The sequence below is a fragment of the Arvicanthis niloticus genome, chromosome 8 (assembly GCF_011762505.2).
Source record: "Arvicanthis niloticus isolate mArvNil1 chromosome 8, mArvNil1.pat.X, whole genome shotgun sequence".
Lineage (NCBI taxonomy): Eukaryota > Metazoa > Chordata > Mammalia > Rodentia > Muridae > Arvicanthis > Arvicanthis niloticus.
This window is the reverse complement of record NC_047665.1, coordinates 43,719,740-43,863,918: the sequence shown is the minus strand read 5'-3', so window position 1 is coordinate 43,863,918 and position 144,179 is coordinate 43,719,740. Positions and strand designations below refer to the sequence as shown.

General features: G+C 37.6%; 3 protein-coding genes across 8 annotated transcripts in view; 1 reads left to right on the top strand and 2 right to left on the bottom strand.

Moving 5' to 3' along the window:
• The window catches only part of Sugct (succinyl-CoA:glutarate-CoA transferase), a 719,395-nt gene extending 710,703 nt beyond the window's left edge, over window positions 1–8,692 (bottom strand). For 2 of the 3 annotated variants that reach the window (XM_076939338.1, XM_076939339.1), the window contains exon 1: window positions 8,311–8,692. In XM_076939338.1, coding sequence (XP_076795453.1) covers window positions 8,311–8,677 — 367 coding nt within the window. In that variant the 5' untranslated portion in view covers window positions 8,678–8,692. The remainder of the gene's footprint in view (window positions 1–8,310) is intronic. The other variant, XM_034510479.2, reaches the window with a different exon arrangement.
• A 449-nt stretch (window positions 8,693–9,141) lies between these two features.
• On the top strand, window positions 9,142–11,257 carry Mplkip (M-phase specific PLK1 interacting protein). The gene is made up of 2 exons (XM_034510477.2): window positions 9,142–9,715; window positions 10,768–11,257. Exons 1-2 carry the CDS (start codon window positions 9,380–9,382, stop codon window positions 10,966–10,968), a joined length of 537 nt encoding a protein of 178 aa, XP_034366368.1. The 5' UTR covers window positions 9,142–9,379; the 3' UTR covers window positions 10,969–11,257.
• Window positions 11,258–37,616: 26,359 nt separating this feature from the next.
• On the bottom strand, window positions 37,617–136,850 carry Cdk13 (cyclin dependent kinase 13). 4 transcript variants are annotated; one of them, XM_076939336.1, is made up of 15 exons: window positions 135,496–136,850; window positions 96,583–97,239; window positions 91,183–91,353; window positions 89,687–89,826; window positions 87,867–88,037; window positions 73,942–74,131; window positions 72,568–72,624; window positions 61,642–61,743; window positions 61,469–61,546; window positions 48,296–48,412; window positions 47,356–47,487; window positions 43,233–43,280; window positions 41,206–41,411; window positions 39,456–39,905; window positions 38,033–39,032 (listed from the first exon to the last, which is right to left on the bottom strand). In XM_076939336.1, exons 1-15 carry the CDS (start codon window positions 136,707–136,709, stop codon window positions 38,182–38,184), a joined length of 4,584 nt encoding a protein of 1,527 aa, XP_076795451.1. In that variant the 5' UTR covers window positions 136,710–136,850; the 3' UTR covers window positions 38,033–38,181. The 4 variants fall into 4 exon arrangements, with proteins under 4 accessions (XP_034365757.1, XP_034365758.1, XP_076795451.1 ...); XM_076939337.1 differs by having other exon boundaries at window positions 39,456–39,725; XM_034509866.2 differs by lacking the exon at window positions 43,233–43,280 and having other exon boundaries at window positions 37,617–39,032.
• Between the last annotated feature and the right edge of the window lie 7,329 nt (window positions 136,851–144,179).

Below are 144,179 nucleotides of genomic sequence, written 5' to 3'. Positions count from 1 at the left end.
AATGTTAATTAGTCTCTCTCTTCTGGCAGGGAGGAATGCCTAAGTGGTCTATGACCTTTCTCTTCCAAGAGGGGAGAGGTCTGGTGGAATTTTCTAAAGCTCCTGAGTTGACCTCTTTTTTGGTTGTCTCAAAACCAAAAAAGCCCAAGGACAGAACCTGACTAAATGAAACCTCAGGTTGTCCTCTGTTCCCAACACCCACTTACTTATACATGAAGAACTGCGCACGCACACACACACACATACACACACACACACACAAATACATTACAGAAATTTTTGTTTTAATATTTTTTCATGTTTTGCATATTTTTAAATCAATTTTGCTAAAAAAAAAAAACCCTTATATGTAAAAAATAAGTGATACATATAATTTATACAATTTTATACTTGGGGAATCTCATTAAAGAGGGTGAGGAAGGATTGAATGAGCTAGAGAAATCAAGGACATCACAAAAAAAAAAAAAAAAAAAAAAAAAAAAAAACCTACAGAATCAACTAACCTGGGCCCATAGGTGCCCACACAGACTGAACAACAAGAGAGCATGCATGGAATGGACCTAGGCCCTCTGCACATATGTAACAGTTGAGCAGCTCAGTGTTCATGTGGGACTTCTAAAAAGGGGCTGTATCTGACTCTGTTGCCTGCCTTTGCATCCCTTTTTCCTAACTGGGCTGCCTTGCCTAGCCACAATAGATGAAGTTGCACCTATTGTCCTTCTGTAACTTGATATGCCAAGGTTAGCTGACATTCATAGAAGGCCTCCCCTTTTCATAGGAGAAAGAACAGAAGGGAAGATGTGGGGGTAGAGGAGATGAGGAGGAGGAACTGGGAGCAGAGGAGTGGGGAAGGTAGAGCAGGATGTAATGTAAAAATAAATATTCTATGCTACAAGGAAAAAATAAAGGAAGGAAAGGAAAAAGAAAAGGAAGAAAGAAAGAAAGAAAGAAAGAAAGAAAGAAAGAAAGAAAGAAAAGAAAAGAAAAGAAAAAGAAAAGTATAGGGTAGAATAATGGGATATTCCAGTCCAACAAAATGCAAGAAGCTCCTTTAAACAGGCCCAAGTAGTATTTCTACTATCAGTTTACTAAATCAATATAGTATCACATTACTCTCTAAATTCGTATGTCTATGCCCATACATTGGTTCAGCTTTCAGAACTATGAAACTCACAACTGATCAAGTAAAGAGAGTGTCAGTGGAGAACAGTGGAGAACAGTGAGTGTCCTCAGTCACAAGTGGGGCATCTTTACTATACAAACACATGGAGACACAGAGAGAATGCATGGTGGAGAGTGCATGTACACACACACAGAGGGGGGGGAGGGGAGAGAGAGAGAGAGAGTCAGAGTCTCAGGAACCACCACAAAAGTGAGGGCATAAAAAGACTGTAAGAGTGAGAGGCCAGGAAAGGTCAGAGCAAAGCTATCTTCCAGACATAACAGCTCATGAGCTCTCAGCAGATGTGGGTGCCTGTACAAGAGTAAGCCAGACACCATTCTAGCATGGAGTGGGAAAGACCTCATGATCATGCACACTTAGCTGAGGAGTTATTGACAGTTCATGGCTTCTGGGGGAGGGATGGTCAGGTGTTATTTTAAAGGTGTGGCCCCTACTATATTGACCATGTACCAGTACCACACAATAAGTTTGAGACAGCACAATTTGTACTTACAGGGCTGTAGAAGAAGGTCAAGAGGAGGAGGAAGAAGAAGGAAGGGAAGAGGTAGAAAGGGGGAAGACAACAAGAAGGGAAGAGGAGAAGAGGAAGAGACAGAGGAGAAAGGAGACAAGGGAGAGAAAGGGGAAGGAAAAAGAAAGACCAAAAAAAGCTGGGAGGGGTTGGAGATAGATCCATCTGGAAAAAGTTAAGGAGCAGGAAAGGAAGGCAAATATGTAACAACAATTAATGAAAAAAATAAGCTATAAATTAGAAAAAAAACAAGGAGGGGGCTATATGGGAGACCTTGGAGGGAGAAGATACAAGGGGCATGATAAAAGTACATCATAATTTCAAAAATAATTTAAAATATGTTGTATGAAAATCTCAAAAGTATTATATCCAAAAGAATATTAAGTCCTCATTTCACAGAAAATTGTGCATGTGTAGCTCAGAAGAATATACAAGGGAAAGGGACTGCATTGAAGAAGTGTGTGGATGAATGTCTGTGAGACAGAGGGTTTTATTATTTGATTCAGTGGGTAACTCTAATGAGCAAGAGAGATGTGTAGAGATACTTTGTGTATTAAGGGTTATGGATCTTCCCAGAGTCTTCAAATGGTAAAGGTAAAAATTTATGTTTCACAAGGCCTTTAGAGTTTGGGGGATTGCAACAAGGAGTTTGTTTTCACGGAAAAAGACTGGTACTGAGTTAGCCTAACCATGTTCACATGGTAAATGCTTTGTAAGTTTTAAGATATTATCAAACTGTCTACCAAAAAGGTTTCGTTCATATGTGCTGGCACCAGCAGTGTACCAAAGATACCCATCAACCCTCATGATGGGTTAGCATGGTTCTAAGTTAGTCATTGCTAGAGTGGTTTCATACAAAACCAAACTCACCTTCCTCATCCCTGTAGTTGTTGCCCTTTGTCCTTTTGTTTTCTGCCTTGGGGAATGCAACGCAAAGACTACATGTAAGTACTGTGCCCTCTTGGAAGTTCTAGCTCTTAAATTATGAGAAATAAATCCCCTTTTAAATAAATCACCCACTCTATCGTTTTCTGTTATAGCCCCAGAAAACAAGCAAATACAAAAAAGAAAATGTTTTTCATCATCTACTATAATCCTGAATAACATCTTAATTTGGGGAGTTTTGTTTTTATTTGTTATAAAATTGACAGTTAAAATGCTTGCTACTGTCATTAGTTTATACATGGAATACATGGAATATTTTCATATCTTTTCTTATAAATTACTCTTGGCTGTTTTCTTGTGATTCAAAAAGCACCTTAACCTTTTTTATTGATTTGTATAAATTTGGGTAGCAAAACCTTTAGCTAGTCATGGTGATGTATGTATGCCTTTAACTCCAACACTGAGGAAGCAGAGGCAGACAGATATCTGTAAGTCTGAGACCAGACTACAAATAGAGAGTTCCAGGCCACTCAGGGCTCCAGAGTAAGATCCTGTTTCAAAATAATAATAATAATAATAATAATTTTAACCAGTCATTATTTAATAGAAGTACATAATGCAAAGGTGTAGTTTTTACAGACTCAGATTCTAACATTTTGTTTGCCCATTTAAAACTCTTCTGAAAAAAAAAAAAAAAAAAAAAAACTCTCTTCTGTTTCCCAGAAGAACTAACTGATGTTTGGTTTTCCTATTAAAAACATCCAGTAGTTGCTTCTTGGATAAAAGCTCACTACTTCTCTTGCTTATGTAATCTTTACATTTTATGCAAAAGTGTTGTATCTGCTTGTTTTTTGGAGCTATAACAGAAAACGATAGAGTGGGTGATTTATTTAAAAGGGGATTTATTTCTCATAATTTAAGAGCTAGAACTTCCAAGAGGGCACGGTGCTTACATGTAGTCTTTGCGTTGCATTCCCCAAGGCAGAAAACAAAAGGACAAAGGGCAACAACTACAGGGATGAGGAAGGTGAGTTTGGTTTTGTATGAAACCACTCTAGCAATGACTAACTTAGAACCATGCTAACCCACCATGAGGGCTGAGCTTCAAGTCCTAAACATCTTTTAAAGGCCAATACTATTATATCCGTAATTAAACTTTCACTTGTATTTTGGAGGGGACACTCAAATTATAGAATCACATGTTTATCATTTTGTACTAGAAAAACTACAAAGATACAGATTCCAATGATATTTCAATGTTATCTGCTCATTTAAATTAACCTTCTAGTGTTAGTTTTTTGAAAATATGATGCACACTTCTAATTCAGACTCCAGACCAGACTGATGTTCAGGCCGATACCTGCAGCAGCCCATCCCTCTCACATGTTGACAGGCACCCTAAGAAGGTGTCTGTGAATCTCTAGCTAATAGTCTTACATGTTCTCACCCGAGAAACTGAGTTTACAAAAGTTGGTAATGGCCATGTATATGCTCTGGTCTCTGCCTCTTGCTAGGGAGACAGAGAGCCTGGCTGCAGGCTTGCGCTGTGACGTCCCACACTTCCTCAGAGACCTGTAAGAAAAGACAGCCACTCCTGCTTCATGAGCCTGATTCTGTTACAGAGTACCCATCAGGTTTTCTGTCTCTAAACTCTCTTCAAGGTCCCCACCACACTGATATCTATCTATTCATGGTATTTATAGTCCTTTCTATTAAACTTCTTACCCTCAACAATCCATCTCAGTGTTCCTTCAAACCACACAACTAGACCTTTCAACTCTTATTTCTTCATACAGAACTATTTCTGTAAGGATTTTTATTAATTTCAATGGAGACTTCTGTTGGTGTAGGCATTTAATCTGGAAAACAGTAAATAAGTATAACATGTTTCTCTTGTGCTTAATCACATGCTTAGAAATGAAAACAGGGAACAAGAGAGATGGCTCAGTGATTAGGAGCACTGGCTGCTCTTCCACAGGATCAGGCCTCAATTCCCAGCACCCGCCTCAATTCCCAGCACCCACATGGCAGCTCACGACTGTCTGTAACTCCAGTTCCAGGGGATCTGACACTCTCACACAGACATACATACAGACAAAATACCAATCCACAGAAAATAAATAAATCTTAAAAAAGAAAAAAGGGAAAGAAATTTTAACAAAGCAATGTTTTTTTTTAAGTTCCTTTAAATCTGTCTTGCTTTGCCAGTGGAAATATTGTTAAAGTGATTTACTGTGTTCAAAGCACATTCACTCCTTCCTATTAAAGAATGAGTTAATCTCATATTCATTCACTTCTCTGTAGCCTACTGTCCTTAACATGAGACACCTGACAACAGGCAGCACTCCAAGGAAAACAATCTGAAAACCACCAGGAAATAAGAAGTTAAAGATTATGCTTTCCCAATACTTAGGGATTATACCCTAAGTATTCTCCATGTATAGAAATGATTTACTATGTTCTCTTAAACAATGTTTCTCTATAATAAGCTTTTAATCTCTATATATTCATTTATGAAAGTAAATGTAAGATTTCTATAGCAGATATCAGTTCTGATTAATAACATCAAGAAATGTACCATACTCCTGCATCTAATACCTCACAGTTAACAAGCACAATAGGGACCAATCAGTTGGTTAGACCTGTTCATTACAGGAGCTGAACTATAAGAGAAGACCCTCAAAATTATGAATCTAGAAATTTGTGCAGGATGACAGCCAGCGTCTACTGTCCTCTGATAAACAGGAGCAAACATTCTTTGGGGAGCTCCTACCCCATGGGATATAAATAGCTTTTCTAGGGGGACAGAAGCCTCGCTGAGTTTGTAGCCTTGGGAATGCATCCAAGCCTCGGTTTATATCCATTTAAAGATAAACTCATACTTCTAACTATCTAATCAATCATTATTTAACTTCCATGGCTTGTCCTTTAACCCAGTTTCCATTTAGAAAGCCTAACAACACAGAAACATTAAAATATTTACTTCTTGCAGACAGTAAAACTAAACGAAGTATCAGTGCATGAAGCACTGATTACTGCCATTTACCTAAAATGGAGATGGTCTGGGAATTCCTCAAAGGGATCCCAGAGATGCTTTGCAGGATGGCAAAGTAAGGGTACAAGGTGAGCAGAATTCTGGGCCCACAATCTCCATTTTAAACATTATTCTGCTTTTATATATTGGGCTCTCAAGTAGATTTGTGTTGCTGTTTGTTTTGAAGATATGAAAAGAAAGGAAATTGATATCCACTGTAAACACACACACCCCATACATACAAATACCCCTTAGGTAACCTAAATAATCTAATCATTACAACCTCATACAAACAAGCAAACTCTACTCACATTCATACTTGTTTCTTTATCTTGTTGCTCTTACTTGCTTTAATTTCTACAATCCAAAATACATTATCACCACAGAGTTCTCAAGGACACAGAAAAATCTGACATTGCTCATTATGTACATAATGATAACTAAAGACCACACCTCAGCATTGGCAGCATCTGTCCTGAGAGCACTGCTCTGAGAGCACTGTACATGTATAATCCTGTCTTCTAACGCTGGTTATCCCTACACTATACTGCAGTCTTTTTACAGGAACCATGTCTATTTGCTAACATAAATGGAATATTCCCTTTTCCCTCCAAGAGAAATCTATATACTCACAGCCATTATTACAGTTCTTTAATTTTTATAGCTTCAGGAAGCACAACTACATTTTTCTTTTCCTATATGCTTTACTAAAGTCACTATATAAAATTTCAATATGGGGTTCCTGGGCCCACCAGCTCATCCAGTCAGAAGGACCTTAAATTCCAGGCTAAAGTTTAGGAATACCCTAGCTATAGCTATGACTTCACCAGCTAAGAGTATATTGATAATCTGTAAATTCAAAAGGAGCTACACAGTAATTTTTTTTTTTTTTTTTTTTTTTTTTTTTTTTTTTTTTTTTTTTTGAGACAGAATCTCTATTACGTAGCTCTGGCTATCCTGGAACTCATTTTGAAGATGAGGCCAGCCTTAAACTCACAAAGATTCATTTGCCTCTACCTCCCAAATGCTAGGATTAAAAACATGTGTCACCATGCCCACCAACTTTCTAGATTTTTGTACTTTTTTATTGCATTTTTCAAATGACTATTTGTATTTCTAAGAAAAAAAATCTGTAGAATTCAGAAGTCTGAATTCTGATCTTGCTAGGTATGTCTAAAAAAAATCATTTAATTATTCTTGCCAAATTTCTCATTTGAAAGAAGAAAGTCTCTAAAGAGATTAACATAGATCTTGAGTTTCACATAATTATTAAAGATTCAGTTGGGACAATCCTTGTCCATACTTTCAAATGTGCTGGAAAGTACACTGTCTTAATCTACCTGGCAAAATTTTCCACTGCATTTCTTTTTCTCCTAGATGTTTAGTGTATGGTGTGGATAGAGTCTGGGGACTTGAGAGGCATGGAAGCTCAATAGTAAAGAGCCCACCCTGCATGCACAAGGCCCTGGATTCAATACCATTCTAGAAGCAGAATTCAAATAAAAAGATAATTAATATAGAGCAAGCTGAGGCCAGATTTTGCACTATATCCTGTCAGTTAGAAAAAAATAATAAACGTTATTTTGGTGCCTATCACCTCACTTCTCAGCTCCCTTCAAAAGGCAGATTATTGACTCACTGACATATATGTGTGTGATATATGACTTAATTATTTGTAAGTATGAATGCCCAACTGCCAGATACTAAACTAAACAAAGAGAAAACAGAAATGATGGCCAGTGAAGAACAATATAAACGTTAGATAAGCTGTAGTGTGCAGGCTCTAATTATATCACTGCATCCTGGTGGTGACGTTATCCCTCCATGATTAACTATACAATTTGTCTTCGGAAGTAAGAAATGTAGCCGAGCCTGGGTTATATATTGAGAACTTGTCTCAAAAAATAAAAAATAAAAATAAAAACCAAAATGAAGCAAAACAAAAAAGTCCAACTGAGTTATCCAAGAATAAAGCAAGAGCAGGAAAAATTAAGCAACCTGTCCCCATTCTCCCCAAAGCCCTTGTGTTTATGTCTCCATTAATAAAGAATAAAGCTGAGAAGATACTCTTTAATTATATCACTGAAGATGTCAGAGACTGAAGGCCAAAATACTCAATAAAGATTCGCTCACAAGGTAGCTCACAACCACACTTTTCTCCCGTTCCAAGAAATCTGATTCCCTTTTGATCTCCAAAGGCATTAGGCATGTCAACTGGCACATGTGCATACACACAAGCAGTAGCTCATACTCATAAAAAATCTAAAACAATACCTCCCGCCCCCACATATCCACACTACACAATGTTCTAATGTAATGAGTCCTAAAATTCCCTGAGCTGATTTCAGTATCTGAAGGAGTTAGGGAAACTCCACAAAACTCGTAATTTGAAATCTCATCTTCTACAGGAATATCCGAGACAGGTATCTTATGCAGAAGATGGCATTTTTTAATTATCCCGTTTCTTTATAATCACAAGATTTTTAAGTTCTGGGTGTATTTTCGTGGGTTTTTTTTTTCCCCCTTTAAATTTCTATTTCTACTTCCTAACTCGTCAACTTCCATTTTACAAGAACTGAAACGCAGGGCTCGAGTCCAGCATTAATTAGTACAGGCTCTCTCAAGTTACTGAGGCAGCAGTCTGCTTTCTAAAACTCAGCTTTAGGGCGGGAGGTGCGATTTTCTAAGTTACCAAACCTTGGGGGATAGAAGGCAGGGGTGGAGAAGAGAAGCGGGACAGGAACGCTGCCGTGAGCCCTGCGACTGGCGCCCCCCGAGGCGCGAGCGCTCTCCTCAGGGAGCCTGAGCGCTCAGTGTCAGTGGGTACCTGACTGCGCGCGGCCGGTCCACAGCCCCCTCCCGCTGGCCAGGCCTCGGCCAGGTCTCCGAAAAGCCACCGCCCTAGCCAGCATCCACAGCATCGCCCCTCAGCAAACTCCCTCAGAGAGCGCCCTGCAAACTCCCTCCTTGACCTTAGGCCCCTCCGCAGCCCCGCCCCTCCGCAGCCCCGCCCTCTGCAGCCCCGCCCCTCCTTGTGGACGTCCTCGCACTCATCCCATCCCATCACACCCTCTGCTTTGGCCCAGGCCTCGGCCTCAGTCTCACTCCGCTCCGCCCCTTTGAACTATTTCGTTTAACTAAGTCCCTCGCCTCACACGCTTCGGCCCCGCCCTCTTTGGCTCAGGCCCCTCCTCGGCCCCGCCCTATCCGCTCATTCCAACCCATCCGGCGCTTTGATGTAGGCTTCCGCCTCCGACTAGCCAGAGTCCAGGAGTCTGGCTCCGGAGTCGGGCTGACGCTTCACGCTTTGAGTCCCGGAAGCCTCAAAGCCGGATGACTCTATCCCTCTGATCCGTTCTCTTCGGGACCGCCCCCTTCGACACGCCCCTCTCTCGCCTCACAGCCAATAAGGCCTAATGACCGGTTTTGTCTCTTCCGCTTCCGTCTTCGTGTAGGGGGGGGTGTATCTCATCGGAGGCCTTGGTGGCGTTGCTCACGCTGGGGGTTGGGGATTAGGTTTCCCCTTTACAGTCTTTCCTCCTCTCAGACACACCCACCATTCTTCTACTTGAGTGACCTATTTACCTGCCCTCTTGCAAAAACTTGGTGAGGTCGGAACCTTTGTGCTGCCGGAACTAAAGTGTGGTAGTACGCTGGCAGCCGGAAGGCTGTATAAATAGAGGACTACCAGTTTCCTTCTGGCAGTTGATCGCTGGGGTTCCGGTGGTGTGGTCGTCGGGTGAGCTCTTCAGCTTCGTTTCCTGTTATGCATCGACCGAATTTTCGACCCCCAACTCCTCCGTATCCCAGCCCGGGGATAGGAGGTTGGGGTGGCGGAAACAACTTCCGGGGTGCCCTGGGCGGGGGGCCGCGGCCGCCCTCCCCTCGGGACGGGTACGGGAGTCCGCACCACACTCCGCCCTGCGGGCCCCGGTCTAGGCCGTACGGGAGCAGCCACTCTCCGCGGCATGGCGGCAGCTTCTCGGGGGCCCGCTTCGGGTCTCCATCCCCGGGCGGCTACCCAGGCTCCTACTCCAGGTCCCCCGCGGGGTCCCAGCATCAGTTCGGCTACTCCCCAGGGCAGCAGCAGACCTACCCCCAGGTAAAGACAATAGCTAGCGTTTGCCGAACTCTTACTGTTATGGCAGGCGTGATACTAAAATTCCCTTGACGTGGATTGTTTAATCCTCTGATACTACGTTGGCCCAATTTTGCAGTTGAGTAACCTGAGGCGTAAAGAAATTAAGACTACCATGAGTGGCGGAGCTATAGTTCTCTGTTCCACAGAAATTGTGCTTAGCCAGCGTACCACATTCATATACAGACTTTTTTAATCCTCCATTTCTTCTCCTCCCTTCCCAGAGGTTTTTGTTTTATTTCGGGTTTTTTTTTTTTTTCTGTCATTTCAGTGAATATTCCTGGATTCCTCGGGGGAGGACAGTGAATGATTCCCTACTGTTGTGTAGTATGGCTCCTCTAGACTTTAGTCTACGGCCATTTTCCTACAGCTGTCTCTCCCTTATTTTTGCATTCTTGCTTTTTTTTTTTTTTTTTTTAAATGATTATCATTGTCTTTCAAGCTATATTTATATCTACTCCAAGTTCTCTTGAAGGGAAAATAGAACATTTGGAATTGTGGAAACTTCCCCTCTTCTCAATGAGTGAATACAAGACAGGAAGTAGCTCTTGGGCTAACAACTTGGATCTAAGGCGTTTTGCAAAATTGAATATGTTCACCCAGCTGAATCCCTGATGAGTTGGAGTTAATATGAATAGAAAATTTTCAAGCCACATTAAAGTTCTAGAAATTTGAAGCCTACGAGGTTAAAAAGTTTCCAGGAGAAATTGAATACAATTAATTACTGCTTGTACTGTATTTATTTGTATTTAATAGCTGCAGGGTTATCACATTAGAACCTGAAAAGGTTTTTAAGATGATAGCAGACATTTTTAAAAGAGACATATACAGTTGGGTTTAGTAATTCTTAAAAGTACTAGGTTAAAGAAATTTGCAACTGAATATATTGGGTTTCAATTGACAATTTTAATGTGACCCCCCCCACACACACACACACTAATATTTAACTAGAGGAGAAAGTACCAATTATCTCTATTAGATGTTTTTATTTTTAACTGATGATTTTTTTCCTAAAGGGTTCTCCAAGGACATCTACACCATTTGGATCAGGGCGTGGTAGAGAAAAAAGAATGTCTAATGAGTTGGAAAGTTATTTTAAGCCTTCAATGCTTGAAGACCCTTGGGCTGGCCTAGAACCAGTATCTGTAGTGGATATAAGCCAACAGTACAGCAATACGCAAACATTCACAGGCAAAAAAGGAAGATACTTTTCTTAACATTTCTGAAACTCAACTGGAAGCCTCATGTGTCAGGAACATCTTGGACAGAACTTTTACTTGTGTAAATGAATTGAACCCAAAGATGATGACTTTGAATAATGATTAGCAGACCGTTGGTATATCTCTAACTTTATCAAGTTGTTGCTATTAGAGAAAACGGTAGGACAATTTACAGTATTTAGCTATATGGGAGTGTGTGCCACAGAACACAGTTTTCATATTTAACATTTCCAATATAACATTTGTTTTTTCAATGTTTTAAAATAAAACGTTTTTGTCTTCCTAATTGTGATTTTGTGGATATGTAGAATTGCTAAAATAATGCTTTGTAATCATTTAGAATTTGAGGGTAAATGTTTTGCAGACTTTTTAAATGAAATAGATAAGCCACTTTAGACAGTTTTCTATATATTTATTCATAGAAAATTGTTCTACATTCATTTTTTTTTGTATTTTTGTTAAAATATTGAAGTTTGGAAGTCACTTAACATGATTTATACTTTTTTAACCACAAAGGGCCAGGATAAACCATATATATGCAGTTCAGTGTTCTACCCAAATTTCTCTATATTTGGAGCATTGTAGACTTATACTTTCTCTTGAAGCCAAAGAAGGTGTTATGTTCATTTCTTGTCATTGTGATAAAATGCCAGAGGAAAGCAAAGGAGGAATTTTGGTTCATAGTTTCTAAAGTTCCCATGGAAGTTCAGCTGGATCCATTAGTTGGTCTTGAGGTGAGTCAAAATATGTCTATGGATATGGCAGAAGCTATTCCCCCTTGGCAACCAGGCTGCAGAAAGACAGGAAGGGGCCAGGGACAAGAGGAGCCTTTCCAGAGCACCTTTGCCTCTCCTACCACCCAGTAATAGCAGCATGTGAACCATCGAGGTATTAATCCACTTAGGAGGTAATACCCTGATGATCTAATCACTTCCCAGTAATCAGACAAGCCTTCCACTCATGACCCATTTGGGGAGATACTTCATATCCATACCACAACAAATAACTAATAGTAATCTCAAATCACTTCCATGACAAAGACAACAAATGTATTTGATTCCATCAATCTCAAAGAAGACAAATGAGGAAGCCAGTTTACTGTGACCTAGACAGTAAGGCCTAATTATCTTGACTCATGGGCACATTTCTAATCTGAGAAAGGGTTCTATGAACTTTAGCTTACTTTTACTGGCTGGAGTAGACAGAAAGGAATGCTGTGTATATATACCTGTATTAATAGAAAACTTGGAGGAATATTCCTCAGTTATTTAAAATAAGTCTTAAACAGTGCAGTCTGTTGAAAAAATTGTCAACATGCTCCAAAAGAAAAGTGAAATGGCCATTCCACCTAGGTGAGCCATACCTATTAGTTATTGGGATGGGGACCCACTGGAAGGATTTTATGCAAATAAAACCTCTATTGGAGCCAGAGCTTTGAAATTTTTCTACTAGTTATTGGCTAGGTACCTCAGTTTTATTATGTAAAATGAGGAAATTCATAGTACTTGTCTTAATTTAACCCTATATCCTGAGTTTTTAGAACAGTGCCTATAAAATAATAGGCACTAAGTAAATGTTTAATAAAGACATGAATTCTGGTTGTAACTGCAATTGCTCTGCCTCGTCCCATGCGTATAGGGGTTAGTAGAGAGATGTTATGTGGCTATTTGAAAGAAAAATCCGTACTCAACATCTTGGGTGTTTTTTTTTTTTTTTTAAATATATTTGATGCTTGTTGAACTTCATAAATAAAATATAACACTTGAAAACAATTACTAAACAGTCTCTTAGAAAATATGTTATTGGCAAAAATGAAAAATTAGAACCAGACACGATTTTACATGGTTGTAATCCCAGCTACTCCAGAAGCTGAGCTGACTTGATTGTAAAGTTGAAGCCAGCCTGGGCAATTTAGCAAGATTGTGCAAAAATGAAGTTAGGGAAGGTTTTATGTGTTGCATTTGTACCATGTTTGGGAGACATTTCAAACCCAACTTCGAGTTTCATTTTTAATCTGTTAACAACATCTACCTTCAGGGTTCTATCTAACCTCTGAATTTTTAAGAAGAAAACTGTGTCTTCAGCAAAAGTGCATACACTATTAGTCATATATTCATAATTAGGTTTTTGATGGGGTTTTGCTTAGTTTTTTCCATTGAGGTAGAGTCTGGCTATGTAATTCTGGTTTACATGTGTGGGGGAAAAAAAGGCTTGGGGATCCCGCTGTTCCTCCTGCCATGTTGTGGGTAGTCGGCTGGGAACGCTCTGGGTTTCTCCAGCTGGAAGTTGGGCCCGGCTGTTCATTAACTAAAAGTCTCTCCCTGGCTCCTCACGGTTCCTCATAGCGGCGCAACCCCAACACACGAGGAAGCCCTTGGGTTTCCAAAACTGGTTTATTCACATGGCGAATTGTGGACGGATCTGGATGCATACCCCTCAAACCCAGGATCGACCTGAGTTAAAAGGGGAGGGGAGACGGGGGGAGGGGCTGGGGAGGAATGTTTAATCGGCTCCACCTCTGGCCTTCAGGTATGTAAATCTCTCTAGGGCCTGTTCACACCCTCCACCTGTGTACATGACTGAAGGGTGGAGGTGAAATGGAGATTAGACCTTGTGTTAGGCCCAACATCCCACCCTTTTTTCTTTCATAAAAGGAGGGGCAACTCTGTGTTAATGAGAGATGTGGACCACGTGGAAGTGGGCCTAGGAACAGGGCTAAACATCCTATCGTCCCTAAAAAGGGTCTCCGGGGTTTAAAGCCCGTTCAACCAGGCTATGTCCAAACCATCTCTTCACGGCCCAACATCTCACTGTTTTTTTGTGAAAATTTTGGATGAGGTGGTCAAAATAAAACACTATGTAGGCCAGAGGGTGTAGTATAACCAAGTCAAGGGTAATGGGAATTGAGGGTAGGGTTTGGAAGGCAGGGAATCATTGAAACAATTAAATACAGATTGTACAGTTTGAGGGTAATGACATCTGATTAATCTAAATAGACATTATGTTTTCCTCACTAACATGTAACTTTAGCTATGTGACTTTAGCAAAAGAGTTCATTTGTAGCTGGAAGGTCTGGATCTGTCTTCTGTAGTGAGCATCTCTGGGTTCTGGCGTGCATCTCTGGAGCCTGGTGTGGGTCTCTGGATCTCAGCATGTTCTGGGTTCTTCAGTCAGATGAGATGACTGGAAGAAGGCAGCTTAGCAGGTTCCAGGAGGTGGCGCTGTCTCTGGATCTCAGCGTGTCTCTGGAGTCTGTAGTCAGATGAGGTGGCTGGGAGAAAGCAGCTTGGCATCTCAGGCAGGTTCCAGAGGATGGCTGGACTCTGTTGGATCTGTGGGTATACCTGTAGGATAATCACAGGAGGGAAGCAGCATCTCCGGCAGGGAGATGTCTGTAGGCTGGACATGGGGCATTAAATTGCTTGAGAACAAGCACCTTATGGCCTGTCGTTAAGATCCTGGAAAAGCAAAGGTGTTTGAGGAAATTTAGTCTTAGAAGGTATCTTGGATAGCTGAGGGAGAAAAACGATGTTAATTTTGTATCTGGGATTGGCAGCAACACTTTGCCTGTAAAAGAAATTAGTTGTTAATTAAGACTCAAGATATGGTGATCAGCACGTTGACTTAACTGTGGAAGGAAATTAGATGGCTTTTAAACCTTGAAGAAATTATAAAGGTTGAAAAATAATGTTGGACATCTATCACAAGTATTAGAGAGAAAAGGCAGCATTAAAATAGAAAAAATAACAAAATTTTGGTTGAAAAAACACAAGCATTGTTGTTCTAGGTGTTCCTGTTAGGAAGAAAAGGAAACGTTTAAAATTTTTGTTGAAAAACAGGAACGTTTGTTGCAGGTCCTCCTGTTGGGGAGGAGCAGGAACGTTTGTTGCAGGTCCTCCTGTTGGGGAGGAGCAGTAATGGCGGGTTTAGAAGCAGTGGGGAGGGGCCTTGTTCTGCGATGTGGCGGCCGGGTGCTCTGGCAGAGAGGACCCGTATTCCACCTTTCTTTTTATTAAAAATTTTAATTGTAGAGAAGGATCAAAAGGCTAACTTGAAGTTTATAGGGAGAGATACCTAGGCTTGATAGGAGAGCTAAGAGTCAGAGAGTGAAAGGCTATATGAATCTCTCACCTAAGGAAGGAGTCTTAGGAGGGTCACAGCAGGCACTGTGACTTGAAAGACAGCTGTTGTCTGTGAAGGAGCCCTCTCTGTGGAGTTGGGGGATGGGCAAAGTGGAGGCTAGGGGGTCTGCCATCTTGCCCTTGAGCTGGAAAGCACCTGGAGAGGGAGAGACAGAGAGAAAGAGGAGGAGTTAAAGTAGAGAAGTTGACCAGGAACACATGGAGAAAGAGTGGGGCCTAGTCTTTTGAACTAGGCAGTAGCTAAAAATTAGAAGAAGCTAACAAGGAACACGTGGAGAAAGAGGGGGGAGACAGAAAGAAGCCTGCCTAGTTTTGTGAACTAGGCTGGGAATTATTCACTGTCCTGGAGTTTTGGGGAGAGGTTTTCTGTGGGCAATAACTGGGGAGAACACTCTTGGAGCTGGCTCTACCACCTGTAGGGAACGATATGGGCTCATACGTGGGTGAGCGGGTCCCCTGCGGAACCTCAGGCGGTAGGTTGGATTTTGATGGACCAGGAGTTGTGTTCCCTTGGGGACTCCATCTTTCATCTGTCTAATCTCACCAGCATTATGGGGAGGTCTAAGGCGCACAGCATAGCGGCTCCCTTCTACTGGAACTCCATCTGGGCCAGTCACATTTGTTGCTTTAGGACCCCCTTTTCCTGTAACCACATCAAACTCTACAATTTCTCCCTCCCCCACACTGCGCAGATATTTGCGTGGATTATTCTTCTTGATGGCAGTCTGGTGTACAAACACATCTTCTTTGGTGTCATTTCGGTTTATAAATCCATATCCATTTCTGACGTTGAACCATTTGACAGTGCCAAGGACTTTGGTGGCGAGAACTTTCTTCTCCGAGTCCTCGCTGCCCACGGGAGCTGAAGAGGCCGGGGCGGGTCCGGGGGCTGTGTCTCTGCCGGGGCTCCCCGCGAGGGGCGCGGCTGGCGCCGGGGCCTGGGGCGTGCCGCTGGCCGCAGGGCTCTTAGGCGGGGGGTCAGCGGCCTGCAGGAGCGTGGTGTCGCAGGTGGTGGCCTCAGCCGCCTCGCTCATGTCGCCTCTCTGCTCTCTCTGGGCACCGGTTAGCGCGGTGGCGGTCGCGGAGGGGCCAGCTCGCAGCGGGCGGCTCGGGGGCGGGGGACGCGCGAGCTCGAGGTCTCGCTGGGTCTCCCAGCCCCGAAGATGGCAGGTTGTAGGGCATTCATCTTTCCAATGTCTTGTCTCCCCACATTTGAAGCAGATTCCTTCTGTTTTTACTGTTGCCACAAATGTCTGAGCTATGGATGTGACCTGGTGTGATGCAGTTCCTATTTCTCTGGTTGCCACAATCCACCTATCATGATGTTCTTCCCGGAGACCCTGGCAGGCTAGTCTAGACTCAGAAGTCATGCCTTCCCAAACAATGGTTTTAAGAAGAAGGTCCCTAGCTGTGGGGTTGGAGATTTTCTTTCTAAGCTCATTTTAGTTCTGAAGATAAAATCAGATAGAGGTTCTCCAGGCTTCTGATGAAGGGAGAGCAGGGAGTGGGCAGGGTCTTGTGACCCTGAAGGTGGGGTAAGCCTATTCCAGGCTTGAATGGCACAGAGGCGGACCTGGTCATAGTAGCCTGTTGGCTGACTTGCCTGTTGTGCCCCAGTAGAGAAATCTTCCTGGCCAAAGAGTTCTTTAAAACCCCATGGAGTGTCATCTTCCCTTCCCTGGTTTTGCCTGACTTGCTGAAGACACTCATCACGATAATACGCCTCCCATTCTAGAAACATTGGATCAGGAAGGGCAGAACGGCAAATATCTCTCCAATCTTGGGGGGTGTTTAAGTTGGCAATATGGCTCTGTAGGAGGGATTTTGTCCACGGTGTATGAATGTCATCTTCCTTCACTGCCTGCCTGAGTTCTTTTAGGTCGGAGGCTTGGATAGGGTGCCATTTAAGTGGTTTAGTTCGAGTGGGGTGGATATTAACTGGGAATGTTTGAGCAGTTTGGGTTTTATCTATGGATTTTGAAGGACTGCTACTTTTTCGGCTAAGAGGAGGGGGAGGGGACTTATCTCTCTTTGGTTGGGAGGTAAGAGGGAAGGCAGGGGAAAGCTCCTTTGGTATTTTAATGAAGCCTTGCCTTTGGATGGGGGAGTGAGGGACAGGAGGAGCACATGGTTTCATTTCCTCCAAGGCATAAGGGGGAAGGGGTGGGTATATGGATTTTATTTCTCTTATTAGTTGGGTAAGGGCCTCAAGGTCTGAAACCAGGTGACTTTTGGGACCTTGGTTTTTGGGTTCATTTAACTGAGGGGCCCCAGTAGCTGTGTTGTTCTCAGTCTGTCCTATTTTTGATGGTCTTATACATTGCCGAATTGCAGCTAAGATCGGCAAAAACTCACAAGGGGGTTTTTTATCTCTGTTTTTGATAAGGGAAGCTACTTTGCTCCAAGAGTCTGGACTGTAAATATTATCCTCTGCCATGCATGGTGCTATCTGAAGGACTTCCTCCCAAAACAAGGAGGCTTGCTTTTTGCCTATTCTTATCCCATGGGTCTTTAGTAAAGAATATATTTGCCTGGCTTGGGGTGAACATTTATGTGAGGTGGAGTTTCCCATGATAGAAAAGAGGAGAAACGCCTTGTCCAATGGGAACGTTTCCTTGGCCTATTGGCTTTGGGGGATTCCACAATGGTCCAAGAGCGCCAAGCCTTCCCGCAGATTTAAGAACTGGCAGCCGCCCTTATGGCTCTGGGTTTCTCCAGCTGGAAGTTGGGCCCGGCTGTTCATTAACTAAAAGTCTCTCCCTGGCTCCTCATGGTTCCTCATAGCGGGCGCAACCCCAACACACGAGGAAGCCCTTGGGTTTCCAAAACTGGTTTATTCACATGGCGAATTGTGGACGGATCTGGATGCATACCCCTCAAACCCAGGATCGACCTGAGTTAAAAGGGGAGGGGAGAAGTGGGGAGGGGCTGGGGAGGAATGTTTAATCGGCTCCACCTCTGGCCTTCAGGTATGTAAATCTCTCTAGGGCCTGTTCACGCCCTCCACCTGTGTACATGACTGAAGGGTGGAGGTGAAATGGAGATTAGACCTTGTGTTAGGCCCAACATACATGAAACTCACTTTATAGATCAGGCCAGCTTTTGCCTCTAGAGTGCTGGGATTAGAGGAGTGTGCCACCACACCTGTCTATTCTCAAGCTGAGCTTAATGGTATACATCTTTGTATACCATTTTAACCCTAACCCTTCAGGTGTCAGGTGGATCTCTAAATTTGAGGTCAGCCTGCTCTACATAGTGAAGTTCAGGACAGCAAGAGCTACATAGTCAGACCCTGTCTTGGAAAAACAACAAAGAAAAGCTGAATAACTTTAAAGAAATGTATAGACCTTTACATCTCAGAAATGAGTTTTAAACAAGAATATAGTCTATATTAGCATTGTCTCCTAATGAGATTATTAATTCTTTTGAGGTAATTAATGTTCCAAGGGATAGGTAGACATGATAGTTTACAAAAAGCCAAATTCAGATCCTTAATTTCCAAAACTCTGCAGAATTAAATTAACTTAAGATACCTGTGATCAAGGGATCACAGAAATTTTCTTTTTAAATCTTTATCACATTTTACAAAAGAAAGAAATAGCAAGATTTGTTTTCCATAAATAAATCTATTTCAATTCCCTTATATTCTTGCAGAATTTTGCCAGTTTCCTATGAAGAGAGAGTATCTTTTTGAACTTTATCAAATATTTCTTACTGTCTTGGTTAAAGGAGTATGGCGGAATTTAATTTTTACTAGGAGTAAAATAAGGTGTTCATTCAAACTGTTACATTGCATATGGAAATGTTCAGAATTCAGATTTTTGTCAAGCAAAGGAGATAGCAGTGTTGGTTTAATGGCTTTTGTCTCTTTTTGTCTCTTATTTTAAACACTAGTTTTCAGATGAATCACATGAAGTTATTAACAGCCAGTCACCTTACTGTGCTCTTAGAGAACACAGAAGTTACTCTTCCTGACCAGCTGCATTTCTGTATTGTTAGCCATCATTACCCCATTTGACTCCTAGTCATCCTTCCCAGCTCTGATGACCCTTTTAAAATTACACATCTAAATGAGAACACAGTATTGTATGCTTTCCTTATTTCACTACATAATGCCATTCAAAAGGCTGGATGTGGTGGCACCTGCCTGTAATCCCAGCACCTGGAAGGCAGAGACAGTTGAATCTCAAAGTTTGAGGCCAGCTGGGTCTACATAGTTCTAGGACAGCTAGAGCTACATAAGACTCTGTCTCAAAAAAAAAAAAAAAAAAGCTATCCAGGCTCATCCATTTTGCCAAAAAAATGACATAATTTCGTGGGGTTTTGTGACTGAATAAATACCTTGTTAGTATGTATATGTCAACTTTCTTTAGCCATTCTCCATTTGGTGGAGACCTAGACCAGTCTGATATTTTTACTATTCCTAGCAAGTTGCTTTGTATGGATAAATGGATTCTAACTTAAAACCAAGGATACTTATTTAATCCGGGGTGCATACATGTGCCGTGGTACAATGTACAGGTCAGAGGACAACTTGGGGGACTAGATTCTCTCCTATGTGAGTTCAAATTCAGATCATCTGGCTTGGAGGCAGCCTTCTTCACCTCCTCACCTTACTGGCCCCATTGAATCTGAAGTTTCATTGTGAAATCAAAAGACTTAGAATAGCCAGTTCAGCAGAACATGAGCCTATAAAAGAGACTAATGGAATATGAGGAGCTGAATAGATGTCTCATCACTTAAGAGCACTGACTGCTCTCACAGATGGGCTTCATTTCCAGCATGTATATAGCAACCCACAACCATCTGTAACTGTAGAGCAGTGAGTGGCTCTCAACCTTCCTGATGCTGCAACCCTTTAATACAGTTCCTCATGTTGTGGTGAACATCTCCTACCATAAAATTATATCACTGCTACTTTATAACTGTAAGTTTGCTACTGTTATGAATTGTAATGTAAACATCTGATATGCAGGATGTCCGATATGTAGCCCCTGTGAAAGAGTTGATCCAAAGTGGTTGCAACCCACATGTAGAAAAACACTGCTTTAGCAGATCGTATACTCATGCAGGCATATACACATGAAATTCAACTAGAGATCTTAAGCATTCTGCCCCAAGTTCTGTTTATTCGCCCAGCTTCTGGTAACAACAGATTCTTAAATTTGGCCAGAGAAGTTTCTTATTGCAGAGTAGAGGTTAATGTAGAGATTCATTAGCTGTTGAAATGCTGAGAAAAAGGGACTGTGACTACTTATCAGCTATAGATGGAACGTGCATTAACCAAGCCCCTGAGTCTCGGTAACACTGAGGAAGATAGGGTAGAAAGAATGTAAAATCAGAAGAAAGGAAGACCTCTGGACATGGCATAGCTGTTCCATGCATGAACTCATCACGGTGTGGGTACCAGTGCAAGATCAAGAATTTAAAGTTCTAGCATTGGAGCTGGTGAGAAGGCCCGCTGGTAGCACTGGCTGCTCTTCCATGCCATCACTGGGATTCTTTTCCCAGCAGCCATGATGTGATTTATATATAACCAGATTTTTCCAATTCCATGGGACCTGAAGCCCTCTGCTGGCCTCCACCAGCACTGCATGCACGTTACATATATGCAGGCAAAACACCCATGCACTTAAAATCCCAGCTGGGGGAGAAGGAAGGCTCTGGGTGCTTCACACTTAGATGAAGGGCTAATGACAGTTGAAGACTGCCAAGGGAGTGAAAATGTGAGGGAGTGAAATTATAGATAATGGAGGATACATGTTAATTTTTATAAACATGTATCCAAACCCATAGAAGTACAAAACATTGAAAAGTCACTTCTTTGAATGGCAGGGTTTAGTACGTTCCCCAAACCTCAGTGGAAGACTTCATACAAATATGCATAATTGGATTTAGTTAATAAAAAGAAAAACAAGTTTTAAAGACATGAAAAGATAAGAGATAGAGGAAGTTGATGGAGCTAGTAGGGGATGGGTAAAACCAAGATTCTATATACCATGTATAAGATTGTCAAAAATAAGTTTTTCTCTCTTCAGTCTACCTGTTACTGTTAGCAAGAAAGAAGAAGAGGAGGAAAGAAAATTTGGTTGACATTTGGATTAGTGTTGACTTTAAAACACCAAAAGCCTGATTGGTAAAGAATTGGAAGTTGGACCTCACAGAAATAATCCACTCCAGCTGGGCGCTGGTGGCACATGCCTTTAATCCCAGCACTCACAAGGCAGAAACAGGTGGATTTCTATGAGTTCAAGGCCAACCTGGTCTACAGAGTGAGTTCCAGGATAGTTAGAGCTACATAACAAAGAAACCCTGTCTCAAGAAAACAAAACAAAAAAAGGATTCTGCTAAATGAAAGATGCTTAAGAAAATTAAGACAGTTGGGGATGGTAACTCATGCCTCTAAAGGCAGAGGCAGGAGGATGATCTTTGTGAGTCTGAGGCCAATCTGCTCTACATATCAAGTTCCAGTCAGGGCTACATAAGCAGTCTCAATCAAACAGAATTAGAGGTCAAGCCATGGACTAGGAGAAAACACTTTAAAAACAACACTATAACATTATATACCTGTTACAATGTCAAAAAGAAAACATGACATGCTGGCCATTGTGTAGTGCTAGCTGAAGCCAGAAGACAGCATTGGGTCCCCTGTAATTAGAGTTGGGGACCCACTGTGTTGCTGTCAGTTGTCCCCTGGAAGAGCAGCTACTGTTTATAACTGCTGAGCCATCTCTCCAGCTACAAGTTTGCTGGTTTTGATTATAGAAATTGTGTTTCTAATAAACAGTTCAGAAATAAGGGTCAGCAAGATGGCTCAGTGGATGGCCAAATAAGTGGGAAATATAAAAAATGTGATTGTGTCAATAGCTGCTGTAACCCCAGTCTAATTCAGATTAAATCATTCTAAAGATTGTATATGGATAGTTTTGCACTGTAGAGATTTGTGTGCTGTTCAGAATTAGTTCAGGTTATAACATTCAGAAAAAATCCAACTTAGTTTTATTTAAACATCAAATCTCCACTGGAAGTCCAGGGCCTGGCTAAGTGCAGGAGCCCATGAAATTTCTATCAGTGCTTCATTTCTCTTATGGTGGTTGTATGCTCTTCTGCTTTGATCTTGTTTTCCAATAGACTCTTCCCTCCTGAAGACAAGACTGCTAAAACTTCCCTTAGCAACCTAGTGAAAAGGAGAGATTCATGTTCCTTAGTTTTGCAAGGGTCTTAGATTTGCATCTTTCTGGCTCTGTGTCACAAGTGTTTAATCTGTAACTAACAAAATACGATATTACTCAGTGTGTCAAACCTAGGTTTGACCAGGGTCCTATAGACTCCATAGTGGCAGAAGTACAGGGGCACTATTCTGCACCACAGAGATGTTTTAGTGAACCATGTTTCCCAGTAGAAAGCCAAGGAAAGATAGTGCTACAGATGAAAAGCTGTTTCATAGGCATCTTTTTATACATACCCTCTACTTTGTAACATTCGCAGAGGAGTTGCAAAGATAGTACAGAGGTACTTGTCAAGAGCAAGGGTAAAACACATTAAACTATTGTATTAGTTTTTTTCCCAATAGTTCACTTGGTAAATATGTTTATGCACAAGCCTGACAAACTGAGTTTGATCGCAGAACCATCAAAGGTAAAGAAAGAACCAGTTGTATGAATTGTCTACAAGCTCTCCTGACCTTGACATTCGTGTTGTGGCCCTAGTTCTCTTGTCTCACTTTCACCTCTGCTTCTCTCCACCTTCCTGTCTCATACTTAAATAAAAATGAGGTTGATAATCTTTCTGTCCTATGATCCTATCTAAAATTGCACTTGCCATCGAGCCCCCACAAGCCTTAAGAATACATAGTGAGGTACCTTAGAGAGACAAATTTTAACTGGAGTCCAAACGCCTCTGTGTTGTGGTAAATCTTTTGCCCATAGGGAGTCCATAGAATAAAGACACAAGTCAATAAATATCAAATGAATGCTGCATGCCTAGATTGGGCAGATTTACCATTAAACTACACTATTTCCCCAGCTATGAGAGCTCTTAACAACTTGCGGTTTCCTAGGTCAAGGCCTTCTTCGTCTTCTCTCCATCCACCAACTGCCCTCTGCTTCGACCAACTGCAACTCCGCTGCTTCTCTCTCCTCTCGCTCCCTGGTCTTCCTCTTTTCCTGCCTCTGGCTCCTCCCACTCCTCTTCTACTGCCCAATCACTGGCTGTAGCCTTTATTTAACAAATTTGATTGGACAGAAGGTTTACAAGATTCCTCCTTTGCAACCCCTCCCAGGAGTGGAGTTACCATGACAACAAGAGGCTAGGGCTATCCACCACACCTCTGTATGATTTGTTTTTTCAGGTCTAAATATACAGCCCTCCATGAACCACTATTATTAATATATATCTATCTAGTTCCACCAACATTACTATATAGTGATAGAAAAGAATCACTAAATTTGAAAGGAAAAAAAACCACCCATTAGGATAGTAAGATTAGATTAGTACTCACTGATTCAACTGCATATATGTGATTACCCAAATCAAAACGTAAATTTTCTGATCAGCTAGTCTGGTTGTATTTGAGAGAACTCCTTTGTCTATGTGTTGGTCATATAACTAGATCTGAGGTGGGCTATATGACATTTTTTTATTAACTACTAGTATTTTTTCTCGGTGAATGTGTCCTGGGCAACCTACATCTCGATCTTATAAAGTATATTGGGTTTCTTTGATTAATTTTGTGCAATTTTATTCTGGTTTTATGGTAATTAAATATCTAGGAACTCATTTCCCATCTTGTACTTCTCTTTTAACATCTGTATATACAGGTTGGTGTTTGCTCATTAAATAGAGAAGCAGGTGTGCCAGGTTCAGTTCTTGAAAATGGGCACAATATAAAAAGATGCTCACCCTTGTAGAACTTTCAGTGCTACAGGAGAGAGACATGAGCTAGAGGGAGGGTTTTTGACAAGCTGTGATTTTTTTCTAAGAATCTAAATACTTCAGATAGTTTGTATGCAGATGACTGTCTAAAATATAAAGTCTAAATGTACTTTTAACAATATAGACCAATATTCCCAATAGTCCCCTCAGAAGAAACCAAACTTGCTGACCTAGTCTTGGACCTTGGACTTCCAGCCACCAGAACTAAGAAAATAATCTGCTGTTAGGCCAAATTGCAGTTTTTCTACCTAGCAACCCTAGCAACAAATACAGAAAATGTGCATGTTTTAGAATTTGTGAACTACTGTACACAGTCATTGGCAACTTTAAGATACAGGAGGTTAGTGTTTGTGAGGAGAAATTAGTTGGCATCCTTCAGGAATTGGAGGCATTAATCATGAAAAGGCAGTAGAGTCTATTTCCAGAATCTTCAGGGTGAACCCTGAGCTCCAGAAACTCCAGCAGTCTAAGCTACCTCTGTTCCCAGTATGTCAAACAAAAGGATATGTGATGGTAAGGAGTAGATTTATTAATTGGCAACATTGGAAGGAAGATGAAACAAAGGGGTCCCATGATTCCCTGGTCTGTCTTTTGGATACTGACATGAGCTTTTGGGTTAAACATAGGAATAGCTGGACAGAGAGCAAGAAATATATAATTATAGCAGTCCTGGTTTAGGTGTGGTCTCCTTAATCACTCTCAGCTCCAGTCTGTAGTAGTGGGAAAAGACGTCTTTATTGCTTGAAGGGACAAGATTGTTCTCTGGACATTGTTACTTTTGCTCCAGAGTATAGAATCACTCTCACAGGAAAATTTTCTCATCTGTGGAGGGAGATCCTCGGTTCTCCTGCTAGTACTGTGTAGACCCAAGAGAGGAGTCAGTGCTTTTCAGTATAGAGCACACAAAACTCCGCATCCAGTGTTTATTTCAAGAATATTAAAGGGAATGGTGCTGCAAACCTAGGAGGCAATTTTTCAGACTCAAAGTAAGACACTGAAGTTGAGTGTTGATGTAAGGCCTGGAATGATGGGCATAAAAGTCTCCTAATGTATGTGTATCAATGCCTAACGATATATATCAGAAGATATACACTTAGGCAACATCGGTGTAAAGCCAAGTAAAAGTAAAGATAAGATTTGAAAGACTTACTTGGGGGTTAGACAGGGCCTGCAGCATGACTTCCAGCTTAGTGTTTTTAATGGGATTCCTGAGTGGGCAAATGATATCAGATTCTTGGGCCTTCTCTTAGCCTCTTTCTGTTGGTCTGTCTTGTCCAACTGTGATATGATAGTTGTTAGGTCTTATATTTTATATTGTTATATTTTATTATCTCTTAGAAAGCTGTTCTTTTTTTTTTAATGACATAAGAGAAGTAGATGTGGATGGGAGTGGGGAGGAACTGGGAAAAGTAGAGCAAGGGGAAATTTTAATCAGGTTCTATCATGGGAGAAAAGAATCTATTTTCAATAAAATAAAAAAAACAATACAAATGACAAATATAATGTCATTTATATGTATGCATGTTTAGCCTGCATGTGTCTGTATATCACATTTGTGCCTGCTACTCTTGGAGTCCAGAATTCATCAGATCCCCTGGAACCAGAGTTATAGATGGTTCTGAGCCACTATGTGGGTGAGGATTAAACCTGACTTCTCTAAGAGCCCCATGGATGCTAGGAGTCAGACTCAACTCCTCTGGAAGACAGCCAGTGCTCTTAACTGCTGAACCGGCTCCTGTCTCTCTAGACTCCCCTCTCCTATTAAAATTTTGAAAGACTACATAAAAGGTGACTGAATGAGAAAACAATAGGAGAAAATTAAGGGGAGCCTCTGAGTGGGTTGGGGAGGGTAAAAAGAATGGCAGTCAGGAAGTGACTGCAGCAGGGAGTGAGTTAATATAGTTTGATGAGTCAAAGAAGAATGGTCTGAAAGTGAAAGAATTCAGAACACATACTTAAGACTAAACCTTGTGTTTACAGACTTGAAAACTGCCCTCAATTGAGAAGGCTAAAAGTAGTTGGTATCCTCAGGGAAGATTTGGCCAAAGTAGAAGTTCAAGGGAATACTTCAAGAAAAGATAGCTGATTTCTCAAACCCAAACAGCACTTGACTACATTAAGATAAAAAATAATTTTCTTAGATTTTATAGAAAAAAAAAATTTAGCTTCTAGTATCAACATGGAGTCTGGGTTTTTTGTTGTTGTTGTTGTTTTTTGTTTTGTTTTGTTTTGTTTTTTGTAAGCAATCATTAGGAAAAAAATAGGGCCTTTAAATGTGAAATTCTGGGACTGGAGATAGCTCAGCAGTTATGAGAACTGGTTGACTTCCAGAGGAGTCAAATTGGACTGCCAGCATCCATGTGGCAGCTAACACCATCTCTTAAGTTCAGTCCCAGGAGATCCAGTACCCTCTTCTGCACTAATTGAGCACCATTCACACACATCCGTGCACATGCATGCAGACAAAACACTCATATACATTTTTAAAATCTTTTAAAAATACTTTAAAACTGTGAAATTCTGATGCACTATAATTACATATCATGCATGTGTGTTGCTTGGCTTTCTGTGGCCACGTTCACTGGAAGGCTCATTTACTCAGAAGTTCTCATCAGCTGTCTTCTGTGTAGCCTGTTAAATGGACATGGGTATCGGGATCTGCTGCTTCTCCATTTGTACTTTGTTCCAGTTTAATTGTTGCAGTAAACTGTACCGAGGAGCACCCCTCGGATGGATGTTTAGTTTAGTTTTTGCAGTAAACTGTACCGAGGAGCACCCCTTAGATGGATGTCTAGGCTTGCTGCCTCCTCAGGTGAGGAGCGTGGTTTTAGCCTGCCCACTTTTTTGATTGCAGCTGTTTATAATGTACCATATTTTTTAATCCCCCTTTTCTTTTAGCTTTAATAATTATTACAGGTAACCTTTCAATACTCCTTTAGTTCAGGTTATGGAAATAACATTCTTGCTTTCACCAATTGTTTTGGTGATTTGTAAATAACTCCTTTCTGGATAATTCTTGCCCTAGAGGGCTTTGTTCTGATAGAATTGCTACAATGCTGGGACAGAGCATTACAAGAACTGAACCATAATTGGTACAAAGCAGTAGGCCTGATGGGCCATATCTGAAACTTGATGTCTAGCAATAGAAGAGATACTTCTCTTACATAATTTTTAGCTAAATTTTCTGGTGTTTGCAAACCCAAACATGCTGACCTGATACAGAACTTGGCTGAGATAGCAAACTCATATATGGAGTTTACAGAATGAATATGCAGAGTTGGATGTAATTTCCACTATCCTAAGCATGAGTGATCCTTGTGTTTGGCCACATTGCTACATTAAGCTTCTAGCCCTGTTCCTATAGAAAGTCAATATTAAAGGAAGTGAAGGAAAAAAGTCCAAATGCCGGACTATATGGCTATTTCTTGAAATTCACAAGAAAATTGTGTCCATTTGAAGGTGGCTTGACTAGAAGCAGAAGTCTTTTCTGGCCTTCACCTACACACTCCAGGTCAAAAATTTCCTTTTTTTAAAAGCTAGATTATTTAGCTGGGGAAAACAGCATCACTCAGTTGGTAAAATACTTGACTAGAATGGGGGGAGGGGGTAACCCTTGGTCTGAATCCACTCCCTGTACTTAAGAAGTGGAGGCACGAGAATAAAAAGTTTAAGATTGTCCTCAGCTATATCATGAATTCAAGGGCTGCCTGGGCTACAATAAGAATGTCTTAAAAAAAAAAAATGAAGATAAAATAAGACCACCTGAATTATCCTCAAAGTGGGAGACATAGGTGATACAACTGGGGTAAAGTTAATATCAGGCTGCTCTTAAAATTAAAGGATTGTGAATAATTTGTTCTTACCCAAGGTTTCCCATTGCCTTAAAGCCAGATCTTGCTAAAGAAAGATAAGAGTAATAGGTTACAAAAATGGAATAGGAAGAACCGTTTTGTGCTATCATTCTGTTCACACGCACCACACAGAAGGCGCACTGGCATTCAGAGTCTGTCCTTCAGTCAAGCTCACTTGGAGTTTTTGTTTTGTATTTTTTTTTAAAGCTTTGGATTCTATGGTCTTTATTTTCAGTGCACATGTGAGACACTGGCTTACAAAGTTTTGCAAATCCCATGCCAGACTTTTGTGTCGGGTTTACAGGAATACAAAAGAAGGTGGGACATGTTTCTTCTTTCTTTAATCTCTAAGAATATAAAACTATTAGCATTTATAAATAGCATTCTCAGCCTGCATTGCAAAGATTTGTTTCATATTCTGAAAGTTTTTAACCTGTGAATGAACATACACACACACACACACACACATATGTTCATTCACAACTTATGATTGGTGCTTTTCAAGGAAGAAAAAATGCAAACAGCCTGAGAAAACCACTGTAGCAAAAAAAAAAAAGATTCTAAAACTGGAGGATTTATACCGTTTCTTCTCAGCAAATATAGAACTAGATAACTAGCTCTTCCAGTGGAAAGCAAGGGGGAAAATTATGGAAAATTAAAGGTAAAACTAGTGTTGAAATGACAGAAAATACACGGGCTACATTCACATAGTTTTCTCTATTAATGTCTTTCAGAATAAAATAGAACTTGGAAAACACTTCAAAATTTTATACTCTTAAATAAAGCCCCAATAGTGCCCCAGTAATGAATATTGAGAACTACTCATCCTTTAACCTAAACATATCTCAATTAAAATAAAAAGTATCATCAAGAAAGAAACAAGATTCCTTCCCACTCTCATACACAGATCCTTTCTCAAAGGCATCAAAAATGTCGCTTTACACCAGACACTATAACTTAGTCCCCAAAATAAAGCTATTGCAGCCATTCTCCTAATGAAATTTTAAGAAATTCGGTCTCAATAAATGGACTAAGACTATATACAGATTAATAAATAGTAAAGCTAGTATTTAATCATTGCATTAGTCAGTTACTAATAACACAAATAGTTTTGAGTTTTCAAATCTCTATGCACTGTGTAAGGCCTCCCTGTCCCCAACAGATCAGTTATTCTGTATGATAGGTAAATACTCTGGCTAATTTAATGGGTGGGGTTATGATACTTTATATTCACTGTATTTCCTCACAGATGAGTATTGGATATGTTGTCATGGTTACTCCCAAATGCTAATTCCATGAGATCTAGAATTACTTGGGGGATGGGCCTCTGGGCATGGCTATGGGGCATTGTTTTGATTCATTTCATCGAGGTGGGGAAATTTGTTCTCTTCGGCAGCACAATTTCCTGTGCAGGAATCCTCAAAAGTATAAGGGGGGACAAATACATTGCTTTCTTCTTCACATGGATAAAGTATGACCAGCTCTTTTGACTTCCCTGCCATGATGGACTGCACCTTAAATTCTAAGCCCAAATGAATCTTTTCTGAAATTGCTTTTGTCACATTACTATCACAGCAACAGAAATTGTAACTAAGATACGTTTGTATTTTTCCCTTTATAAATGAATGAATGTATCAGTGTCAGGAATGGTCCAAAGGAATTGCTCAATCAAAATGCATTTTTTTTTTTTTTTTTTTTTGCTTAGTATCTTAATTTCTTTGCACTTTTGGGTAATTATTTCAGGTTTTTTCTATAGTAACAGTAAATTATGCTGAGTTTAAAACATGGTAGAGCAAACTATTTAAATTGTGTGCATGTGTGGGGGCACACACACAATACATGCATGGGGCCAAAGGACAGCATGTAGGAGTTGGCACTCTCCTTCCTGTGTGCTGCCAAGATAGATCTCAAATCAAGCTTCCTGACAAGTGTTTTACCAACCGTGGGGAAGCAAACTGCTAGTAGAGACCTCATTCATGGTTGCTGGGTCTTTTGCACGTTTCTGGTAACTAAGTTTTCTATAATGCTAATACTATAGTTCTGACTCTTGTCTTACAATCCTATCTGGCAGTAAGCACCAGTCTTTCCTCCTTCTTGCCACTTTTCTTCCTTGTGTAACAAACCTGCTACAAAATGCTGGTCATATTAATAGCAAAACCCATTCTTGATCTTAAAGCTTATTTAATATTCCACCCCAAATATAGCTGCAGAATTGTTCTGGAAATGACTAAATGAATATACGAACAGAAATATCTTTTTAAAAATTGTTTCTAAAACTCATGAATTTTACTATAAAATAAATGGGGAGCAAGTAGAATGAAAGTGAATACATTTAATTTTTCATATAGTATCATGTGTAGTCCTGGCTGTCCTGAAACTCACTCTGTAGACTCAGAGATCTGCCTGTCTCAGCCTCCCAAATGCTGAGACTAAAGGTCTGCACCATCATGTCCAGGCTCAAACAATACCTTTTTATTCATTATGTCAACTCACTCAAGACAGATATAGGTCAGAAACTTATCACAGTGGCAGAGTACTTCGTTAGCAGTTCAGTTTTTAGCACCATCAGAAATTAATTTCAAAAAGGAAAATATGGCTAGAAAAACCTGTTAAATTTTTAAAATTAGATGTCATCAGAAGGTACCAAAACATAATGTGAAAATAAAACCCTCAGAAAAATATTTAAGTAAAGGTGGTAAAGAATAAGTTCAATAGTCTGAGCACATACTGCTCTTAGGATCCAAGCTTTGTTCCCAGCATCTTTTGATTCCAGCTTGAGAGTATCTGATGCTCTCTTCTAGACACTGTGGCACTTGCATTCACATGCACATACCCAGAGACACACAGTTAAAAAATAAAATATATTTTAAAGCAATAACCATGATTGTTACACAAAAAGGTGGAGTGTCAAGGCATGATGGTACAAATCATCCCAGCACATGGGAGGCTTGACACAGGAAGATCAGTGGCGTACAAGGCCATTCCCGCGCATATAGACCTAATCTCAAAACAATTGGCAGACAGCACAAACAGAAGACCAGAAATTGGTGGATACTAAAATAGAATCTATAATTCATGTTTAAAATATAAATAGGTACCAGGAACATTTATGTGCTGAATGATTCAGTATATATGAATATATAAGGAAAATGGAAAACAAGAATACCAGAAAATGAGTGAAAATACAGTAATTTTAAACAATAAGATCAAGTCAAAGTAACCAATGATTCTTAATATTAAAATTCCCTCTTTCAAAGTTTAAAAGAATTATTACTCAATAAGGTAGTAAAATATGAAATTGAATAAACACCAAAACCAAATAGTGGAATACATTAGAAAATAAACTATAGATGAATAGTGAGAGAATGGAAGTAGAATGGAGAATTTAATGAAGAAAATAAGAACAAGGGGGAAAAAATGACAAACAAGAAGTCCCAGCTCACCTAGAGGTTAAGTGAGGGTTACTAGAGCTTAAAGTTCAACACCAGCCTGGGCAAACAAGACATAAAAGAACTCAAAAGAACAAGAAAGAATAGATCTCCTACCCCTAAAAACCCCCAGAGGATATTAATAATATGCTTAAAAACAGATATTAAGTGTATCCTCATGATGCTAACTGTTCATTCCAACATATTGCAGAATCTATAAATTTTCCGAAAAGGAAAATTTTCCAAGATTCATGTTAGAAACAGAACCCTGGCCAAATGAGGAATACATGTGGAAAGAAGAAAACTAAAAGAATTACTTTCAAGGAAACAGGATTGTCAAGTTAGAAATAAAACGGGTTTAAATTCTTTAATCAACAATTCTTGGGACATATTTTAAATAAAACAGCTTTCCAATTGTTATTCTGCTACTGAACATGCTAATCAGGGCCTGCCTGAGTACGCACAGATACAGAGTCCTAAGTACTCACTTAGTTAATAGTACACAGCAATATTCAAGTTTTAAATGGATGGCTTAGTTAGATCCTATTAACTGATATTTATTAGGACATGGTGATGTATATTAAAGGAGAAAACCTATATAAACACTGTTAAGAAATTTAACCTGATCCTATTAAATATGCTTTATGAATAGAAAAAAAACTAACACTAAGGAGCTCATCCCTAATCTGTTTATGCATGAAGTCTAAAACTCTAAAAGTTAGACATCCATAAAATCAGAAAAGATATATCAACTCTATAAACTGTTAAAATGATAACTAGGCAATATGGCTAGATTTTTATTTTTAAATAGTAACTTTCCTATAGAGTCAAGCTTAAAATATTACAATAATGGGGCTGGAGAAATGGTCAGTGGTTATGAACAAGTACTGCTCTTGCAGAGGACCCAAATTCTATTCCCAACACTAACACCAGAAAGCTCACAACTGCCTGTATGTACCTCCAAAGCAATCCAAGAGCTGGCCTCCATGGGCACCTGCACTCATGTGCAAACACCCAAAACTTCACAATACTTACAAGTCTATTTTTTACAGCAACAAAGTACAATCTTCAAAAAAAAAAAAAATAGTATATTGAACAACAAATAAAAATTTGCAAATTACAGAGAACCTAACAATTTCACCTTACCTTCTAAATGGTAAGCTCCTCTTAACAAAGTCTGACTATATTTTCAACTAAAATGGCTAACATACCCAAATGATATGGAGAGGCAGGAACAGAAAACAGAAAAGATGAGAAATTTAAAGTTCTCTTTGTTTTTGTTTTGCTTGCACGCAGAGTTTTTATGTAGCCCAGGATGGCCTTGGGAACTCAAGTGTTGCTGGTAACACTGAACTTCTGATCCTCCCACCCTCACCTCACAAACACTTAAGGTTATAGTTGTGCAGCACCACATACATTTTATGCCAAAGATCAGGATCAAAGCTGGGGCTTTGGGCATGCACCATCAAATACACTACATCCCCAGCTAGTAAAGTTTCAAAATTCTGTTCTATGACAAATTATCCAAACAGGTTATGGATTTTGCTAAGAAGTGGAAATATAATAATAATAAAATGCAAACACAATATAGCTCCACTTTCCTAATGTGCAGGGCTCTGAATTCAATACCCAGTTTAAAAACAAAAACACAAAAACTACATGTACATAGAACAGAAAGATGGAACATCACAGAAACCTCAGAAGACATTAAAAACTAGGGGAGAACAAAGAGGTCAACAGATGCTAATGATAGAACTAGCCTTCAGAAATAGACATAAAACTGAACCCTTGCCTCACTGTACCTAACAAAGTAAATTCTAGGTATGGTTAGAAACAGAACTCGTATCTCTTGGAGTACCAAAAAGGTCTCTAAAAACAAACCACAAGGAAAAGATTATTAACTACAGAAAACATTCAAAGTTTTATATAGCAAGAAATCCCAAAGACGGGTACTTTTGAAGACGTAGGTCACCAAGGGCGACCTTCAAAACCATAGAAATAAAACTTTAGACAGGTCAGACTACCAAATAAGTAATGAAATTCACTAGTAATTAAAGAAACACAAATTTCAAAGATTTTCACCTGACAAACATAGCCCTTCTGTGCTCCACCTCCTAACGATGACTATAAAAGGGGGAAGTGTGACTTTCTAAGCTTTGTACAACAAACATCCTCCTCCTCCACCACCACCCCAAAAACAAAACAAGGCACAGTAAATCAAGAGTGGCCTTTTTTTAAAGAGTCTGCTTTGAATATACACAAAAAGAAAATACACCTTAAAACATGCCCTGGAATTCTTATGGAAGTTTATTTACTGACTATCAAATACAACCTTCCTTTTTCTCTTTTAAAAAATAACCTTTACAGCCGGGCGGTGGTAGCACATGCTTTTAATCCCAGCACTTGGGAGGCAGAGGCAGGCGGATTTCTGAGTTCGAGGCCAGCCTGGTCTACAGAGTGAGTTCCAGGACAGCCAGGACTACACAGAGAAACCCTGTCTTCAAAAACCAAAAAAAAAAAAAAAAAGCCTTTACATTAAACTGAACTTTAAACATTTTAAATTATTAAACATTTTAAAACTATAACTTTATAATTAATTCAGCAGGAGGGGATAGAGAAATGATTTACTGCATGCTCTTGTTTTAACTAGAAACATCTGGTGAGTTAAGACCCACTATGATCAAAATTTTGTTAGCTTCCATCTTCAGCTGACCATGAAATAGCTTATTATTGGCAACCTCTAGTAATTTAAGGAAAAAGCAGTGGAAAAGCCCTTTGGTAGATGGCAGGTTTATATAATGATTTCTACCATAGAAATACTGTGTTAACAGGAAATGACATTTTAATGTCTTGGGCTCAGAATTACTGTATGTGGCCTACAGAAAAAACACAGGAGCCTTTTAGTAACTGCAAATATGAAATGCATCTGCTACCACCTTCTAAAAGTTTTCTAAGTTATTTTCTGTGTTTTTCTATAGTCAAAGAAAACAGGTTTTGTTTTTGTTTGTTCAAACAGGTATCACTCTAACTCAGGCTGGCCTCCAACCTCAACAGGTAAAACAACCTATCCTCAAACTTCTTGCCTACCAAGTGTTAGGAATGCAGACATGTGCCACTGTGCCTGGCCATATAAAGTTTTTAGGGTTTTTTTTAGTGTGTTAGGGATTAAACCTGGCCATCATACATGCTTTACCTTTTCATGCACTGTACAGCTAGGTCTAGACCTTAAAAAGTTACTATTAGTCTAAATTATTATTAATTTAAATGATTAGTCTAATACTGATCACTCATAAGTTGGTACTGCCTAGGCATGGTAACAGGTCCATTATCCTAACCGATGGGAAGTAGAGGCAGGAGAATCGGGAGCTAAAAGCAAGCTTTAACTACATAGTAACTGCAAGGCCAGCCTGAGCTACATGAAGACCGAAGAAAAAGCAGTAAAATTTAAAAAGTATTTACTGCAGAATTCGATATGGTGTACAGGAACCACATTAGCAATCCAGCTATCAAAAATAAACCAGGGCAATCTCTAAGCTGAAGTACTGTGGAGGTTCATCATTCCATTTGGGGCTACTAGTAGGTCTGGTTCAGCTTTAAAATAGCAAAGCCAGCATCCCAGTTACATATTCAAACATGTATTTAAGTTCCACTTCAAACAACCACCTGGTGTGAAAAATAATCTGAGCAGGAGTGGACTCAGCATATTCACCACCACCTTACACACAAGTGTTAACTATTTCACTTGAGAAGCTTCAACCCACACCATATGCCTTTTTCTCAAATCTTGGTAATTCTTATGAACCAGCCAGATTTAAGTAGGTCTGTTTCCCTCAGGGAATTTGTGGTTTGGCTTCCTTGTGAAGCTTTATTTCTCTGTTCAAGTTTCCATTTTATAGTCACTTAAGCATAATATATTCAAACACCTAGCTTCTCTGGACATTAGCAAGAAATTCTGTCAGCCTCATCTCTATGTGGTTAAATGTCCTCAATGATGATAGTCACTGAATATGTATTTGCTAGCAAAAGTAGAAGCATATGGTGTGGGCTGAAGTTTCTCAAGTGAAATAGTTAACACTTGTGTGTAAGGTGGTGGTGAATCTGCTATGAGTCCACTCCTGCTCAGATTATTTTTCACACCAGGTGGTTGTTTGAAGTGGAACTTAAATACACGTTTGAATATGTAACTGTCTGGGATGCTGGCTTTCACACTCTACAAACCAGTTAAGTCAATTAACCCTCTAGAATATTCCTTTAAATTTCAGTTTACCAAAAGGTAACAACTGAAGATTTAAGAAATACTGAAGTTTCCATGTAGGAAAAATTCTTGAGACATAAAAACTTCACAGAAGACTGTTTTTCCATAGGTCAATCTTATGTTGATTTTCTTATCTGCAATGTGACTGGATTCAACCCCCTTAGACTTTTATTACTTTAAATCTTACCCAAAATACGATTTTAAGTAACTAGTGATTTCCCACCTCTCAGCACTGCATTAATACTTTGTTGATGTGTCTCAACATACTGTGAGACATCTTTTCATATAACACCACCCTGAGTCTGGACTGTCCTGCAATCACTGGCCTCTCAGCATTGCACTATGGTTTAATTGGCATCCCCTTTTCTTATACATAGGATATAGTTACACAGTCTTAGAAAACACACATTATTAGAAGAAATAGTTCCAATTTTCTATTTCAAAGCCGATAATTTCCCTGTCTTCCCAGCCACTCTCCCAACATGGATATATATCTGAAATGTTTAATTAGAAAAACTATCCAAACACAAGTCAATTTTATATAAAATATTTAATTTTAAAACACAGACTATGTCACATAAATAGTTTCAATTTTAGGTTAGCTGCTTATGGCGAGCAGATGTGTCAAATGTGACAAATAATTTAGATACTGTCACTTATAGGAAAAGTCTAAAGCCTTAAGACTCACCATATTAAAATTTCAGAGACTTGAATACTCTATTTTGCTAAATTTCAAACCATTTCTTCACTTCCTCTACTGTTTTATTAAGTTGTTAGTACTCAATATTCAAATAAAAGCAAAATATTTTTTTCTTCCATTAATTTTCTTTCACCAACAAAATACCATCAAAAAATAAAATGGTCAACTGAAAACTCATTTAATAGGCATAAATTGGAAAATTATCTTTAAAATATTCTGTCACCAAACAATGTTTCCTGAATGTTTATAAGTGCAGGGTCACAAATCATATAAAGGGCATGAAGTTAAACTGACTTTTCATAACAATTCTTCCCTATTTAATATTCCAATGGAAAGGGTACTAGAACAATTGAAATTGTCCGTTGGCACACTCAGTTTCCCAGAGTCTGTTATCTATCGATGATGAAGGAAATGCTGGCTATTTACCTTTGGTTCCTTTCCAGAAATACAATTTTGTTTTGTGTGTGAACGTAAACATAGTGAGACTTGACAACATCAGAGTTATTCTTTCTAGGTTGATTTTAATAGAATAAAAATGACCTAATAGCACTGCTCTAATCTGGCAGAAATTACAGTAAATTTCACAAAATTGAAAGGAAGAGGGAAGGTTTTCTCTTTCTGAGGGATTTTTTTTTTTTTTGCTTTACTAAATTAAATCTAGGACATGTTTCTACTTAAGTTGACAGTTTCTTAAAATATTTATATAACTTAAAATACGGTATTTGCCATATTATGGTGTGGACTTTAATACATTTATTATGTATCATATGTATTTATTTTGTGAATCATCATACATACTTGCATTAAAAATCCTGCCCTCCAAATAGAGACTGGGTCAGTATGACAGCCAGAAAGGAGCACTCTAAAATTCTCATTCACCTATTATTTTCAACCACTTAACTGATGAAAAAAATATTTTTAGTACTTCCCAGAAGTAACAAAAGGGACTGAGTTCTCCCTTTCTCTTCCTTACACCCCTACCAAGAGAAGGTAACAGTAAAAGTTAACACAGTCAAAAGACAGGCAGAAAAGGACAGTGTGACAGGTAGAGGGAATGGACCTAACAGAACTGACCAAGCAACTCCTAAAAGTGGAGAAGCTTCCTGCCCTTTCAGCACAGTGCAGACTCCCTTAGAAAGACAGTGGTGTGAAGGCTGACTTCATCCGCAGTCATTAAGCTTACCTGTTAAGGCACTTACTCAACCCCTCCCCACCCTACCCATATTTTTCATATAAAAACCACTATTTTATTTGAATGAATTTTGCTGTGTTGTGGTAACCTGAAAAAAACAAAACAAAAATAATGTTGACCATTTTTTATATAAAACTGTTGCATCAAGAGAAAGGTTGTGTTTTATTTTCTGAAATGAGCACAAAGTACACCTTTCACAATAACACTGAAAGCAGGTGCAAAGACTGACAGTGACCTTTGACTAAAGGTAGCTTTGTAAAAAGAAAATACCAAATAAATCAGTGCCCTTTCTGATTGTTGTAAAACTGGAGGGGTGAGGGAAGGGGTAGGTTGTTTACATAAAAGTTGGTCCAAACTTACAAAAAAAGCACAAGTGTGCATAGTTCAGAAGATTTGCAACAGGGCCATAAAAACATCATGTCCCTAATGTTAGCATCCACTTAAAACTGCAAGAATACAAAATAAAAGTGTTAACTAAAATCCGTGATGATGTACAATCAATAGAGCTAGTTTTAAGAACAGCATGAATTTAAGCAAAGATTTTTTTGTTGTTTTCTTTTTTTTCACTATTGTATGCAAGACCCTTTCCACATAAAAATAAAGCTGTTGTTGAATTAATATTATTCAAGTCTCTTGGATTGCTGCCTCAAATTGCAGCTAGAAAAGTCTTTCCAGATAAAAATGATGTGCCTGAGGAAAAACAGATACTCAGTATGGTAACCCTCTGCCTCGACCTCTGCCAGCTGATGTGCTAATGTGTCCCCTGTATCCTTGTGAATATCCAGGTCCTTGGGCAGGAGAAGTCCAGGTCTGTCCATGCATGAGGCCAGGGCCACCTGGATTTTCCTGTAAGTTACCACCATAGTTATAGTTGTGCATCTTTGCTGGCAAGGGATGAGTACTCTCTGGCCCTGTGGAAGGGTCACTGCTGTTTGTGAGGACTGTGATAGGACCATGGCTATATTCAAATCTATGGTCCTTGTCTCCACTAAACAACATGGGACCAGCATTGAGGTAAATGTCTCCATATCCAGCTACTGAACTGGGAAATGACTCGGTAAAGGCAGAAGTTTGAGGTGGACCACCAGTGTGAGATGAAGCAGTACTGTAGTTATCCAGAGACTGAATATCTGAGTTTCCAATGAAACTACGTGCTTCCAATGGTGCAGCAGCGGAACTACTTCCTAGACCATCGCTGCTAACATAAGGAGCAGCAGAGAAAGAAGATCCAAAGTTGTCCTTATAGTCTGAACTGGGCACATATGTGTCTCCTGTGGGATATTCAATACCACTTTCTCGTTTAGGATCATCCTGGGGCTGATGCTGAGCAAGCAGCTGTAAGAGGGCTGCCTTCACTCCAGCATGTGGGTCAGTTAATGAAGAACTAGTGGTAGGTACATGCTGGTTTTCTGTCCGATAATCCAGGTCCTCCTCAGTGACAGGTGGTGGTTCAGGAGGTTCAGGAGGTCGTTGATCAGGAGGCAGAATCCGAGGCCGGTCTGGTTCTGGTGTCAGCTCCAGTAGCCTCCTGTCTTGGTGTTGGATGAGGTCATCTTGCCCTAAGTAAAAGAAAACCAAGAAAGAGGCAAAAGTTACCATGGAAAATGAAATATTCAGAAGTCATACATTCTACCTTTGACAAAATACCAAAGGGCATCTCTCAAGTGCTCATGTTACCCAGTACCACTTAAAGACAAGATTACTAAAGAAATACACTATTCAACTCCACAGTCATACTTGATGCTTGAAGAGCACACACAACATTTATCCTTTTTATATTAATAGAGTTACTGTAAATGTACCTTAGAGAAAAGGTATACTACTCATAATAATATCATACATGGACAATTTTCTAAACAATCTACTCTAGGAAGTAAACAGAATAGGGAACCACCTCTCACCAGTGACCTGAGAATGTCTTTAACAAATGTCACTGAATAGTCAAAGCCATATATAGCAACAGCTCTGAGCCAATCACTCACCAGATCCAGGAGTGCTGGGTTCTGGAGGTGGCCTGAGTTGTAATGGAGCTTCATGTCCTGATCCATTTTCCCTCTCCTCTAGCATGGCATCTTTCTGTTTTGACTGTTGGGCCTTTATTAACTGCGTCAAGAGGACTGCAAATGCACTCTGCACAGCAGCCTGGGCAGCGTCAGTTTCCACTTTAGGCTGGATGGTCTGTGATGGCTGAACTCCTCCCAATGATTTTGAAGACTCCTGTTGTGGTGTTGATGGATCTGTCTGTTTTTCACCTGTTGCCAAAATTCCAGCAGGAAGGTTTATTTTATTTAGCTGCTGTTGAGTCTCAGAGTTTACCTTAATGTTCAACACTTGGACAAAATCAGCCATATTAACACTTGATTTAGATTGTAGTAGGTTTAGAAGAATTGCCAATTCACTGTGGTTTAACGGCTGTCCAGGGCCTGTTATTACTAAAGACAAAATGTATTGATTAGAACTGCCATAATTCACAGTTTTCCCAACCCCCACCACCTCTTCATTACACAGTATTGAAATTCCAATTGAGGAAGAGTTATGAAACAATGTGAAATGAGCACTTCAGTCTACTTACTGTCATGACATTCAAAATCTAACTACAACACAAATCAAGACAGACACTAAAACTACAGTCTATTTTGGCTAATTCATCTTTAGAAATATATTTTTCAAAAGAAAAAGACTACCACCAGGGCCATGCACAGATTTAACCAGGAGCTATCACTGTGTGTGAGAGAAATGAGTGATGACAACTGCTAACAGTGCCAGCACCACAGCCATTTCATAAGACTCTATCGGTTACCCTAAAAGAGTGGATAATTTGCCAAGATCCTGGACTCTGAAATTTAATTCTGAATGCAGTCTCTGAATTCTTTATTATGCTATCCCACTTGAAAAATGAAGTTAACTGTGCAAAGAACTTTTGAGAAATTAAAACTAATACTTTACACACTATGATAAAAATCTGTTTTTATTCAGCTTACTTTCGTTTAAAAACATTAAGCCATTTTGAGTTAGAAAGACTTATACAAACATGAGTATTATATATTAACTCATCACCAGTAAGACACAGCCAGTTAATTTTCTCCAATATTCAGTCTAGACCTGACAGATTCCCGGGTTCTTCAGGAAAACTCAAACTTCAATTTTTTAACAGCTGCCAACTAGCCAAGCATAGTGGCACACATCCTTAATCCCAGCCCTGGGGGCAGAGACTGGTCGGTGGTTGTGAGTTTGATGTCAATCTGCTTATAAAGAAAGAGGGTTCTAGGACTGTCAGGGCTACAAAATGAGACCCTATCTCTACATAGATAGGTAGATATGAATGCAAAAAAGAAATAACTTGGTCTAACAATTTCAATCTTAAAATACAGTCTTAGTGAGAATCACTATCATTAATGGGGATAAACTTCTTTTGCAGTTGTGGCTGTCTCTGTGTCTTCTCTGCCTTAATTACTGAACTTTATAGACTAATGTTAATGAAAGACATCCATACTCCTGACTCCTGAACTAGAGAAACAGGAAAAAGAAATCTGACCAATCACCACAAATCCATGATTTGAGACTGCTTATAATGTGAGTTGTGCTGGCACCATCAATAAAGTAATTCCCAGTTCGCTGAATAAGCCTTAACATTTATCTTTTTGCCATAATATGTTTTAACAGTAGTACAAAAACATTAGCCACAGGCCATAAAGCAGTGTGAACAAAACAAGCCAAAGAAGCATTACTGACCAGGTGCTACATTTGAGTTGCTCTGAGATTTCAACTGTGCAGGTGGCAGCACACCCTGGGGTGTGTTAGTCCTGCTGTCATCTAAGCCCAGAGACAGGTCCTTTCGGGGGGCTTTGATTGTGGAAAGATCATCAGTCATGCCCATCTGTTTCTGTCTTCTTCTCTTTTTACTCCATAATTCATGACAATCTTGCCACAAAGGAAGGCTGAAAAAAACAGATGAATGCTAAATCACAAATGCCATTAACAAGAAATACTAATGTTATAGTGTACCACGAAAGCCATTCCCTCCCACAAACCATTCTGGAAAACTTCATACAAACATTTAATAAAATTTCATCATACTTCAGGGTTTAACTTTAGTGGTGAACTAATTATTTTTCTTTTTAATTCTTTGTCCTAATTTTTTATTCATGCATTAATGTGTCTGATCAAGTACATCCCATATCTCCCCCTAAAATTCCTTTCCTAATCTCCCCTAAATCTCTATTTCCTCCCAGTATGTGTATGAGTAACAGGCTACATGCTGGAGTATGGATAAACTGTAAAGGGGCCACATCCCTGAAGAAAAAAGGTGACTCTCCCTTTCCCAGAAGCCATTAACTGCAAATATCTCCTCAGCAGGGAGTGGGCTTTCTCAAGAGACTACTCCTTCCCTCCATGCTGGGATTTTGTCTGGCTTGTTCCTAAGTGGGCCTTGTGCATACAGTCACAGCTGCTGTGCACTCATATGCACAAGTAACCTAGAAATAAACTATTTTTGTCTTCTGAATAATCAATAAATAACTTCTTCAAAGTTATGAAGAATATATATTAATAAACACTAGGTATTATCCTTGGCATAACCTTTTAAAACCAACTACAGCACACTGTACACTGAATTAGAATTTTGAAAAAGGATGCAGAAACATGCTATTTGTAGAAGCCAGACATAAATAAAAAGGAGAGTGACATAATAGGCCAGAACACAGGATTCGTACAAAACTTTTTAGTAAAATCTTTTCACTTTTTAGTCACATATTTGCTAGGAAGAAGGGTTATGATATCCCAACTGTTTTAGAAATAAACTGATTCTATAGATGAGTCTCGAGTAGATAATCCAGGCACAGAGAGGCTCATTACAGTCATCGGCAGACTTCTACCAAAATTACCTCTAATTCTATAGGAATTTTCCATCTCAATGTAATTCTATAACACTGAACACTAAAAGTAACTTTCTTAAAGACAAAAATACTTGACTTACAAATGTTTTCTTTTGATCCCAGTATAAGGCCATGTAAACTTACTATTACTTTTCTCTAGCTTAAAGGTGAGAAAATTAAGGCTTGGAAAGGTTAATAAACTTGCCCAGAATATCTAGATTCTTTTAAGTAATGCCACCTAGTGGTATATACCTGCTGTCCACCACTTGGGTATTTATCTCAAGAGGTATATAAGACTTTCTTTCCAAGAGTGTATCTGAGGTTGTGGACAGGAACTTTATTTCCACATGGACCCTTTTCAAAGACTGAACTAGAAGAATGCCCTGAATGCTCAAGTAGATAGTTCTTCCACAATTACTTTCTCATATTATAAAATAAAGGCATATGCAACAGAATGGTTGAATCTTAGCAATATAATATTAATTTAAAAATGTCATTCCACAGGATTACAAAACAGCATGACACCTTTGTATAAAATGAAAAACAACTACATTTTTTAAATGTAATTTTTTATGGATACATACAGATGGCAACAGAAAATATATACAAGAATAAGGAAACGGGAATGATGGTTACCTTGGGAAGAAAAGGGCAAGGGAACACGTGGGTAGGAAGAAGGGTTATGATATGATTAAAGTGGGTTATTCTCAAGGTTCTAGCTCTTGCTTGGTAGGCTCATGGCTGCTTATTAACATTTAAAATAACTAATTAAAGTAACTAAAATAAATAACAGAGAGCCATGCATGGACCAATGATGAGTGACACAAGGATTATGATTAAACCAAGTCTATGCACCTGAGGTCCGAAAACAAAACAAAGGCATACCTCTCAGCCATCTTACTATGGTGCATTGCCTCAGCGTGTAAAAACCTCCTGGAGTAACAAACAAAGGGATAATTTGAAATATTGATACTGGGAAGCTGTAAGGCATCAAAAACCCTCCAAAAGACTTTCCTTTCTGGGAATGTGTTTGTGTTTTATGATGTGGGCTGTAGCCTCTGTTGGGGTGCTGATTTCAAATATACTATAGTACTACTGATTAGGGTAAATAAAATCAGTACACCTCCTCCATTCTACCAGCCAAGAAATACAGTGCTCTTGTGGAAAGCAAAGAAATCCAGGTAAAGGATTTGTTTGTTCCCTCCCACAACTTAAAGAGATTCATTATAAATTACCTTAACTCATTTTCTATAAAATATAAACATAACCTTACAATGATCTAAAATGGTAGATTAGTTATGCTGATTCTCTAAACAAATCAGGCATGTTCTCCAGATAACCAAAAGTATGTGCTTCCTTGAAAGTTCAAATGCTGGCTCAGCCACTTATTTGTTATCCTGTTAGACAAGAAACTGGACCTCTGTATCTAGTTTCTTTTTCTTTAAAAATGAGATTAACAATATTACCTATTTCCAGGGGACAGAAGTAGTATGTTAATTTGTATCAGGGCATCCTTGGTCAGAGCCACTCACACAGTACATATTTGTGTCTGAGATCACTGATCTTCATTCAGTTGTCTAAAAGTGTGTTATCAAGTCATGAAATACTTATTCTAATTATAGATGGTCACATAACTGTCCAAATGTTTAATGCTTTTTATATTGCTAATAAGCTATAGGCTAGAGGCCATCTAATTCACATTTTAGTTATATAGTTTATAGAATAACACCCCTACTTAGTAGTTTCTTCTCTTATATATTAAATACAGGGCATTAAACGTTTACATAAATTTTAATCTAAATACTGGATTGATACCATTATAACCTTGGCTTGCCTTCTTTAGTGATGTACCTAAGAGCACACATTCCATAACAGTTTCACAAAACACCCGAGTGTACTGCTATCTTTTTTTTTTTTTTAACTTTTTAATAAAATAGTACAGTAAAGTGTATTCTGATAAAAATAAAGTCTAAAGGTACAGGGCCTTGTTTGACAAGAATTACAGTTTATAAGGAAAAAAACAAAACAGAAAACAAAAAATTCTACAAGTCTTTTAAGTCATAGCACAAGAAATGGTAGAGCTAGCTAAAAAAAAAATCTGATGACTAATGTCTAAAAGAGCTTTTGGGTAACATGACTTCCTTATTGTCAGGAGACTTGCAGGAGAAGACCTTTCATATGATCCCACTGTGTTTTGTCTGCAAATATGTGCTTGATATCCACAAAAGTCAGAAGGCGGCATTGAATTCCCTGGAACTGGAGTTTTAGATGGTGGTCAACCACCATTTGAGTGCTAGAAACCAAACCCAGGTCCTCTGCAACCAATGATCTTAATCACTGAGCAATGGTTCCTGCCCTGATTTTATATTTTGATTCAAAAATCAAAACAAAACTTTAGATACTTAATGGAGAAGAAGTTCAATGACAGTGATATAGCTGTGCACAACTTCTTTCAGTGAATGTTTATTTGCAAAGACAATCATGAAAATAACAAGTAAATTATAATTAATATAGAACTATGTCTCAATGTCTAGTATTTAAATAGGACTGGTTCGAAGATAGGAAAATTACTATGTGAATTATTTATAGGAAAAGATCTCAGTTCAATCACTTCTATTAGACTTCATATCCAAAAATTCACTGATGGTTTAAAACACTCAAATGTGTACTAATAATAGAGCATAATTAATATCCTATATTAATATTCATAGAAATGTTTTTAAATTAAAGTCCATTTACATACATACCATTGTTTAAGAAGTACAATATCACAATTAATGTAATATTAGTTACTTAGAATAAAATGTAAGAAATAATGGAAGTTCAAGATGAAAACAAAAAAAATTCTCAAATGTTGGACATTTTCTAAATGAATTTAAAAGCCATTCAGATCCCAATGGATACATTTATGAGATTAATTTAACTACAGTACTTAAAGATGTCAATTAAAAATTCTTTTGCAATTTGTGAACTTGGCTTTAGACGTTTATATAAAAATAAGCTTGAGACAGCTTTACAATCCTTTTATGTGGATTAAGTGATTAGAATTAGCAATTATGTCCCCAATAACAGGACAAAATCGTAAAACATTTCTCTTGATGTATTCTATCAGAAAACACATGTTACCTTGTAGGTATTTTTCTAGCACTGAAAAATATTAATGTAATCTTGATCACAAAAAAAAAATCAAATCCAGATTATGGGATGCTTTACCAAACAGCTGTCTTAGGCTCTTAGAAAATGCCTTTGTTGGGACTAGAGATATAGCTTAGTAGAAGCCCTTGCCAGGCATGTGTAAGGCCCTGGGTTTGATGTCTACCACCAAAAAGAGAAATTAGTGTCATCAAAACCTCTAAGTCTGAGGAAAGAATGAAGATAAATATGACAAATATGAGTAAACAAATATGAGTTCTGAACAAATTGTTCAATCCTGACTCCAAAAAAAGTTTGTTAAAAAAAAAAATGTTCCTGGGCTACCAGAAAGTCTTAACCATGTACTATGCACTACTAGTCTTTATGATGTTTTATGCTGTCTAACAGTATGTGTAGTAAAGTTCCAGTTTTTATAGATTCATGCAACAGCTTAATATTCAACTACTTCAGAAAAAGTTTATTAAGTAATGAAACAAATATGTCCACATACCAATAATTATTGAATTTAGGTGAAGAAAACTCTACTTTTTTTGCAGAGGTGAAAACTCAAAATTAAAAGTTAATAACAGTAAAACAAAACAAAAACTCTGATAGAATACTGAAATCAAGCCACTTGGAGTCTACTGATATATCTAAATAAGCAAAAGAACAATAGATATTAAACGTTTAGCTCAACAGTATCTAGATGAGGTGGTGCCCACCTGTAATCACAGCACTCAAAGAGGCATATAGACAGGAGGATCTTGAGTTCAAGGCCAGCCCGTACTATACAACCAAAACTGAGTCCAAAAAAAAAAAAAAGAAAAGAAAAGAAAAAGAAAAAAAAAAAAAAAGAAAAAAATTAAAAAAAAAAAAAAAACTGAAACAGAATACCTAGTGAATGACTTCTGTATGTCAGATGATAATTATTTTTTTAACTTTCAAACTATCTCATGGGCTATTTATATAGTTCAATAAAATGTTAATGACAAACTCCATGGAAATAAACTCAACTGGAAAGTGGAAGAGCCAGAATTTGAACTCTAAAGCCCATGTTATTCATTTAAAATATGTGAATTTTATTGCAACCAAAGTATTTTATTGGAGATAGGCTTGCTTTTAATGCTGCTGATCACATTAATACATATCAAGGAAATACCTACAAAAACTTTAGCCCCTATCATGAAGAATCAAATGGACAATCTTCCCAACCAATTCAAGACCAATTATAGAAGCTATAAGAAGATTTAAGAAACTAGCTATTCTAATTCTCCAAACTGTATTTTCCCTCCATGATACAAATCATTCCCAACATGCTTCTGATACATTCTTTGAAATAATGACAAGGATTTTCTATTGTGCAAAATGTCACAGAATATTTTCAGAACTTGTTTCTTATTAAACTGACTTCAATTTGAGAACTGGCACCATCCTTTACCATATTTGTATTCTTGGGCAAGTTTTTTAACCTCTTTTGAGCCTGCTTCCTCCTCTGTTAAGCAGTGGTAATAATACCTACCGTAGAGGGTTGTACAGATTAAGCTTGGCATAGAACTCAAAACTCTGGCTATAGCAGCACCACTTGAAGCTTAGGCCTGACAGCCATATTCCACCATAACAAAATTGTTACAGAGGGGAAACATCACTACCCAACCTCAGCTAAAGAAATAAATGGTAAAGGCTGTTTTTGCTGTTCTATGGTAAATTCAACAATAAACAAGCACCTGCATGCTTGATGTGAAAATCGTAATTTTTTGATGTTTTACCTAACTATTTCAATTTCGGCATGGAATCATGGATCATGACAACTAAGTAACAAAGTTTCAAAGCTGTCCAGATTTTAGATTATGCAAATCTAAAATAGAAAGTCACTTACTCGGGTGGAGGCATTTTGGAGGGTTCCACGTCTCGTAGGAACTCACACTGAAGAGCCTGCTCAGCAGTGCAACGCTTACTGGGATCCAAGGCAAGCATGTAATCAAATAAGTCGAGTGCAGCTGCAGGGATACTAGCACCAGAGGACACAAAAGTCAAGCACAGTCTTCACATATGCTCTGTGCTTCTATAAGCACTTATTTTTACAAATTTGAAAATTAATTTTAAATTATATTTTAACTACCAATTGCTTTACTCCGATTATCTGTATCTTTAAAGACCTCATTACTTTATAAATTTATCAGTTAAGTATTAATGAAATATTGGTTAAATAATGTATGCAATATGTTGCACACATATCAATTTTTTTTTTAAAAAGTATTGTTCTTTTTATACAGTGCTGGACTATTAGCAAACAATATCCTTTATTACTCTATGAGCAAGTCATAGTTATAAATTAATATCTAACAGCCTCCTAAAATAAAATAAAAACCTAAACTCAAGTCATGTGAAAGCTGTTTCAATAAAATTTACAGTACTATTATTAAGTTTTCTTTGTGTAAACAAATAAAACCTAATGGCTCAGTCACAGACTTTATGAGGTGAAAGGCACTTCACATGCAACAAAGAGAAATGCACAACACAAAGCCCTAAAAGAAGAGCTGCAGCATGTCTATCTCAAGTTAAGGTGACATTTAGATTTCCTAAGAAATGACCTTCTCAGCTGTGTGTGTGAGGCACACCTATGATCTCAGCACTTACGAGGCAGGCAAGGTCAGGAGTTCAAGACCATCCGTAGCTACATAGACAATTCAAGGCCAGCCTGTGAAACTCTGTCTTCAATTATAACGAAAGATAAAAAAATAAACAAACTTAAACCTCAAAATGACTAGAGAGTAAACATTCAGTGCAATATGAATATTTAAGCATCCCTTTCTTACAAAACAAACTCTTCTCTTAACTTCCGGCGATATTGCTTCTTTGGTTTCATGGTGTTGAAATATGGCAGTTTGATTACATCAGGCCACACTGCAGGACATGGACTCCCACATATACGGCTAAACAATACAAAAAGAAAAAAAAAGAAATTTTATTACAAAGTACCTACAAAAACTAGTAAATATTATTCTTCAAACATTAACCAGTTGTTAAGGACATAAAATCCTTGATACAATGTTATAAGGAATTTAAATATTTTAGCCTTCACAATTTGAAAATTCCCAAATTTCCCACAAATACACTGAATCTCCTAAAGAACCTTCCTATACATAAAATCTTAAAACATAGGTAATATTTACAATATGTGGCCTATATGTTACAAATTAAGGAAACGAGTTTATGTCTCACTATAGTTTTGAGGTGCTGACATGGTCTCTCATAAACATAGGGTATCTTGATGTAACAGGAGAAATGGACTTCCTACCTAAATGTAAACCACTGCCTCTAAATGCAAACAAAAAGCACTCTGAAGGTAAAAATCTTAAAATATACAGTTCTGCAATTTCAGCAGTGACACTGGTCACGAGTATTTACACATTTTAATTGTTCTACTCTTTAATTGTTCTACTCACATTTTAATTGTTCTACATTCTTATATTCAAAGGAAGATTATAACTCAAGCTTAATAAAGGAAATATTTCATTTTAATAGTTTATAATAATTTATTTTCTACTTGTTTTGCATCAGTATTTTTATGGGACAGATATAACAGATATTCTCAAAAGTGAGGCCAAGGGCTGGAGAGATGGTCCAGTGGTTAAGATTAAAGCCATGTACCACTTTTCCCAGAATCAGAAGTTTTCTTCATTTAGAAGTGATGCAGTCTAAATTTTTGTACCCACACAACCTAGACCTGAAGCTTTAAAAGTGCATACTCTTAATCTTTAGGTGGGAATGGTAGTACATATCTCTAACACTTGGGATGCTGAGGCAGGCAAATCTGTAGAGTTTAAGGCCGGCCTGGTCTATAGAACAGAGTAAGACACACAGGGGTACAGAGAGATCCCGTCTTCAAAAAACAAACAAACAAACAAAAAACCCAAAACAACAAGAACATGTGTGAACCTTTGTGTACCTCCACATAGAAACAATCTTTATTCCCATCTGCCCTATTTTGTTACCTGCAATATTTTCCATTCTTTTTTCATCCTTTCTTAATCCATTCTATCTCTAATGCAAACTGTTCCACCTGCCTTGTAAAAATGTTCATATATTATGCTGTATTTAAATTTATTGCTACTGCTGACTGAAACCAGAACATACTACATGTTGGGCAAGTGTTCTACCACTGAGCTCCATCTCCAGGTGAACTAACCAGTCATTGCAGTGTATGCTTTAAAGATGACTTTTATTACTATTCCTACCTGGCCAGTTTTTTCACTTTTAATCTGGACACCAACATTTCAGCATATACCTCAGCTTCTGACTGAAGTACCACTGCAGATAAGGTAAGACAGGAAGTCTTCACTGAGGCAGACTGACTATATTTACTTCCTACATTCCTCGGGTGGGTTATTAGCCCTGTTCTAACTATGAAGAGCCAATTTACAGCATCACAGAACTTACATCACAAATAAGCAGGAGTCATGGGGCTGGTATTTGAACTCAAGTCTACCAGACTCCAAGGCCCACCCCACCCCCTTCAGTATACTTTTGCTGTCTGATACACGTGTAAGAAACTTCTTTTAGTTTTTCTTAAGTTTTTAAAAAAATAATGATATCATACCTTATGCAACTTTTTAAAATACTATCAGAATCAAACATGTTTAAATATATAAACTAGAAAATGACTTCTCCCTTCTTAGGTTTCTCACAAGTCCATCTTCAGATGAACAATTATGGTCATCTTTGATATGTTTTATATAAATGGAATCATACTGTGAAACTGTTCTTATGCTGCTATTCTGCCTCCTACCAGCAACGTAACACTTCACTGAGTAGATGGGACAGAACTTGAGCTGTTCTGCTCCTGATCACTAACTTAATATTCATAAAAACAAATCAAGTACACTTACATCTAGGGGTCTTTAATGACTTTGAAGACTACTTTAGATTTCGGCTTAAATGTTACCTTCCTTGACACCACACACACACACACACACACACACACACACCCCTACCTCATCATTTCCTATACCCTTATATCTTTCCAATTAGTTTTGTCTGTGCCCACCCAGAACCAGCCAATGGAAATATGGGACTTTCTCTCCTTGGACTCCAAGGCATTCTCAGTATGTTATGCCATCAACAAACATTATTCATGCTCAGCATAATGGCATATGTTTATAATCCCAGCATTTGAGAGGCAGGAAGATTGTCATAAGCTTGAGGCCAACCTGATCTACAATGTGATTCTAAGGCTAGATGGGGTAAAGGAGTAAGATCCTGTCTCAAACATTTAAACATAAATATTCAAACCAAGTGATTTTGATTTGCTTTCCTCTATATTAGACTCTATGGTGCATATCAATTGCTTTACTCTCTGAAGCTCTCGTATAATTCCACTGATTTACCCATATATTGTGACCAAGTAGTTTGGTTATTGTATTTGGTTTTAACAAGCTATGTTAAGTTCTCCTTAAAAAAAAAAAAAATTCCTTTCTCCTTATTTTCTTACTGTCCCTCTACTCCCTTCCTAGATATTTTCACATTTATCCTTACACAGATATAAAAAAAAAACAAAACAAAAATAAAATGTGTGCAATGTGAAAAATGTATGTATGTAAGGAAACATAATGGGACTGGAAAGCTGGCTCAGCAGTTAAGTGCACATGCTGCTCCTGCAGGGGATCCTACAACCGATGGCTCACAAACAACTGTAACTCTAGCACCAGAGGAGCTGATACCTCTGGCCTTTTCCAGCATCCACATTCATGTGCACAAACCCACATACTAAAAATAAACATAAAGGCAATCAAAAATAAAATATGCCTCTCTAACAGTCTTTTTTAATTTTTATCTATGTGTATTGTATTGTTCTATATGTACATTTGTGCACATGAGTATAGTGAGTGCTCTGTGGAGATCAGAAGAGGGAATCATATCCCCTGGAGCTCTAATTACAGGCAGTTATTATCTGTCAGACATGGGTGCTGGGAACCAAAGTTTTCTGCAAGAGCAACAAATGCTCTTAACGACTGAGTCATCTCTCCAGCCCTCTCTCCAACAGGTTTTAAAATCTTAAATATTTAAGAACATTCTATAGTTTTATAGTTTTTTGGTATTCCAGGGGGCACACATGTTGGTGATTTTATTAGAGCCACACTGTATTTTCTATCTGGTACACATTTATAAAAGCTATTATTTTCTTTGTAGACATCTTAACAGTTTAATCAACCTTTTTGTTCTTGGGCATTTTAGGTGACCATCTGGCACATTCAACATATTCTATATATGAATATATGCAATGTTACAATTATTTCCAACTATACATTTAAACACTGGTAAATAGCAATACAAGAAAGTAATTGTTCTTTTCTTTTCTCTTCTAATATTTGACCATTAAACATTATTCTGGCTATTAGTGATGTACATTTTTACTGTGTTTTATACTGTCTTACACTTAAAGAGCTTACATCCCCAGCAAATGTCTAGTCAAATCTATCAAACATTTTATTTCACTAGTAAAATGTAACATTGCAGTAATTAAAGCTTCCTTTTATCCCAAGAATACATTGGGATAAACCTTATTTCTAATTCATGTTACAAATTTATAACATTTTTCTATTAGTTCTTTGAAATGCTATATTTTACTACGATCGAATTCTTAATGAAAACTTGAATAGTTTGCTAATGTCTCCCTCAGAAATCTCAATATAGAAAAATTTCAAACTGTATTTGTGAAATATTACTATTTGTGTATACTATATAAAAATTTTAGGAAGAAGTCCTATTTCTTTTTAAGGTTTATTTATTTATTTATTTATCTATTTATTTATCTATCTAGATATTTATTTATTTATTTATTTATTTATTTATTATATGTAAGTACGCTGTAGCTGTCTTCAGGCACCCCAGAAGAGGGCATCAGATTTCATTACAGATGGTTGTGAGCCACCATGTGGTTGCTGGGATTTGAACTCAGTGCCTCCAGAAGAGTAGTCAGTGCTCTTCTTAACCACTGAGCCACCTCACTAGCCCCCAGAAGAAGTCCTATTTCTTACATGTACAGAATGATTAACTCAAAGCTCAATTTCTTCCAATTATCACTTGGAAGTCCCTAGATAAATTTACTTCTCTAAGCTTTTTTAACCTGAAAGTAGAAAGAAAGAAGACATTGAGATGTAAGAAGTTCAATTGAAATAATTCAAGTGAAACTGCTACATTAATAAGTACCTTGTAGCCTAACTATGTCAACTACTAGATCTAGTAGCCAACAAAATCAGGACCAACAATAAAACAAAGAACAGGCTTAGAGGGAATCACATTAAAAGAGAATATATAGATACATAATTTTGGTATCTTTATTTTTTGCATTTCTTTTAAAAGCAAATATTACAAGTATTTTCATTGTACTTAGGACTCCTTTGTTTTTACTTTTCTTTCAATTACAAAATTACTTGCTCACCCATAGTCAACGTTTCTTAAAAGCAACTGATTCTATGTCCAACTATGTAAGTCAACTTAAAAAAAAAAATGACATTCTCCCACTTCTTGATACATTCCTTAACTGAGTAAGATAAATGTGTAACCACACTAGAAAATTCTGGGTTACAAACCTCCTCCTTTTAGCTTGCAATGTGTTTAAGATACCATTTACTAAGGAATGGAGAACATCAAAGTATGCAACAGAAGGTTGGGAGGCAGTTACATAATAATTTAAGGACCCATCTTCCCTGCTCTCTGAGCCCTCTGAGCCAAAGCTGCCTGAAGCAGCCTGCTATCCCAGGGGAACTTCCATTCTTCCACCACCTCTCCTCTACCCTTTATCAGACTCCTGAACCATACAGACAGGAGTATGTTGGCCTCTGAAAGGCTACACCAAACATCTGACTCAGACAGATACATCCACAGTCAAACAGTAGATAGAGCTCAGATAGGAGGAAGGATTGCAGGCCCCAAAGGGAATAGGAACTCCACAGGAAGACCTAAAGTCAACTAACCTGGACTCTTGGAGCTCTCAGAGTCTGAACCACCAACCAAAGAACACACAACAGCTGGACCTAGACCTCCCTGCACTTATGTAGCAAATCGGAATGGGGGCTATCCCAAAAGCTACTGCCTGTATGTGGGATGTGTTCTTCTAGTTGCCTTGTCTGCTTTGTCCGGCCTCAGAGGGAGAAGATGCATCTAGTCTCACAGAGGGGAGGGAGGGAGGGAGGGAGGGAGGGAGGGAGGGAGGGAGGGAGGGAGGGAGGGAGGGAGGGAGGGAGGGATCTAGTCTCACAGAGGGGAGGGAGGGAGGGAGGGAGGGAGGGAGGGAGGGAGGGAGGGAGGGAGGGAGGGAGAGGATACCCAGGGGAGCCCAAACAAGCTTAGAGGAGAGGGAAGGATGGGATGGGTAACCAGGAGGGGAGCAGTAACCAGGATGTAAAGTAAATAAATAAAAAATAAAATTAAATTTAAAAAAGAGGAAATAAAGAAAACAAAACACAGGAGAGAGAATCCAGATTCAAGATAGTGAATAATCTGAGCAGGGATGGAAAGGTTGAAATTAGGAATCTTTTCCTTAAGGTACTGAGTCACAGCTGTTTAAAGACTGGATATTACATTTGTAAGTTGGTTTATATTCTAGTACTCAATATTTTAAAAAATATAGTATCACTAACATGAAACATATCACTATTTTTAAAACTTCCTAATATGTATACATCGTTTTTTAAGCTAATCATTTTCCTATTGATATGAGATTAAGTCATTGCTTCCTGATATGGAGCATCCTCATGTTTTAAATCCTCATAATTTTAAAGTTCATCTTAATGGATTCTTTTAAAAGAAGGAAATATCCTCATTTATCAAAAACAAGCACATATTGCTTTGCTCTTGCTCCAAGAAAGGATTAGGTGCTAAGTTCATCAGTATGGTCAAAGACGGGCCCAGAAAGCAGGTAGCTAACCTCATATATACAAGAGAAATAGAGAAGCCTCTTTGCCTGTGGAGAAAGTGCAAGATGGAAAGCGGGGAACAGAAGGGAGCGGAGTGGGTCTTTGAGGCTAACCCACATTCTGAAATGCTGGCCTCTCTGAGGGCACTGAAGACTTGTCTGCCTTAGTAGTGAAATCTTCAGTTTGCCTAAGTTTACTTTTCATTCCTTACCCTAATCCATTTCCCCCTTATATGAAATTCTCTTGTGTGCAAATAGGGTATTATTGTTTTATCTTTTTGTAAAATTCACAAATTAATGATGAGAATAACTACAAAATATAAGACTGAGGAGTTGGATATACCAAGGGATGAGAAAGAACAGGAAGGAAGGAATGGTGTTCTATTGCAATCCTTCTCTGCCAGCAAGTCAGACTAAGGCACCAGTGATTCTCAGGCATACAGCTACTATCACTTTTCTGATATATATAATGAATGTTTGTTGATTATTTAATTTACTGACTTTCTAAGAAATAATTTCTTCAATTTTTGAAAAAAATAGTTTAAGGAACATCACAACTACTGATTTTAGAAATACTTGCAAGAATTTACCTACTAATATGCAGGGCCTGGTTCTTCTGAGTACTTTAATAGTACTATTTTATATATTTAGGACTTTCTAATGTGTTACAGGATGATTTTGTGAATTAAATAATCTTCTAGTTTTTCCTTTGTATCTGAGGTAATTTTTTCTATCAAAGTCTTCATTTCACTGCAATTCTTTTCTCACTGTTAAGTTATAAGATTAATTTACATAGTACAGTAGATAACTCATTCAGACATGAAATCTTGGCTTTACACATGAAGCTTTCCACATTCTGTATTGTAGCTTGTTAAGTGTTGTTTATTCCTTGGGTTTTATTTAGCTGCTCCAGTTTGTCACCTGAACAATCTCTTTGTTGGCTTCATTTTCCTACTTACGTTATATAGTCGGGATCTGTTCTGAAAACTGCACTGTTTGGCAGATCACTTAATGCGACCTCTTAGTACAATCAAAAGAGGTAGTAAACATGGGATGTGTAATGCTGAAGCCAATTAACACAAAGTACTGTTTTACAATAAACTTAATTTTTAAGTACAAGTTCATGTGAGAATAAAAGGTGCAGTAAGTATCTAAAATCCAGTAATTATGAGTACTGTGTACTTAATGATTATGTGTCCTACACATGAAAATGACTAGCATGGTAGAGAGGGCATTGAAAACTGTAAGCCATGTTTGCATTACCATGTTAAATAAACTTTGGGTCTGCACCCCACAGCAGATCCTATACCATGGCCCTGGAGCTGATACTGTGCCACAACAATCAATACTCAAATACCACATACCACCAGGAGAGAGCTGGTCTCCCAGGAGTGCAGACATGTACCTGTGAGCACAGGTAAGGCCACCACTTCTGCTCAGAGGGACCCACCCAAACACAGGAATGGAGGAGCAGCCTGGGACAGGATACTTCTGGTTTCCCACTGTACCCTGGAGCTGATACTGTGCCACAGTGCTCCATACCCAAATACCATGGGGAGAGAGCTGATCTCCCTGGAGTGCTGACACACCAGTGAACGCAGGAAGACCACCACTTCTGCTCAAATTCCTAGCCCAAGAGGGACCCACCCAGAGCCCTCAAGACACAGGAACCAAGGAACCTCTGCCCCTAGGAGCTGACACTGCCCCACAGCTCTCCATAACCAATTTCCTCCTGAAGAGAACTGGTCTCCCAGGAGTACTGACACACAGGCTTGTAGGAGGACAAGCTACAGTCAGAGACAGCAAGACCAGCTAACAACAGAGATAACCAGATGGTGAGAGGCAAGGACAAAAACATAAGCAACAGAAACCAAGGCTACTTGGCATCATCAGAACCCAGTTCTCCCAGTACAGCGAACCCCTTGGATACCCCAACACACCAGAAAAGCAAGACTCTGATTTAAAATCACATCTTATGATGATGATACAGGACTTTAAGAAGGACATAGACAATCTCCTTAAAAAATATATAGGAGAACACAAGTAAACAGGTAGAAGACCTCAAAAAGGAAACATAAAAATCCCTTGAAGAATTATAGGAAAATACAACCAAACAGGTGAACAAAACCATCCAGGATCTAAAAATGGAAGTAGAAACAATAAGGAAATCCCAAAGGGAGACTACCCTGGGGATAGAAAACCTAGGAATGAGATTAAGAGTCATAGATGCAAGCATCACCAACAGAATACAAGAGATAGAAGAGAGAATCTCAGGTGCAGAAGATGCCATAGAAAACATTGATACAACAGTCAAAGAAAATGCAAAAAGCTCCTAACCAAAAACATCCAGGAAATCTAGGACACAATGAGAAGACCAAACCCAAGGATAATAGTTCTAAAAGAGACTGAAGATTCCCAACTTAAAGGGCCAGTAAATATCTTCAACCAAATTATAGAAGAAAACTTCCCTAACCAAAAGAAAGAGATTGCCCATAAACATACAAGAAGCCTATAGAACTCCAAATAGATTGGACCAGAAAAGAAATTCCTCCCATTACATAATAGTCAAAAAACCAAATGCACAAAAACAAAGAAAGAATGTTAAAAGCAGTAAGGGACAAAGGTCAAGTAACATATAAAAGGCAGACTTATCAAAATTATACCAGACTTCTCACCAGAAACTATGAAAACTAGAAGGCAGTTGTCATACAAACCCTAAGGGAACACAAATGCCAGCCCAGGCCACTATACCCAGCAAACTCTCAATTATCATAGATGGAGAAACCAAGATATTCCATGACAAAAACAAATTTACACAATATCTTTCTACAAATCCAGCCCTACAAAGGATAATAGATGGAAAACTCCAACAAAAAGAGGGAAACTACACCCTAGAAAAAGCAAGTAAGTAATCTTCTTTCAACAAACCCAAAAGAAGATAGCCACACAAACATAACAATAACGGGAAGCAACATCACTTTTCCTTAATATCTCTTAACATCAATGGACTCAATTCCCCAATAAAAAGACATAGACTAACAGACTGGCTAAGTCTGTGGCTCCAGGTAGAGAGCACAACAGTTAGACAGTGTAACAGGATGGATGCTTTAGGCAGAGAGCTTAACAAGTAAAAATACTTTCTTCCTATAGACAGATATTAGGGAAAGTTTGAATTAATTGCTTTAAAGATGGTATAAAGATATATTGCTCTAGTAAGTCTTACAGGATACTCATATTTTTTCTAACATGGCCTCCATAGGAATTTTGGGTTAATTTCCTGGCATGACAAAACAGAAAAAGCCTAAAAATAGGCACATAGAGTACTTTCATTTACTTCATTTGTTTTAGATTGTTTTAATTTTCAAAATGAGTGTGATTTTGAATTTTGTGGTTATATTATTCCTCTAGGAGAGAGGTCAAAATAAAGGTTTTTCTGGTTACCAGGTTCAAGGATATGCCGATTTGGAAGAAAAGTTTTCTCTTAGTGTTTTTAAATAAGGTGATTAGAGTCTATACACCTTCCAGAGTTATATGGACCAGATATGATAGAGACCCTCAGGACTAAATTCCAGATAATCAAACAAAAAAGATAACTTGATGATACTAAAACTTTGTTTTGAGATTTGTATATGACAGAATATACAACCTTGATGAGTCTCATCGTCAGACATGCTGAACTGTCCTGCTTTGAACGTCTGATCTCTTGGACTTTCAGCCAGATTCAGTCAGGACACAGACATCAGAGACTAAAACAATCATTGGTGTGGCCTTCTTAAGGCCAACAAACTCCTCCATTTTCCCTACCCTTCCCCCCTTCAAAGATATCTCAATGCTCATATTCAGCTAGAAGAAGTTATGAAGAGTCACTGCCCAAGTTCTCTGGACTTGGGCGTCTAGAGGTGGTTATTCTAGTTGTCTTTCTGGGGACTGTTGAAATGGTCATAATTGGAACAGGGAGGAAATAGCTAGAATTGATTGTGTGACAACCATAACCGCATTTGATAGAAATCTTTACAATAGCTGAAGTCATAATTTCTTATTATGATACAGAATTTATTTTGACACAGAATCAAAGTTGTCATTAGTATAAATTTCTTCTATTGATACAAAAATTTTTAAAGTACAAGGCTTGGACCCAGTCCTATAATGTCATTACAAACTGATCTGGGATGTTTAAGCCTGTGAGTTAAGGGCCAAAGTTCTGAGTTTATTGTTAGGGTGTTTTTAGATAATTAGAAATAGCTGACAGTGGTTAACTGACAACAGTCCAGATAACTTTACATAGATAGTTGGTTTTCAAGAATGTCAGAAATCCAAAGAATGTGACATTTAATGTTATTTATTCTTTTGCTGTTGAGACATATCTGCTCCTAGCAGCTACTTTTGTGGATTCAAAGAAGAAACTGAATGTCTCTACCTCCAGGTGAGGTAGTAAATTGTGGCTAGGAGGCCACTGGGCAGAAACTGCCTATCTCTCCTGCAGACCTGTACCATTCTTGAGAGAACACAACTCACAGGTTAGGACAGCTTAGTTCTGCCGAGATGGAATAGCTAGTCCTTAATGATTCCTGTTTTTCAAAGGTCTGTCAGATGATCCTGGGACAGAAGGCTGAAGACTGATGCTCCAACTTCCTGACTTCCTGGAGCTGTATGGGTAGGCAGCTATCTCTAGAACTTGTCTCAGTTCTGGAAGCTGAGTTAGGCTTCCTATATTTTCAGATAATGTTGCTCATTCTCAGATTTCTGATGGGGTTGAAAGACTACTTATAGTCTCATAGCCAACCCAGGCTATCTAACATTGAGAAAATATATTTGAGAAGATAGTTATCAGATAGTATATAAGTTAAACCTGGATATATAACATATGGATTTATAAGTCTTTTAAGTTAGAATAGATGACAGAGTGTTCTATTTAACTGTCAAAGATGATGGCCTGGATGTTAGGTATATCTTATTCTTTATAAATTACAAAATGGTGATAAACAAAAAATTAAAAAATTAAAAAATTTAAAAAAAAGAAACTATGGTATCACTAGCTGGTGGCAATTTTCACCTTTTCTGGATCACCACTGTCCATACAGCTTGTGGTTAACCAAAATATCAGTATACTGCACAAGACTGAATTGAAGGGTGTGGCTTTCTCTTAAGCAAAGATTGAACTATGACACTTTAATATTTGATCTACTGCTTCCAATTTGTGTATGTATGCTTGGCAGGCATGTCCATTTGTTATGGTAGGCATGTGCAGAGGACAGCTTTGATGAATCGGTCTTCTCATTCAAACTCACTTCATTAGGCTTCAGAGCAACTCTTTACCCACTGACCCATTCCTTCCACCATCCCTACTGCTCTTTGTAAAATGCAAACTTCATTTTTGCATTCTAATTTTATCCTACTTTATTTAGAGCATATATTCTGCTATTTCATTCTTTGGGGGGTCTCATTTTTGGTGTCTTCTAATACATAACTAATGCTTACAAATGTTCAATTTAGCACTGAAAAATATACTTATTATTTGGGGTAGTATCAGTTCCTCATGATTCTAGTTCACTTAACAAAGATAAAAGCTTGCTGTGTTCCTGGTAAACTCCACCCCTGCTTTGTTTTTATATGTTCTTTAAATTTCATGCATTGAAAACTTAATGAGTTACTACAGGGCCATCTCTATCAAAAAAGCTAGCCTCTTTGTTTAGCTTTATCTGTTGCTGAATTACCTTTGGACTTCGAAGAGTTGCTATTAATAAAAAGGACTTTGCCATCCACGGCTTTTCAATTTTGAACTGCCAGCCTTTAGAATCACGAGCTAAACAACTTTTGCACTACATACATTATCTAGTCTGGTATTCAGATAGTAACAAAAATGAAGTGGACTGAAACTATTTTCTTGTAACTTCATTAAAAGTTCTATGTGTAGATTCCCATGGGTTAAGTCTAGGACATAAGCTTTCATTTTACAAGGCAACTGGCTGCCCTGGACTTGAAGTAGTGTTAGTTCTGGATGAGGTACGTCTGACTGTAGATATCCCCAGAGAAGATGCTCTAACACACTTTTGTTTGTTTGCTGTGCTCTCTATACAGCAAGAGATCTAACCACTGAGAAAGAACAGTAGTAAAGTTTGGGGGCCTATTCTGGAGGAGTAGGAGCCTATGGAGTAGCCAAACTCTAATACTGGAAACTTCCCCATAGGCAGAATATCTACTCTTAGGACTTTCTTCTTTGAATAAAATGCCCTCTTTCTAGATGGTATCTTTCAGATCTCTAAGATAAAGTTAGGAATCCTTCTCTGGTTCCTGTTTGTTGCTTTATATTTATTTTTTTTTCAGTCAGAAAAGAGAAATGCTATAAATTTATGTCTCCTTCCAAATTCTCTACCAAAACACCTTATTCTCATTTTGAAATCTTCATGCAAATCTTGTAAGTTTTACATTTACATTGTTACAGAGAAAACCAAGCTCCTTCAAGAAAAAAATTAAAGTTTGATGAGATGACTTATACCTATAATCCCAACATGGGGAGACTAAGGCAGCAGAACTTCTGAGAGCTCAAAGTTAGCTTGTGCTACAATGTGAAATCCCATCTCAATAGGAAAAGGAATAAACAAAAAGGAAAGATGAAAAAAGGCAGAGAAAAGAATACTCTTAAAATGCAATCTGAAGAAAAAATTAACTGCTTGTAAGCAATATCGTAACAGCCTATCAAAAATGACATATGCTGATAAGCATTTACATATATTCAGGTATTCATACACAGTTTACATGTACACTTATCATGTGTACAAAGAATGAAGTATTTAGTCATGCAGCATTCTCTCCTATCATTATACTCTTCCTTCCCAGTCCTATGAGAGACTAAGCCGTTAGACTTAATCCATGTCATCAAAGTAAATAACATCAAAATAATGGAAAAAATAAAACATCTTTAAGATCCTTCATTTTACTGGATTGAGTATTAGAGGGCTGCACTCTAGTTTGTCCTCCATTTAGTAGTCACTAAAGACTCAACTTTGAAATGAGTTCAATACCTGTGAAGCATGACATCATCCATTCCCCAAAAATGTCACCACCAGCTTACCTTATTAGCTCTAGCTGTGCAAGTTCCTGGTTTGCTTGAAATATAGGCTTTTTAGTGAAGAGCTCACCAAGGATACATCTAATAGAGAAAAGTAGAGCCATCATTAACAAAATTTTCTCATTTTAATTCACTAACAAACTTTTTAGTACCCTAAGAAAATGTATCCATCTTACCCACAGCTCCATACGTCAATGGCTGGTGTATATCGTTCTTCTCCCAAGAGCAGTTCAGGTGGACGATACCACAAAGTAATGACCTTGTTAGTATATGGGCGACTAAGACAAAAACAAAAATCATAGGACTCTTTAAAGTTAGCGTTGTAGAAAGAGATTCTCTCAATAAGACTATTTTGTACTCCCAAAGACTGAACCACCAAGAGTTAGCAATGGGCTGGACCTAGACACCTCGCACATTTTTAGATGTGTAGCTTATTGTTCATGTGGATGCCCCAGTAACTGAACCTGCTGCCTGTCTGTGGATCCTATTCTCCTAACTTGGCTGCCTTGTCAGGCCTCAGAGGAAGAAGATGCATCTAGTCCTGAGGGGGTTCACCCTTCTCAGAGAAGACGATGGAAAGGGGAGGAGCTGAGGTAATGTGGAACTGGGAGAAGAGGGCCAAATATTGGGATATAAAGTGAATAATTAATGGAAAAAATACTATTTTGTATAATCAAAGCAATGCCATAATCCTAATTCTGATTAACTACAATATTTAACACACAAACATAAAATGCATGGACAAGCAGCAGTAATTCCCTGAACATGTGAATAGAAAAATAAGCAGTTAGCTGTTGTAATTTGGTCAAAGAAAAGTCACTCATCAACTCAATTACTAAGTAGTTTTTTCCTTTCCATAAATCTTTAAAAATGAGTAATTCATAAAGGAACGACTAAAAGAAAAACAACGTAGTTCAAACTGTGATTACCTAATACATTGACTGGTTTTGTTTTGGATCTGAAGATTGAATCAAAGAACTCTCATATGCTAGGCAAGTGCTTTACCCAAGTCCCTAACAATGGTTTGCTGTTTGTTGATGAGATAGGGTCTCGATGTGAAGATCAGGCTAGCCTTGAACTCAAACAGAACTTCTTGCCTCTTCCATGTTGCTAGAAATCAATAAGGGTGCCACCACCGTTGGCCCCTAGCAAAAGTTTTAATTAGGCATATCTTTGATAATATTTAACACATTTGGATGCACTCTGGTTTGTAAAACTAAACTAGAATTGACTGTTAGTTATTTGTGGTCTAGACTACACAGAATTAATTACAAGCTACAGGTATGGTACTTTATCAGAAAACTATAAAGAGAACATATATAAACTGAGGTCATTTAAATCTAGCCAACTTATAATAACACTAAGTCTAACCATCCTCCAGTACAAAATTCAGTAGCAATTTTTTGTTTTTGGTTTTGGTTTTTCAAGGCAGGTTTTTTTCTGTGTAGCTCTGGCTATCCTAGAACTTGCTCTGTATACCAGGCTGACCTTGAACTCAGAGATCCACCTGCCTCTGTCTCCCAAATGCTGAGGATTAAAGACAATGCCCAGATGCAGCAAAGTATTTCAAACATTAGACACTTTCTTTATGATTCATATGAATAAGGATGATCCTAAAAAAAAACTGGGACCTATGGTTAAAGTATAGGCTTCAGAGTAATTACATCTTTAGATCACTTAATAAACCTTATTCTTTTAGATGTATTCCAAATAACAAAAGCAGATAGGAAGTTCCCCCAGGAAAGCTATATTCCAAACCCATTCACTCATCTGAGACTGGTTGAATCAGATTCAGTTGGAGAGAAGAAAAAAAAATAAAAATGCACACAATTTAACCCAGCAGCTTTCTCTTAGCAACCAAAGGTCTATGCTCCAGAAAGCCTAGGATGTATCTGAACTGCTCCACCCTAACCTGGCCAAATTTCTCTAAGTAACTTGAGCACCAATACTCTTAAGTTATCAATTTGGGCATCACAATATTTCCAAAAGCAAACAAAACTTCTGTTGATACTGATCAAACTGAAAATTAACAAATAAGAATCTAAGTCTTTTTCATTTGGTTTAGTTTCAAGCAAAGCCTCACTATCCCATCCCTGGTTGTCCTGGGACTTGCTTTGTAGCCAGAGTGGCCTTGAATTTCCAGTGACTTTCCTACCTCTGACCCCAAGAGCAGGAAGCCAGGCATTATCACCACACCTGGCTAAAACGCCTATGAAGCAAATAAAAATTGAGTATACTTTCCTTAGTAAATTTTCTTTGCTTATTTCCTGGTATCACTTATCTTCATATAACATGAATGTTTCCATTTTTCTTAACTACATACTATTATTTCATACATGGCAAAAGAGCTCCCAACATAGTATCTAGTCTCAACTTTCAATAATTAATCTTGACTTGCGTCAACTGTCTTAAACTCTCTTTACTTCAATCAAAACATCCTTTAACAAGAACCCAAACATAAAGCCCAGGAAAACATGGGATACCATAAAGCACTTAAATGTAACATAAGGTGACATAAGAATCTTCTGGATAGGGGGAAAAAAGCTTTAAAAAAATTGAGAACTAGCTTTTAAATTGATTCAGGGGTCTATGAGCACTTTTTAAGTCTATGCTGTAAAACTGAAACTAGATTAACTACTCAAAAAATACTTAAATATAAATCTCTAATCTTTAAATTTAGAAAATAAAGCATGGAAAAACTACAAATATTTAAGTGATGAAATTTATTTAACAGAAAAGTTTAAACAAAAGATTAGTTTACATGCCATGTATCAAATTCTATGTAACTGCATAGTCATTTTTAGTTTTAAGTTTGGTTGGCCACCTTTATCAAACTTCAAATAGTCAACTTGCAAAATAACTAAACACAAAACTACACAAAAATGCTTTAAATGTATCACAAAGTATTTAATATATCAGTTAATTGTTTTCTACATATTTCTACAGTGTTAGTTTTTGCCAGGTACTTTTGCTTGTTTGGTGATGTATTTTAATGTGTTTCTTCTATAAAATCTTAGAAATTCCAGAGACAGGTTGATTTGGTTATAGTGTTTCCTATCTAGATTCATGTAAGGGAAGCAAGAATTAAAATACTTAAAAATTTTCAAACAAAACATAATAAAATCTTCAGTAATTTATTTCATACTATAATTTGTAATATTTTTTTGAGACAAGAAAGAAAACCTTAAGGTTTCATGAGAAATTTCAAGCATTCTGTTAATGCCTACCTAGCTGCTACAGGAAAGCAACCCAGGACCTTTCTTTGCTCTTATGGGTGGGGAATGAGCATGATCTTCCCGAGTAGCCCACAGGTAGGCCTCAAATCTTCCTGTCTGGGCCTCCTAAGTGCTAAGATGACAGATAGTATGCCATCATATCTAGCCAGGAATAAAAAAAACTCATCTTAAATGCAATAACACTTTTGCAATTTCAACAGCTACAACCCAAGAGTGAGCTGTGGTGTAGGAAGAAGGAGAAAATGCCATGTGTTAAGTGAGCCATAAAAACGTGTCCCTGAGAGCTGGCCAATTGGAGTTAAGAGCAACCCAGATGAAACATAGTAAAGCAGTAAGTAATAACTCGGGGGAAATAAGTAGGAAAGTAGATTCTAAAAGCCCAGCTCTTGTGCTGTTTAAGGCTGATTGTAAATATAAAGGATGTGTGTGTTTTTTATCTGGGAACTAATTGATCTAAGGTGGGCTAGAAACCCTAAGTCAGGATTAAATAATTTCTACAACAGAGCTGCTATTACTAGTGTTTACACAATATAGTTATTGCTTTTCTCACCTCGAAAGTGCCTCCCCTCCTCCATCTTTTAAAAAACATTTTGTTTCAAAAAGAAAACCAGGTCATGTCTCACTGCAAATAAATAAAACTTAACTCAGCCTTATAGTAATCCTATATATTGACGATCTTATTCCTGTGACCCTACTATAGGACTCTTAAACGCCAGGGTGCTTACCATCAACTAAGCTTCTCCTACTGTAATATTCTTTGTCTGAGTCTTCATTAAATTTTCTTTCTTTACCTTTAAATCTTCCAATTTACTTCTTCAAAGATGGCTATCCTTAACTGTCCTACTGAAAATTCCTCTCCAACAGTACTACTTGCAGCAGTGAGAACAGCATCCTTTAGTACTTGGTCATTTCTTCTAGAGCAGCTGCCCCACTAACTATACTACACTGCTCATCCTCACTGCAGTGACGAGTGGTCATGTGACCAAGTGCTTGCCACTGCCTTTTCTAGGCATGTCTCATAATTCCACCCCTCTTTCTTATTTCTGGCAACAGCCTTGGAAGGCTTGTGTAAACAATCACAGGTATTCCAACCAGGTTGCCTGGATGCTATAAGTGAGAAATTATAACACTTTAAACCATTATGACATTTTTTTTCAATAGTTTTGCCTCTCCTAACTGTAAATATATCCAGCTACTTGACCAGAAACCTTACAGGTAAGAATGAAGACAGATTTTTCACAACAGGTAATGTTTTCTAACTACTCTCCAGTAGAGACCCTTGTGAAAGAGGTGAAATAATTCACCTCTTTCTTACACATATTGTCCTGTTCTAGCCATAATAATTTTTATCAAAATTTAGTGCAACAGCTTTTTAATCAACTGTTCTTCTTTCTAGATTTTCAAGATTAACTCACTTTTCAAAACACAGTCAAAATGAGATTTAAAGCACATTGTTTCTAGTGACTGTTCACACAAGACCCATTAAATGTTTTTACTAACTACCAACCACACTGAATCTTTAGCTCCCTAAGATGGCTGAGCAAATGTACATCTTCTAGAGCAGGAAGACAGAAACCAAGTTGGGGGTTGGAGGGAGAAAGGAGATGGAGAGAGGGAGGGAGAAAAGGAAAGAGAGAGAGAGGGAGGGAGAGAGGGAGGGAAAGAGGAAGGGAAGGGAGAGTCCTTTGAAGAAGTTAAAGGTGTTGTTAATGTTTTAAAAAAAAAAACAAACAAACAACAACAACAAAAAACCTCTTTTAACAAAGTAACTTGATGGAATATTCCTGAAATCACAGCACTCAGTATGCTGAGAAACAGGAGGATTTTCAGTTCAAGTTCAGCCTGGGTCATATACTTAACTCCCTAATAACAATTAAAAAAAAAAAAAAAAAAAAAAAGTAGGTTGGTGTTCTGTTTCTGCTCCTCCAAAAAGGATACTATGCCACATTTTCCATTTTACTATTTAATGAGAAAAAAGCAAACACTGAGAAAGTATGCAAACTGAAGGACTTTAATCATAAAAGCAAAACTCAACATTAAAAAAAAAAAAAAAAAAAAAAAAAAAAAAGCTAGGAGGGCACTGAAGCCAATTTCACAAACCACATCACCCAACAATTTATATAGTATTACAAGAAAACACTCCACGTTATGATTAGGTTGATAAATTTAAAAAGGTAAAGATCAAAGTAAATGAAATTGAAATTATGTTTAGAAGTAAAAAGAATTTAAATCCCAAGAAATTCAAAAGTATTATGCAATATGAAGAGATAATCCAAATGCTGAAGTAATTGGAAACCCAGAATCCTAAAAAATTAGCCTTTCAAACTTCCAGATCTTGTTACAGATTCCTGACATCCTAGAGATCTTGTTTACACCATAGAAAGAATTATTAGGAAGTCTTATGATAACATTTTTTCTTCATAGATATAGCATTGAAAAAAGTTTCAATTTATTTAAATAAAGTTCTAAGCAATAAATTCCATCAAAGGCAGTTACATACGTAAAAACTCCCTCTGTTGTTAAATTAAAACAGTAAGTCCAATGATGTGGATGGCAAAACTAAACTTTATACATACTTCAGAAATAAAAGAGTCTAAAGGCCAGCAAGCTCCAATTTTGCTAAGTACCTTCATCTGTAAAACACTGACGGCTCTGGGTTTGTTTTATAAAACTAAAACTAACTAGGAATTAACACCAGTACCTTGAGCATGCTGGGTAAGTACTTTTATTATTTTTTGAAAAGGCAGCTAACATTATCATCTCAAAAAATGAAGCAATATCTGGTGGAACAGCAACAACAACAAAATGCTTTAAAAAAAAAATCTTTTACCTTAATCTAATTATCTTTTTTTTTTTAATGTTTAGCCTCCTAGTTTAGTATTTAAACACTACCTAAATACAATAGAATTCAACATGATTATGGAAAAAAAGTGGGAAAAAAACCACAATTTGTTAATCTACTTCTAGAAAAATATAGATGGAAGGACAAAGCCAGTTAAATTCAACAAATCTGGGGCTGGAGATGTCTCAGTAGTTAAGAGCACTGGCAGCTCTTCAGAGAACCCAGGTACAACTTCCAGCACCCACATGGCAGCTCAAAACCATCTTCAACTCCAATTCCAAGGTATCCAACACTCTCATCTAACCACCTTGGGCACTACACATACACATGGTGAATATACATACACGCAGACAAAACATGTAAGTAAATTCAACAAACCCTTTGCTATAAAATAACTACAAAAATAGTTATTTAGCTAATGGTACCATTCAAAGAAACCTGGTGAGACCCCTAGTGCTCTCTAACGGAAAGATACTTTTACAAGATCAACGCATGATCCAAGGACTTAGCCAGAAAGCACCACAGTATTTCTCTCCATAATTCCAGATCTACTTCCTAACTCTATTGGGTACTGGTGATTCGAACAAACAAAGAGCCATGTATTTTAATTTGTACCTACCTCAGAGTACTTTTACTTCAACTAATTTTTTTCTGGCATAGTAAACAAGGCAAGTAACGTGGCTTAATTTAAGATATGCACACCACTTTGGTGGAGAGGTGCAACAAACACATATGCTTGATAACAGGAAAAAACTATCAACACTGGAAAATTAGATTTGCAGTAGAGAAAATATGGATGATGGGTTCCAGGAAGGTGGTGGGGACAGCAGGACACTGCTGGAAAATTTAGTTGCCTTTCTCATTTTACATAATCAAAACAGAGTATATAAGAAAAGAACTGCAATTTCATTTTGATTTTCCAATTAAGTCGTCAATCTGAGTAAGACTTCCACTGTAAAGACTGTTGAGGGATATTGTTTACTGTTATGTGTATCACTCTGAAGTATTTTCTTAAGGTCTCCAGCCTTCTAAAAGATCCTCAGCATTACCCAGGAACTCAGAGTTCCCTGCTACATATTAAGATCATTCTGCAGGTCAGGGTCCCCTTCTCTCAAAACCACATTTGATATTTTAAAGCATAAAAGAAGTACTGTTTCCCTCTCTAAAATGACATCAATTCAAGATTTAAGTGAGAACAATGAGCCATAATGCTGAATAATTTCTCCAAGTCCCTAAACAAATGGCAAGATAGGAATAGCCACTAGATGGCAACATCACTTTTAACATGTTCTGCCTGGTATTAGCAAAAGTGTTTTTAAAAACAACAACAACAAAAAAAAAAAACAAAAAACAAACAAACAAAAAAAAACCCAACCCTTTTCTCCCTCTCCCCTTTCATGGGATCACAGAGAAATGCAGCAGACTTTGGTTACTATTTAAATAGGTTTTATCGTGACAATGGCAACTTTTAGAAGCATTAATAGATATTTGTGTTTGTTCATTAGTTTTAGTACTTTGTAAGTCACAACTTAGCATTTTGGTTTTGATAGTTCTGTGAATTGGGCTGATAGTCTCAAACACAACAGATAAGGGGCTCTACCACTGAGCAACATTTTAAGCCCAGTTTTTAAAGCTGTAAAATTTTGTTCTTTTTTGAGGGTGTGATTTGTTTTGCCTGCATGTCTGTATGTGTTCCATGTGCATGCCTCACGCCCATGGAGGCCAGAACTACAAGATAGAATTAGATATCCTGGAACTGGAGTTCCAAATGGAAGTAAGGTGTCATGTGGTTGCTAGAAACCAAACCTGGGCAAACCAAACCATCTGCAAGAGCAGTAAGTCCTCAACTACTGAGCCATCTCCTCCAGGTGCAACTTTGGATATTGAATCTATCATCATAACATTTAGTCATGAAACTACTTTACTAGCTTAACCAAGGTTTCACAGTGACCCCAGTACAGTGGCAGAGGAGGCCTATTCAAGACAAAGCTAAACTATGAAGTATGTTTGAGGCCAACCTGGGCTACACAGTGAGACCCTATCTCAAGAAACAGGATTTTATAACTGATTAAAGTGTAATGCAAAGACAATAAAGTCTCTCAATCTAGGACTATCTTATTTTCTTCAAACTTAAAAACAGTAATAATAAGTGTGCTCTTATAATTTTTTTTCTTTAGAAAAACAGTAAATTTCAACTTCTGTAAAAAATACTTTTTTTTTTCTGTCCTATGGGAAAGTTGATTTCTCCAGTAGATATTAAAAACTTTTTTAAAACATGCAAATAAAAGGGAATATCTAAAGGAGCAACTCCCTCAAAGATAGTATGTTTGCTTATAAAACAAATGATACAAAGGTTTTTTCATTAATTTGACTGCCCCCCCAGAAAGAATTTACTATTCGCAACTTTAAGATTAAAAATTACAGGGTCATAAATTGCTCTAGCCTGAAAATTCCTACATCAATCCACCACAACAGAGACTGTGTCAGTGAACTGCCACATCTTTTCTCATACACATACACGCACGCTATATATATATATATATATATATATATATATATATATATACACACACACACACATAGAGAGAGAGACATACATATATGTTTATATAAATACACACATATATACATATATAGTGTCAAAAATAGATATCATGTGTGTATATACTATACAATAATTTTGTCTGGAACATCTATTTCAAATGCACAAGGATATCTTTAATAAATAACCTATTAGCTGTAAAATAGTAATAAATTAGGGTGAAACATAAGAAAGTAAGAAGAATGAAAGACATTCATTCAAGTATGATAGTTAAAGTCACACCAAGGACAATATAACTAGAGTAAAATATCAAGAGATTAAGAAAATAGAATCATTAATTAAAAATTAACCCAAATAACCAGAAACTTTTAAAAACTTTTAAAAATTATTCAAGTGAAGTTTTAGACTAAGTAACATTAAGACCATTTTCTTGACAAATTCTACCAAAAGATACATTACTGTATGGTAAAAATATTTTAAAAAGTCCCAGGCACAGAGGTATACATATTTAATTTCAACACTTGGGAGGTAGAAGTAGTTGGGTCTCTGAGTTCAAGGTCAGCCTGGATTATATTGTGAGACTCTGTTTTACTTTATACAAATAAAAAGAGCTGAAAACCTGAACTCTAGATAGGTCCTTGACCCTGTCAACACATACCTTAAAGTCATTTAGTCCTTCACAATAACAAAGACACAACTGAATGTGTCCAACAACAGAAGAACTGATGAAGAAAGTATGGTATATATGCACATTAGAATATCATGAATTTGGATAGATAGGGAGGAGGGAGGATCTGGGAGAGAGAGAGTATAAAGAATATGACCAAAGTACAGTACATAAAAAAATATTTTATAAAAAATGCATACTGTGTTGTTACATGTTGTAACAATAAGATGAACCTGAAGGTCATTAAGGTAAATAAGCCAGGCACAGAAGACACAGACCACATGATCTCATGTGTGTGTGTGTGTGTGTGTGTGTGTGTGTGTGTGTGTATGTATATATGCTATAAAGTTCCATTCAAAAAATTAAAGTCAAGAATGGTAATTGCTAAGAGTTGTATGTTGAAGACTGAGAGTTGTTTAAAAAATATAAAATCTTCAGTTAGATTAGAGGAATAGGTTCAAGATATTCAGCAAACAACTTGATAAACCTAATAACAATTCGGTGTCTTCTTCAAAGTTAACAGATCTTAACTGTTCTAACCACCACTAAAAGAAACTGCGATAAGACTCTGGCTAATTTACTTGCTTTAGCCATTCTACAATGTTATTCATAGTTCAAAGGAACATATTATATACAATATAACTTGATATACCAATTAAAAACAATTTTTAAAAAGTATAGTAATTCACAGAAAATATTTAATTAAACAAATATATAAATAAAAGATGGAAAGGAATCAGCTACACTAACTAAATTTATTAAATCAAAACAATTCCACAGCTTATTTACATAAAATCATCATTTCAACAAAATGTTTTATTTTTAATGTCTGTATTAATTCTATAAGAGTCTTATTTCTTTACAGCCAGACACAAAGGGAGCCAGTCAGATACACACCCCAACTTTAGCCAAAGAAGCTCCATCTGTCTCTATCTTATACACTGAACTTCCTCACAATTGCTTGTTTCAATAGTTCCAGTGACTTTGGAAAAAACAGACTACTGTAGATATAAGTAAAACAAAACCCTGAAGTCTAGAATAATAAAACAAAGGTTTTGAATTTAAATGTACTATTTATAAAGAATATACCAAACTTTATTATTGCCGGGCAGTGGTGGCGCACGCCTTTAATCCCAGCACTTGGGAGGCAGAGGCAGGCGTATTTCTGAGTTCGAGGCCAGCCTGGTCTACAGAGTGATTTCCAGGACGGCCAAGGCTATACAGAGAAACCCTGTCTCGAAAAAACCAAACCGAAACAAAACAAACCCCCAAACTTTATTATTAAATATACAATAAAAATCTTTAATGTCTTAATCTGCATTAAAAATTTATTAATTTTTAAAATTTAAAGTTCATTGTACTCATTTAAAGTCATACATTTTATTAGAAATTTTAATTTATCCACCATTTAAAATCTAATTTATTCAAAAATTGAATACAAAAATGTTAAGATTAAGATAGCCAAACCAGGTTTCTCCCCTCCCCTTTATTACTTAGGAAACATAAATGTTAAATTAAAAAAAAAAAAATCAGGACTGGAGAGATAGCTCAACAGTTAGAATACTTGGTGCTTTTTCAGACAACCTAGGTTCAGTTCCCAGCACCCACATAGTAGTTCACAACTCTCTATTAACTCCAGTTTCAGTGGATCCAAAGGCTCTCTTCTGACTCCACAGGTATAAGACATGCATATGATGAACATACAAGCACATAGCCAAAGACTCATACACATAAAATTTAAAAAATTAATATTCTAAATATAGCTTTTAAAACTGAACTTAGTGCTTACATTAAATTGTTTCAAGACACTCTTACCTTTCTTCTGAGCTATATAAACGAGCAAGTCCAAAATCTGCAAGTTTTATCTGTCCTCTGGTAAAAATAAGACAAAATAAAAAAGCATTAGTCTACAATGAATTTGATAATATATACTTATTATCTATTCCAAGGGCTCAATGAAAACACATTAAAAACAAAAACACACAAATTCTCTCATTGCAGTGCTACACTTCAGGCAAGGTTAACTAATGGGAAATTTTATGAGGTAACAATTAGTATTTTGCTTTGAATAATTTCTTGTTATAGTTGTTATGGACTCATTCAATCATACATATCTAAATGTTCTTAATTTTCAGATTCAGCTGTATATAGATCAAACTACTGGATAGATTATACTGTTCTGAAGATGTACAGTCATGTGTGTTAATATTTTCTACATAATAGTGTACCAGCTATTTATACAACATTTGTATTTTAAATAAGCAAAACAAATACTATTTTATTTTATAAAGACCCTTAAATCCCTAGGTACTATTAAAAAGATGCAGTAATGAGGGTACTCTAAAACAACCCTACAACTGGGCCCAACACACGCACTTAATGGTGCTAAAGTAACACTATCTCAGGTGCTAGCTACTTCAGTTCCTACTTAGGAAAGTACTTCAAACAACACCTAGGTCTATAAGTACTTATTCAAATAGTACTCAAAAACTAAATCACAATATTTACAATTTATGCTTAATTTTCTAGCTCTTAAAAGGTTAGGGTGCACAAATTATTTTCTACCATTTAAAACCAGGTGATCCATGTTTTACTCAAATTTTAAAAATAGTATTAAGCACAAGAATAATACTAGAATTATGCTGTTTCTGAGAATATTTACCATAAACCTTATATACATATTTTAAAAATACATGTAAAAAATCTAATACTTGGAGGTAGGGATAAGGATAAAGAAATAACTCAGATGCTAAGAGTGCTGGCTGCTCTTCCAGAAAGCCAGGGTACCGTTCCCAGCACCCATTTGGTAGCTAACATCTGTAACTCCAGTTCCAGGGTATCTAACACCCTCTTCTAGCTTCCACAGACACTGTACACAGACACACATGCAAGCAGAACACTCATTCAATACAAATAAAATTTTAAAAAACAAGAATTTAATTTTTTTGTAAAATCTGTACATAACCTAAAGCTGAAATCATATTATCTATTATTAGATTCATTCATTTCAAATTATCTGGAAGAATACCAAACAAAATGGACATATGTACATTGCAAATCATTACTGGAGCTACTGGAGAACTGTAGAGGCAATACTAACTGACCTAAGGAATTAGAAAGAATAAACTGAATTTATAGGAAGTTATCTATTACATTAACACTTTAAATACATAAATTTCGTTTCCATACCTATTATTTAGAAGGATATTTGAACACTTAATATCTCTATGCAAAAAGTTCTTCTTATGACAATAATCCAGGCCTTCCATGAGCTGTCTCATAAAAGATTTTATATGGTTTTCATTAAAATGAACCAAGCCTGATTCCAGCAGTCCCATCAGATCATGGTCCATATATTCAAACACCAGGTAAAATGCACCTGAAAATGAGAATAATTAACATATTAAAGGCTTTTATTCCTACAATCTATCTAGAGGTTCAAATGACTTTGATAAAATACTGGTATATAAGGGAATTGATCCTTGAAAATTATAACCTACTTATTTATTTGTCATTTATTTGTAAGACTCGTTTACTCTCTCAGAACTTTGTATCAAAAATATGTGTCTCAAGCAAACAGCAAAAGCAGTTTTCTTCTAATGAGAGCCATTAAGATACAGATCACCTTTGCTAATTTCCACACTATTTATAATTTTTGATCTGATTAAATTCTTCCCTGTATCAGACAAATTGTTTTTCAGAAGAAACTGAATAAGATTTGTATGGCTCAAAGAATATTAAAAAGTCATACAAAGAATTGCTTTTAATACACAAATGTGAACCCAAATAGACCAAAGTTATCTTTAGGTGATTTGTATTAAATGTTTATATAAGACTATATTTGAAAGCATAAAAATTACAACTTTATACAACCAGTGTTTAGTGTTTAAAACTCTTAAAATAAAATACAAATTGAATCCAAAGCTAAATAAATAAACATTATAATCAAGCAAAGCTTTACAGAGAGAGTTCTACAAAGAATCCCTGTCTTAAAAAACCAAAACAGAAAAAGAAAAACAAAAGCCATGTCATCATCTGTAAAAAGAGAAAACCCAGTATTATGCCAAAAAAGACACCCAACACAATTCACAATCAGCTCCTAACTTTAAACAGAGCACAGAACTTTTAAAAATGATACAATAGAAGGATGCCATCTAAAAATTTATTGTAGTACCTTTCTGAAGACAAGAACTAGTGGCATGCATATTTAACAAGAAAATGCTAGGCATTGTTTTAAGACAAAAATCTTCATGGTTACTAATTTTGTGTAGATGTTAATGTGAAAATTTTAAGAAGATTCAGGGTCAATAAGAAATCCTACCTCAGGAAAAACTACATAAAGATAACAGGGCAGCCTTCAGCCTCCTTCAGCCTCCACCACACACTCTCACAAATAAATACTTTTTAATAATACTATAGTAATAGAAAAATACAAATGATTAGAACTAAATTATAACAAGAATTAAACATACAAATAGAAAATACTCTAATGTAATTTCAATTTAAAAAAAAACTAGTGGCTAGGTTTTATTAATTTTGCCTGAGGGGGTGAGCACTGAACCTGACAAAATAACTATAAAATCCACCTTGAAGAAACTGTATCGGATCATCATCCAAACACTGTTGAAAATATACTTTGCCTACAAGAAATTAATTTGCCCTATCACGCTTAGAGAAAGACAGAACAGTGAAATAAAATACATATCAGAAAACAAATTACAAATGTTTACCCATTAATTATGGAAACATTAATTTCAAGATTAAATAAATAATAAAATAAAAGAAAAAGTCATTTAGGTGAAATTATAATCCAGAGGGAGATAAGCAGTACCATCACAGATAAACTAATGAAACTCTAACTTACAGATTCCACTAAATAATGACTCAGGAATACCACTAGAAAACAATATAGAACAGAGAAAAGACAACTAGGAAATATTGTCCGCAATATAACAAAGTAAACAACCTTAATATAAAAGAAGGCCTATAAACCAATACAAAAGAAATTTATCCCATAGCTCAATATGAGAAATACAACGGATGTCAGAAAGACAGATTGGTGCAGGTAATTCTAGCACTTTAAAGGTAAAAAGAGGGACTCAGAAGTTCAAAGTCATCCACAGCTCTGTATCAGGTTAAATAGAGCCTCCAATATTTAAAAAAAAAGTCCAAAACAACATTAAAGATGCTTAATCTCATTACAACTCCAAATATACATATCAAAACAATATGGTATTTAAACAAAAAGATTTCAAGAATGTATACAATATTAACACAGATGTAGTGGGGGAAACACAGTATAAATATTTATAAGATATGTTTTATTTCCAATTGTACAACCCACAGTTAGCTGGGAGCCCATAGGTTGCTCGCTGAGCACTTATGGCTTAGTCAAAAATTAAAACAATTTTATAAAACAATATACTTGTTTTATACTTAAAACAAGTATAAAACATGCACCAGATTTCCAATACTTAATATAAAACAAATATAAAATATCTTAGTGATAACTAAGTATTAGATAACTCACTAAAGTCAATTAGGTATTAAGTACAGAGACATGAAGCACAGACAGAAAAATCTCTAATACAAGACCAAACTGGTAATTATATAGCAAGACTTTACTCAGAGATATATTCTACTACTGCTAAATGGTAGAATGGATAACAGGCTAGAGAAAGCTGAATGGTTAATAGTCCTTGTTGCTCTTGTAGAACTGAGTTCAATTCCCCACACTGATATCAAGTGGCTTACAACTGCCTGTAATTATAGCTCCAGGAGACACATCTTCTTCTGGCTTCCATGAACATCTACATGCACACATGTGCACAGACATACTCACAAATACAGAAACAAAAACCTTTAATCATTTGTGATAAATTCATTATGTACTGAAATTACCTACTACACACTGAGCTAGAAATTATTAAAATTGAGTAATTTTATCTGTTCCATTCTGTAACATAATCATTAGATAACATTTTAATTTGAAATAGAAAGCTTCCCATTCTGTTTCTATCAAGCAGCAATGAATGAGGCCTACAAACTGAAATAAGACAAGATGATATTCCATTCCCAGAAACCATAAAATTCGATGGAAAATTATTAGAAAGAATAAAAAAAAATGTAGAAAAATAGTCATTAATATTGGCTACCAGTTAAAAGATAAAATAGAACCCATTAACAATAGCTAATTAAACTGAAAGAAATTTTTTTTTGAAAATTCCTTTTTAAGACAGAAAAGACAGACAAAAAAAGGCACAAGAACAAAAATGGCAATCTTCCCAAATTAGTTTGTAAACTATGCCAAAACCTAATTTCTAAAATTATCAGTGTGGTGCTATAAATGATAAAATGACCCCATAGGCATACATACTGAAACACTTGATGCCAAGTTAACAGCACTGCTTGGGAAGGCTGTGGAATCTTTAAGAGGTGAAATCCTCTAAGTACACCAGAGGGCAGGCTTTGAGGTTTCTAGACTTAATTCACTTCTGATTCCCTCTCACTACTTCCACTGTACAGATGAAATGTGATCACTCTGCCTCCTCACGGCCATGTCCTAGCTTCCCCACCATGTTGGAGCACATTTCCTCAAGAACTGTAAGCCAATAAACTCTTTTATTCCCCTAACTTTGTTTTTGTCTGGGTATTTTATGACAGTAAAAGTAAAAAGTACAATCAGTGAAAGGTTTTTTTCTCTACAATGTGTAAAAGCATCTGAAAGAGAAAAGGGATATATAAACAATGGCTCTACATTCCTATTTTTAAAATTTTTAATTATAATGTAAATTATTTCTGTCATCAAAAAGTATGATGCAAGATATCAATACAGATTCCAACTACACACTGAACTTACACTGTAGAATATGCTGTGATACTGGGAGATACCTCAGGTGATAGGCAAGCACAAGGACCTGATTACAGATCCCCAGCACAGATGTGCACAGCACAGCTGCACTGACTTTAATATCAGTGTTGGGAAGCAGGAGAGAGGCCAATTCCCAGACTAGCTGACAATGAGAAAACCTGTCTCAAACATTAAAGTAGACAACAATTTAAGAAGACACCTGATAATGACCTCTGGCTTCCACATGCATTTAACATACCAAACAAACAGGTACCTACAGCACACATACACCTACCTACCACCCAGAGACAGAGAGGGAGATAAAGGGACAGAACACAAAAATGTATTTCACTCAATAGAATGGTCTTCTCAGTAAGTGGTAGTAAGATAACTGAACACCTACCCAGATATAACAAGGAAAAAAAATATCCTAAGAATGTCCACCAACATAAAAAGCAAATATATCAATTATAGAACTAAGAAGTAAAAACAGAAATATTTACTGAAAATATTTCCCTATTGTGAGAATGCAGGAAAACACCCCTAACCAGCAGTCAAGAGCACAAAATGACAAATAAATAATTACTATTTCTAAGTCAGAAAAATAGGCAGATAAATATTTATCACTAGAAGCCCTATGCCAAAATGCTAGTGAAAACAATGTATATTGTGCCTTCAGTAAAATCAGGAGAAAGAATAAACAATGTGCCCACAACAGTAGTTCTCAACCCATGGATCACCACCCCTTTGGAAGTTCAACAACCCTTTCACAGGGGTCACCTAAGACCACTTGAAACCTCATGATTCATAACAGTAGCAAACTTAGTTATGAAGTAGCAATGAAAATAATTGTATGCGGGCAGTGGTGGTGCACGCCTTTAATCCCAGCACTTGGGAGGCAGAGGCAGGTGGATTTCTGAGTTCGAGGCCAGCCTGGTCTACAGAGTGAGTTCCAGGACAGCCAGGACTACACAGAGAAACCCTGTCTCGAAAAAAATGAATGAATGAATTAAAGAATGAACGAACGAACGAAAATAATTGTATGGTTGGGGGTCACCACAACATGAGGAATTATATTAAAAGGTTACAGCACTAGGAAGGTTGAGAATCACTGGCCCAAAGCATCCTGTTAACAACAAGCTTATCTTTCAGAGAATGTTTTTCTCAGAGCTTAACGTTGGATGAAGCCTCAACTCTGGTACATTCTGCTTCCATGTCAATTAAAGTGCAGAAAAGCCAGCCACAGTTAAAAAGTACCTATGAACATCACAGCCTTGGAGCACAAGCCTGCGAAAGACTAAAGAAATAATAGTTCTTCTACCCCCAATTCCATACCATTAATAGGCTCACAGCTGACAAGCCAGAGTGCATCAGAAGGAGCTCAGGCGCTATTAAAAAAAAAAAAAAATTCAAACAAAATGAAGAACAACAAACTAGAAAGACAAGCCATAAACAAAAAATAAAAAATACTAAAAATAGCCCAAATAGCCAGGTGAGTATAAAAGCTTACACTGAAGACCTATGTACCTCAGTAATAATAAATGTATTATTTAAAACTTCAAAGAAAATTTACAAGGCATATTAAAACACAGGCTCAAGAAACACAATTAAGCATCAACGTCAAAAGTAAATACAATAAATGTATTAGAGTTGTCTGATGAGGAACTTTTACATGCTAGGATGAATATGCTAAGAATGCTGAACCAAGTGCACATTTAAGAACAGATGGACACTTCACATAGAGAAATACAAGTTCTAAGAATTAAGACAAGTTGGAACTTTAACATTGTGCCAGAAATAAAGAATGTGTTTTCAGTATCCCATACTGATCTAAAACCACTTCAATTTATATTCTTTGCTTGCTGTATGATACAATGACTTTTGTGTTCATCTCTTGTGCAAAATCAAGTCAGCACATATGAGAATACTCTGCAAGTCACGTAAGTATTAGAAAAAGAAAGGAGGGCTTATCAGTGTATTATTTCATTATTCTACATGGAAAGGGTCCTATATTTTGACATCTTATATATTTGATATATTATACATTTGAAAGTTCTGTTAACTCTTGTTGGTTGTCTATGCTAAAGGTTTTGTTCTTTAAAAAAAAACCTGTAAAATAAAGAACAAAATGTTTCTATTTTTTAAGAAAAAGAAAAAAAGGTTCAACAAGTATACCAATAACAAACACATCCAAGGAAAGAATCACTGAGTGCAAAGATGTGTGAATAGAAATGTTCAGAAATGAATGTGTATGGTAGGGAGGGAGGGATACAAAAAAAAAAAAAAGCAGAACATCCAAGGACCACAAAACAATCACAAATGTTAACATTCTTTCAAGGCTTTAAAAAGAGAGAAAGAAACAGAAGAAATATTTGATGCAATAATGAGTGAGAAGCGCCCCCTCAACAGTTACTAAAAGCTATATAGACCATTCCCTGATGATATGGGAGGATTTGAAGGAGGAAAGGAAAGGGAAAAATAATGATTATAATAATATCACAGAGAAAAGAAAAAAGATTGGTGTATACAAAAGAGGAAAGGGGGAATCGATTTCTAGACTTTTGAACCCAAGGCTGTATAACCAATTCCTGTCAGAATCTCCAGCCTGGTGGCCAGCCCCCAATAATCATATTACTTAATTCCACAAACTAAATCTATAGAGGTTCAATATCCTACTAATTTTTTAAGTAATGCTATCAATAGTTTTGCTTAAATCTATATTTTTAACAGAAAGACACTGTTACCACCTTCTATATGTTCTCTAATAGTAATAAATGGCATGTGTTTATAGGTGATAAACTAAGTGGTTACTATACACTTAAGATAATAAATATATCTTCATTCCCAAAATTTCCTTGTGGTCCTAGAATATATTAACATAAATATTATATTAAACTTTACCTATTCTTTTCCAAGTATCAATGAAACAATTTTTCTTAACTTAGTTCTGACATGTTTTTAATGGCCCTATAGGATTTTCCAGTGGTAATGTGTGTTGACATTCATTATTCCTCTTGTAAGTATATAAATTGCTTGTATTGTTTATTATAAGCAATATTATAAAAAATAATCTTGTAACTTTGAAAAGTCCAAATTAGTACAGAAAGTTAAAAAGAACATTTTACTTAAGAAGTTTACTATGTATTTATTATGTTCAAAGTATCCTACCATGTCCTCTTTAAAGGTTAAGATAATTTCACTTTATAGCATTATATTAATACTCCTATCAATGATCTATCCCCTCAGTATTTTACTCTTTCTTCAGTATTTAGACTACATTCATTCTCAGTCCCCACAAATCCAACTCACAGCCTTACCCTAAATTCAAGCCTTCACCTTTGTTTCTAAATAACTGAGTTCAACTAGTACTACCCTATGCACAAGGGTACATGGCCATCCATGGAAGCATGGACCACAGGCCACACCTGAGCAACCTTAGCAGCAATTTGCAGCTCCTCAGCTGCTGGCAGCCTTGTGAGATCCTCCCCTATGAACACTTTTTCATAGATCCTTGTCCCTCACTGCACTGTAATCTCATTCACATCAAAGTTTCAGACCTTGTATCCACATATAAATGTAAATAACTGTTTTAGAGAAAAAGAGCAGACCTCAACACACCAGAAATTAAACTACAACAATTAATAAGGAAATGTAACAGAAAATGGTCAGTGACAAAGACAAGCTAGAAAATTCAGGACTTTATTCAGGACAATTTTAAACAATGTGAAACAAATACTTTAAGTACCAAAATATTTCTTTATAATTCTAACTAGAAAAAAATACAAAAAACAAACAAAGAAACAAAAACAAAAAACCCCACATACTTGTCAAGCTAGGGGGCTAGCTGAGTGGGAGAATACTTGCCTGACAAGGTGGCTTGACCTCTAGCACAGCATAAAACAATGTGTGGTGATGGATGCCCAGCTGCAATCCTAACTAACACTCAGGTGGTGGGAGCAGGACCATCAGAAGCTCAAAGTGGCCATTCATAAGCAACACAGTAACTTGGGGGGAGAAACTGTGGATATTCAAAAGATGGAGCCACTGACAGCAACCCCTCCACCCCCGACCCCCCCCCCCACACACACACAGTACTAAGGAAGAAATAAAGCTCATGAGACATAGAAAGTGAAAGTTAAGAAACAACAATGGGAAAAAATATTGACACAAAACAACTGCTCTAATCCTTTCTTAGTTTGCTTTCTATTTCTATTGCTGTGATAACAACTATGACCTAAAGAAACTGAGGAAGAGGTCTATTTGGCTCCAGGTTACGGTCCATCACCAGGGTAAGCCAAGGCTAGAACTCAAAATGGAAACTTATAGGCAGGAATTGAACAGAAACCACAGAGTAATAATGCTAATGTGTACTTAGCTTGCTTTTCATGGCTTACTCAGTCTGGTTTTTTTTTTTTCCCTCTCTCTTTTCCTTTCTTTTTTTTGGGGGGGAGGGGTGAAGGTAGGGAGGAGAAGGTTTTCAAGAGAAGATTTCTCTGCCTAGTCCTAATAATTAGAGACGTCTAAGCATCCAGAAAGGCTATACTTTGTTGGTGGGGAGACTTATGTACACATGAGACCAGAGGCTACTGTTGCATTCCTCTTTCGCCTCTTATGACCTTACACGAGAGCTTTCATTGAACCTGAAGCTCCCCATTTCAGATAGCTTGGCAGGCTGGCCAACAAGCTCACTATCTGTATGACTGTTTAGCAAAGAACCCAAGTCTAAATAGCACCTATGTGAAACACCCTATGTTGGGGTTATGGAGATGCATGGATTTACAAGGGTGCTTAAAACTTAAGTGCCCATGATTGCAAAACAAGTATTATTGCCCAATGAGCCACTTCCCCAGACCCCAAAGGTTTATTTTTAAAAAGTTAACTTCTGATTTTAATAACTATGTCTGATCTCCATATAGTAAGTTGTACTACAGATTTAAAACTATTCACTTCTTCAATCTCTATCCTTTCTTCCTAATAAAAAAATAATTGCTTCTAGTAGCAACCTCATTTTGTTCTTATCATCAACCTACCACTAAGATTTACCTATATATTGTTACTATCTTACGAAGTGGTTCACTTATATTATTACATTAAATGACCACAATAAACTTAATTAGTACTTTTTTCCAGAAAAGGAAAACAGAGTACAAAGGGAAGAAAATACTCAGGATTTTTTTTAAGTCATCAATAACAAAATTCCCCATCTTAATGATTTTTAGGAATGCAGTTCAAAGACAATTACATTCACACAGTAGTACAAACACCACCACCACTCACCTCTGTAACTCTTCCTGTCGATGCACAACTTGACTTCTCTGACCATCTAATATCCAGTAAAAGTCTCCTACCCTTCTAAACTACACAAACACCACTCTACTTTTTGTCTCAGTGTATTTAACCATCCTAGTCAAAGTATATATATAATCCTTATGCTGGTTTTGCTCTGTTTCATAAAGCATCCTAATTCAGGAGAGTTAGCATATTACTATGGCTTTGAGTTATATTTCCCAAATGGCTATCATATTGAACTTTTTTGTCCATGTGATTCTTGACTATTTTCTTCATCTAGGAAAGAAAATCTACTAAGGTCCTTTAAATCAGCTTGTCTTTTAATTATTTAGTTTAAAATTGATTTTTGTATTCTTGTTACAAGTCCCATTATAAGACTTACAATTAGTCTCTCCTATCATGTGTTAGTTTTTCATTTCTTTCTTTTCTTATTTTTGCTTGTAAATAGGGTCTCACTCAGCCAGACTGACCTAGCTGGTATGGAAATTATTACATAGCTAGATCCACCCACCTCTACCTCCAAAGTGTTGGGATTAAGGCATGCCCCATCAAACTCAGCCTCTTTTCACTGCTTGATAGTATAACCAATTTAACTCTGTTGAAGCTTAATATACTATTTTTTCTTTACTGTTTGTGCTTTTCATGTCATCTAACAACATTTAGCACTTTAGTCTAACCCAAATACTAGGATCAACTGATTTATGAGTGTAAATTCTTTTCTGATCATTAACTTACTCTAATGGTAGTGCCAGACAGTTATGGTCACTTTGACCCTGCAGTTAAGATTTAAATTCAATACACTCAACTTTTCTCTTTCTTCTCAGACCCTATTGACTGTTGTAGTGAGAATTCTGGTTTCTTTAAAAAAAAAAAAAAAAAAAAAAAAAAAAAAAAAAAGACACAGAAATGCAATGAGGACATGATTCCAGGTATGAGGATGAGGATATGGGGCTTCAAAGCACCTATGATTTGCCTTGTGCTCTAGCAGAGGTGTGGTTTTTGCCAGCTGCAGATATTTTTTGTGATTGTGTAACATTTGGAATTCTGGTAATTTTTCAGGGGGCGTATAAATGCTAGATTCCCAAAGATGAGGTAGGTGACTGTTGGTTGTGGTTTGTTAGTAATTATGCTCAAAGAAGAAACAAGAAAGAAATTAGATTCAAGGATCTCTCTCCCTCTCTCTCTCCTTTCACTATCTAGTGATAAGGGGTGAAACAATAAAGGTGGTTAGAAAAACCCACAAAATAGCAAATGACCAGCTATAGATTTTCCCAGATCTTGTACTTCTGACTTCTACATACACACAGTGGCACCCTTCTCCCAACAAATAAATGTAATTCTTAAATTTTTAAAAATAAGTTAAAAAAAAATCAAAAGAGGCCACCTCTAATTTTGAGAAAGGCTGTAATAACTATGAAGATAAATTGGAGAGAGTTATCTTAATAGGATTAATTCTTCTAAGCTTTGAAAATGGAATATTTTCTATTTAGCCTTCTTAAAATTCTTTCAGTGGTTTCTCTCACCTTTCAAGTTACAAACCTTGCATTTTCTATCAATTTATTCTTAAATGTTTTATTCTGTGAACATAACTGGTTGTGTTTATTGCTCTTTATCTTGTCCATAATTTGCACAAGCACATACTGAACGTTTTCTATAATGGACATACACACAAAAAAATGGTTTTGCTTCTTTTCTAATCTGGTTATCTTATTTCATTTTCTACTACAATTGCTCTAATACAAGTATGGTGTTAAATAGAAGCAGCAAGAACATATACCACCTATTTTCTAGATGATATGTAAGTTGAAACAATTTGGGCCCACTGGTCTGTATTTGAGAATATACAGCAGAAGCCCATCTTAAACCCCTGTTTCAGTTAACTCTTCACCAGTCATGCTCTGAAACAATTGCATGAAAATTTCCAGAAATAAACAATTCATATTTTTAGGTTGTCCCTTCTGAGTAGTGTAATGGAACCTTACACTGTACATTCTATCAAGATACAAATTATTTCTTGGTCCAGTGAATCTATGGTGTTTAAATACTCACTCCTTTAACACTGGCTTGCCTGGAACTCATTATGTAGACCAGGATGGTCTCATACTCAGAAAGATCTACCTACCTCTTGCTTCCTAAGTGCTAGAATTACAAGAATGCCCTACTATATACCCAGTTTCTTTCCTTAATTTTTTTTAAATACAAATCTAAAGAGTATTCATATTTCCTAAATACTTAAACATTAATATAGTGAAAGCACCATAACTCAACAAACACACAATGGCAGGAATAGCAGAATTTGGCTGTCTTAGGACATATGTCAATAATTTCAAGTACCAAAACACTATTTTTAAAAGTACATTTTTATGGTTTTAAATCTGAATAATAATAGATATCTTGAAGTAGGCATTAAAATCTATTAAAATGTTTTGTAAAATGGGGTACATTGTAGAAGAATTTTTAAAAATGAGGTTTCAGAGAATTTATAATTTAATAAGGCAAAAAAATTATAACCAAGAACAGAATATAAGGAAGAGTCTTGGTGAGTCTTTCAAAGTCACTACTAGTCTTTTCAGAAGTTCTAAAAGTCTGGACAGTATTATACAGCAAAGCTCACTTATTCACTCGGCAACTAATCATCGTAACAAACTCTGCAGTGCTTGACTCTGGTCAGTAGGGTCCCAACAAAATAGGTATAGCTTCTATTTTTGTAAATAAAATAATAAGCTGAGTAATTAGTTTTAGTTATTGGGAAGGTTTTTTTTTTTTTTAATCTTTTTTAGTAGGAATTACTTTAAATTGTGTGTCACTCTACTGGAAGTTGGAAATACTTACTAGACGTGTAAAGGCCTCACCAATGAATCAAGTATTTTTAAGCAGCAATTAATCCATCATTTAAATTTCAATTCCACAACACCAGACTCTGCAAGAATTGGTGTGAAGGTGTGAGTCAATGTGTGTGTGTGTGTGTATGAGAGAGAGAGAGAGAGAGAGAGAGAGAGAGAGAGAGAGAGAGAGAGAGAGAGAGAGAGAGAAAGCGCGAGTGTGTTAGAAGTACTGACATGCATTTAGTCCCAGAAAGAACCCATCAAAGTTTACTAGCCTATTTGTGAGTCTCAAAGACTAATGCAACTGAAACTTAGCTCATAATAAAAAATAGCAAAATTGAGATTAGAGAAGTAAGCAGAAGTGACCCCATGAAAACAGGAAACTTAGGCATGTTAAAGGAAGAGCAAATATACTATGTTCAGTAAGTCACTAAGTCTCAAATCTGAGACATTTTAACTAAAGCCAAACAGTAAGTACTTTCTTCTCAATTATGCACTCAGAAGCAATAAAGCAAGGTTAAAAAGATGGCAAACCATGTCAATGCTGAGGTAAGAAGAAATATGGGCTTCACAAACAACAAAAACGGTGCGAAGTAACAGGATGATTCTGAGCTCTACACTGCATACAGAATACTTTTAAACAGGGTGACTGATTAACACAATATAATTACTGTATGACCTATCAATTATTTAAAACTGTGCATCCTAGGAGAAAAAGACTGTATGAGTGCAGCCTGTAAAGAGACTAAGTATGATTTTCAATTGTAACCTGTGATGATTGATTTTTATTGTCAAACTGATATAGCATAGTCACACAGGAAAGGAAAACGATCAATTAAGAAACTATCTAGACCATATGGCCTATAGGAATGTATGTGGAGCACTGTCTTTATTTCTGACAGATGTAGGTGGGCCCAGCCCACTGTGACAGTCCCATATCTAGGCAGGTAGTCCTGGGCTTTGAGATAACTATGTAAACATGAGCTAGCAGGAGAGCCAGCAAGCAGCATTCCTCCATTGTTTCTACATGAGCTCCTGCTTAAGTTTCTGCCCTGACTTCCCTCAGGAATAGACTGGATCACTGAGGAAAATGTAAACCAAATATGCCCCTCAATTTCTAAGATACTTTTTTTTGCCAGAGTATTTTATCACAGCAACAACAACTACCACCACCAAAAACAAAACAAAATAAAATAAAACAAAACAAAACACCTAAGACACATTCCAACTCAGTCTATTTTATATTAGATTTAACGTGTGACCTATGTCAGCTATTTTTAAATCAAAGTCAACCTTTTCTTAGTAGTATTTATTAATAAAAAGCAACTATATATCAACTTATATTTGGAAAAATACTTCACAAGTGTTGCTACCAATACCTTAAGAAATATGGTACATGACTGCCAAAAGGTGTCAGTGGGAGGCTGAAGTTATGGTTCACAGAGTAAGCATGAGAATTTAAGTTCAAAGCCACAGAACACATATTAAAAACTGCAAATGGTCACATGCATCTATAACCCTAGCTCTATGAAAAGGCAAAGACAGGAAGATCAGGAGGGCTTGCTGACCAGCAGTGTAATGCCAGGCACAGTGATAAATCCTGTTCTCAAGGGAATAAAGCAGACAGTGATAGAGCAGGACAGTGGATACCTCCTCTGACCTCAGCTCATATGCACAGGCATGAATATCATACATGCACAAGCATAAATAACCCCCCACACATACACACATTTTTAAATTTGTTTCTGTGAATTCACAGCATTTATAATCTAAAAATGTAGTTTAAGTATATTCTAATCTTTTCTCAACTAGTGAAAAGTACAAAGGTTACACACACACACACACACACAGGGGGGGGGAAGGGGGGAGGTGTCAAAGCTCAAAAAAAAAAAAAAAAAGCAAAAGCAAATGTTGCTATTCAGTTCTTGGTTCTAACACTGGTAAATACATTTGACTTATCTGACTCCTGAACCTCAAGAACCACTTAAGTAAATAATGTAGTTCTTTACCTCTAGTAAATTTGAAAATGGGTTGACATTAGAGAACATTTTTATTTACCCAGTACTTAAATTATCATCATCTAGTAATAAAATCTTCAAGTTGGAAATATCATGAATTCAAAGACTTGGTTACGAAGTCTGCATACATACCTTTGTCTTTCTTAAAATCCAAAGCATCTTCTTTATCAGTCACTATTTCCTTCATATTGATGATACTCTGATGGGTGAGTTGTCTAAGAATTTTAATTTCTCTAATTGCTGTAATTGGGAAACCCTCCTTTTCATTATCCAGACGTACTTTCTTTAAGGCTACCATTTCTCCTATTAGACAGTTAAATAAAATCGGGTTATTAGCTTTCAAAAGACAATGCTGTTTTTCATAATTGTTTTTATCATTTCTGTTTCTACTTCTTAAAATTACATTTTAAAATTATTTAAAATTAAAATTATTCTCATTTCCAACAAACTAAATGGTATTTGTAGTTTAAGAAATTAACCTCAAGTAAATTTTGGGACATTTCACTACATTTAACCCTATACAATTGGTTAGGATTATATTTATTGTTTCAATCTGTCTATTAATACAGAAAAAAAGGATGGTAAAGAGGTGAGTTTATTATCATTCTTTTCTGTGTGAAGGAGGGAAGGGTCAATATATCCTAAATATTAAAATTTAGGTATGTGTGAGTTTCAGACAGAATGTAATTAATCAGACACACACACACACAGATACAAAGTTATTACACGTTAAGCTTATGTTCAGAAATGGAGATTTTGGAGGCTTTAAGGGGGTTCTATTTTGTGTTGTGGGACTACGTATTGCCTTATTAGGCTGAGCATCAGTCGCATAAGAAAAAAATTTCATAAAGGCATATTCACTCCACTTCTTTGGAAGGAAAAGAACAAAGACTGATGTTACAAATTTTCTAAGAAAAAAGTTTATCCTCTTAAGCATTAAAACTCTGTTTTTAATTTTTACACTGTTTACCTATAATGTAGTATGTTTCATTAAAGCTTCTGAAAGTTGTAATTTAATCTCATTAAATAATACATTACAAACATCAATGGTTACTGTATGTTCTAATTGCTTTCATTAGTTTCTAACCATAAGATAGTTAAACTAAATGGCCTCTAACAGCTGTCAATTTTAATCTTAGTTTATGTTTAAAGGCAGTTAAGTAAGTTTAAAGAACACTAGTTCTGCCAAGCAGTAGTGACGAATGCCTTTAATCCCACCATGCAAGAGGCAGAGACAGGCAGCTGATCTATGAGTTTCAGGCCAGCCTTGGCTACATAGAGAACTCCTGTCTCAAGAAAAATGAGAGGGAGAGGCGGGGAAGCTAGTTTTACATATTATTTAGTTAAACACCTAACTTCTTCTGTAATGTGACTTCTAAAACAACTTTTCTGGAGGAGGCATTCCAAAACTTTCCCCCACGTTCTTAATTATGCTTTAAAAAAGTAATGTTCTAAAATTTTAAGCTTCAGAGTCTGGTCCAAAGGGTAACTTCTATATAGGGGAGAAAGTTGGCCAAAAGAAAATCTTATGTGACTTCTTAATACAAAATAACTTACTCCTAAAGACAAGCATGGTGACACATGCCTGTAACACCAGTCCTCAAGAAGGTAAGCCAGGAAGGTCACAAAGTTCAAAGCAGCCTGGACTGTATATATACATACTTTGCCTCAAAAAAAAAAAATTAACCTACTCATACTTTAGCCTAGGTATCAACAGTTTTAATAATTATTTCACCACAAAAGAAGCACACCCCACCCCCCTAAATCCTGCCATATAGAATATCACTGATACTGAAGGGAAGTTTTTAAAAGATTATGTGGCCACATGTACTGATATAAGGACACAGAAAATGCACATACAGAATAAAATTAAGATTAAGCAACAGCACAAAGAATTTTTACTTCTTTTGGAAATTCTTTAAGCTATACATTGTAAGAAAAAACATTCTTACCAGTGTCTTTGTCCCTGGCTTTGTAAACTTGTCCATAAGTACCTTCTCCAATAATCCCGATGATATCAAATTTATCCACGCAGCGTTTCCCCCAGTCAATATCTTTTTCTTTGATTTCACCATAGCGAGGCCCACATATTCTATTAAATATAGTTCTGAAGTTTTTATAGACAATCAAGCAAACTCAATGATCTGTTTAATAATTTAATAATTCAAAAGTAATCCTGCCCAATCTTAAATCCGTTACTTTACCCTATTCATGTATATTTGTGAACATTCATGTAAAACAAGTTACTGTCAGTAGATATTACAAGTTATCATAAAAGTAAACTATAATTTCTACATACTCACTCTAACTAGATTAGAATGTCAAAGAGAAGTAGCAACAGTGTTTCTTTAAAGGGCTTTTAGGAATGTAGCTTTTCAGTAAGAAGGTAGAAACAACATTACTAGAAATCATCAAGATTCTCTACTCAGTCTCCATAAAATTTTTCATTCAAGAATTCTCCCTCCATATATGTATGTGTATATACATGTGCATAGGCACACACATGCACAGACACTCATAGTACAAGGTAACAAATAGTAACATAAGAAACTGACTACAAATTACTTACAAAATTTATAGCATTGTAAAACACCATCATAAAAGTACTGAAGATTTTTCACTCAAACAAGTACAGAAAGTCTTAATTCATGTAAAATCACAACTCAGAATTCCATACTTGGATAGAGATTAATAGATGTCAAAAATCAAATTCTTTAAAAAGATGAATGGCTTTGTTGCTTTGTTGTATTCTGATATTTAATAGCAGGGCCAAGACAGACTCAAGAATTATAGCAAAAGGATTCAAGGATAGACTGAAGTTTTCTTCTCATAATAGAAAATGATCTTATATTTTTAAATTAGATGCTACCTGAAGAGCAATTCTAAATCAAATCTATCCCAAACGTGTTAAACTTTTCCTTTTTGAGTAGACATTTTTAAAAAGCACCAGTATTTTATTTCTTACCTTCAAGGAAAAAAACTCTACCAGGTGTTTAACAATGAAGCTACATCGGCTCCAGTTTAAAAAATTCTATCTCTTGGAAAATTACAAATGCATGCAGTTATATGAAAAAACTGAGTAGTTAAAAGCAAAGGAAACCACTATCCATGACTGATTTTGTTTGAGCGCACTGAATGCTGTCTTCCACTTTATTCAGTGTTTTTTATATTAGTTAGCTATCTTAATGATAGATTAGTGTCTTTGACACATGCAACACCCCCAAATTAATAATTCCAAACTGTAAGAAAATTTCATTCGGTTTTATTAGTCACTGCAAATAGGTACCACCCTTCATGAATATTTGTTTCAGAACTCTGAACCAATCTGTATATTTATGTTCAAATAAATATACACTTTTTATTTTAAATCTTAACGTTTTCTAAGTTTATAATTATCCAGGATAGTGTGTCCAGTCAACTTAAGTGCCAGTAGAAAGCAAGCACATACTTAGGCCTTCTTTTGCTATGTAACTGTGTTGCTGTTTTCTTCTCCTCTGGACTCTTGGAAAGATCATCTCCTCCTGGTAACTCAGGGGGCAATGGTAAATCAGCAAGCAGACATCGGAGTTTCTTTTCAACTTCTTTTTTAACTGCCTTTACAGAAATATTGCCTCTTAAACTAAAGAAAAAAAAGAAGAAGAAGGAGGGGTCAGTAACATCAACCATAAACAACTGATTATATGATAAAACTATGGTCATATTTTAATTTTTAAATAGCATGCAAAGACTGTATATCATATGTCATACTTCAAGTCCATCTAAACAGATTATTACCCTTCAACCACTGAGTAAAAACTTTTAAGAAAAAAGTGACACAGAATTAAGCAAAAACCATAGAAATCTGTAAAGAGTAGACCTTAATTAATAGTAATGTATGAATACTGATTAAATGTAATAAGTACAAGGAAAATGGGGATTCAATGATATCTTTTTATCTTTGCAAATCTGAAACTATTTTTAAAAATCAAGTCTAGGGAGCTAGGAAGATGGCTTCCTGGTGTTAGGCATGCAAGCACAAGAACCTGGATTCAGATCCCAAAACTCCAGCAACACAGCTCTACAATCTCAGTAATCCTAATCTGAAAGGGGAAATTGAGACAGAATCCCTAAAAGCTCATGGGCCAGCTACCTTGGTGTTTATATTTGAGTAACAAAGGTAATTTGCCTAATACAAGGTCAGAAGCAACATTCAAGGTTGTCCTTATAGAGCCTATACCAGCACTATGGCATGCACATGTCACATACAACACACACATACAAATAACAAAGTTTAAACTTTAAAAAAATAAGCTCTAACTTCCAAAATTGTGAACTAAAAAGAAAAAAATCAAATCATCCTTTGCAAGAAATCTCTTAATTTTGTAATATTTGATTCTGATAGAGAGACAATGATGCTTTCTTTTTAGAAAATCACAAACTACAATTGGCGTACAACTATTCTCTTGCCCATTTACATAACCAAAACCAATTAATTCACTTTTAATCTCAAGCACTTGGGATGTACAGGCAGGTGGATGGATCTCTGTGAATTTGAGGCCAGTCTGGTTCCAGGACAGCCAGAGCTACATAGTGAGACTTGTTTTTTTTTTTTTTTTTTTAAACAAAAGGTTCTCAGATGTTCTGCTGCCATGCCTTTGCTCTGCCATCATGAATGCTAACCTTCCATAATAGAATTATAAGTGAATTATAAGCCTGGTTAGTTCCACGCTTTTTTTCTTTTTAATTTTCAAATTGTATCTGAAGTTGTAATTGGTAATTTAAAACTTCCCAAATACCACCCCACCCCCCAAAATATCTGTTACCCAAGAGAACCTTTTAATAATAAAATCAGAGAATTTACAAAAATATTCAGACCAGGGTTTTGTTGTTGCTGTTGTTGTTTTTGTTCTGTTTTTCATGAAAAGCTACACAACACTGTGTCCAGATTATTGTAAAACAGGGCTGTGGCTGAGGTTGGAGTTCAGCAGAAGGATGGCTCAGCTTGAGTTAAACCAGAAAACCAGTAAACAAAAGAGAAAAATAAACTTCTTTACTTTCATACCACTAACCTTAATAGAAATTAAGAGTGAGTGCCAATATACCAGGTATCTAGAGGTTAAAACACAAACACTAAAGTACCAGCAATGAAATCATATATTGACAGAGAACAAAGTCCACAGAAACACAGATATTTCTGAGTTTTTATATGTAGTATTTCAAATTAGTCAAACTCTGGTAGCACCACTGTTATAAGGAAGAAGGTGACAAACAAGACCATCTCCTCCTTCTTCATAACAACCTAAACCAATTTCTCTGAGAAAATCTTGAGTTCACCTTTTGTAAATTTTATAAGCTGAGATTACAAGGGGAAAAGGTGATTTGACTAGAAAAATAGAAAATATCCATAGCAAGTAAAAACAAAAGTAAGTATCAGGAATAGTGGTGCAAGCTTTTAATTCCAACTCAGGAGGCAAAGGCAGGTTGATCTCTGTGGTTTTAAGGCCAGCCTGATCTAATAGCAAACTCCAGGACAGCTAGACATTTCTAAAAAAAAAAAAAACAAATGTCAAAGAAAAACAAGAGTCTGAACTACAAAGATCAAAAGTCCGAATGAGAAAACTCTACACTTTATAAAAGGAAGAACTGAAGACTGTGAGCCAAACGAAATACCAACTGCCCCATTAGCAACCAAACAAGCACAACACCTAATAATGTAATCTCAAGACTACAAAAATCCAAATTGTTAAAATCCATTACTGTTAAGATGATTTTATACTCAAAAAGGAGAGCTAGGCATGGTGGCTCAGGCCTTTAACTCCAGCACCCTGGAGATTCGGTAGGCAGAGTCAGGTAGATTTCAATCTTGCCTACAAAGTGAGTTCCAAGACAGACAGGGATACACAGAGAAACCATGTCTCAGAAAACAAAAACAAAAGATGATCCCATAACATTTCAGGATATAAACCAGCATAGTCTTGTTAGGATACAATTTGTTGCTCTCATTTCTAAAGTTTTAAATGGATATAATTTGTCATATTCTATCTTAACCAAGTGTCTATATACATTAGTAGTAGAAACTATGATGTATGTATTGTTATAGATAAGCACATTGGAGCTATCAAAATTAATATGAAAATATCTTCAACAACACAGTATATAAAAAAAAGTAAAGAAGTATCGTGATCCTGATTCATTTTAAATTTAAAAAAATCATGTTTTTATAAAAACAATGGTAACAGAAGAAACAGTTTACTGCAGTTCTGGGAGAAGGATTCAAAGTGAGTATGACATATACTGTTTGGCTCAGACTTGTAGAGGCACCAATCCAGTGAAAAGGTGAAAGGATTCAGCTCAGAGGAACCTCTGATCAGTTGACAGTGACTGATAATACAGAAAAAAGTTCCCTACAATTAAGAAGACTGAGAGAAATAGAAAGAACTGTCTTTTTAATATTAGCTTTATTAACAAGTACTAAGAAGAGTAATCAAATTCCAAAATTATCATTTGCAGTTCCTATTATAGTAACTGATTAAGACAAATCTCATTAGTGGGTGCTAAACCATTAATTAGATGACCAGTTACAGGAAAAACAAATCTTCAAACTGATGAATGTGCTATCCTACAACTTCAAAATGCAAAAGGGCCACAAGTACCTTCTGCATAGAGGTTTTAAGGTTGGTCATCACTTAACCAAGATATAACATCACAATTTAACATTGTGTTCATCGTGTAATAGGAAGTACATAAAATCATCTAAATATTCTGACCCAAAACAGTTATTTGTTCTCAACCTAACCAAGATCCAACTGATTTCTAGTTTATAGGAAATGGAAAGGTATGAGAAGAGCAGGTGAACTGTCATCAAGAAGACATAATCAGACAAATACTACTAAAGACTACAGATCCAAATTCTTCAACTCATGAGAGTAACATTGCAAATGTCTTAGGTTACATTAAATGGTACTTGTGACTAAACTGAACACTATGGCAACCACTTATTTTCAAAAGATGTGCATACACATGCACCTTCCCTATACAGAGAAATTAAGAGCACAGAAATATTAAGTAAAATATTAACATTTGTTGACTCTAAAAAAAGTAGTTCTCAACCTGTGGTCACAACCCCTTTCAAGAGGGGGCGGGGAGGAGAGGCGTAAACAATCCTTTCACAGAGGTTGCCTGAGATCACTTTGCAAATCAGATATATTTACATTATGATTCATAACAGTAACAAATTTACAGTTATGAAGTAGGAACAAAAATAATTTTATGGTTGGGGTCACCACACATAAGCAACTGTATTAAAAGATCGCTGCATTAGGAATATCGAGAACCACTGCTCTAGAAGGTTGTATAGATGTTGATTTTATTATTTAACTTTTTAAAATGCCTGAATACATAAAAGTAACAACAGAGTACAGATTTATAAAATCAGTCACAAAAAAAACACATACTGTCTTTCATAGATAATGATTTTTTAAGGCTGTAACTATGACAGTTAACTAGAAATGGGTAGAAGCATGCTTAAAGTAAGATGGAAAGCCTTCCTTATGACTACTGAGACTGTGTAAACTATTACAGTTCTTTATAATGTTCTTTGGATTTCCAGTGAATGACAAGTAAATAAAGAAGACTTGCACATTCAGGTTTTCAAAAGCGTATCAGAACAGAAAAGGTGATCTCTACATATCAACAAGATAGTTGACAATTTCAACAAATACCAATTTCTCCTCCCCACACTCCAAAAACAAACAAAAAAACAAATGAAACAAAAACAACCCACACCAGTTGCTAAAAAGAACTTTTAAATGTAAAACTGCCATGCTCATCAAGACTGGTGAAAGGGGATGTGGGGGTGTGGAGTTGCTCTTCCCTTATAAAACGAGGCAGAAACCCAACAGTATGTGCTTATAGAAACCTAAAAAACAGTCCTTTTCAAAAAGAAAAAAAAAAAGACATGAAGTCTATTATACCTTGGTAACTCTGAACAAAAATAATTAGCCATTTTATTTCTTTTTTTTATTTAATAAAAATATCATTAACCTAAGGTAGTCAATATTTCCTGTTATCTTGATTCACACTAAAGCTAATAATCATAGTATCGGAGATAAGCAGAACTTTAGATTATAAAATTTTTATCATGTCACTTAAGTAACTAATCTATCATTTTTTCAGGATAAATATTTTTACTTTTAGATATAAATACACAGAATAGAGCACAGAAAATTGAAAACATAAGACTATCAACAGCTATGACCTTCTACATGTAGCCCACTAACAAAATTTATTGTATTTCTAACAAAACTAAGACTATAAAAGTATCTTTTGCCCTAGTCAAGTAATTTTAACCATTTTTCTTTTTCACAGTACATTTTTATTTAGTTACTTAAAACTTTATTGAAAATATGTGTCCTCTTTATATACTTAAAACTTTGTACTTAAATCAATCACTAAAATACATAAATTACTGGCAGAGTCATGTCTGTAGTAGTATTCAGTATAGTAAGAAAACATTCAATACAAAATATACAAACCCAAAAAGACACAATGAAAACCAAAAAGAAAGAGACAATATAGATCAAGCAAACTGTAGGGGGTGGATGTGGTGGCCATGCCCTTAGAACAAGCACTCAGGAGCTCTGCAGAGGCAGGCAGAGCTCTGTGGGTTAAGCCTAGTCTAAAGAGTATGTTCCAGGCCAGTCCACAGAGTGTAAGTCCCTCTGAATCTCCTTTCCTACCCATTCCCTTAAAAAAAAAAAAAAAAAAAAAAAAAAAACAAGATAAAAAGTCTTTTATACGAACTAAGGGAAAGGATAAAAGTTACATTTTTTCCTTTGAAGAGTTACTGACAAAATCTGTCTAGACTTACCTATCAGCATCTTTATCTTCAGGCAGCATGGGAGGCAAAGGTAATGGTGGTAATGTAGAGGTCACTAAAGCCACATGTTGCTCCTTCTCCTTGGCTCCTACGCTTGGTGTGGGTGGCTTGGTTTTCTCTTTAGTGGACACTGGTTCTTCCTTTGTAGCAGCAGGTTTACTCTCCTTCCCAACAACTGTTTTCTTGGTGGCTTTCTCTACAATCAAATTATTGTCTATCTTTGTTACTTGAAGCGGTGGCTTTGCTTTTGCTTTGTCGCTTTTGACAGTCCCACCACTTGAAGGAGAAGGTGCATGCTCAGTTTTAAGTTTTTTTACTTCCTTCACATGGTTTGTCTGTGAGACACTGGCACCAGTTTCTGTGTTCCCCTTGGTAGGCGTAGAAGCATTTGAGGCTTTTGTAGTTTTGGCAGCTGCCTCAGCAGCCTTAGCAGCTTCTGCAGCTTTTGCTGCCTCTGCAGCTCGTGCTGCCTCTGCAGCTCGTGCCTTTTTATTCTTGTTCAATTCAGCTGCCAAGCTACTCTTCAGAGTTAGTGTGCTAGGAGAAATGCTTGAATGACGACTTCGGGATCTAGACAATCTGTGCCTGCTACGAGACCTTGAGTGCCTAGACGAATATGGGCTTCTGCTTCGGGATTTGGCAGAACGTCTGATGAAAAATAATTAACATTTAGTCAGTAATCAAATTAAACTTGTGCTAATTTGAATCTCTAAAATGAAACAAATTTACTTAATTTCAAAATGGTAAGTTGTTGTTGTAGTTAAATAAAATACCAGATGACTATTTTATTCTTCCTTTCTCAAGCCTTTGAATGCCCAAAGATAAATGTGGATTTAAAACAAACAAACAAACAAACAAACACACATCTCCCCAAAAATGTAACAATTAGGGCAGCAACAGGACATCACTGTTAACTCAGGAAGGAGAAATAAGGTAAGAATCTACCCTGACAGCGACGGATTCAAGTCTTCCATTCCCACCCCTCCCACTCTCCCTCCTTTCACTTGGTTATATATTCTGGCACAAATTCTGTCTCTTCACCACCATGAATCCTATTTTTGACTTCAGAGTTCTCTGACACTCTTCCTTATAGTTCCTTTCTATATTACCCCTGTAATTCCTTCAATAAAAATCCAGTATCTACACTGAGGCTCACAAACATCCCCAACTCCAGTTCTAAAATATCTGACAAACTCTTCTGACCTCCACAGGCTTCCATGTACACAGGGTGGTGCACATACATACACTCAATTGTGTACATACATCTCCTAAATATTTGGGGGGAAAATGTATCTGTACTAGAAATATAAAGTCTTTTTAAAAAATCTCTTGACCATCTAAATTGGATTCCATGGGGGGGGGGGGGATGTTAAATTCACAACTTTTAACTCTACAGGAGACAAGCTAACATATTTAACATACTGAACAGAGGAAAAGACAGCTCTTACTAGACTTCGGTAAAAATAATGGTTATAAAGTAGGACAGGTTAACACAGTAAACTACCAAAGACAAGTCCTTACTTAAGAAACTGCAGAAATTACAGGAAGCAGGAAAGTAAAGCAAGAGATTCCAGGAACCCATAGTGAAAATGGGCAGAAACAAAACAAAAAAAAAAAAAAAAAAAAAGAATATTTCCTTTTATGGCTAGCATTAGAGATATTTTTATAAACATTCTATAACTCTAGAATACAAGCGAAATTACTAGAATAAGGGTAAAACTAAATGAAAATCATAGTTTTGTAGCCTAAAATTTAATATAGAAAAACAAAACTCAGCCAGGCATGTTAGTACATGTCTTTTAATCCCAGCCCTCAGAAGGCAGAGGCAGCCAAAACTCTATGAGTTCTAGCCCAGCCATGGCTACACATAGAAACCCTGTCTAAAAAAATCAAAAACAAAACAAAACTCAATTTGGGTAATTTTTACCACTTTACTAATGTTTCAGGAAAATGGTTGTTAAGAAAAAGAAAGAAATGCATGTTCAAACCTGTAACAAATTACACTACATCAATCTTACTAAAATACTTTTTTATAAATAAAATTTTCCCTTCTTAAAATTTTTCTTGGACTGAAAATACAGTTCAGTCAAAGTGCTTGCCACGAAATCTGAGTACCAAAAACTCAATCTCAAGAATCCGCAAGATAGAAGAGAACCAAATTCTGCAAGCTGTCCTCTGACCTCAATACATACACACACACACATTAATACAATTAAAATGTTTTCTTCTAATAATTCTATACTGCTGAATCTACAATGAGCACATATTAATTATTCATTGCTTGCTTTTGGCAAGTTAAAAAGAGTTCTTTAGGAGCAGAAAAGGTTAAGCACATAGTGCTCTCAAACTATCAGCACCAAGGTTCAAACAATCAGCACCAAGGTCAGGCACCCTGCTCTAGGAGATCCAAAGTCCCCTTCTGGCTTCAATAGACAATATGTTTAATTTGCACATACTTATGCACAGACATATACATGATAAAAGTTTTTAAAGACATCTTTTTTAAAAGCTAAGAGACTGGTGGGAAAGATGGCTCAGTAGTTAAGAGCACTGGTTGCTCTTCCAGAAAAGCTGGGTTCAATTCCCAGCACCCACATGGCAGTTTACAACTGTCTGTAACTCTAGTTCCAGGGCATCTGACACCCTCTCATAAAATAAAAGACAGCTTTAAAAAGAGAGAGACTGTGCTCCTAAGAAGTGTTCCCAAGCTCATACAACTCAAAACCAGAACTGCAACTCAAATTAACTAGGGTTCACTATTAATTAGGCTAGTTAAGTGTCCCTTATAGTAGTAATTCTCAACCTTCCTAATGCATGACCTTTTAATACAATTCCTCATGGTGTGGTAACCCCCAACTATAAAATTACTTTTATTGCTACTTCACGAATGTAACTTTGCTACTGTTGTGTATGAAGAGTAATGTAAATGTTTCTGGAGGCAGAAATTTGCCAAAGGAGCTCAGCAAAGGGGTCAATAACCACAAATTGAAAACAGTTGCCTTAAAAAGAGAGCAAAATGTCCATTGAAGCCAGAAGGGGACTTTGGATCTCCTAGAGCTGGGTGCCTGACCTTGGTGCTGATCCTTTGAGAGCACTATGTGCTCTTAAACCTTGAGGCATTTTTTTCAACTCCTAAAGAGCTTTTTTTAACTTGTTTAAAACAAGTGAATAATATCAGAGACTTTGCAAGAATCCAATTGTTAACATTGTACTTGGTGAACAAACAAAACAAATTCAGGCTGATTTGTCCTTTGCCACCAAGGCTACTGCAATGTACCCTCTTTTCCACAACTCTTACCGGGCTTCAACAGCACTGTATTCTTGCCACTCAGTTGCAGGTTACTTCTGACTAAGCACCCTTTATGAACTCCTCTAATCTGCATGCATGACCTCTGTGATCTCTGTTTAAAGTCTCTTGAACTATCTAAGTTGGATTTCATTCTTTCTAGAATTTTCACTGGCCTAGAAGTATACCAAGTATATCAAAATAGGTATGCCAAAATACTTTATCACAATTTTAGCTTCCTAAATTATTTTTACAAAAGAATAGCCAATCAACCCATCATTGGGCATCGTCTCCCAATATAACGACCTAGATGATAGAAAACACAGAAGCTTGTGTAATAAATATCCAATACTCCTGTTATCCATTATCTCCAGTATTTCTTACCCCACTTTTTCTGCCTTATCTTACATTCCCATGGAGTTCTCTCAGTCACACTTACTTTACAAGCTTGTTCAATCCTCAAAAAAAGTATGAAATGGTTACCAAAGTGAAAATCACCATGTTGTCCTTTTTTTCCCAAAAATGTTGTCTTTCTACCTCCATGTCTAGTGCGCAATAATTAGGAAATGGAACCACTTTAGATGTCTATCAACATTCAAAAATGAAAAACAAAACAAAAATAAAAAAACAAAAACAAAAAATATGGTACATACACAAAATGGAACCTCACTGAGCCATAAAATCAAATGACATTGCAGGAAAATCAAAGTAGAAATTTTTCAGCAGATTAAACAAGATTCATTTTTTTAAAGCTCATTTTTCTCTTAAATGCACAATTTAGATTTTAAATTATTTGTGTATAATTTTAAAAATATTGCTACATGAAACACTTACCTACCTTCCTAAGTCAAAATTTCAAATGGCTGGACATGAAGACACAACTTTAATCCCAGCACTAGGGAGGCAGAAGCAGGCAAAAAATGTTTTGTGTGTGAGACTAGCCTGGTATACATAGTGAGTTCCAGAATAGCCAGAGCTACCTAATCAGACACTGGCTTTAAAAAAGAGAGAGAACAACAAAGGACATTCCTCTGTACCAAATTTATTATGCACTGTTTTAAGTGTTCTGGCTAATTATTTCCAACAGCACTATACAAGACTCTTAAATATCTCATTTAAAATCTTACTTAGTCTGTACTATAATAGTCAAACTGATTCCGTAAGATCTGGTACCATCTAAAATTAAGACTTGGAAAGTGCATATATCGTCCTCTTAAAACTTGTTCCTTTTAACATTCTCTATTTTTAATTTTACTATTCTCTATCTATTTAACCAGGCTATAAATTTCATTTCCTGGTGACACACATTATCTCAGCAACTGCTTCATCTTACTAATCCTAACTCTATATATTCCCTTATAGCCATACTCTCTGAATAAGCCTGTTGCTGTAGCAAACTACCTCAACTATGATGACTTAGAGCAAGACAAATTATCTCAGGGTTCTAAAACAGAAAAACAGTGAGCTTTGAAAAATTAAACCATCCATTTCTGCTGAAATCTCTTCAGAAAATCTATTATCATTCCCAGCTTCACTTACTCAAGATCTTCATCACTTGGGCCTCTCTTTCCATCATATTTCTTTCTTCTCTGTTTCTATCATCACATGGCATTTCTGACTCAACCTTTCATTCAATCATTTATGAACTACCTGGATAATTTATAATCTCTCCATCTCAAAATCCTTAACTTAATGACATCTACTTTTTAATCACATCAGCTTTCTGCCACAACATATTTCATATACACAGGGAGTATAACATGAATACCTTAAGGGAGCATTATGTAACCTACCACATCCTGTCCACTTTTCTTCTCTCTCACTCTACTACCTTTTCTCTTAATCTTCTCTATCCTACTGATATATTCTCTCTGCTCCATTTATTATTGTAGATAGAATAACCAAACCAATACTCACTGTTGAATGCATTTTTTTTACATGTTCCATCCTTCACTTCCCTTTTCTTCTTAGTAGTTACTGCAAATCTTCACAACTTTCTTCATGCTCACAGCCTCAGTTCCAAGATTTGCCAGGCACGTCTTCTCCCAAACTATAATTACCTTATACCTTACATGCAACCTCACTGCTATCTAAAATTGATGCCCTCTTCTCCAGAACCTTACCTTACTACTGACCACAAATAGCATAACCTGTAAGCTTTTCAAAAATGCTATTTCTCATGTCCTTAACCATATCTATAGTCTCATACATACAATAATAATTTTTTTTTTTAATTGTAGACAGGTTAACCAAAAGGTGCTGGTTGGTACCTTACTATTTTATCTTTCTTGCTACTCAAACTCCTATATCCCAAAACTCATACTCACTGAAATTAACTAGAAAATAAGCATATTTTACAAAACTAGAACAAGAAAAATTCAATGTCCACAATAACAATATTAAGTACATTCTTAAAAATACTTCCATTTCTGCTTCCTTACTTTCTTCCTGACTATGCTGGCAGCTTCTGCCTCTTAAGGTTCTTCTTCCTTACTACATTTATTCTCACACAGATTTTAATTTATACTTACAAACTGTGGTGGTGTAAATAAGAATGGCCCTCACAGGCTCATACATTTGAATGTTAGTCACCAAAGAGTGGCACTATTTGAAAGGATTAGAAGGATTAGGAGGTGTGGCCTTGTTGGAGGAAGTATGTCACTGGAGTGGGCTCTGAGGTTTCAAAAGCCCACACCAGGCCCAGGCCCAGTCAATCAGTTTGTCTGTCTGTCTGTCTGTCTGTGTCTGTCTCTGTCTACCCCACCCCCACCCCACCCCCGGCCTATGATCAGGATGTAGCACTCTCAGCTACATCTCCGGCACCATGCCTGCCTGCTTGTCGCCATGATGATAAAGGATTACCCTCTGAAACTATAAGCAAGCACACAATTAAATGCTTTTTATAAGAATTGCCTTGTCAACAACAGAATAGTAGCTAAGATACACATGATAGCTTAGACCCCAGGCTCTTAGGCTGTTTGAATTGCTTGAGTTTCTTTTCAAATTAACTATCAGATGGATTTTGGCATGGGGTTAGAATATGATTCCCATCAATTTCTGAAAGGACCAAAAACCTACCTTGGCCATTTTGTATTATTTATATGAAGCAGTGCTCTCAGTATTGACCATCATAAAACAAGAATATTAATCGACTCTGAACAACACTGAAGAGCTCTACACATGACAGTATTAAGTATTTGGTCAACATTTAACTCTATGTAAAAGTGGAAAAGTGCAAGCATTTCTTTAATATCAAATCTGGTTATGTCTTTAATAGCATTGTATTCACATCAAATACTTGTTTTAAAATAAATTTGTGATTTATTATCAGTAACTGTCTGAACTGTATAGCTATTTTGTATGCCTCTATACCTAAAATGGTTATGAACTCCTGGTTTAAAAAGTTAGCTCCTCTTCACTTCCAACTACCATACATAGGCCCTCAAGTACAATACAGCTAAACCATTAAGGTGCATTAAGTCTGAAATATTTCCTATTCTCTTGCAATGGTACCTGCTAAAAGGGCAAAAACCTGAAGTCACTGTACACTCCACAAGGCCTCTTTTCCTCCATATTCAATTCATCTCCAAGTCCTGTCAACTCTACCTTTCTTCAGTTTTAAATAGTCTCCAGTTTAACCTAAACAGCTAGCTACAGATACTCTCACTATTAGATTCTGAATAATCCTTGGAGTAGTCTCTATACCAGGCTCCTACATGAAATTTCCACCTGTTCTAATTACTATCAATGCAGCCACCTGAGTAATCTTCTAATTACACCTCTACCAAAACTCCTTAATCATAGCATGTACACAAAGCCCTTGTCCAGCCATTCAAAATTAACCAAATACCAGGCCTAGAATGTTTTTTCTCACATTGCTCTAACCATCTCCAGTACCTGCCAGACAAAGGGATACTTAACATCTCAACACAATGTTTACCAACTATCTAAAATTCCCCCTCATTTCAACTGGAGGTATTGTTCAACTGATAATTACCCAGCATACAAGAAGCCCTGAGTTCAATCATCTACACAACATAAACCAAGCATGATGGAGCACAACTATAATTCCATCATTCAGAAGTTGGAGGTAAAAAAATTAAATCAAAGTTTAAGCTACACAGCAAGCTCCAGACCACACCAGGACACATGAGACTATTACACACACATACACACACAAAACATATACCAAAACCCCACATCCTTTTAACATGACAGAGCTAGAGATATTCTAATTATCCTCCCACATTATTTGTCTCATGTCATTATAATAAAAATAATTTAACCATCTTATCCAATTAAACTGAAAGAACTATCTTTGACTTTGAATACAAACCTTGCCAATTCCATATGCTCAAAAATACTTATATAATAACACCACTGATGCTGTTCTTCTGGAATGTAATTTCACCTTGTTAACCCAGTTATCAAGGTGCTGCAGATCAATCTGGTCCTAATCTAGCTTTCCCTACTGTTAGGTTTGAATGTTCTTAGTTCCCCACAGGTGCATTTGTTCACCACCTTGTGGCACTGTTTGGGAAGGTTATAGAAACTTTAGGAGTAGAAACTTGTTTAAGTCAGTCTATCACTAGTGGCAGGCTCTCAGGTTTTATAGCCTGGCCCCACTTCCTGTTTTCTCTGCTTCTTGTGTACGAATAGAATATGACTAACCTGCTGCTGACATGCCTGCCCCACCATGACAACACTGTATACTCTCTGTAACTGTAAATAAACCTCTTTTCTGCCAAAGGTGCTTTTTGTCAAGGTAGTGTATCACAGCACCATAAACAAAATACACCTAACAAGTACCAGATTTACTTGGTACAATGTTACTGTCTACCTATGGAGAACATCCCCCATCTCTTATAATGATTCCTTCCCAATTTTCAAACAATAGTCCAAGAGTACTTTCCTTCATACGGCCTTACCAACTCCAAAACACAATAGTGCCTTATCAGTATCTGTCTTGTGAATAGAGCCATCATTCTTAACTTTTTAGACATTTACCTTATTACCATATCACACTATACCTTCTTTGAAGAACATAATATCCAAATCAATTTTATTTTTGCCACATTATACTCCATAGCTTAATGCCATTTGGATAGCAGTTCTTGGTCAAATGAATATAACACAACGAACATCAGTGTACAAAACACATTTCACTTGACTTGTTCTTCCTTCAGCAATTAAGAATACATAGAAAACAGATGGGGAAACTAGGGCAGCATGCTATGAGACTTAATCCACATACGTGAAAAACTACTTAGAGGAAGAATCGAGTCAGGAAAAGTCACCCTATCCAAACAAAGCCTGATGCCACTTTCCCCTAGCAAACTGGATTCTTTCATTTACTTACTTAGCTCTTACCTAGCTTTCTTTCAAAAATCAAGCTGAAGTTTGTTCTCTGTAACCTGTTCATTTGCTAAAATCTGAACATGTCACTTACCACAAGACACTCCAGAATAAGATTTTTTAAATAACAAAACCCAGAATTTATAATTAAATAAGAATGAATGTTTTCCTTCCCCCATTAAGGATAAAAGAAGGAAGTCTCTTCTTACCACCTTAGCATTATGCTAGAATTTCTAATCATTGTAATTAGGCAAGAAAAAAAGTTAAGCAAGAAGGCCAGCTATGTCAATTATCTAATGGCATAATCTTCTTTATAGAAAAATCCTAGAATCCACTAAAAATATAGAAACTAATAAATAAATGAGTCAACAAAGTTTCTGCATACTCAATATGAAAAAAAAAAAGTTTTAGCTCTTAGCAGGGCAGTGGTGGCCCACACTTAATCCCAGCACTAGGGAGGCAGAGGCAGGCCAATCTCTGAGTTTGGGCCAGCCAGTCTACAGATTGAGTTCTGGGACAGCCAAGGGCCACACAGAGAAACTCCGTCTTCAAATAAACAACAACAAAAACCCTCAAAAAGACAGAAGGGAGGGAGGGAGGGAGGGAGTTTTATTTCTACACGTTAGCAATGAGGGCTTGCTGGCTTTGGGCCTATCAACAATCATAAACTCCAGGTTCAGGGTGATAATCTGCCTCAAGAATAAGACAGAGTAACAAGAGGACACTATAGGATGCCCTCCTCTCCCTTCCATGTGTGCACACATAGGTATGTACACCCACACAGGTACACACATACAAATAAAATTAAGAATTTAAAAGTCATGTTTTTAAAAACCTACTGAGATATCCAAAATGGCAGACAACACTCAGGTACAGTTGGCCTGAGTTTTCAAGAAATAAACTGGGAAAGATTTAAAAAAAAAAAAAAAAAAAACAATTATTTGAGAAGTAACATGGTTGGTGGAAAAAAGGTAATACCCAAGTTAGTGGCAGCTTTAGCAGGAAAAGCCAGGAAAACACTCCTCTTGTCACTGGGTGTGTGATACTGACGATCAACAGGACAGGAGCACAACATACTTTCAGAAACACTTCTGCTTCTGTAGTGGCTTGGCAGCTGACACCCTGTACAAACCACATTCTCAGAAAACTCTCAGAGCACGTGGTATAGAATTAGTATTTCAGTATTATGAAACAAGACAAACAGAATACTCCAAGACTGGAAAAGAAATCTTAATCAGATCTGCACAGCACTCAATAAGCTGAAACTAACTCAAAGCTACAAATAGGAATTAGCGAGAGCTGCAGAGAGGCAGCGCCAGCATTTGTTTGTATCAGGAGCCCAAAATGAAATTTTCACTAGAATAGTACTCTAATTTCTGTAATGAATTCTAAGAGGTGTGACCAGATCTCAAACTCTGGCCGGCATTGGTAATTGGGAGTTAGGGGGGTGGGGCAGAATTACCTATCAACAGAGGACTTCCCAGGCCCAGGAAGTGTGGAAAGCAAGAAAGCACAGAGTGAACATGTAAAGAGTGCTGAAGTCCTGAGTGACTTGGATTGTTGATGGCCACATCAAGGACCCAATGTCTCGAGGACCCAATGTCTCGAACCCAAAGGAATGTAACATCTTAACCACAAAATGAGGCCAAGAGGGATGACAAAGCCTTCCTACAGTCAGTATATATAAGTATGATTGTTCTATGGACACTGGCCAGTGTGCAAAACCTAACAACTACAGATATCTCCTGACTGCAACCTGAAACTGCTCCTATACTGGTCCCACAAACACTGACTGACTCTCCTTCCCTCTGCCCTATATAGACATAAACTTGCTAATGTTCTCCAGCCAAGCAAGCACAGCCCACTAAACCCCAGCTTTTCTGTGTTCTGTATGTGTTTGTGTGCCTGTCCTTTCTTCATTCCCTCATCTTTTTCATCAGGAACTCAATAAAGACAAAGGCAATAATCATCCCAGACATTTTTCATACCTGTATCCACCTATCTTGCTCTTTTCCCACACCTATCTTGTCTCTATTTAATGCCCAATGCCATTGGAACATAGGAACTTGACCCTGCTCTGCTGCTGCCCTATACTGCTCCCCACAACTATTTTCCTTCTGCCTTTTCCTCTCCCAAAGAATATAGTCTGGTCTGATTTGCAAAGTCTCTGTGCTCAGTTTAAGAACTGGACTATTAGCTGGACGTGATGGAGCATGCCTTTAATCCCAGGGCTCAGAAGAGAGGCAGGCAAATCTCTGTGAATTCCAGACAAGCTTGCTCTACAAAAACAGTTCCAGGATAGCCAAGGCTGTGTTACACATAGAAATCCTGTCTCAAGAGAAACAAACAAACAAAAACCAACAAACAAACCCGGACAATTACATATACCAACAGCATATTAGTATTCCTATTATTCCTCTACCACCTCCTACTACTATAGCTCCCTTATTATGAACATGCCCCTTTTATCTCTATCACCTCAATGCTAATTACTAGTCTCCCATTTCTTATTTCTTTCTATTAATATTCACTATAACTAATATATCAGTTCACTAAGTACTGTACTAGCAATATCACGTTGCTCCATAGAATGTTTAGTGGTTAAGGAGTGAATGCTGTATACTTAACTATTATTCAGTTTTAACAGAGGGTGTATTCTAGATAGTTAATGACAACTACTGCAGATCTTACAGATACTAACTGGAAGGTAAGGAAGGAAGGAAATCAATGCTCTAACTCCTGGTGCATAAAGCCCAGATAAAAAGACAAGTAACATGAAAAGTTAACACAACATCTAATCAACCTCAGAGTAAAGGCCCAGAATGAAGGAAACTCAGACAAATTCTAGACCAGGAATCCAAAACAATGACAGTATGTTCAAAGAAATGAAAGAAGGCCTGCATAATCTCCTGATTGCATTAAAAAGGAGCACAGAAATAAAAGGTGAATGAAATAAGTCAATGGGGGATAAGAAAATAGAATTCATTAAAGAGTTTGGATTAATAAACAAATACCAAACTGAAGTAATACTAGAAATGAAATATTCAATGTCAAATAAGGAGCACAGTGGAAAGACTAGAGAGATGGTTCAGGTGTTAAGAGGACCTGGGTTCAACTCCCAACTGTCTGTAACTTCAGTCCCAGGGCATCCAACACCCTCTTCTGGCCTCTACAGGTACTAAACACACATAGTGCACAAACAAATATGTAGGCAAAGCACCCATACACATAAAAATGTTTTAAAAATAGAAAACAGCACAGCCACAGCAGAAAAGCAGGTGTCCTAGCTCTGCTTGTCCAAAGCCTAACAATCACCCCTCACCTACCACAACATAGCAACACCTGGAGTCCAACTCAGAACTCAAGAGAGGTCCCCCAATACACATTCTGCTTACCCTCTTGGTAGTCAACCTACCCACTGCTCTACTGGAAACCACATGAAACTACAAGAATTCCAGGTAAGGAACTTTCAAACCAGTCAAATCCATTTACCAAGATGCACTGGAACCACAGAGCCCTATGCTACTAATCCCACATACAGATTCCAGGACTAGTCGCCTCTATCTGAGGACAGTGCGATATTCTATGATTTGCTCCCAGCCCCCACAGAGCAATACTCATTTCCACTCTGACCCCAGCCCTTGCTACCCAAAGACTATTTTCAGAATCCAGAGTACCTTCTACAAACTTCTGAGGATCAACGAGACTCTTTTAAAACTAAAGTTGGCTCAGAAGTCAGTACCTGTCTCTAGCTGAGCCAATACCACACCTGACATGCTAGAAAAACATCAACAGAACGACTCTAAGAATGAAAAACAAGCACCATTCTACTGATCAAAATGAGACAAGTTGGGGTAACAGCAAGCAAAGATCCAAACATCCACTGAACAAATACTTGTGAGAGCAGATGCCCATATCAAAAAACACTACTCCTGATTATTCCCCCTAACATAATATTCCCCAAGAAAAGCAACCTAGCTTAATGTACAGTGAGTTCAAAACAGCCATTACAAATATCTTCCAAAAAACCTCAAAGGATATGTACAAATGCCTTACAAAATAAAAACTTCAAAAACAAACAGTTGAATGAAATAGTAAAAACAGTTCAAGATTCTTTCTTGTCATCTTCCAGTTGGAAATATTTGTAATGTGCAAGGGGCACAATGTTTTTGTAGAGTTGAGATGTTCTTTTCCTTTACTAGACTGATGTTCAGGGCACCAGACACTATGGTGCCACTTATTTCATCTTCTATGAGTAGAATACTCTCTGCAACTAATTTCCAAAAGTAAAGAGACTCTCTAATGAAAGCTCAAGCCGGGCAGTGGTGGTGCACGCCTCTAATGCCAGCACTTGGGAAGCAGAAGCAGGTGGATTTCTGAGTTCGAGGCCAGCCTGGTCTATAGAGTGAGTTCCAGGACAGCCAGGACTATACAGAGAAACCCTGACTCAAGGAAAGAAAGAAAGAAAGAAAGAAAGAAAGAAAGAAAGAAAGAAAGAAAGAAAGAAAGAAAGAAAGAAAGAAAGAAAGAAAGAAAGAAAGAAAGAAAGAAGAAAGAAAGAAAGAAAGAAAGAAAGAAAGAAAGAAAGAAAGAAAGAAAGAAGAAAGAAAGAAAGAAAGAAAGAAAGAAAGAAAGAAAGAAAGAAAGAAAGAAAGAAAGAAAGAAAGAAAGAAAGAAGAAAGAAAGAAAGAAAGAAAGAAAGAAAGAAAGAAAGAAAGAAAGAAAGAAAGAAAGAAAGAAAGAAAGAAAGAAAGAAAGAAAGAAAGAAAGAAAGAAAGAAAGAAAGAAAGAAAGAAAGAAAGAAAGAAAGAAAGAAAGAAAGAAAGAAAGAAAGAAAGAAAGAAAGAAAGAAAGAAAGAAAGAAAGAAAGAAAGAAAGAAAGAAAGAAAGAAAGAAAGAAAGAAAGAAAGAAAGAAAGAAAGAAAGAAAGAAAGAAAGAAAGAAAGAAAGAAAGAAAGAAAGAAAGAAAGAAAGAAAGAAAGAAAGAAAGAAAGAAAGAAAGAAAGAAAGAAAGAAAGAAAGAAAGAAAGAAAGAAAGAAAGAAAGAAAGAAAGAAAGAAAGAAAGAAAGAAAGAAAGAAAGAGGAAAAGAAAGGAAAGAAAGGAAAAAGTTCAAGAAGTAAAACATAAAGCTCAGAGGACAGTCTCACTCAAGTATTAAATCATGTGGAAAAGACAATAGCAGGTCTTTCCCCTCCAGCCCCTGGTTTTTCAAGACAGAATTTCTCTGTGTAGCCCTGTCTGTCCTGGAACTCACTCTGTAGACCAGGCTGGCCTCGAACTCAGAAATCCGCCTAACAGCAGGTCTTAAAGACAAACTAGAGGAAGTGGGTAACTCCATTAAAAGAAAAATTAAATCTTTAAAAATAAATAAATAAATAAATTTAAATTAAAAAAAAAAACCCCTCTGGAACAGAATTTGCAGGAAAGCTGGAACATTAAGAAATAACTATATCTACATAACTATATGTATAGGAAAAGAAGAAATCCAAATTCAAAGTCACAGAAAATATTTTCAACAAAATCACAGAAGAAAATTTTCTCCCCAAAAAAGGAAAGAGAAGCCACCAAGGTGCAAAAGGGATACAGATCATCAAATAGACAAGACCAGAAAAGAAATTTCCCATGTCACATAAAACATGTACAAAACAAAGAATGCATATTGAAGGCTACAAGAGTGAAAAAAATCAAACTACATAGAAAGGCAAGTACATCAAAATAACTTTAAAAATCATACTTTGAAAGCCAGAAGGTTCTGAACTGATTTCTGTAACCTTTAAAAGACCATACACACCAACACAAACTACTACACCAGGGAAACGTACCATTCACGATCAAAGGAAAGAAAAACTTTCCATAATAAAAACAAATTTAAGGAATTTATGTAAACCAAGTCAGCTGTATAGTAGATATGTCTAAAGAAAGGCAAAACAAATATATAATGCTATAACAGTGAACCAAATGAAGTCTAAGAAGACACCACAACTAGATGGCAGGAATAAATAAGCATTATTCAATAATAATTCCCAGTATTAATGATCTCAATCTCCCAATAAAAGTACAGGAATAGATTGGATTAGAAAACAGGATTCAGCACTGTGGAGGCAAAGGTAGGAAGATCTCTGAGCCTGGTCTATGAAGCAAGTTCCAAGATCAAAGATTTACACAAAGAAGCCTATCTCAAAAAAACAAAAACAAAATTTAAAAAATAAAGGAAAGAAAAAAGTAAACAGGGTCCATATTTACTGCCTTTAAAATAAGTATCTCACCAGGATAAAGTATGGAAAAAGGTGTCCAAGCAAATGGAACTAAGAAAACAAGCAGGCATAGCTAATTTCTGATAAAATAGACTTCAAAGAAAAAAAAAAAAAAAAACTAGTTAAAAGAGATAGGAAAGGGCATTTCATACTCATTAAAGGAAAAATTCACCAAATGGATATTATAGTCCTAAACATTTATACACCAAGCAGGTGGGCATCCATTTCATAAAAGATGTATATCTATATCTATAGATATATATTTATATTTGGAGGGGGGGGGATCAAGACAGGGTTTCTCTGTATAGCCCTGGCTGTCCTGGAACTTATTCTGTAGACCAGGCTGGCCTTGAACTCAGAAATCCACCTGCCTCTGCTTCCCAAGTGCTGGGATCAAAGGTGTGTGCCACCACTGCCCGGCAAAAGAAAGCACTATTAAGATCAAAAATAACAGACTGACCATAACACAATGACAATGAATGCCTTCAATACCCCAACTTACCAACAGAAAAGTTATCCTGACAAAAATTCTACAGTTAAATGACATCACAAATCAAATTAAGCTAATGGCCATTTATCAAACATTCTGCCAAACACAACAGATACACTTTCTTCTTAGCAGCCATAGAATTTTCTCCAAAATAGACTACAAATTAGAACAACAAAAATCAGTCATAATATTGAGGAAAAGTCAAATAGCTTGCTACATTCTACCTGATCACAGAAGAATAAAGCTGGATAACAACAACAACAGAAAAGACAAAACACAAACTCAGAGAAGCTAAACACATCACTGAATGTAAATTCTTTCATGGGGGAAATAAGGAAGACAATTGAGTAAAAATGCAAACCAAAACCTGTAAGACACAATGAAGACGGAGGTAAGAGATCTTAGATCACTAAGTGCCTATATCACAAATCTGGAGAGATCTCAATAATTTAATGTTGCACTTGAAGGCCTTGGAAAACAACCAGAGAGAGGGGGAGAAAGGAAGAGGGGGAAAGGGGAGGGCAACGGAGGGGGAGAGAAAAGGAGAAAGACAGATCCCTAACGACCAGTGAGAAAGAAGCAGTAATCTTACAACTAAAATGACAAACAAAAGGCACCTCAGAACCAGGTGTATACAGTTTAGAATTCTACCAGACCTTCAATAAACTAACACTCTCAATTTATTCCATAAAACAGAAAATAAAGGAATACTTCCAAATCCTTTTTATGAAGCCCTGACAGCAAAACCAAAGATTTCCCCCCCCCCAAAAAAAATACACCAATCTCTCTGATGAAACAAGAATACAAACATCCTCATAAAATACTTGCAAAATGAGTTCAAGAACACACAGAAAAGATGAGACATCATGGTCAAGTTGGCTTTATCCCAGATATTCCATCATAGTTAGATCAGCTTCATTCTAAAGAAAAAAAGATGGGTCACATCTAAACCATATAAACCAATAAATATAACCCACTACATAGCTTGAAAGTCAGAAAATACATGATCATATCATTAGATAGAGAAAAGGCCTTTGCAAAAATCAGCATCTTTTCATGACAGAAATCCTAGAGACTACAGGGATACCAGCAACATATCTTAACATATCCCAGCAACGTATCTTAACATAATAAAGACAATATATAGGAATCCGAACAACCACACACTAAGCAGTCATCAAAGCATTTCCAGCAAAATCAGAAACACTTAATATAGTGCTCAAAGTCTTAGCTACAAAGTCTTAGTAAGACAAGTGAAGAAGATAAAGTAGATACACATAGAAAAGGATTCCAGTATCCTTATTTGCAGATGACCTGATTCCATACATAAAACTCCACCCCCCCCAAAAAAATCAAGTTTTTTATATAAATACAAAACATAAAAAAGGAAATCAAAACAACAATCCTATTCACAACAGGGAAGGGAAGGGAGAAGGGAAGGGAGAAGGGGAGGGAGAAGGGGAGGGAGAAGGGGAGGGAGAAGGGGAGGGAGAAGGGGAGGGAGAAGGGGAGGGGAGGGGAGGGGAGGGGAGGGGAGGGGAGGGGAGGGGAGGGGAGGGGAGGGGAGGGGAGGGGAGGGGAGGGGGAGGGGAGGGGAGGGGAGGGGAGGGATAGACAGGTATGAAGGTTAACCCCAGCATTCGGAAAACAGAGGCAGGTGGATTTCTTTGAGCTGGAGATAAGTCTGGTCTATACAGCAGCCAGTTCCAGACAGCCAGGATTATATAAAATAGAAACCCAATCACAAAAAAAGTAAAAAGAAGAAAGACTTGCATAATAAAGCTTTAAGAAATTAAAGAAACTGAGGGAAATAGCAGAAGAATTAAAGAGTCCCTGTGCACATAGATTGGTAGAATTAATATTGTAAAATGGCTATCCTCTCAAAAGCAACTTAAAGATTCAATGCAATCCCCATCAAGCCCCAATGCTATCATTTTCAGAAACTGAAAATAATCTTAAATTTCATACAGATATGGACACACAGGAAACAAACAAATGAAAAACAGGAGAGCCAAAACACACCTGAACAATTAACAACAAAAGACTACTAGTGTTATCATCCCCAATTTTGAGCTATACTACAGAGCTATAGCAACAAAAACAACATGGTACCAACCGTAAAACAGACACAACACATTGCTCAAATGGAATAGAACTAAGGATGTAGACTGAAATCCATACATCTTACGACCATCTAATTTTTGAGAAGCCAAAACTGCACACTGAAGAAAAAAAAGTTTCTTACAAAAGAGGTGCTGGGTAAAGTGGGTATCTACATGTAGGGGGAAAAAAAATAATGAAACCAGGTCCTTATCTCTCAACCCTGCTGAAAAATCAACTCCACAAGAATCAAAGATCTTAACAAATGATGTGAGATTCAAACTGTTATATCGGGAAAAAGAAAACACTTCAAAATAAGTATGTCACAGGCAAGGATTTTTGTCAATAGAACTCAAGCTACTAACTCAGAGAATAAGGCCACCTGACAAGAGGGACTTCACAAAATTACAGGAAACAAAGTGAGGAGAAAGCTACAAAATAGAAAAAAATACCCATCTGAGAAAACTAATGTCCTTTTAAAAATTATGGGCTGGGAAAAAAATAAGAATTCAAAAGAAATGCAAATTGTCCATATATTTTAAAAGATGCTCAATAATCTTAGCCATCAGAGAAATGCAAATTACAACTATTTTCAGATTCTACCAATAGAAGAATAATAATGTGGCCTAAACGCACAAGTAGAGTTTTGTTCCATCATAAAAATGAAACTTATGGGAAAATCTGCAGAATTGAAAAATACTGTATGAAGTACTACCTCAGCTCAGCAGGGACAACATAATCTCCTAACTGGTCAAATACATAAGTGATCATTAAATGCCCCGTCATAAGTGGAACATATACATCATTCCATCTTCAAAGCTCAAAGAACATCATAGAAGGAGCAGAAGGAATTCAAAAAACTTCATGGAAAAGGGGGGAGATGTGGAGAGCCTTTGGGGCTGCTTGGCAAGAAGCTGACATGGGCCAAGGACAAGGGGCTACTTGGCAGGAATATGCCATTGGCCAAGGACAAGGAAGTAGGACAAGGAAGGAATCTGACATTAGGCTAGAACAAAGAAGTAATTTCAGATAGGAATCTAAATCTTAGGCTAGAACAAAGAAATTATTTCAGACAGGAATCTAAATTTTAGGCTAGAACAAAGAAGTAGGCTTCAGACATAAAAATGACCTTGGGCTAAAACAGGGAAGTAGGAGCATATACTTTGGTTATCCAGATAAGCCCTTAGAAACAGTGATCATGGGAGTGTTTACGCAACTGGGTTTACTGCCTTGCTTCTTCTTTGACTAATTGTGTTTATTGTATTGCTTGTTCCTCAACTATTTGCATCTATTGTATTGCTAGACCCTCAACCTAGAACTGACCTTAATAATGCATGTAATCAAAATGGTATAAAAGCATAAAGGAAGAGGAGGTATAGGATAGGGGGTTCTGGGGAGGAGAAATGGGGAAAGGGGATGACATCTGTATTGTAAATAAATAAAATATTTAATAAAAAAGAATAGAAAAAAATTAAACAAGCACAGGAAAAAAAAATTCATGGAGCTGTAAATGGCAGTCCAGAGGCAGAATGGGTGACCAGCATGTATGGAGTTCAATTCCTAACAGCCACTAAAAGAAAGAATGTAAGTGCTGGAAAAAGCAGGTTGGGAGTAGTGTGGAACACAGACTTTTAGGGCATAAAACCACTGCTTGTACTCTTAAACTCAAAGCTGCTGTGATCACCTCCAGGAAATTGAGCCCCTCAACACCTATCATGAAATATACATGAATCCTAGCCCTTCCTGAAGATTTATACAGAGAATGGTTGCTGGGGGAAGTAATTTCTTCAGTCATGAAGACACTAATAAGGTGCATATGCTCCTGTAAACAAACCCCCACCTATGCTTCCTAACACTCACTCACATAAACAACCCTGTTAACCTCATTGGGTTGCAACTATACAAGTGTTGTGAAAGTAGACACTTACCATTGAGAGGAAGTATGGATCAAGAAGGGGATTAAGAGTGGGTCAAGAGAAGATGAATATGATCAAAGTACATTATGTATAATGTAGGAAAATGTCATAAGGACTTCACACTTGTGTATGCACCAAGCCTAAACACCTGAGTCTGAGCCCTAGAATCCATATAATAAAAAGAGAACTTACTCCCCGGTTTTCCTGACTTCTACTTTTGCTATGCCACATGTGGGTGGACATACTAGTACACACACTATACAAATATAAAAAAATGTTTAAATACCCAAATTCCTCCCCAAGAGAACTGATCTCCCAGGAGTACTGACACACAGGCTTGCAGGAGAGACGAGCCACAGTCAGAGATATCAAGAACAGCTAACACCAGAGATAACCTGATGGTGAGAGCCAAGAGCAAAAATATAAGCAACAGAAACGAAGACTGCTTGGCATCATTAGAACCCAGTTCTCCCATCACAGCAAACCCTGGATACCCTAACACACCAGAAAAGCAACATTCTGATTTAAAATCATATCTCATCATGATGATGATGATGATGATGATGATGATGATGATGATGATGATAGAGGACTTTATGAAGGACATAAATAACTCCCTTAAAGAAATACAGAACACAGGTAAACAGGTAGAAGACCTCAAAGAGGAAACCCAAAAATCCCTCAAAGAATTACAGGAAAACACAACCAAACAGGTGAAGAAATTGAACAAAACCATCAAGGATCTAAAAATGGAAATAAAAACAATGAAAAAGAGTCACAAAGGGAGACAATCCTGGAGATAGAAAACCTAGGAAAGCTGGGCAGTGGTGCACACCTTTGATCCCAGCACTTGGGAGGTGGAGGCACGCAGATTTCTGAGTTTGAGGCCAGCCTGGTCTACAGAGTTAGTTCCAGGACAGCCAGGGCTACACAGAGAAACCCTGTCTCGAAAAACAAACAAACAAACAAACAAAAAAAAAAAAAAAAAAAAAAAAAAACAACCACCTAGGAAAGAGATCAGGAGTCATAGATGCAGAATACAAGAGACAGAAAAGAGAATCTCAGGTACAGAAGATACTATAGAAAACATTGACACAATAGTCAAAGAAAATGCAAAATGCAAAAAGCTCCTAACCCAAAACATCCAGGAAAAGGTCAAGTAACATATAAAGGCAGACCTATCAGAATTATACCAGACTTCTCTCCAGAGACTATGAAAGCTAGAAAACCCTGGGCAATTGTCATACAAACCCTAAGGGAACACAAATGGCAGCCCAGGCAACCATACCCAGCAAAACTCTCAATTATCATAGATGGAGAAACCAAGATATTCCATGACAAAACCAAATTTACACAGTATCTTTTCACAAATCCAATCCTACAAAGAATAGATAAAAAACGGCATCACAAGAAGGAAAACTATACCCTAGAAAAAGCAAGTAAGTAATCTTCTTTCAACAAACCCAAAAGAAGCTAGCCACACAAACATAAAAATAACATCAAAAATAACAGGAAGCAACAATCACTACTCCTTAATATCTCTTAACATCAATGGACTCAATTCCCCAATAAAAACACACAGACTAAGAGAGTGGATACATAAACAGGACCCAGCACTTTGCTGCATACAGGAAATGCACCTCAGTGTCAAAGACATTCACTACCTCAGAGTAAAGGGCTGGAAAACAGTTTTCCAAGCAAACGGTCCCAAGAAACATGCGCGAGTAACCATTCTAATATTGAATAAAATCAATTTTCAAAGAAAAGTTATCAAAAAGGATAAGGAAGGACACTTCATACTCATCAAAGGAAAAATCTACCAAGAACTCTCAATTCTGAACATCCAAATGCAAGAGCACCCACTTTCATAAAAGAAACTTTATTAAAGCTCAAAGCACACACTGCACCTCACCCAGTAATAGTGGGAGACTTCAACAGCCCACTCTCATCAATGGACAGATCATAGAAACAGAAACTAAACAGAAAACACAGTGAAACTAACAGAAGTTATGGACCAAATGGATTTAACAGATTTCAACCTAAAACAAAAGAATATACCTTCCTCTCAGCACCTCATAGTACCATTTCCAAAACTGACCATATAATCAGTCACAAAACCAGCCTCAACAGATACAAGAAGATTGAAATATCCTTTCCATAGTATCAGATCACCATGGACTAACGTTGGTCTTCAACAGCAACAAAAACAACAGAAAGCTCACATACACATTGAAACTGAACAACGCCCTACTCCATGGTAACTTGGTCAAGGAAGAAATAAAAATATTAAAGTTTTAGAATTTAATTAAAATTAAGGCACAACATACCCAAACTTATGGGACACAATGAAAGCAGGGCTAAGAAGAAAACTCATAGCTCTAAGGGCCTCCAAAAAGAAACTGGAGAAAGCATACACTAGCAGCTTAACAGCAGCACACCTGAAAGCTCTAGAACAAAAAGAAGCAAATACACTCAAGAGGAGTAGATGGCAGGAAATAATTAAACTCGGGGCTGAAATCAACCAAGTAGAAACAAAGAGAACTATATAAAGAATCAACAAAACCAGGAAGCTGGTTCTTTGAGAAAATCAACAAGATAGATAAATCCTTAGCCAGACTAATCAGAGGGCACAGAGACAGTATCCAAATTAACAAAACCAGAAATGAAAAGGGAGATATAACAACAGAAATTGAGGAAATTAAAAAAATCATCAGATTCTACTACAAAAGCCTATACTCAACCAAATTGGAAAATCTGGATGAAATGGACAATTTTCTAGACAGATACCAGGTACCAAGTTAAATCAGGATCAGATAAACCATCTAAACAGTCCCATAACCCCTAAAGAAACATCAGCAGTCATTAAAAGTCTCCCAACCAAAAAAGGCCCAGGATCAGATGATTTTAGTGCATGCAGAATTCTATCAGACCTTCAAAGACCTAACACCAATACTCTTCAAACTATTCCACAAAATAGATACAGAAGGAACACTACCCAATTTGTTCTATGAAGCCACAATTAACACTCATATCTAAACCACACAAGATAGAACAAAGAAAGAAAACTTCAGACCAATCTCCCTTATGAACATCGATGTAAAAATACTCACTAAAATTCTCACAAACCAAATCCAAGAACACATCAAAAAGATCATTCACCACAATCAAGTAGGCTTCTTCCCAGAGATGCAGGGTCTATATACAAAGTCCATCAATGTAATCCACTACATAAACAAACTCAAAGAATAAAAACCACAGGATCATTTCATTAGATGCAGAAAAAGCATTTGATAAAATTCAGCATCCCTTCATGTTAAAAGTTTTGGAAAGATCAGGAATTCAAGGCCCATAACTAAACATAGTAAAAGCAATATACAGCAAACCAGTAGCCAACATCAAACTAAATGGAGAGAAACTGAAATCAGGGACTAGACAAGGCTGCCCACTCTCTCCCTATCTATTCAATACAGTACTTGAAGTTCTAGCTACAGCAATTAGACAACAAAAGGAGGTCAAAGGGATTCAAATTGGAAAGAAAGAAGTCAAAATATCACTACTTGCAGATGATACGATAGTATACTTAAGTGATCCCAAAAATTCCACCAGAGAACTCCTAAACCTGATAAACAACTTCAGCAAAGTGGCCAGATATAAAGTTAACTCAAACAAATCAATAGCCTTCCTATACTCAAAGGATAAACAGACTGAAAAAGAAATTAGGGAAACGGCACCCTTCACAATAGTCACAAATAATATAAAATGTTTTGGTGTGAATCTAACCAAACATGTGAAAGATCTGTACCACAGAACTTCAAGTCTCTGAAGAAAGAAACTGAAGAAGACCTCAGAAGATGGAAAGATCTCCCATGTACATAGATTGGCAGGATTAATATAGTAAAAATGGCCATCTTGCCAAAAGCAATCTACAGATTCACTGCAATCCCCATCAAAATTCCAACTCAACTCTTCACAGAGTTAGAAAGACCAATTCTCAAATTCATTTGGAATAACAAAAAACCCAGGCTATCAAAAACTATTCTCAACAATAAGAAAACCTGGGGGAATCACCATCCCTGACCTCAAGCTGTACTACAGAGCAATAGTGATAAAAACTGCATGGTATTGGTACAATGCCAGGCAGGTAGATCAACAGAATAGAATTGAAGATGCAGAAATGAACCCACATACCTATGGTCAGTTGATCTTTGACAAAGGAGCTAAAACCATCCAGTGGAAAAAAGACAGCATTTTCAACAAATGGTACTGGTTCAACTGGCAGTCAACATGTAGAAGAATGAAAATCGATCCATTCTTATCTCCCTGTACAAAGCTGAAATGTCCATGTGGATCAAAGACCTCCACATAAAACCAGATATACTGAATCTAATAGAAGAGAAAGTAGGGAAAGACCTCGAACACATGAGCACAAGAGAAAAGTTCTTGGACAGAACACCAAAGGCTTATGCTCTAAGATCAACAATCAAGAAATGGGACCTCATAAAATTGAAAAGCTTCTGTAAAGCAAAGGACACTGGCAATAGGACAAAACAGCAACCAACAGATTGGGAAAATATCTTTACCACATCCACTAGAGGGCTAATATCCAATAGATACAAAGAACTCAAGAAATTAGACTCCAGACAACCAAATAACCCTATTAAAAAATAGGGTATAGAGCTAAACAATGAATTCTCAACTGAGGACTATCAAATGGCTGAGAAGCACCTCAAGAAATGTTCAACATCCTTAGTCATCAGGGAAACGCAAATCAAAACCACCCTCAGATTCCACCTCACACCAGTCAGAATGGCTAAGATCAAAAACCCAGATGATAGCAGATGCTGGCGAGGATTCGGAGAAAGAGGAACACTCCTTCATTGTTGGTGGGATTGCAAGCTGGTGCAACTGCTCTGCAAATCAGTCTGGCAGTTCCTCAGAAAATTGGACATAGCATTACCTGAGAACCCAGCTATACCACTCCTAAGCATATACCCAGAAGATGCTTCAACATGTAATAAGGACACATGTTCTACTATGTTCATAGCAGCCTTATTTGTAATAGGCAGAAGCTGGAAACAACCCAGATGTCCCTCAACAGAGGAATGGATACAGTAAATGTGGTACCTTTACACAATGGAGTACTAATCAGCTACTGAAAACAATGACTTCATGAAATTTGCAGGCAAAAGAATGGAACTTGAAAGTAACATCCTGAGTGAGGTAACCCAGTCACAAAAGAACACACATGGTATGCAGTCACTGTTAAGTGGATATTAGCCCAAAAGTTCGGAATACCCAAGATACAATTCATAGACCATATGAAGACCAAGAAGAAGGAAGACCAAAATGTGGATGTTTCAGTGCTTCTTAGAAGGGGGAACAAAATACAGGAAGAAATACGGAGACAAAGCAGAGACTGAAGGGAAGGCCATCCAGAGACTGACCCACCTGGGGATCCAACCCATTAAAGTCACCAAACCTGGATGGATGCTACTGTGGATGCCGGGAAGTGCTTGCTGACAGGAGCCTGACAGACTGAGTTTCCTGAAAGGCTCTGCTAGTGCCTGACAAATACAGAGGCAGATGCTCACAGCTAACCACTGGACTGAGCGTGGGTCCCGATGGAGGAGTTGGAGAAGGGACTGAGGGAGCTGAGGGTGTTTGCAGCCCTATGGGGGAAGCAACACTGTCAATTGGCCAGACCCCCTGGAGCTCCTGGGAACTAGACCACCAACCAAAGAGTACACTGAGGGACCCATGGCTCCGGCTACGTAAGTGGCAGAGGATGGTCTTGTTGGATGCCAGTGGGAGGAGCGTCCCTTGGCCCTGAGGGTGTTGGATTCCCCAGTGTAGGGGAATGCCAGGACAGGAAGACCAGAGTGGGTGAGTGGGTGGGTGGGGAAACAACCTCACAGAGGCAGGAGGAGGCAGGATGGGATGGGGGTTCCGGAGGGGAGACCTGGAAAGGGGATAACATTTGAAACATAAAGAAAATATCCAATAAAAAAATTAAAAATTTTAAAAATGTTTAAAAATAAATGTTTCCAAAAGAGACATAACAATTTTAAATGTATGTGCACCAAATATCAGTGTAACCAATCCCATAAAACAAATTCTTCTACACAAAAAAGAGACAAGATTCGAACCAAGTAGGTGTCTAACATTCACTCTCAATCATGTAGATAAAAACAACCACCACCAAAGGACATTCCCTTGTGTATTTCTTACAGGTAACCTCCTAACTCCAACTCTCAATTTTTAGGATTACAGGTGTGGCACACTATGCCCAGTAATGATACACTCCCAAATAACAATGAGTCACTGAAGAAATCAGGAAGATAATTTTAAAACAAAAGAAGAATTTATCAGTACCACTGTAATAAAACAGACACAATTCTAAGAACAAAATTTATAAATGAGTGCTCACATTAAAAAAAATCTGTATTAAATACATATCAAATAATTCACCTTAGGATTTTCAAAAACAAAAAAGCCAAATATAAAATTAGTAGTAGAATGAATAGAGACCATGACAGAAATTTATGAGATGATGGTTAAAGCACAGTATAAAGAACTAAGAAAACAACCTAGGATAGGAGGAGGGTACTCAACTTTAATCCTAGTAGGAGTTGGGTCATCTTTGATAATATAGTGAGTTCAAAGTCAGCCTAGTCTATATAAGACCCAGTCACAAACACAAGAAATTAACATGAAAGAAAGACAGACAGACAGACACGAAACAAAGAACTAGGTCTCTGAAAAGACAACAGTCTTAACCACAGAGATGGCTCTGTGGTTAAGAATATCTGATGCTCAACCATGAGGCCCTGAGTTCAGATTCCCACCTATAAACAAAGTACAGCAGGATCTCTGGGGATACCAGATTAGCCAAAAAATTCCATGGGGGGAGCAGACAAAAAGGCACTATTATAACAAGGGAAGTAATAAAAATGAGAAAATATTTAAGTATGTCTGAGAATAGCTAGTAAATATAAAAGACTTATAGCTAAGTGTAGAGTCAGCCCTCATAAAACATACTTATAATTCCAAATCCAGGAAAAGCTGGGACAGGATTACGATGAATGTTAAGCTAGCTTGGCTACTCAGTGAAATCTAGTATCAAAAACAAACAAACCACAAACAAATTCCAAGCTTTAAAACAAGAACTTAAAGACACTTCTTTAAAAAGTGGGGAGGGGCAAGATATTCAAATGTCCAACTTCACAATCCCTCAAAGAAATGTAAATAAAACCACACTGACATGTGGACATATTATTGTGCACTATGAAGATTCAATTGCTGATTTCTGTCTCCCCTATATCTGGTTGCAATTCTTATTCAGAGAAATAGCCTGTCTTAATCTTGTATAAACATCGGCTCCCCAATTGTTCCCTGATGTGTCAATAAAGAGAGATTAACAACCAATAACTGAGAAGGGAAGAAAATAATACTGGACTTCCTGTCAACCAGGGGAGAGAGTCAAAGAGAGAAAGGAGGAGACTGCTGGAACATAGAATGCCAAAAAAAATACAAGTATCTCAGAGATTTTGGCTGGGAGGTAGCCAGACTAGTTTAGAGGATTAGAATAGAGTAATAACTGCTCAATACTGTTGTGTCTAAAAGCTTTTTAAATTTTAATCCAGTCTCAATTACTTATGAGCTAGCTGGGTTAAAAGAAAAGTGTAACACACTTACTAAAAAGTCACTAACACGGACATGTGGCTTTGTGGGTTCTTCTTTCTTCTACCCTTCTCCACCCATTTTCTTCTACTCTTTCAATCCCCTAACTCAAGAGGAAAAAAAAAAGGATAGAGAAGAAAGGAAAGAGACCTCTGAATAAAGTCAGGGGTCAGAAAGGGGGTAATGTTTTATCATTAGATAGACCTCTTCCAGCTGGGACAAGTTTTGATCCTTGCCATCAGGGTATTGAATTTCTTCTTGTTGTTTCTTCTTTATGTACAACTACTTAACAAACCATGACCAACAGCAACCAACAGTAACCAACAACCTCCACTGCCTCTTAGGGCCCTGGCATTATGTACCCTCTGAAAAGTCCACAGAATTCCAAATGTCACACAATCACAGAAACTATCTGCAGCTGGCAAAAATATGCCCCTGCTGGAGCACGAGGCAATCACAGTTAGCTGCTGTGGACAGTTTGAAGCAGCCTCATATGCTGCACCTAGGATTAAAACAAAAACTTCTTATAATATCTGTGTTTTTAAAAGAAACCAAAACTCCAAAATTGTCAGTACACTGATATATCCAAGTAAGAGATGACTATAAATCAAATATACTTTGTGGGTTTGATGTAGAATAACTGGAGGTCCCCATTCATTTCTAGTATAAAACTGATGCAATTACTACGAAAAATAGTTTGATGGCTCTTCAAAATGTTAAAAATTAATGACCAAATAAATCTTAGGTATATACCTGAAAAGAAGTAAAACCACTTAAAACGCTTAATACAATAAAGGCTCATAAGAGCATAATTTTTTGAGGAGTTGGGGGTGGTTTGGTTTTTCAAGGCAGGGTTTCTCTATGTATATACCTCTGGCTACCCTGGAACTGCTCTACATACCAAGCTGGCCTCAAACTCACAGAGACCCACCAGCCTCTGCCTCCCATATGCCAGGATTAATGGCTTGTGTCACCACCACTCAGCATGGAGCATTAATCTTAATAGTGAAAAGGTTAATAACTCAGTTGTCCATTAACAGTAAAATGTAGTGTTCTCTGAATAGCAGAGTATTAGCTGAAGATAAAATGGGATGAAGTATTGGCACATTATACAACACTTTATTCCATTTTATGTTCAACTAATACACATTTTAAAAAAGACAACTAACATTTTACACATTTGCTGTAACAAGTTCTAGTCTACTAAGCCTAAACTGTCTTCATGTTTCACTGAACCATGACTTGAGATGTGCTTTTCTATTAATCATTGTATTCGTTTACATTTCAAATGATATCCCCCTTCCCAGTTACCCCTCCACAAACATCCCCATCCTATCCCCTCTCTATCCCCCTCCCCTTTGTGTCTATGAGGGTGCTCCTCCACCCATTCACCCACTCCCTCCTCACCCCTCTAGCATTCCCCTACACTGGGGGATCAAGCCTCTCTCCCCTTCCCTCCCACTGATAGCAGATAAAGGAGGTCTGAGTACTACAGAACTATGTGTCTAATTTGCATTAAGGTATATATACATATATACACACATACACACATACATACATACGATTCTCAGGGTCATTTTAGACTTTTTAACATTAGCACATTTAAAGAACTAGTGGCTGGTGTTGAACATTTTCTTGTCTAAATCAGGTTAATATCATTTTCTGGGTTCTTAACTATCATATACTGTGCTAGATGTTAAGAGATACTACCTTAAAAAAAAAATAGCTTACTGGAAATAAAATCAAGTAGCTGAAAGAAAAAACAAAATGAAAAATTTTCACCAAACAACGAAAGCTAGGTGTAGGCAGTTCAAAATGCTAACAAAGAAATAATATTGATTTAGGATTCTACAATCAGGAGAAATATCTTTCAAAATAGAAACCTTGAAATATACAAACTAGCAGACTGCATTATAAGAACTCTATCACACTGGCCAGAGGAAATTCAACGTTAGACCTATACAAAGAAATGAAAATCATTTGAAGAGGCAGGAATGTAAGTAATATGACCCCACATTTTAAAACTGTGTCTACAGATAAGAAACGTGTTATACATGTCTAAAAACAAACCTACTAAGAATATGCAAGGAGGAAGGTGTTGCTGGGATTTCCAACCCCAATAAGCCTTTATAGAAAAACACACAATCCAGTTATTATAAGCCATACACCTAGATTGGACAGATCTAACACTATACTAATTTATTCCCCAGCTACAAGACCCCTTATTACTTGCAATTTCTCCTGGTTCATCATGGCTTTCTCTTTCTCCTTCTCCTCTTCCTCCTCCTCCTCCTCTTCTTCCTCTTCCTCTTCTTTCTCCTCCTCCTCCTGCTGATGCTGCTGCTCCTCCTCCCCTTCCCTCTCCCCCTCCTCTCCTCAGTCCTCTCTCCTTCCCATCTGGTACTCTTCTGCCTCTCGACCTGCACCCAACTCCAAAACTCCAGTCCCACCTTTCCCCTCCACTGGCCAATCACAGGCTCTATAGCCTGTATTAACCAGTTAAAACGAGGAGAAGGCTCACATAAGATTCCCTGAGTATGTGATGGACTGCTCAGCAGCAGCACCCCCTCTTGAGGAAGCAGGATTAACATAACATCAGAATACAAAGAGCATCTGGACAACCCACAAGCATTACACATTATAAAGACGAACCCATGAACCAAAAAGAAAATCTTTTTCACTTTGTTTAGACAAAGTTTTCTTTTATTACCCAATTTTATAAAACATAAAAGTTAAAATGCTACTTGTACTTTATAAAAATGATAAGCTTTTGCTTTCTGAAATTACTGAAGAAGATAAAGACCAAGACACTGCATTGTCTGGCAAACATTAAGCAATGCAATTCCAAATATTAAAAATTGAAACAACTAAAAAAAGATGTGATGAGCTAACAAGTATTTGGGAAGATGGTCTGTAGTATCATAAAAGTAAAAATAAAACTGAAATGGACTGGTGGGGTGCTGGAAAAAAGGGAACTGCTTTGCACTGTTGGTGCTAATGAACATTAACAAAACCATTATGGAAAGCAGTGTAATGGTCCCTCTATACTTAAAAAATAGTACTGTCACATGATTCAGTAATCTGACTTCTCCAATATTAATCAGTGAGCTATAATTTTATACACCCATGCTTACCATGGCACAATAGTCAATATAGGGAGTAACATCAGTTTTCATTACCAGATGATCAGGTTTTACAAAAAAAAAAAAAAAAGTATATACAGAGTAAAATACTGTAAAGAAATCCAGGCTGAAGAGATGGCTCAATGGTTGAGCATGTACTGCTCTGCTCCTTGCTGAGCAGCCCATAAACCCCTCTAACTCAATCTTAACTCCAGGAGATCCAATACCTCTTGACTTCTATGCCCACAGATACATATACACATAACTTAAAGCAGTAATAATAATGTACTTTGGGGAGTTGGAAATATGGCACAGCAGTTACCAGTGCTTGTTGCACTTGAAAGGGACACACACAAACACACACGCACGCTCACACATAAAGAGACAAAAAGGTTTGAAAAAAAATGCTGTCATCTATAATAATGTGGATGAACCTGGAAAAAGATTAAAGTGAAATAAGTTGTGCACAAAAAAAATAAATAAATAAAACACTCTATGACTTCAGTGTTGCATAAAATCTAAGAGACAAGTCTGGCTTTATTACTCTACCAAACATTTAAGAACATCTCTTAAAAGCAGAGTGGGATAACGTTTAACAAAGGTCGAGGGAAAGAACATACAGGGAAAGGAGAAATACTGATCTAAGTGTACAACATGTCAGTTAAGAAAAATAAGATTTAATGATTACACAAAAATGATGACTATATAGTAGTGCAGTAGACATTTCAAAATTGTTAAGGGGAGGTTTCATATAGGAGTGGTGATGCACACCTGGATGGAATCCCAGGGAGTCAGAAAGATCAGAATGAAAAAGCACTGGGGAAGATTGAGGACTAAGTGGAACACACACACACCAACCACAATGTGAGGCAATAGATTATTAAACTATCTAGAAGCTCACACTGTGCCTCACGAATGCACACAATCACTACTTACTGGTTAAAAATAAATGTCGCCAAGTATAATGAATGGTACATACCTGTAAATCCCACCAACTGAGGAAGTTAAGGCAGGCAGACTGTCATGAGTTGGACCCTAGCCTATGCTACACAGCTAGTACTGTAGTGAACACAGCAATGCCGTCTCAAAAACAAAACAAAACAAACAAACAAACAAATCACCCACTAGAGGTAAGATGGCTCAGTAGATCAGGGTGCTTGTCATCAAGCCTGACTGCCTCAGTTCAATTCCCTGAACCTGTTGAGGACCGCCCTGCCCCACGTTAGGCGCCAAAATGCCCTGACCCGAGCTGTCCCATGCTTGGGAGCCAAAATGCCCCAGACTGCTCTGCTGCTCCGGTCTGCAGGTCAGGGTCTAGCAAGAGAGAGAGTGGGGGAAGAACAGGAAGAGACGAGAAGAATGAAGACAAACCAGAGTGTGTGGTCAAGTCTCTTTTACTGTCTCCCATTGACTCCCTTGCAAGAAAATCCTGGGTATTTATAAGCACAAGCAGGGGAACACAGCTGAAGACACTTTACCACGTGCACCATGCATTCGGGGGCACTAAACAGCAAAACAAGCTATGTGGGATAAACAAGATGTTTATCAGAGTGTGCTCAGCTGTTGTAGGCCGTTGAAAGACAAGTCTCTTATCAGGGTATATGGCTCGAGATGGCTGCAAAGATGATAGCTGCTTTCTGCTAAAAGTCGGCTCCCAACATGAACCCACAAAACAAAGGAAGAAAAACCAATTCATCCAAGTTGTTCTCTCAACTCCACAAGCAGACACTCGCTGGCACATAAACACGCACATGCACTCGTGACATCCATCAAAATGTCAAATGTGAACGATTCATGTGTATAGATTTAGGCAAGGGCTGGACTGAGACACATGATTACCTACCCTTAAGGTAATCCTATTTAAGAACATTCACAATGGCCGAAGAAATGGCTCAGTGGTTAAGAGCACTTGCTGCTTTTGCAGCAAACCTAGGTTGATTTCTAGCACCCACATGATGGTTCACAACCATCTATAACTCCACTTACAGGGAATCCAATGCCCTTTTCTGGGTAATACACATTCATGGGTGAAGATACTATATAAGCAGGCATGACATAGATACATATAAAAATAAATCTTAAAAGAACACTTTCAATTTCATAGACTTTTCTGTACTAACTGAAAAGTTCTACTATGAGCTTCTACTGTCTTTAAAAATGAATAAAAAAATAAAGAGCAGTACTGAAAGAGAATTATCCCCAAAGAGGTAAAAGAATTTACTCTTATATACTATGTTAAGTATCAAAGCAACCCAGTGAAAGTGCCCCTGTGTATGAAAATACGACAACAGAAGAATGGGGAGGAAGGTAACCCTATTGCAATTTTCAGTTCCTTTCAATAACTTTTTCATGTAAATTTCCTATTTTACTAACATCTCTAATACACATTCACAGCATTGAGTCTCCCCACAATTTAAAGGCTTTTTGTTTTGTTTTTTAATATTAAAGGCAGGTATATTGGGAAGCTGCTCTGGGGTGCGGGAGTTCACTAGCCCCAAGGACAGAAGCCAGGGAAATCACCATGGGGAAGTGGAGGGAAAGGGAGGGAAAGAAAAGGAGCAAGTGAGAAGAGGAAGAAGAGGAAGAGGAAGAGGAAGGGGAGAATTATTTAAAGGTTTTAATTCCACTGCCTTAAAGAAGTTAATATTTCTGATTCCAGCTTGGTACTTTTGCTTCCAGCATCCACTTCAAAGCTTATTAACAATCTCCATTCGTGAGATGAAGGTAGCCCAAAACAAAAATAACAATAACTACCACTACCCAAAAAAAAAAAAAAAAAAAAAAAAAAAAGGTAGGAAAAAGAAAGTGACATGAGGGAGGGGATACCAATTAGGGAAAGAGGTTGGGATTACCTTATATAACAATGTTAAGCAATATTCACTTTCAAATGATTTTTCAGGAATAACTGTATTTTAGGCTTTTAAATAAAATATGAAAGTCTGCTCAAACAATTCCTACCATAACAAGTGATTTTAATTCACCAAGAAAAACAAATTATTTTTCCTAGTCAGTACAAGATACAGCAAATATAAGCAATTTATAGGTCTACATTTATTTACATTAAAATTAATAAGCACACTATTAATTTTCCAGTAAATTAAGACTTTCCTTTTTTTTTTTTTTTTTGAAGTGGAGATCTTATTATGCAGCTCTGGCTGGCCTCAAATGAAAGATTCACCTGCCTCTGCCTCACGTGGCTGGGATTAAAGATCTGTGCCACCATACCTGGCTGGGAGATTCTTAAATAATAGTTTTTATTGTCTGTGTGTTTAAGTGTAGAGCACTCAGACTGTGGGCATATGAATGAAAGTCAAAGGATAATTTTCCAGAATCAGCTTTCGAACCAAATCCAAGAACATACAGTACATATTTTTACCAATTAAAGTCTCTCCCTATAAATCACAATTACTTCCACAATCCTAGAGAATATATGAACAAAAATGGCTAGCAAGTTTCACGGTGGTACATATACAAATTAGTTTTTTTTATTCTGTGAAAGAGAAAGGGGGGAGGTGATCTTAAGGAATTAAACCACTACTACCAAATACATTTTGTAAATTCGTCCTTTAGCTTACCAGCTAGTAAGGATTAACAAATTTGGTCAGCCAATTAACTAAGGTAGAATCCAGGTACTTTTAATAGATCTACAGCAAAAATAAAACAAAAATGCTGTAAGGAGCAAAGAGAAAAAAATGAACATTCAGATGAGTGAACAATCAAGATGTTAAGATCTGAGAAAGAGTTTGTGAATGCAAGTTAAACAGCAAATATGGAAAAAGGGTTATCAGTGTCTCTTCAAGCTCGGAGAACAGTTATCAGGGAAATACAGAAAAATAAAAGTGTTCAAATAATAAGAGTCCTGATAGAATGGGTTAGATCATTAAAGGCATTAAATCAAAATGTATCACAATGTTTACATCTAACCCTACAAAAGAGACAGTATTTAACTATATAGTAAGAAAACTTCTCTAATAAACCATGAACTAGAATGGGTAGGAGGAAACATATTATAGTAGCTGACTCCTTTAATGCTAGTGTTCCAGAAGCTAAGGCAGGACTACCCTTAGTACAAGGCCAGACATGGCTACTGAGTGAGACCCTATTTCAAGAAACTGAACAGGAATAGAGGGAGGGTATTAATAGGAAGTCTGGCCCATTAATAATGACAGCCTGCATGAGAGGACAATAATGGAAAAGTGCCAGGCTTAGTGGCACATGCTTTTAGTCCCAGGGATCAGAAGACAGTAGCAGATCTTAGTGAGTTTGAGGCCAGCCTGGTCTACAAATCGAGTTCCAGGAAAGCCAGGGTTGTTACACAGAGAAACCCTGTCTTGGAAAAACAATACAAAAAATAATAATAAGCAAATAATGGAAAGGCAGATATAAATATTAGTGTTAGGAGGAAAGAAAGTTAAAAAGGACAGAACACATGAAAATGTATGGTAAAGACTGACCTGAGAAAAGAGGAAGACATGGGACCATTTTCCTAGAATGAAAGAAAGGACCACAACTTTTGGAAACTAATGTTCATCCTAAGTTCCATTCTCTTCTGTTTCTGCACTTATTCTGTATCTTATATTTCTGATACTTTTTCTATGAAGAACATATCAAACTAGAAGCATTTTTATAATAGGAGTTTTAAAAAAAGTCTCAAGTATTCTAGTTTCACATTACTTTGTACAGCAGTTGTGAGGATGTAATCATCGTAACCAGGGACACCATATAATAGCCTAGTAAACACCAATGACTTCGATTATCTCTATCTGAGGTCCAGTAATTGGATTCTCTGTGTCTTGGTATTATTCAATAGCAAAGTCTTCTGCTGAACCTTGATGTGATGGAGCCTATACAAATGGAAGACAAAACTAGCTATATACAATTCATCCTACTGATGGAAATTAACCTGATTTCAGTAACTTTAGGTCAATACCTCCTGCAGCAGATAAGTCATCAATAAGTAATAATCTACAAGTTGAGACTGGAAAACAGTGGTGGAATGTTTATCTAACAAGCCAGAGGGCCTGAGTTCACTCCAAACCCCAAGAAATAATAAATAAATAAATAAATAAATAAGCAAGCAAGCAAGCAAATAAAAACTATAATCAAGCTGAATGCATTGTTAGAAACATTTTGTTTCTTGTATTTTCAGACATGGTCTCAATGAGGTCCATGCTAACCCAGAGCTAATCCTGAGTACTGATTATAATGATGTCAAACCAGTCTGCCTAGAAAATTTCTTTAAAAACAAACAAACAAAAAAAAAAACCCTTAGGGTTTAAAGGCACTTTCTGCTCTTTGTGGAGACACTGGTGTTGAATTCCTAGCACCCATAAGGCTGCTCACAACTATTTGTAATTCTGGGCAGAACATCTGACACCTTCTTCTGACCCTCTAATCTCAGCAGGCACCAGGTCAGTAAGTGGTACACAGACATATATGCAGCAAAACACAAATAAAGTAAAGTTTTAACAAAGTGACAATAAGTACCTTTAAACGATCAGTTTGTCTTTGTTTTTTGTTTTTTTTGTTTTTCACAAAACAGGGCAGTACAAGAGGTAGCAGGAATATCAACTGAGATTGAATACAGCAAAATATTAAAGACTCAAATCAGCTCAGTGTTTGAATCCAAACAGACCTTGATACAAAGCACTTAAGTTTTTGAAGCATCTGCTTCACATTCCATCAGCAAATCACTCAAATTTTGAAGGTATTTGTTTCCTAATCTATCAGTGGGAACTATTACAAGGATTTTCTGGTGTATATTTATTTGTTAGGCATTTACCAATGGCAACCACACAGAACACTGCACTCAGCACCCTTCTATTCCCTTGTATTAACACACCTCATATTTATTATAGGGCTTATCAGGAAAATAAGAACTTACACACCTCAACAATCAAATCGTGAAGATTTAGTCCCATAGCTTAGGAGGCAGAGGCAGGTAGATCTGAGTTGGAGACCAGCCTGGACTACACAGCACAGGACAGAACCTATCTGGAAAAACCATAAAAGAAAAATACAGTAAACAGCTTCTGAGGAGAAATTAAGCCAAGAAGACAGATAAAATGAAATGCAGGAGCTAAGGAATGAAGACACAAATGCAGGCAAAGAACAGGTTGTAGGGTAGTCCCTAGAAGAGAGAATTTATTCTACGACTTAATAGTTATGCTCAAAGCCATGATTTCACTACTATATTGAGTATGGATACACTTCCTTTAGGAAATCTACATGGGTAACTCATTAGAATATGGATTTGGAAAATGTCATATTGAAGTTTCTTATACCATAGCTCATGTTCTATATTAATTATTTGTTCAAATGAAGCAGGTAATACAGATTCACAGTGGCAGAGTCTATGTTCAGTCAACTCTATCGTCCCTTCACTTACCTATTCAACGATTATTAAGAGTGTATAACCACCCAAACACAGTCCTGAGCACTAGGAATTCAATGATGGGCAAGACAGGCAGATGACACTGTGGAGCTTACAATCGTCTATTCATTAAAGAGCCAGTCATCTGACTCTACTACTAAACCTAGAAACAAATAAAACTTTTTGCATTAAGCTGGACAAGTGAATTCATGTTCCTCAGCAGCACATACATTTGCTATTTTTCTAAATCTTGTTTTTCAAATAACTATTTACTCATCAGTTCTGGGCCTCATATTTTAAGCAGGACATTTGACAAGCAATACAATGCAAACAAACCAAACAAACAAACAAAAACAAATAAAAAACCTTAAGACCATACCTCATTAAAAAAAAAAACAAAAAAACAAAAAAACCCACCACCACCACCACCACCACCACCACCACCACCACCACCACCACCACCACCACTAACAACAACAAGACAAGGTTTTGGCCCAGAGAGAAGACTTGTTGGAAACATGGTAACTGTCTTCCATGTTTTAAAGAACTAGTACACAAATTTGTTCTGTACATTCCAAAGCATTTCATGTAGAACAAACATACGTAGATGTAGACTTCTATTTCCATATGAAGACTTTTAACAATTCAAACTATTCACAATTCAACCACTTTAGATTTCTTTAGGGATGTATACTTTAGAAAAGGCAGTTTTTCATTTATCCCTTGAAATAATAAAAAAGACAAGTATTAAATATTATAGTTTAGCAAACTAAGTCGTCAATGGCTTTGCTAAGAAGCCTAACAAATCATGGAAGAAAAACCAAGCAAACAGTGTCTGTACTCAAGTCCAACAAAGACTGCCCAAACAAGGTGTTCCCACCTACTATGTATTCAGGCATGAACCACATGGCCAGCTGTCAGAAATGTTGACCAATATTACTGAAAAGCTTCTTCCTCTGGAAAAACAGCTGGTCAATACACACACCATGAAAAGACTCCATAGTAAGTGGACTTTCTATATGCTAGCTCTATGAGGATAGTAACGCTGTCTTTCTTCACTGCTACGGTGTCTTGCCTAAACTATCACTGACATATAATATGTGCTCTTAGATATTTGCTAAGCATGCTCAGTCCTAATCACACAAACTATACTATAGAGTACACACCAATGTGGAACAAGAAGAAACCTTGCTAAACCTTACCAAAATCTAAAAACACTCACTGTGAAAATTGCCATTACACACTTGAATGGCTATATAAAGTTATGAATCTTAACCTAGTCAATCCTAGGGCTAGTTTAACAAACCATGAAGTCTAGAAAGCCCAGATAGGTTAAGTAATATAAGAAGCTACAAGACCTACAAAGTACTCAAAAGCCACTTTTAATTCACTCTACAGAATAGGTATGTATCAATATACACATATTTTTGAGACTATTATTGTATAACAGACAATAGCTTAACACCTATATAAAAATCATATTGCAATACCAGGATTATATTACCTCTGCAAAAATTTCTGAACAAGTTCATTAGGATTATTATTACTTAAAAAGGTCTAACTTTGCAGTGAGCAGTTTCAGATTTATAGTGGTCTAAGAATGTACTAAGCCATTCACGCGGTTACGGTGTACCACTATATCCACTTATATTATTGGCAACTGGGTACTGAACATAACTATCATTTTTCCCCTCCTTTTTAAAACCATGACTTTGGAAGATCAGATTTAAAAAAAAAAAAAAAAACTACCCAACACAAGAATCATTCTCTCATATGTAATTTTTTATATTCAAACTCTATTTCTGTCTTCAAACTCTATCAACGTCTACGTACACGTATTTCGAGTATTAAACTTTACAAAAGCTGCTTTTCCCATCCCCGTATTAACCACATGAAACATCTGCAATCCTTATCTAACTCTGACATCACCTCCTGATTCTGACTGCTCTTTACAATGTAGGTCCTTGTATTGCAGTCCATTAATAAATCACCAACAAACTAACCTTTTCTCCATAAACAAGTATTAAGACAAATTAAGCCAAACTAGCAATGCTGGAAGGGCAGAGCATTTTGTACAAACCTGCTAATAGTTAAAAGCAACAAGTTAACACTGAACTCTTAGAAATCGTCCCTGCTGCAGCGGGTCGCTTGGTCCCTCCCACCCCCACAGGTGCGCACAGCACGCCCCCTCCCCGCTAGAAACCCTTCCTCGGGCCCAGAGCTCGGGTCTGGGAAGTGGACCGAGTAGCCCAGAGGGGCCTCACCCTACTTTCCCTGCCTCCTAGGGTAGGGTAGGGTAGGGTAGGGGTAGGGGGGCAGGACTCACCTGAGTACTGGGCTGTAGGGACTGCGCGAGCGCCGCCAGCTGCTGCTGCTGTACGGGCTGGGGGATACGTCGCCGCCCCGCTCGTAGGAGCTGTGGCGGCTGTAGCTGGGCGAGCGGCGCCGGCTGTAGGGGCTGGGGGAGCGCGGCAGCCGCCGGGAATAGGGACTGCTGCCACCTCCCGCCGGGCTGGGGGACTTGCGGCTCCGGAGGCTCTGCGAGGCCCTGTGGGACACCGGGCTTTCGTCCCGGCCTCCCAGCGGGCTCAGGGACCGCTGCCGCCGCCTGTAGGCCTTCGGCTCGCTCTTGTCCTCTCGGTAGGCCTTGGGCGGCTCCTTGTAGGCCGAAGGCGGCTCCTTGGACGACTTAGTCCGGCTGCGGTGGGCCTTGAGGTCCCGGTCCTTGCGGCTGCTACTGCTGCTGGACGTAGCCGAAGCGCTCTTGCGGCGGCCGCCGCTGCTGCTGCTACTGCCGCTCTTGGCGGCCTCGGCCCGCTCCTCGCCACTGTGTCCGTGGCGGCTGCGGGCCTTGGAGGCCTCGCTGCCACTGCGCGTCCCGTCCCGCCGCCGGTGCTCGCGGTGACGCTCCTTGCTGCGGCCGCTGCTGCTGCGGCGGTCCCGGCGCGGCCTGCGTTCCGACCCCTCCGCGCGCCGCTGCGTGCCGGAGGAGGAGGCCGGACTCCCGCCGTTGCCCCCCGTTCCCCCGGCAGCCGTCGCCGCCGTTGCCGCGCTGGCGCCCCCCAGCAGCAGCCCCTGCTCGGACTGGGAGCTCACATCCTCGTACTCCACCAGCGGGGTCACACCCCCGCCGCTACTGGCACCGCCACCGCCGTCCTGCTGCGGCTGGGGCAGCGAGAAGACCCGGCGCTTCTCCGCCTCCTGCCCGGCGCGGGGCCCGCGACGCCGCTTCTGCCGCCCTCCGGGGCGCCTCTTGCCTCTCGCCAGCCGCTTGACCTCCAGAGGAGGGCCCGGGCTGAAGCAGGAGGAGGAGGCCGCGGCGGCGGCGGCTGCGGCGGCGGCCGCGCCGGGGGCAGCCAGGAAGAGCAGAGGCGGCGGGGGCGGCGGCGGTTGCAGGAGCTGCGGCTGCAGGAGCGGCAACAGCAGCGGCGGCTGCTGAGGGGACAGGAATCGCCTCCGCTTGCGGCGCTCCTCCAACTTCTTCTCGGCCCAGCTCAGGCCCCCGCCTCCCCCCAGCGCCGTGTCCGAGCTGCTCGGCATCGCCTAGAGCCCGCCGCAGAGTGCGGCGCGGGTGCGGCCTCCTCCGGGGTCAGACCCTGGCCATGTCCCCCGCCGGGAAGGGGGACGGCAGCCGCGGCGGAGGGGTAGCGAACAGCAGGGCCGGCCGGGAGTCGCGCCACGATAATCCGGGTCGGGACGCGCGTCCCCGCTTCCAGTCGCGGTGTGTGCGCAGCGGCCTCAGGGCCTGGCGCCGGAGGATCCTGTCCTCGGCAGAAAGCCGGCCGCGCCGGGCGGCGGCGGCGGCCTCGGGCTCCGGCGGCGCAACGCGGAAGTGCCACCGCGGGCCGCGCTTCACTCCATCGTCCTGACGTCGGGGGCGAGCTCGCGGGAGGGCAGTGGGCGCGACCACAGCACGCCTCCGTCGCCGGCCGCTGCGCGTCCACGTCGTCCTGTGGCGGCGGCGACACCCCGCAGCGCTCGGACGGGCCTGGGCCTTGCGCCCCGAGGGCACTGCGCGCAGCTTCCGGAGCGGGGGCGCGGCTCGCTGTCCTCCGCCCCTCCACGCGGGCTCCGCGCGCGCCGCTCGCCCCTCCCTTCACTCCGCGTTCTCCCTGCGGGAGGGCGACGCGACTGGCTGGCGGAGCCCTGACCGCGCACCACCCACTCGCCGCGTTCCTCCAGCCTTTCCCCCTAAATCCAACGCTAGGTCGGCGGCGCGCACGCTCGTCACGTTCGGGAACGCAGACGGAGAGCAGAGGTTCCGTCGAGGGAGGTGCTGCGTGCTCGCTCCCGCCAGGACCCTGGCCGTCACCGGAAGTGACGCGAGAGGAGCCACTCCGCTTCCGTCAGGGGTGGGACCGAGATCGGGGTTAAAGAAAGGAGAGGAGGCGTGGGCTGCGTTATGTTGTCGCTGGAGGCGCTCCCTGTGGCGCCAGTCATGGCGTTTGTTGCTCGTTTCCAGTGAAAGGTCACGGCAGGACCCAGGCGAACCTTGACGACTACCCTTTCCCCAGCCTCGGGACTGCAACATCTGTGAGAGAAGAGGAGACTCCCCGCAGAGGGCTAAAATGACGTTAGCCCGACTAGACTCACGAACGCCCAAGTTCAAGGACCCATCGCAACCTAAAAATATACTTGGTGTTCATAGCTTCGAGCTTCTGCAACACTGCGGTTCCCTTTAAAAACCCTTAAGTCAATCTGGAGAATAGGGCAAATATCAAGGAGGACTACTGAAAATCCCAGGAACCTTAAAAACATAGTAATGGAGGCTGCCCTCTTTACTTTCACCTATAATTATATCTAAACCTATGAGCTGTCAACTACATAATGCCGTCACATTGCATCTCTTGCCTAAAGATTTCCCTTCAGTTAGAGGCTAGGGACTCAGGGTAATTAGATTAAAATCTAAATGGCTTATTGGTCATTAATACTGGAAAGAGGCTAAACAGATTGCTCAGTGGGTACATGTAATTACCCCTTAAATTTATTCAGATCATCAGCTGGTTTGTAGTTCTTAAATACTTAGTAATCAAGTTGACCTCAGCGTCATCGTATCACAAACTGATGGAAGCTCAGACTTCAAAGTTTACAAAAGATATTTGCTAGAAGATAAATAGGTTTGAATGGAGGCTGAAACAGGCCAAGGACGATGCTGCGTTCTGGTCTATCTGAACTCTACATAATAACACCTTCCACCCCCATCCCACCTCACCAAGAAAAAAGATAAGCCTGGAATAGAACAGAAGAGGCAAAATGATGTTTGTATAATAGTTCCTCTAGTGAAAGCAGATACTCCACTTGAGAATGTCATCTGTTCTTGTCCCTACAACGAAAACTTGGCCCATAGTAAATGTGTAGTGCCTAGTTCAGGCTGCAAGTGGAAAACTTAAAATATTTTCATGAGATTCTGCCACCCATGTTTCCGCAAGCACTTGCCCACTTGCTTGGAAATGCTTTTAATAGGATTCAAGCTCAAAAGTAATGGAAATTATCATTAAATTTGATGTTTCTATAAGAGTATCTGTTACCTGCATAGAAAGAGATTTTTAAATTGCCACTTGGAACTGTATATTTTTTTTTTTGCAGTTTGCTTTTAGTGTGCTTTTTGTGTAATTATGTGTGTCTTTATTGCCTTGTGATTTTAAAAATATCTTTTCTTAGTTTATCTGACAGATTATTATCATACCATGTAAGCTGTTCTTTATAGTTTGGGGCTGGGGGAGGAAGGGGTCTCAGTTGTTAGAAAGCTTGCCCAGTATGCAAAAGCCCTGGGTTTGAGCACCAGTCACATAAAATAGAGCACGATAGTGGACACCTGCATGGTAGGTAGGTAGGTAGGTAGATAGGTAGGAAACTACTATACAACTTTGGTGTAGTGTTGAAGATTATCCACAATCTAGAAAGACTATTAAAATACCCCCCTTTCCAGTAATATATCTGATTTACATAGCTTATCCAAACAAAATATTTTCTTTCAGAAGACCTGGGTTCAGATTCCAGAACCCACATGGTAGCTCACAGCCATCTATAGTTACAAAGAATCCAATGCTCTCTTCTGGCCTTAGGGCACATACATAAAAGATAAAACTATTTTTAAAAACCAAATTTCAATTACATTAAAATGGACAGTAAAGAGGTTTGCAAGCCTAGTCTCTACAGTTAGGGAAAAAAAGACAGGAGGATCAGAAGTTCAAGGTCAGCCTTGGCTACATCACAAAGACACTTGAGGCCTTGTCTTGGTGTGTGGGGTGGCAGGGACAGATGATGCTGCAGAATATAAAACAACAAATCTTTAAATGATGTATAAGAGTCACTTTTTCTGTGAGACAGAGTCTATGTAGCCTTGGCTCTCCTTATAGACCAAGCTGTCCTCACAGAGATCTACCTGCTTTTACCTCTCAGGTGCAGGGATTAAAGATATATATAACCAGCAAAAGTTACTTTAAATAGATGAATTTTTATCCTCTTTTTCTTTCTTCATTTTATCTACGTAATATCCAAACTGTCATCAAACTTAAAATCTTCCCAATTTTGCCTTGTAACTCCTGAGGTTACAGGCAAATACCAGTTGGGATTTTTGTTTGTTTTTTTGTTTTTAATTCTCTGAAATATTGTTTCTAATATAAAAAAATACCAGTAGGTAACATTTTTAAATTTTTTAACATCTTTTAAACATTTTTAACATTTTTTAACACTTTTAAATGTTCTTTACAGTTTTCATTCATTTTTGAGAGTATAAAGGACCTTGAGTCAATTGCTACATGAAATCACAGACATAAAAACTTGATTGTTGCCTTTAAGCTTATAAATGGTGCACAGTTCATGAGTAGGCTACACACTCACTCCGTGATCCTGTAAATAGGCTTTGTTAATATTGATTCTCCTTCAGAGAGACTGGTTGATTTACAGCTTTTCTTAGTCTTGAAAAATCTTTAAACTCTCAGCCCTTCTTATTCATTCTCTCTCTCTTTCTCTCTCTCTCTCTCTCTCTCTCTCTCTCTCTCTCTCTCTCTCACACACACACACACACACACACACACATACACACACACACACAAAGATATTCACAAATTACTACTTAAATTAAGCCCAGTGAAATTTTGAATAAACAAAGATCAACTGGTATTTACTGAATGTTCACCATGCATTACATTCTACGCTAAGTATTGTCTCATTCAATACAGCAGCACCTATCAATAAGAGGACTGTGTTCTAGGATTTCCAGGGGTGGTCCTAGTTTACAATGTTTGTTCAAGTTAATAGAACACCCTTTTAGTCATAAGTTTTCCCTCCTGAATATAAATTATCATGTCACTCTTTTTGTAAAAATTACCAATGGTTTACAAGTAAGAGTAAGACATACAGAAACTGGCCCAAGGTATACTTCTAGCAAGTATGATCCATTGTTCTGTCCAGATTTGATGACCATGCTTTCAAAAATACAAGCTGTTTTATACATTACTGCCTCTGAACTTTATATTAAGCCCAGTGGTAATGATATATTCCAGAATTAAAATAGAAAAGTATAATGCTGCTCTAGCTTGAATGTTTCCTCCAAAAATCCATGTAATAGAAACTCAATTCCCAAATCCTATGTTGATGGTAACTGAAGGCAGGGCCCTTTAGGAAGTAATTAAAATCAGACAAGGTCACCAGAGCTGACGCCCACAATAAAACTGGTAGTTTTAACGTTTTTATTGTTTAGTTTTTAAATTTTTTCATAGCATTTTGGTGTGTGTGTGTGACTGGTAGTTTTAACGTTTTTATTGTTTAGTTTTTAAATTTTTTCATAGCATTTTGGTGTGTGTGTGTGTGTGTGTGTGTGTATACCAGCTAAGTCTACATAAGGAGACCCTGTCTCAAAAGAAAGAAAAGAGTAAGCAAGCACCAACAAAAGCAACTTAGAAAGAGCTAATCTAAGAAAGGGCTTATAGAAACAGAAAACACAAGGAACTATTTTTGAAAAACTAAACGTTATGCACTAGTGGAATATTTCATTATGCATACTTTAAGAAAGTAAAATCTATTAATATATGTGGTACATTTATGAACATCCCTGAGAATTTCCTTTAAAAAAGAATGTTCCTGTAACAATAGTTTCAAGAACTTCATGAACTCACACACACGATGTATCTTTAATAAGCTGGACAAGACACCTCTAATATCACAATAATTACAAAAGGGCAACATTACTGTTCTTTAAAATATTTCTATAAACCACCCGTGACAAAGATCTAAAATATTCTGGATTCATGTAATCCAATGAACTGTAGCTGGGTTTCAGAAGGACTATAAATTCCAGGATGCTACACAGTGAAATTCTGTCATTAAAAAAAAGTGAAGAAAGGAGGAAAGGAAGGGAGCTAAAAGTGTGGAAGATGGGGCACGCAATCAGTGGCGAACACTACTTGACCCACTGCCATTCTATATAAATCTATGTTTTCAGTAAAGCAACAATCCCTCATCCTTCTTGACACTTCCACATGAAACTGATTTACTGGGATCTCTGTGGAACAACAGTAAATGTATATTATGTGAAGTGTTGTCACACTGGCTGCTAACCCTGATGGGTACCATAGATGAGGATGCAGTTCCATTGGTAAAGGGAAAATGTAAGAATGCATTGAGGGATACAGCCTAGAGGATCATTTCTCAGTGCAACTATGAAGTAGTATTGGATTAGGTTAACTGATGTAGGAAGGCCCATCTTAACTGTGTGGGACCTCATTCACTGGACTGGGATCCTGGCCTGTAGAAAATGGACAGTGAATAGAGCATGGGTATTCGTCGTTTTCCGCAGCCTACTGGGTGAGATGTGAACAGCTGTTTCAAGCTCCTGCAGCTTTGACTTCTCTACCACCATGAACTGTACTCTTGAACTGTGAGCCAGAAACAAACCCTTCCACTTAACAATGCTTTTCTCAAAATATTTTATCACAACAAGATAAAAAGAAGCTAAGACCGTGAATTCAGCTGATCTGTACCTTTCCTTTTCACCCTTCTTTTTCTTTTTTATTTTATTTTTTTTGTTTGGTTTGGTTTTTTGTTTGTTTTTTTTTCAAGACAGTGTTTCTCTGTGTAGTCCTGGCTGTCCTGGAACTCACTCTGTAGACCAGGCTGGCCTCGAACTCAGAAATCCGCCTGCCTCTGCCTCCCAAGTGCTGGGATTAAAGGCGTGCGCCACCACCGCCCAGCCACCCTTATTTCTAAAACTCAAATCATATTATTGCAAAGAAGCAAATATAGCCTAAGGATGCTTGGGTAAAGAAAACACAGAAGGGTGTGGCTCATTCTCAAACCTGTGGATTCACCAAACCAATCCTGGTCTACAAAGACAAACCCAAAAAAGCATACAACTGTTCATTTGTTTAAGCATCATTTTTTTCCTGATATTGTTAAAGCCAAATGAAATTGCTAAATATTTTATGATCCCTGATCCCCATCCTACTCCCAGAATGGATATCATTAATTAATTAGTTTTGTGCTTTCTCTGAGATAATTTTTGTAATTATTCTGGCAAATTTGTTGGCCAGAAACAGAATGCATATTCTAGAAAAAAAAAAAGTTCTGTTCGTGTTTTGCAATTACACTGCACTAAATATGTATTAATTATAGAGATAAATCCATACAATGAAATATGTCATTTTAAAGACATTTTAGTGGAGGGATCATTTTCTTGATCTTTAATTTCATAAGAAGGAGCCCTTTTAGGAGACATTTTTAGGAATATTTGGGATTTCAACTGCAGGCAAATATTTAAAATAACTATATCCATGAGTGTATTTGACTAAAGCATCAATAATAATAATAATCTACCTATGTTTCATTAAAATTCTTTATAAGTATGGAAGATGGGGCACATGATCAGCTGCTAACATCATTAATATGATAAAATACTAGTGATGGAGGTCACAGTACTAGTGATGGAGGTCACAGAAAATAATCTACACTTGAAAAATTTAACTAGCAGTACAAATCTTGTTTTACTTACAAAATATCACAATAGAAAAAGGCATTAAAATTGGCATTTAATCCTTTAACCCCAGCACTCGGGAGGCACAGGCAGGCGGATCTCTGAGTTCGAGGCCAGCCTGGTCTACAGAGTGAGTTCCAGGACAGCCAGAGCTACATAGAGAATTCCTGTCTCAAAAAAAAAAAATCAAAAAAAAAATTATAAAATCAATTCAATCTCTCGTTTTGGTTAGGTAGTTCTCAGGAAGAGTGTGAAGACAGTTACTGGAGAAGACCTGCCTTTGTAACAAGCGGTATTTGCACAACTAGACATCTACATGCAAGAGGATAGACTTTGATTCCCACCCTATACAAACTTTTAAAAACATGCCATAGACCTAAATGTAAAAGCTGAAACCATACAGTTTGGAGAAGTAAACCTGGTAATCTTTTGCAACCTTGAGTTAATATAGAACAAAACTAAACTCCTCAAATGAGAAAAGGCATACATAGCAAATGTAGAAATAAATACATTGGATTTCAAGAAAATTAAAAATATTGCTTTGCTTGAAAGAAATCCATTAAGAAGTGAAAAGAGAGTCAAGTGTTAATATAAAAGACATTTAAAGAGTGAATAGACATTTATCCAATGATATACCAATGGCCGAAAAGCACATGGGAAGATTCTCAACATTAGCCATTAATAAGTTACTATTTCGGGCTGGAGAGATGGCTCAGTGGTTAAGAGCACTGACTGTTCTTTCCTGAGTTCAAATCCCAGCAACCACATGGTGGCTCACAACCATCTGTAATGAGATCTGATGCCCTCTTCTGGTGTGTCTGAAGACAGCTACAGTATACTCATATATAATAAATAAATAAATCTAAAAAGAAAAAAATAAGTTACTATTTCAAATACTGTTGCCTACATTCAATAAATGAGTTCTGTGGTGGACGTAGAGAAATTGGAATCTTTATTCACCACTGCTGGGAAGATAAAATGGTACAGCCACTTTGGGAAACAGTTTGATCGTTTCTGAAAACACCAGCCCTCGAATT

What these genes read in the sequence shown, in the direction of transcription:
- Mplkip (XM_034510477.2), top strand. Translation starts at nt 9,380, where the DNA reads ATGCATCGACCGAATTTTCGACCCCCAACTCCTCCGTATCCCAGCCCG. An exon ending in AGCAGCAGACCTACCCCCAG is followed by an intron (nt 9,716 to 10,767) that starts GTAAAGACAATA and finishes TTTTTCCTAAAG; the next exon opens with GGTTCTCCAAGGACATCTAC.
- Cdk13 (XM_076939336.1), bottom strand. Translation starts at nt 136,709, where the DNA reads ATGCCGAGCAGCTCGGACACGGCGCTGGGGGGAGGCGGGGGCCTGAGC. An exon ending in GGATTTTAAGAAAGACAAAG is followed by an intron (nt 74,132 to 87,866) that starts GTATGTATGCAG and finishes TCTCATTTTCAG; the next exon opens with GTGCATTTTACCTGGTGTTT. An exon ending in GCACAGCTAGAGCTAATAAG is followed by an intron (nt 48,413 to 61,468) that starts GTAAGCTGGTGG and finishes TGTATTGTTTAG; the next exon opens with CCGTATATGTGGGAGTCCAT.